Source organism: Hyperolius riggenbachi, chromosome 4 (genome assembly GCF_040937935.1).
Source record: "Hyperolius riggenbachi isolate aHypRig1 chromosome 4, aHypRig1.pri, whole genome shotgun sequence".
Lineage (NCBI taxonomy): Eukaryota > Metazoa > Chordata > Amphibia > Anura > Hyperoliidae > Hyperolius > Hyperolius riggenbachi.
The window spans coordinates 166,592,707-166,736,885 of record NC_090649.1 but is presented as its reverse complement, the minus strand read 5'-3'; the positions used below and the strand labels follow the sequence as shown (position 1 = coordinate 166,736,885).

Genomic DNA, 144,179 nt, shown 5'->3' with positions numbered 1-144,179 from the left:
GCGTTCTCTCATCGTACCCCCACCCCCCCGAGGAGTGGACTCCGGACATCTCCTGCCCGGCTTCCCAGGATGCAAGTTATGGAACTCCCTTTTCAACTCCTCTGCGTGCATGCGACATTCTGGTACCCAAGTTCTTTCCTCAATGCCATACCACTTCCAGTATACCAAATACTGCACGGAGTTCTGCACAAGCCGGGAGTCTAGAATCTTCTCAACTTCATACTCTGGTTGGTCATCAATCAACACAGGGGGGGGGGGGGGGGGAGCGGCATCCACGTGTACTGCCGGCTTGAGCAAGGACACATGGAACGATCTCACACCTCGCATGCTGGTGGGGAGATCAATGGCATAAGTGACATCATTGATTTTCCTGGTCACTGGAAACGGACCCACGAATCTGGGACCTAATTTGGGAGACAGTTGCTTCAGAGCCAAATGTCGTGTGGACACCCATACCAAGTCACCTGGAAGGAATTCCCACTCTATGGAACGCTTTTTATCAGCCTGTTTCTTCTGACTCTGAAAGGCCCTCCTCAAATTTCTTTCTACCATTCCCCAAGTCTGCTTCAAGGACCTCTGCCAATACTCCAGGGCTGGAAATGGAGTGGCAGCCACTGGTAATGGGGTGAACTTAGGTGACCTTCCTGACACCACCTGGAATGGGGAAAAACCTGAGGAGGAGCTCTTCAAGTTGTTGTGTGCAAATTCTGCAAATGGCAGGAATTTGACCCAGTCGGTCTGAACATCTGCCACATAACACCTCAGAAACTGTTCCAGAGACTGATTTGTTCTCTCGGTCTGGCCATTGGTCTGTGGGTGGTAGCCTGATGAAAAAGATAGTTCCATGTCCAACTGATGGCAGAATGCCCTCCAAAACTTAGAAATAAATTGGACTCCCTGATCTGACACTATATTTTCCGGAATACCATGCAGCCGGAAAATATGTTGGATGAAGAGATCGGCTAACTCCTGGGCTGAGGGGAGTCCTTTCAGGGGGACAAAATGGGCCATCTTGCTGAAACGATCGACTACCACCCAAATGACCGTCATGCCCTCAGACCTGGGGAGTTCGCCCACAAAATCCATGGACAGATGGGTCCATGGCTCACTCGGGACAGGCAATGATTGCAATGTCCCAACAGGTGCCTGGAGGGAGGGTTTGCTTCTAGCACACACTGCACATTCTCTTACATAATCTTTGCAGTCAGTTGCCAATGACGGCCACCAGGCACACCTCGCCACGAGGTCCTGAGTTCTGGTGGCCCCAGGATGCCCAGCATTCTTGTGGGAATGGAACAACTGCAGAATTTGAAGACGAAAAGGCAATGGTATGAACATGACCCCTTCAGGCTTCCCCTCAGGTACATCCTGTTGGAACAGACTCAATGTTTTTGTCCAGTCCCTCCAGGTCTCAGTGGCGGCCAGAACCACTTTCTGAGGAAGAATGGTTTCTGGGTCTGAGGGCTGTGCTGTCTCGGGCTCAAAACATCTGGACAAAGCATCAGCTTTGATGTTCTCACTACCAGGGGTATACGTGATTACAAATCTGAATCTCGAGAAGAATAATGACCACCGAGCTTGTCGGGGGTTAAGTCTCTTAGCGCCCTCAATGTACTCCAAATTCTTGTGGTCAGTATAGACAGTAATGGTATGTTCTGCACCCTCTAGCCAATGTCGCCATTCCTCAAAGGCCAACTTAATGGCTAGAAGTTCCCTATTGCCTATATCGTAGTTCTTCTCTGCGGGGGAAAACCTACGTGAAAAATAGGCACAGGGGTGTAACTTTCCCTACAACCCAGAACGCTGAGACAGCACAGCCCCTACCTCTACCTCTGAGGCATCTACCTCCATGATAAAGGGGAAGGTGGTGTCGACATGTCTCAAAATGGGTGCAGTACAAAACAATTTCTTTAGAGTGGAGAAAGCAGCATGGGCCTCAGGGGACCAGTGGTAAGTATCTGCCCCTTTCTTTGTGAGACTGGTGAGAGGTGAGATCACCATAGAGTACCCCTTTATGAACCTCCTATAGTAGTTGGCGAACCCCAGAAACATCTGGAGAGCCTTCAGTCCCACAGGTTGGGGCCACTCCAAAACAGCTGAAACTTTTCCAGGGTCCATAGAGAGGCCAGAGGTTGAAATTATGTACCCTAGAAAGGCAACAGAGGTCACTTCGAAAATGCATCTCTCCAGCTTAGCATACAGCATGTTTTGTCTCAACTTCCGTAACACAAACTTAACATGATCTCTGTGCTCTGAGAGGTTGGACGAGAAAATTAGTATGTTGTCTAAGTATACTAAGACAAATTTGCCCAACACCTCTCTAAAGACTTCATTAATCAGCTCTTGAAAGACGGCCGGGGCATTACACAACCCGAAGGGCATCACCAGGTACTCGTAGTGCCCATCGGGTGTGTTAAAGGCCGTCTTCCATTCATCACCGTCCCTGATCCGCACAAGGTTGTAAGCACCCCTCAAAACCAGTTTTGAGAAAATCTTAGCATTGGTGACTTGAGTAAATGAATCGTCTATTAGAGGCAAAGGATAGCGATTTTTTACTGTAATTTAATTTAAGCCTTGATAATCAATGCAGGGCCGGAGGCCTCCATCTTTCTTTTTCACAAAAAAGAGCCCTGCCCCTGCCGGGGATTGAGAAGGGCGAATAAAACCTTTAGCTAAGTTCTCTCGGATGTATTCCTTCATGGCCAACTTCTCTGGCCCAGATACAATATAGAGATGACCTCTAGGGGGCATACAACCAGACCTGAGATCAATGGGGCAATCAAAGGGACGGTGTGGAGGAAGTTTATCTGATGACTTGGGACAGAACACGTCTGCAAATTCTGAATACTGATCTGGCAATCCCTCCATGTGAATCTTGGTTTTACCAAAGGTTACTTTCGCTAGACAATGATGATAGCAATGGGCAGACCAGCTAGTTAGTTGCCCTTAGCCCAATTAATCTGAGGCGAGTGAATTTGTAACCATGGCATGCCAAGAATGATCGTGGAGGTTGCCATTCGTAACACGAAAAATGATAAACTTTATTTATGCAACACCCCTATAGTGACCCCCAAGTCTGGGGTCTGGGAAAGAGGGTGATTACTCTGCAGAGGGGAATCATCCACTGCAGTGACCCGAATCTGTTGTTTTAGTGGGGAGATCGGAATACCCAATTTCTTAGCAAACTCATAATCCATAAAATTAGCTGCTGAGCCAGAGTTTATGAAGGCCTCAGTAGTCTCTGACTTATCCTGCCAGGATATAGTGCAAGGGAGAAAAAAATGTTTGTCATCGAGAGGTAAAGACTGCGCGCCTAGGGTATTACCTCCGACTACACATAGGCGGCAGCATTTCCCGACTTCTTGGGACAATTCTGCACTTTATGACCCCCCTCTGCACAGTATAGACAGAGCTGCTCTGTTTCTCTGCGTCTCTGCTCCACCTGAGACAATCTTGACCGACCAATCTGCATTGGTTCCGGTGGAGGTGAAGCAGATGGAGATGGAACAGAGGAAGACGCTGCGTAGGACAAGTATCTCACATTGTTCCTACCCCGGGTCTGTCTTTAGTATCGTACACGACGATCAATTCTGATGGCCAATAAAATGGCCTCATCGATGGATTTGGGCTCAGGATGACTCAACATTAACTCTGAGACCGCGTCTAACAGCCCTTATAAAAACAGTCTAATAATGCAAATGAGCCCCATCTGGCTGAAACTGCCCATTTTCTGAACTCAGATGCGTAATTTTCAACCGGATCTCTGCCCTGCCGCAACGTCTTGAGCTTCCGCTCTGCGGTAGAGGCAATATCCGGGTCATCATAAATTATGGCCATAGCTTCAAAAAATGCGTCAACCGAGGCTAACACGCTATCACCTGGCTGGAGACTATATGCCCAAGTCTGTGAATCTCCTGACAATAGTGTCTTCATAAACGTAATTCTTTGTGCTACAGTTCCTGAAGAACTAGGTCTTAACTCAAAGTATGACAACACTCGATTTTTAAAGTTTCGGAAGTCAGATCTGTGGCCAGAAAACCTTTCAGGTACAGACATGCGTATGTCTTTGCTAAGAGGAGATCGCACTGTATCCACAGCCGTCTGTAGGGCTTGCGCAGACCCAGACAAGGCATTAATCTGGGTCTGATGATCGTCCAGCACTGAGATGAAATTTTCCACCGAGGTGGTAAGTGCATCGAGACGGCTGCGGAGTGTGTCCATTTGGGTTTGGTCTGCCGTTCTGTAACGATTGGTGTCAGCACGCAGAGAGAATCTGATTATTGGTGATCTGCAGTATCACCAAGAATGCAGATATATACCTGATTATTGATGATCTGCAGAATCACCGATAATACAGATATATTACTAACCTCTGGACACCTATGGGTATGTAAGTGTTTTGTGTAACAGTAGTACTTTGAGTAATGCACCTGCTGGGCAGGTGATATTAGGCAGTAAAGGAACACTGCTCTGAGAGCACAAGAACCTTCCAGCAGCCTGAGACTCTCCAAGGGGTGGAGACAGGCTGGAGACAGGAAGGGCCAGAGAGTGAGTGACACCTGAAGGTGGATGTCACTATCTGATCTGGAGACTATCTCTTAAGGGGAGAGATAGCTCTCGAGGTCGGACACGCCTGGTCGGTAACACACGGACAGATAAGGTACAAGACAGAAGGCTGATTCGGTAGCCAAGGCAAGCAGGGTCTGGCAACGGAATATCAGATATGTGAGGTACCGAATCAGAGGACAGAGGAGTAGTCAAGAAAGCAAATAAGTCATAACAGATATCAAACAATGCCTAGTCTGGGTGTGAGGTCCGTGGTCTCTCCACCCTGGAACTAGTCTGATGTATAACAAAATGATCGCACAAGTTCCCTAGTCTTGGGTGCGAGGTCTGTGGTCTCAGCACCCTGGAACTAGTCTGGAGTATAATACAAATGATAATACAGTTCCCTAGTCTGAGTGCGAGGTCCGTGGTCTCAGCACCCTGGAACTAGTCTGGAGTATAACACAAATGATAATACAGTTCCCTAGTCTGAGTGCGAGGTCCGTGGTCTCAGCACCCTGGAACTAGTCTGGAGTATAAACAGAATAACAGTTCAAGTAATCTGGCTCAGTGTGAATTCCCAGGTCCACCTGGTTCAAACACACTGTTGGATCTGACTAAGGTCTGAGTGCTACCATGTAGTGATCGCAACGGCAGACAACTTGCAACTGGCCAGCAGTAACTATATATGGAGTAGTGCTCTCCAGCACCACCCCTAATTGATCAACCAATAGTATCCTGCTCTGGAGTCAGCTGATCGGCGTGATCAGCTGACTATCTCTGCCCAGTATAAGAATCCTGCCTCTCAGCGCGCGCGCGCGTATTCCTAAGCCTGTGTGCACTAACAGGCTCAGCCACACCAGACACACGCTGCCGCGTGCAAACCGCCGCGCTGGACGCGAAACCAGCCGCCTTACTGTTGTTGCATGCGGCGGATTTTCCGCGTTCTGCCCTGCTACCAGACACACGCTTCCGCGTGCAAACCACCGCATTGGACATGGAATCAGCCGCCTCCTCAGTAGCACACGCGGCGGCTTTTACGCGTTCTCTCACAAATTGTAAACAAGATGACTGAAATGATCAAAATGTCAAACTGGCCAGAACACTCAATTTCAGTGGGGGTTGAATAATTTTAAACACAACTGTAATTGCGGTATAACATTGTCGGTAACCCTAAGACCCCCCTAGAGGTGCCTAACCCTAATACCCCCCTAGTGGTGCCTAACCTAAACACCCTCTGATCCCTGTTAACAATATTACGATAAATTTCAATTCAATTGCAGCCGCCCGCTAAATAGCGTAACGACTTTCTATAAATAACAATTGCGCCCACATATATCGATAAATAACAATTGAGCCTATTTTTGGCCGTGACTTTTTCAAATGCTCCTACAATGATGACTAAACTGAGAGGGGAGAAGGAACTTATTAACCAATGGTAATAGGCTAGAGCCAGGGCTCTTAGTCCAAATTCAATAAACTTTCCTTCTGAATTCTCTCAAATGAGATATTTTATCATGTTATCTACAAAATAGATTGTCAGCACCAGGGAAATGAAAAAGTAATAACAGACTTAGGTACATTTAGAACAGCATTTTCGAGTATAGTTTTGCTTGCTGGCAGTGACGAGGGTATTTTATTAAGAAGGTGTGAAAACATCTCTTGTAAGAAGAATCTGTAAAACTTCATTAAATCTGAACCCTCGTGTAATTGGATCAACAAAAAGTAGTTTATCCTTTAGAGTTTTGTGTTCTGCTGATGGAAGCTGACGCAAACAATGGATAATGTCATATATAAGTCCTTTTGTGGGGAGCCATAATCTCTACATGTAAAGGTCACACTTTGTTTGAATACTCTAAAAAATATACATCCTAAAGCTTTGAAACAAGTTAATCCATTGAACAAATATCATAGTAATAACAAAAGCATAAGCAGAAATTGTTGTTTATTTGTTGGAAGGAGATATAATGGACATGAAATGGATGTTCTTGGAAAATCATTCATATAAAAATCTGTATATAGACAACTATGTTGCTTCAATTACAAGGTCCATGAGCATGTCCTCTGGGACTCAGAGGTCTACAGAGAGGCAGGTGAGAGCCAACTATTCTATTTCTGCTTTATCGACCCTCAGTTCCCTCTGCTTGGTGCTGAGCTTTACCACACTGTATTAAACATTCATATAAAAATAATAACCGCATTTATACAGACTGGTGAAATGAGCAAAAGGTTTCAAGGCCACACATGAAGTGTAGCCTGGAAAACAAAACTAATATCTTAGGTTACAACAGATAAAATAAATAACACATTTGTAGCAATGTAATAGCGTCATACAGCCATGGGAGACCAAGAAATAGATGCAGAAATAAATAGGTTGTACGTATTACCACAACACATAACCCGTTATTAGTGATGTCCGAACATCAAATTCTCGGTTTGCGAACTTCGAACTCGAATTTCTGCAAAATTTAACAAACAGTCGAATTTGGCGTACTGCCATAGACTTCAATGGGCAGGCAAATTTTAAGACCTACAGGGACTGTTTCTGGCCACAGAAGTGATGGAAAAGTTGTTTCAAGGGGCCTTACACTTGGACCGTGGCATGCCGGAGGGGGGTCCATGGCAAACGTCCCACCAAAAATTATGTAGTTGATGCAGAGTCATGTTTAAATCTCTAAAGGGCAGAAGTCACAGTACATTTCTCAATTTGTGGAATTAAGTGCTTTAAAACGTCCGGCGTGCATACACGGCAATAAGGTAGTGTAAGGGTTAGTAAGGCATAGTTCACATTGATGAAACAAAACGAAAACGAAATGAAACGCTGCATTAAACACACTGCAAACAACCCCAAAGAGCTTTAGTGATAACCTCAGGTGGACAGATAATTGCTTTTGCTAGTTGACACCTCCAGGACATAAATGTTAGTCCTCTCGGCGGCAGTCTTTGTGTAGTGGTGTGTAGTGGCCACCGTGCTTGTGCGCACGTTCGTGGGAGTGTAGGCAATTGCGATTTTCCAGCCCATATGGTCAGGCTGAGGTAGTTCATTGACAGTTAAGTGATCAAAAAAAACACTGATTCTGCACTGAGGCCTTATACAGGGGGCAGTAGTGGATACTAGATGCAAGTAGTGGGGGTGAAGGATTATTGGGTTTTGGTAAGTGCGCTGAAGAGCTGAGAATGGACATTTTTTTGTCTATGCACAGATCATTGCAAAACTGCCAGTGAATGGCTCAAATTTATATATATGAGCTATTCACAGTTGTCATCCTGCAACGGATCCATTGGATCTGTTGCGGTAAGTGGACCGCATTTCTGTGCAGTTTGCGAAAATTCCGAAAGAGATGATACATTCCCTATATAGCCTATGGGGTAACGCTTCTGCCCTGGGCTCCAGTTGAACCACAGCGGCCCATCAAAGCGGACACTACACTCTCTGCTCTTGCTCTGATATGGCACAAGTGGGAACCTAGCCTAATGGTGCCCATACATAGTACAATTTCTTCATTTTGATTGATTATTCCGTTTGGTTGAATCGTTTTTAAGATTATTTTCTATGTACCATACACAAACATTCGATTTGCTGAAAATCCGAGAAAAACAATTGAATATAAAAAAAAAGTTGGTTTATCTAATAGCATTTTCTTATACAACTTACCATACACTTTAGAATTTCACAAACCGATTTTTCCAACATGTCCGATCAGATTTTTATAGAAAAAAAAACAGTATATTAGTTTGTTTTTTCTTGTTTGAGTAAAAAATTGTTTTCGATTTTCACTCTGTTCGATCGTTTTGGTCAAATAAGCGGGAAAAGCGAACATTGTAATTGCACTGTGTATGGGTACCGTAAGACTGAACAACATCTTGCAATTAGAGATGGCCCGAACAGTTCGACCGCGAACTTATGCGCGCGAACTTCGGTGGTTCGTGTTTGCAGTGAACCGCAAACTATATGCGAGTTCAACCCGCCCCCTATACTACATCATTAGGGTCAACTTTGACCCTCTACATCACAGTCAGCAGACACAGGGTAGCCACTCAGGCTTCACTCCCTCCTGGAGTCCCCCCCCTCCTTATAAAACACAGGCAGCTTCAGCTTTTTCACTCACTCGTGTGGCTGCAGTAATTAGAGAAGGGAGAGAACCTGCTGACATAGGGAAAGCTTAGTTAGGCTTTTGTGTTAGGCTTGTTAGCTTGCTCCTTGCTGATACTTATTGCTAAAAAGCACTCCTCATCCTCAACAGCTCTTTTGAGAGCTAATGTTGTTCTTGTGATTTTTTTTGTGTGTGTGTGTCCCACAGACACTTGTGTTGCATATACAGCCCTGTCAGTAAGCACATTCAGTGACTACCTGTGTGTGAGTGAGGGTCACACTGTAGTCACTTCCTGTCTGAGTCAGGACTGAGTCAGCCACTTACATACCTGATATTTAACTCTTTCAGGCAGAGAAAGAAAAAAAGGAACACAGCATAATTATTTGTGTGCTAGGCACTGTACATACGCATGTCTATCTCATCATGTCGGCGCTATATAAATACTAAATAATAATAATAATAATAATAATAATAATAATGTCACATGTCACGTCGGGTATCCTTTAAGGCTGCTGCTAGCAGCGGCCGCTATAATAATTTTTCTGGTGCGTGTAAATGCCTGCCTAATTTTTCTGGCTGCACTGCGGCTGCAACAACAAAACAAAAGGCATGTACATGTATCAATTCCCCTTTGTGATCGTTACCTTGCCGCGGTGAAGGGGCTTGCATATCACAATGAAGCAATGACCGCCGGCTATATGAGTGTCTCGGGGGAGGGGGCACACCCACGATAATAAGGTTGTTGCTTCATTGTGGACAGACCACATTCGATCAGCTGGACAGTCACTGTTCAGTCATTGAGCTACCTCAGCCCGGCAACCATATGGGCTGGAAAGCCGCCATCACTTGCACTCTTGTCATGGTGCACACCAGTCCAGCATGGCCGGCACTACACAAACAGCTGTTTGCAGTCACTGCATACCTTTCACTGCATATGTGACTGCACATTGTATTATACCTGGCAGTCACTGCATGCCTTTCACTTGAATGGATGGCAGACTTGCCCTCCATAACAGATTCTTGTTAAAAGATTTAAAGTTGATTCGTCTCATATACAGCAGGGCCTCGAAAGTCCTCCTGTATTGTTATTTTTCGTTACTACCTCCCTGAGTCGGGACTTGCATGCCATGCCTGATGCCTTCCTTGGATGTGTGGTGATAGCCGTTCCTGCTCCTTTGCCCACAGCATGCCTGCTGCCTTCCTTGGATGTGTGGTGGTAGCCGTTTCTCAGGCTCCTACTCCGGACTGGAATCAAACCCTGATTCCCCGGCCATTACCGTGGTCACCGTGGTACTGAGAAAGTAATATGGAAACTTGTTTATCAGTCACACAGTTGAATGAATGGCAGACTTGCCCTCTATAACAGATTTTCTTAAATGCAAGTGTTGTCATCTCTGGCACACAGCGTTGGGTCAAGGGTCCATCTGACCACAGATGCCTAGTCTGCAAAGCACGGTCAGGGTACGTACATTACTAGAGATGGCTAACGGTTCCCGGGCGAACTTCGGTGGTTCGCGCAAACTTTTCCGGAAGTTCGATTTGCCCCCATAGTGCATCATTAGGGTCAACTTTAACCCTCTACATCAGTCAGCATGCACATTGTAGCCAATCAGGCTACACTCCCTCTTGGAGCCCCACCCCCCCCCTTATAAAAGGCGGGCAGCGTCAGGCTTTTCACTCACTCGTGTGCCTGCAGTAATTAGAGAAGGGAGAGCTGCTGTGCAGAGACCTATAGGGAACGCTTAGTTAGGCTCTTGTAGGCTTCTTAGCTTGCTCCTTGCTGATTCTTATTGCTAAAAAAGCACCCCTCATCAGCTCTTTTGAGAGCTAATCTTGTTCTTGTGATCTATTTTTTTGTGTGGGTGTGTGTCCCACAGACATTTGTGTTGCATAGACAGCCTTGGTAATTCCTACTGTGTGTGCCACTGCCAGGCCCAGCACATTCAGTGACTGCCTGTGTGTGTGACAGGTGCACATTGTAATACCCATCACTGCATACACATACCTGTTGTTCACTTCCGTGCACCAACCTAACTACGTGAGCGCACGCAGTATCACTGTGCCTGTCCTGTACCTGTCTGTGTGTGACAGGTGCACATTATAATACCCATCACTGCATATACCTACCTGTTGATCACAGTGCACCCACCTACCTACGTGAGCGCACGCAGTGTGATATTTAATACCACCAGTCACTGTACCTGTTCAGGGTACGTGTGTGTGACAGGTGCAAATTTGTAATACTCATCACTGCATATACCTACCTGTTGTGTTCAGTGCACCCACCTACCTACGTGAGTGCACGCAGTGTGATAAACCACTCCGTGCATACATGTTAACTGCACCTGTGTGACTGCACATTGTATTAGTCAAGTCAGTGCATACCTTTCACTTCATCCTCCCCAATATGGACAAAACAAAAGGCAGAGGCAGGCCACCTGGCAGGTCTGTTCGAGGTCGCACTGCCGTGATTTCGTGCGGCCCTCGACCAAAGTACTGTGTTCAGAAGGCGCGTGCCATCAACCCCCAAGAATGTCAGGACGTAGTTGACTATTTAAAAATAAAGCTCATCTTACTACATGCGCCTCAGACCCTATTCCCTCTCATCTTATCCCCCAGGTCTCCTCCCCCCTCATTCCTGCTTTAACAACACTGTTTAACCTTTCCATTTCAACTGGCACTTTCCCTTCTTCATTTAAACAAGCTATCATAACACCACTAATCAAAAAACCCTCTTTAGACTCTACGGCCCTTTCTAATTACCGCCCAGTCTCTCTCCTTCCCTTTGCCTCCAAACTGCTGGAACGCCACATTTACTCAGAGTTGTCTAACTTTCTCTCTGCTAATTCCCTGTTGGACCCCTTCCAGTCTGGCTTCCGCCCTCAACACTCTACGAAAACCGTTCTCACTAAGGTTGCCAATGACCTCCTAGCTGCTAAAGCCAAAGGCAGATTTTCGGTACTAATACTCCTAGATCTGTCCTCTGCCTTCGACACTGTTGATCATACCCTACTTCTCCAGACCCTCTCAACACTGGGAATCAAGGGCCTAGCACACTCCTGGCTCAACTCCTACCTGTCTGGATGTTCTTTCATGGTCTCCTATGCCAATACCAACTCCTCTCCACGCCCACTGTCTGTGGGAGTACCACAAGGGTCCGTCCTTGGACCCCTCCTCTTTTCCATTTACACCCATGGCCTGGGACAGATAATTTATTGTTTAATATAATTTATTGTTCTGCCCCGGACCTCTCCACACTACTATCAAAAGTTCCCGAATGTCTATCCGCTGTATCTACATTTATGTCATCCCGCTTCCTTAAACTCAATATGAGCAAAACGGAGATTGTGATATTTCCACCTTCGCTCTCTGTTCCACCTCCCATTGTCACAATCAATGTAGATAACACCCCAATAGCATCAACCCCCAAAGCTCGTTGCCTAGGGGTAACTCTGGACTCTGAGCTCTCCTTTAAACCACATATTAACACTTTAACTACCTCCTGCTACTTCCATCTCAAAAACATTTCCAGAATCCATCCCTTCCTTTCACAAGAAGCAACTAAAATGCTTGTACATGCCCTAATCATCTCCCGCCTTGACTACTGCAACACCCTACTCTGTGGTCTACCAAAAAGCAGACTGGCACCTCTCCAATCCCTACTAAACTCTGCGGCCCGTCTCATCCACCTCTCTTCTAGATCCTCTGAGGCAGCCCCTCTCTGCCAATCCCTCCATTGGCTACCAGTTGCCCAAAGGATCCAGTTTAAACTTCTCACACTTGCATACAAAGCTCTATACAAGCTATCGCCTCTATACATTTCCTCTTTAATCTCCAGATACCTCCCCGCCCGGACCCTCCGTTCCTCACAGGAGACCCTTTTGTCCTCCAGCCTAGTCACCTCGTCTCACTCTCGCATCCAAGACTTCTCACGGGCTGTCCCTTTCCTTTGTAACTCTCTCCCTCAGCCGGTTCGTCATGCCTCAAGTCTGGAAACCTTCAAACGTACTCTGAAAACACACCTGTTCAGACAAGCCTATAATTTGCTATAGGCAGCACTGAAGGCACACTGGCTCACCCACTAATCCTTGTGTTTCCTTCCCTTTTGTTTCCTCCCCACTACCCTCTAGATTGTAAGCCCGCAAGGGCAGGGACCTCCTCCTAGTGTTTCTCATACTGCTGTTATTTTAACATATGTACATGTACCAACCACATATCAACTATGTATGTATCTGTATTTACTCTATTCAATGTCACGACGGTACAGGGTCTTGTATTTCTTATGTATATTTGTTCCCCATTATTTGTTTGTACTATGTACAGCGCTACGGAAGATGTTGGCGCTATATAAATAAAAAATAATAATAATAATAATTTAACACAGAACACCTCATCTTCCTCAGCTTCCACACAGAAGCGTGACATATCTTCCTCTTCCTGCTCTGATTCTGGCACCCCACTTAACACTCAGTCGGCTGCCACCACCAAAGTGCCATCACCCCAGGGCTCAGCAGTGTGGACATTTTTTGTGTGTCTGCCTCAGATGAGAGCAATGCCATCTGTACTCTCTGCCACCAAAAATTGAAAATGGAAAGACCAAGACCTGCGTAGGGACAACTACCTTACGAAGGCACATGATGACAAAGCACAAACTGCAATGGGATGACCACCTGAGGAAAAGCAGCACACAAAAGCAAAGCCACACACCGCAGTGGAAAATACCAGGCCGCAATTGTTTCTCAAAAAAGGCGATACCTAAACTGTACCGTGATGTTGAAAGGCAAGTGGTGACATCTCTGGCACACAGCGTTGGGTCAAGAGTCCATCTCACCATGGATGCCTGGTCTGCAAAGCACGCTCAGGCCTGCCCGAAGACTAAGTCAGTCCCCACACACAGCATCTCTGCCTGCACGCCGTGTGACTGCCTGCCCCAAGACTAAATCGTTTCCCACACAGCATCTCTGCCCGCAGGCCTCTTGACTGCCTTCTCCGCCACCACCAACAGAGTCCAGGACTCCAGGTGGATTCCTGAATTTTTAAGGCCGCTGTATGCGTGTACATACCTGCCTAATTTTTCTGGCTGCACTGCAGCTGCAACAACAAATCAAAAGGCATGTACATGTGCCAATTCCCCTTCGTGATCATTACCTTGCCGCAGTGAAGGTGCTTGCATATCACAATGAAGCAATGACCGAAAGCTATATGAGTGTCTTGGGCGGGAGGGGGGGGGGGAACACCCAAGATAATAAGGCCGTTGCTTCATTGTGGACAGACCAAATTTGATCAGCTGGACAGTCGCTGTTGTTCTATCATTGAGCTACCACAGCCCGGCGACCATATGGGCTTGAATCACCTGCACTCTCGTCATGGTGCGCACCAGTCCAGCACGGCCGTCACTACACAAACAGCTGTTTGCAGCCACTGCATACCTTTTACTGCAATTTTGACTGCACATTGTATTATACCTGCCAGTCAGTGCATACCTTTTACTTGAATGGATGGCAGACTTGCCCTCCATAACAGATTCTCATTAAAGGATTTAAAGTTGATTTATCTCATATACAGCAGGGCCTCGAAGGTCCTCCTGTATTGTTATTTTTGGTCACTACCTCGGGACGTTCATGCCATGCCTACTGCCTTCCTTGGATGTGTGGTAGCCATTCCTGCTCCTTTGCCCACAGCGTGCCATGCTGCCTTCCTTGGATGTGTGGTGGTAGCTGTTCCTGCTCCTTTGCCTACAGCATGCCTGCTGCCTTCTTGGTTGTGTGGTGGTTGTAGCTGTTTCTTAGGCTCCCACTCCGGACCGGAATCGAACCAGAATTCCCCGGCAATTACCCGTGGTCACCATGCTACTGAGAAAGTACCATCAAAAGTTTCACACAGTTGAATGAATGGCCGACTTGCCCTTCATAACAGATTCTCATTAAAGGCAAGTGGTGTCATCTCTGGCACACAGCGTTTGGTCAATGGTCCATCTGACCACAGATGCCTGGTCTGCAAAGCAAGGTCAGGGCAGGTACATTACTTATACAGAAAATGGGTCCTTACTTGGATGTGTGGTGGTGGTAGCCGATTCTCAGGCTCCCACTCCGGACCGGAATCGAACCCTGATTCCCTGGCCATTACTTGTGGTCACTCACAATAGCAGACTTGCCCTCCATTACAGATTCTTATTATAGGCAGACCCGGATTAAGACCACTCAGGGCCCCAAGCAGAGCAATAAATTTAGGGCCCCCCTCCTCAGCCACCCTGTTGAAAGGATGTCCCCACAGTATAGGTGGCGGATGCAGGGCCGGATTTGTACTCTTTTACGCCCAAGGCCACTGTCAGCAGCCGCCCCCCTTCAGTATTGATAGCCAGATGACCCCCCTCCAGTGTAGGTACCCCATTGGCCCATCCATCCAGTCAGGGGTGCAGCTAAGGTTTTTGTGGCCCCAAGCGGACTGTAGGAAGCGGCCCTATCCTGGGTGTGGCTATCCCGCATCCCCCATGACACGTGGGTGGAGCTGGAGGGTGGATTGGGGCGGGCTGTTTGCGGGGAAAATGGATGTGGGGGTGATTGAGGCGCGCGCAGCGCCCCGCGCCGAAAGATGGATTTGGCCATGACATTGTATGGGCGGAGCTTAACCGTAGCACAGCAAATATAGCCAACTATGACCATTAAATAATAAATGCAGCAACAGTTACCCCAGACACCAGAAAATAAAAACGCAATTTGTGCAACATTTCAGCAGAAAACAAACGCAATTTGTGCAACATTTCAACAGAAAACAAACAGAATTTGGGCCACATTTCAGCAGAAATCAAACGCAATTTGGGCCACATTTCAGCAGAAATAAAACGCAATTTGGGCCACATTTCAGCAGAAATCAAACGCAATTTGGGCACATTTTCAGCAGAAATCAAACGCAATTATGGCACATTTTCAGCAGAAATCAAACGCAATTAGGGCCAAATTTCAGCAGAAATCAAACGCAATATGGGCACATTTTCAGCAGAAATCAAATGCAATTTGGGCCACATTTCAGCAGAAATCAAACGCAATTTGGGCACATTTTCAGCAGAAATCAAATACAATTAGGGCACATTTTCAGCAGAAATCAAATGCAATTAGGGCACAGTTCAGCAGAAATCAAACGCAAGTAGGGCCACATTTCAGCAGAAATCAAACGCAATTTGGGCACATTTTCAGCAGAAATCAAATACAATTAGGGCACATTTTCAGCAGAAATCAAATGCAATTAGGGCACAGTTCAGCAGAAATCAAACGCAATTAGGGCACAGTTCAGCAGAAATCAAACGCAATTAGGGCACATTTTCAGCAGATATCAAACGCAATTAGGGCACATTTTCAGCAGAAATCAAACACAATTAGGGAACAGTTCAGCAGAAATCAAACGCAATTAGGGCACAGTTCAGCAGAAATCAAACACAATTAGGGCACAGTTCAGCAGAAATCAAACACAATTAGGGCACAATTAGTGGCGAAAAATGGGTGTGGCTATCCCGCATCGCCCATGACACATGGGTGGAGCTGGAGGGCGGATTGGGGCGGGCTGTTTGCGGGGAAAATGGATGTGGGGGTGATTGAGGCGTGCGCAGCGCGCCGCGCCGAAAGATGGATTTGGCCATGACATTGTATGGGCGGAGCTTAACCGTAGCACAGCAAATATAGCCAACTATGACCATTAAATAATAAATGCAGCAACAGTTACCCCAGACACCAGAAAATAAAAACGCAATTTGTGCAACATTTCAGCAGAAAACAAACGCAATTTGTGCAACATTTCAACAGAAAACAAACAGAATTTGGGCCACATTTCAGCAGAAATCAAACGCAATTTGGGCCACATTTCAGCAGAAATAAAACGCAATTTGGGCCACATTTCAGCAGAAATCAAACGCAATTTGGGCACATTTTCAGCAGAAATCAAACGCAATTATGGCACATTTTCAGCAGAAATCAAACGCAATTAGGGCCACATTTCAGCAGAAATCAAACGCAATTTGGGCACATTTTCAGCAGAAATCAAATGCAATTTGGGCCACATTTCAGCAGAAATCAAACGCAATTTGGGCACATTTTCAGCAGAAATCAAACGCAATTATGGCACATTTTCAGCAGAAATCAAACGCAATTAGGGCCACATTTCAGCAGAAATCAAACGCAATTTGTGCACATTTTCAGCAGAAATCAAGCGCAATTAGGGCACATTTTCAGCAGAAATCAAATGCAATTAGGGCACAGTTCAGCAGAAATCAAACGCAATTAGGGCACAGTTCAGCAGAAATCAAACGCAATTAGGGCACATTTTCAGCAGATATCAAACGCAATTAGGGCACATTTTCAGCAGAAATCAAACACAATTAGGGAACAGTTCAGCAGAAATCAAACGCAATTAGGGCACAGTTCAGCAGAAATCAAACACAATTAGGGCACAGTTCAGCAGAAATCAAACACAATTAGGGCACAGTTCAGCAGAAATCAAACACAATTAGGGCACAGTTCAGCAGAAATCAAACACAATTAGGGCACAATTAGTGGCGAAAAATGGGTGTGGCTATCCCGCATCCCCCATGACACATGGGTGGAGCTGGAGGGCGGATTGGGGCGGGCTGTTTGCGGGGAAAATGGATGTGGGGGTGATTGAGGCGTGCGCAGCGCGCCGCGCCGAAAGATGGATTTGGCCATGACATTGTATGGGCGGAGCTTAACCGTAGCACAGCAAATATAGCCAACTATGACCATTAAATAATAAATGCAGCAACAGTTACCCCAGACACCAGAAAATAAAAACGCAATTTGTGCAACATTTCAGCAGAAAACAAACGCAATTTGTGCAACATTTCAACAGAAAACAAACAGAATTTGGGCCACATTTCAGCAGAAATCAAACGCAATTTGGGCCACATTTCAGCAGAAATAAAACGCAATTTGGGCCACATTTCAGCAGAAATCAAACGCAATTTGGGCACATTTTCAGCAGAAATCAAACGCAATTATGGCACATTTTCAGCAGAAATCAAACGCAATTAGGGCCACATTTCAGCAGAAATCAAACGCAATTTGGGCACATTTTCAGCAGAAATCAAATGCAATTTGGGCCACATTTCAGCAGAAATCAAACGCAATTTGGGCACATTTTCAGCAGAAATCAAACGCAATTATGGCACATTTTCAGCAGAAATCAAACGCAATTAGGGCCACATTTCAGCAGAAATCAAACGCAATTTGGGCACATTTTCAGCAGAAATCAAGCGCAATTAGGGCACATTTTCAGCAGAAATCAAATGCAATTAGGGCACAGTTCAGCAGAAATCAAACGCAATTAGGGCACAGTTCAGCAGAAATCAAACGCAATTAGGGCACATTTTCAGCAGATATCAAACGCAATTAGGGCACATTTTCAGCAGAAATCAAACACAATTAGGGAACAGTTCAGCAGAAATCAAACGCAATTAGGGCACAGTTCAGCAGAAATCAAACACAATTAGGGCACAGTTCAGCAGAAATCAAACACAATTAGGGAACAGTTCAGCAGATATCAAACGCAATTAGGGCACATTTTCAGAGCTGCAAAAAGAAAAGAATTTACTCACCTGGCACTGGCAGAAGTCTTCTCTCCCCGTCTCCTCTCCTGGCTGTCTCCTCTCCTGGCCGTCTCCTCAGGCTCGCAGTTCCCACGGAGCTTCCTCCCTCCTCCAATCTCCCGCGCTGATTGAATCAGGGCTACGGGAAGATGGCCACCCGAAGCCCTGTACTGGAGGCATAGTCTCCAGAGCAGGGCTTCGGCGGCGGCCATCTTCCCGTAGCCCTGCCCTACTCTGCTCTGCCAGCCCCGCGGGGCTGCGGGAAAACAGTGACGTCACGCCGACGTCACTGAGCCGCCGAGGCCCCTACAATCTTGAGGCCCCAAACGACCGCTTGGTTCGCTTTATGCCTCGCGGCGCCCCTGCCTCCAGTATAAATAGCCAGGTGACCCTTCCCCCCTCCAGTTTAAGTATCCTGATGACCCCTTCCCTCTAGTATAAGAAGCCAGATGACTCTACTCAACCCCTTCCTTTTCCATATAGGCGAAGTGACCCTTCCCTCTAGTATAGCCTCCTGCCCGTCTGCCCCTGATCCTGTGGTGCCCTGGGCCATGGCCTATGTGGCCTTGGCTTAAATCCGGCCCTGGCCAGATGTCCCACAGTATAGGTAGTTTGATGTGCCCCTACTATAGGTAGTAGCCATATGTCCCCCCAGAATAGATAGCAAGACGACCCCCCAGTAAAGATAGCCAGATGTTCCCCTAGAATAGGTAGCCAAGTGACTCCCCCCACACTATAGGTAGCCAGATGACCCCCCCCCCCTAGTATACATAGCAAGCTTTCACCCCCCAGTATAGGTCACCAAATGTCCCCCCCACCCACCCAGGCAGACCACTATTTCCCCAGTATAGGTAGCTAGATATCCCCTCAGTATGGATAGCCAGTGTCTCACAGGTGGGTCACATGATAAGAGACCCTAGCTGTCACCATGGAGAACAGACACTAAGAAGCACTGAGGAGAACCTGCAACTAAGATGGGGCATGGGAACCTGGAGAGGTAATAGACACTTTGCCCCCTCTGCTCACACTCTGCAAATTGCATCTTTTTTGCTGCTGGGTAATGCCACAGTGTGTCAAAATAACAAAGATTCACTTCTGAGCATGGCTGCGGCCAGGCTCAGGTATTATTATTATTTATTATTATTTATTGAATTTATAAAGTGCCAACATATTACACAGCGCTGGACAATAAATATATACAATGATACAAGGATGACAGACATAACAAGGTTATACAACATAGAACAAAGTTATACCTGCAAATTGTACAAAATACATGATCATGCAATATGGGCTGGTTAGGTAGACCCAGTAATACAAGTACAAGTATAGGACAGGAGTACATGATCCTGTAGATTACACCAGGGAAAGGAGGACCCTGCCAGAGGCTTACAATCTAAAGGGTGGGGTGGAAACACTATTATTATTATTATTATCTATTGTATTTATAAAGTGCCAACATATTACGCAGCGCTGGACATTAATTTAGGTTACAGACAATATTTAGGGGTGACAAACAGCAATATGACAATACAGGAATACAAGAAAACCAGATCACACAGCACAGTATGAGTACAAGGTAATGCTTAGTCAGTCACTGGAGGGGAGCATGGAGATTAGGCAAGTTAGGTTCACTCAAATGCATAGCATGGGTGCACAGTAATGGAGGTGCATGATCAGGTAGGACACAAACGGAGGATGACCCTGCTCAAAGGCTTACAATCTAGAGGGAGAGGTAGGGACACGAGAGGTAGGGGACCAGAGTTCAGCTGTGGGTTTAGAGCAATTGTGAGGGGTGGTAGGCCAGAGTGAAAAGGTGAGTTTTGAGGGCCTTCTTGAAGGTGTTGAAGGAGGGGGCTACCCTAATGGGTGGAGGTAGGGAGTTCCATAGTGTTGGAGCGGCTCTTGAGAAGTCTTGGAGGCGTGCATGGGACTGGGTGATGCGGGGGATGGTCAGGCGAAGTTCATTGGAGGAGCGGAGTGAGCGGCTTGGTGTGTATCTCTGAGTAAGATCAGAAATGTAGGTTGGACAGGTTTTGTGGACGGATTTGTAGGTCAGACACAATATCTTGAATCTGATTCTGGACTGGATAGGAAGCCAGTGGAGGGATTCACGGAGGGGAGCCGCCCTGGTGGAGCGATGGGAAGAGTGGATAATTCTGGCTGCCGCATTCATGATGGACTGCAGTGGGGCTATTCGGGTCATAGGGAGACCAGACAGAAGGGCATTGCAGTAGTCGAGGCGGGAAATTATGAGGGCATGGATGAGGAGTTTGGTGGTGGCAGAGGTCAGGAAAGGGCGAATCTTACAAATGTTACGAAGGTGGAAGCTGCCGGACTTTGTGAGATTTTGGATGTGGGGAGTGAAGGAGAGTGCGGAGTCCAGGGTGACACCAGGACTTATTGAAGGAGGTCATGAAGGAGCGGTTGGAGAGGTAGGATGAACCCCAGGTCAGGGCGAGATTGTGAATGCCCATGGATTGGAGGGACTGGAGGAGTAGGCGATGATCTACTGTATCAAAAGCTGCTGAAAGGTCAAGGAGGATGAGAATGGAGTATTTACCTTCAGCTTTAGCTAAAGCAAGGTCATTGACCACTTTGGTGAGAGCCGTTTCGGTTGAGTGGGCAGGCCGAAATCCAGATTGCAGTGGGTCTAGTAGTGAGTTGGCATTGAGGTACTGGGTCAGGCGTTTGTGAAACAGACGCTCAAGGAGTTTTGAGGCGAAGGGGAGGAGGGAGATCGGGCGGTAGTTGGAGGGTAGCGAGGGGTTGAGGGAGGGTTTCTTTTTTTTGAATATAATTTTTATTCAGAAAACTTTTACAAAAAACACACATAATAGAACATTAGAAATAGGAAGAAGAAAATATACAGGGTGCATGACAGTTCACCATGATATGTAATTATCACATCTGTGCTAGCGGGTACATTTGGCAAAAAAGGATCATCTATCACTAAAAGCTATGTGATGCTAACTCTTGACCATGTGGTCCCTCACTTAGCGAAGTCAAGGTAGTAAATTGGGAAAGAGTGTGGTGAGCAATGGTCACCGTAAGGATGGCTTACGTTATGTATAGTAAGGGGAGACATGGTCCGAGACAGTTGAACACATATATATGCATAGTAGTGATCAAAATGAATCGATGTTGTCAGAATCAAATATCAGATTTGTGTACCAGTGAGTATTCAAGAACCAGTCATGGCTATATTAGCTGATAATTGGAAAAAATAGGGAGAAAGGAAAAGAAAAGGGGTAAAAAAGGAAAAGAAAAACAGAAAAGAAAGAGGCAAGAGAAAACTATGACTAAAACCTCAGTCATATTTTTCTCTGCTTGTTCGTGACCCACCAATCGCTCCAAAAGAGTAATAATCTAACAGGGATGATCTGTCATCATAGATTGGCCTTCCTCAGAAAGCACAAACACTTCCCATCTTCTCCAGAGTACATTAAATTTCTCCTCTCTGTCCGATGCCCAGAAAATGACTTGTTCTGATTGTTTTAAGGCATCCAGTTGTATCTTCCAATCTTGAATAGTTGGAGATTGGGTAGAATTCCAAAATTTTGGGATTGTGAGGCGTGCAGCAGTGAGGATATGGCGAATTAGTGATTTTTTGTAGGCTTTTATGGGAGGGAGGGTTTCTTGAGCAGGGGCAGTACTGTGGCCTGCTTGAAGTCTGAGGGGAAGGTGCCTGTGGATAGGGAGAGGTTAAACAGGGTAGTGAGGACTGGGGCCAGATCCGTGAAGTGAGGCTGAAGTAGATCAGAAGGGATAGGGTCAAGGGGGGAGGTAGTGGTATGGGAAGTCTGCAGTAGGTGGTTGACTTCCTCAGTGGTAGTAGGAGTAAAGGAGGTGAGGGGAAGATAGGGTGGAGGAGGAGTTGGTTGTGAGTGGGTGGGAGGTGAAAATAGAAGATTGGATATTTCCTGACGGATGGAGACTATTTTGTCGGTGAAGTGTGTGGCTAATCTCGGGTGATAAAACCAGCAATGACAGGAACCAATTATACACATAACAAACAGAACTCTAGACTGGGAGCACACTTGTCTTTTTGTGTTTCCTGCTCAGGAAAACTGAGAACGAATGTAAATCAATGGAGGGCCAGTACACACTCCAAGGTGTTTTTCCTACCCAGAAAAAAAAACCTGACAGCAGTGAAGCAAAGTGTGGATTTTCTATATCAATTAAAGTAGCGTCTGTGAAAAAATGCCTGTGTTTTCCCACGTACAGACATACATGGTAAAAAATGCATGCATAAAAAGCACACACAGAAAACTGATAGACAAGTGTGCTACCAGCCAAAGGCTTTTTAGCAGAGCATTTGTCTAAAGGATGATGCTATCATGGAAGAAAAGTTAACTACAGAAGCACCTGTGTCCTTCCTGGCTAGCAAGCAGCTTTTGAATGCTGGACAGAGATCACACAGATAACATTAGTCATTCCAGCCCCCAGCCTGTGTCTGACAACTTTACAAGCTAAGAAGAGGGGGGAGGCTGCAGGAGGGAGAGAAACACTGTTTCTATGTGTCTTACGTGTGTTACAGAGAGCATTCCTGCAGACTTTCTTTTTAACGGACCATAAAGAGTTATATGAACAGGGGCAATAAATCTTTATTGGGGCAACCGGGGGCCCCTGACCTTTCAACTAGATCAAAGCAACTGCCTCTGTTGCCTGGTGGTTAATCCGGCTCTGGTTACAGGTACTGAACAGCCAGCAGAAAATGTAATAAAAAAAAAAATAGATGTAAGCTTTAACAATGGTATAGAAAGAACCATTGAAAGTTGATAAGGCATTCAGACATTACCTGATATCACTGAGGAAGAGCAATCTCGCCATGGTGCGCTCCAGTCCAGCACAGCCATCACTACACAAACAACTGTTTGCGGTGCGTTACACTGTGAGTTTGGTCTGTCAGTGTGAAGCAGTACACTAATTACACTCCCTGATTGATGTATACACATGCAAGATGTTTTAAAGCACTTCAGGCCTCCAATTTAGCACGCAATGTGATTTCTCCCCTTAAAACACTGCTGTGCGTCAAATCCTGATTTCTCCCTGGGACTTTTGGTGTCTATCCCACTCCGCCATGCACAAACTCAGATGTTAGACCCTTTGAAACATCTTTTCCATCACTTTTGTGGCCAGCAAAAATGTTTATAGTTTTCAAAGTTCGCCTCCCCATTAAAGTCTATTGCGGTTCGAAAAGTTTGCGCAAACCGAACTTTTTGCGGAAGTTCCCGTTCGAGGTCCGCAAACCGGAAATTGGAGTTTCGAGCCATATCTACTTGCAATAAAGAATGTAAGTTTCACATACATAGGCATGGCAAACAAGTAAGGTTCTTGTAACTGGCAATAATCTGTAGCAGCACTTTACTCCTATCTGTGGGCCTCTATTGGCTCCCAAATTAGAAAGCAGATGAATGAAACATACACACTTAATGCACCTGTTTGAAAATCTGTGTTGAAAAAGTCAACTGAATACTGTGGGAAAATGTAGTCAGGTGCTCGCTGCCTGGAATTGATAGACACAGGACATAAATAAAACAATACCATGCCAGCTAAAGCCAGGCAGTTTATTTGCTTTAAAAATATGCAGTTTTGTTACTTATCCGCTTTACCTCTCACAACAATAGTAGGGAGCAGATGTGACTTTCCTAAAAAGATCCATGAATATTAGATACTCACAACAGAATGAAAGGTTTAGTACTGCGGTAGCTGCGCTCTGTTTCCTTTCAGCACTTTGGATATGGTTGCTGTAATGTTAGCCGGGTTATGATATTAAATTCCCTTAAGAGTTAACCAGTTAGTCATTTTTTCCTTTAGAGGTGTCACACTGTCGGGAAAGAAGGTTAAAGTTGCTTTGCTAATATACAAAAGACACCATGGCCAGTGAGGAATGAATGTGACAATTGTTCAAGTACACCTGATAAAAGATGCTGTGTTGAAATCTCTTGGGGAGAAGTAAAACGTGATGCCGGAGGATACACCTGAAATGATTCATTGTCTAATCTACCACCGTTATTTATATGGCAATGATTCATGGCTCCAATATTTCTCATTGGCAAGGGTCACCTCTGAGGCCGCATCCAAAGACGAACCTATGAGGACCCACAGATAATATAAAGCAACAGTCATTAATAATTATTGTGTTGCATTGCTAAGATATGACAATATCTAGAGAACACAAGTTCATTGGTGGCGATGGAAGAATAAATAACAAAAGGCCCACACTTAATAAACCTAACATACAGGAAATGTAGTGTTTTTTTAGGCATTGTTTTTTCTTCTATGTAGAAAAGAATAATTTCAGAATGTGATAAATAGCTGGGACAGCCTGATGTGCAAGGAAGTCATTGCAGGCTCACCATGACAATGTACAAAAGCTATGTACAGAATCCTTTAGAATTTAGGTGGGTTTGAACAGCATGTGACCGGCAGCAGGGCCAGAATTTAAGTGGACCCAAATGAAAAATACAAAATTTCAGAAATAAAATCTATTTTCTAAATTATAATAATACATATATATATAATAATAAATAGCAGCCTTTTTTCAGCTGCATGATGACAAATATAAAATATTTTACATTTATTTGAGGAACCCCTACCTTTCATATTGCCGGGACAGAATCCGGCAAACTGGTGGAGTAGGAGGTGTCCGGCAAATGAGGAATTGCTAATGGCTGCCACCTGTATAAACCTAATTATGAAAAGAGAAAGGTGAAAAGCATGCACTAAAATGCTCAAAGGCTTGAAGGAGTGTTTATTTATCTTTGTATGTGTCAGAGCGTTGCAACTAAATATTTTGAATTAAAAAAATGTTTGGTTTGGGTCCGCTTTAAACAGTAATATTTCTGGACAGGCTGGGGATTTACTAACAGGGTAGTAAATCTGTTTAGTAGTAGGTTTATATTTTGGTAAGATTCTACAAGATAAGTATGGATAAGGAACTGAAAGATTTGGTGCACCTAAATTTTGCAGTGGCTGGATAGCGTACTGGTTGAAAGCACCACCTTTGACATGGGAGACAAGGGTTTGAATCCTGGCTAGGGTCAGTACCTATTCAGTTAGGAGTTCAAAGCAAGACTCACTAACACTGCAGGATGGCCTCTTGAACGCATCCCAGTGGCTGCAGCTTTTTAGCACTTTGAGTCTGACAGGAGAAAGTGCTATACAAATGTTCGAATTATTATTATAAGATTGGCCAAAAGATTGACGATGGTCTGGTATTTTGAGTTTGCAATGGTTTTCTTTGCGTAAGCCTCATTGATTGGTTTATTCCATGCCTAATATTCACCTTGCTCCTTAACCATAACCTCTTCCGGATGACTACCGTCCTCTCTTAACCTCCTTAGCAGTAATCCCGAGTCAGGCTCAGGATGGAAATCCACAGCTTAGAGCGGTAATCCCGAGCCTGAGTGAGTTATATGCAGGAGCTGCTGCATATCTGCTCTCTGTGGTGTTTAGGGTCTAAAGGCTTGTGAAAAAAAACTCAAGGCTTTTAGACCCTTAATCTGAAAATAAATAATCATAATGCCAGGGAGGTTAAAGGAAAACTGAGCTGGGGGAAGTTGACTTTACTTACCTGGCGCTTATTCCAGGCCCCCATAGTCTCTGAGGATCCCCTGTGTCATCTGGGTCCCATCCATTGTTACAATGTCACCCCAAATAAAGTCCACAACCGAGCAGGGTCACAAAGTATGGCAAATGTGCTTTCTTGACCGCAGGCCACATTGATAAACTACCATGGCTAGGAATAATCTGCACATGTGCAGTTATAAGTCTTTACCACTGCACAAGTACAGAATGCTTCTAGCCACAGGAGCATGATCGAGAAGGTACGCTGCTGGGACAGTGCATATGCTGTAGTGTGTGACTCAGCCAGGTTGAGAACATAATTGGGGTGGCAGTAGAACAATCAAAGGACAACGAGGGACCTCAAAGACTACGGGCATCCGTAATAAGCCCCAGGTAAGTACAAGTCACTTTTTCTTCCCTCAGCTCAGGATTTCTTTATATTTTCTCTCTTCCCAAAGCATAACCAAAATTTCCTGCTTAATACTAACCCATTCTTGACTCTTAACTTTATTCTTCTACAGTGGCAACTAAAACTAACCTCTTTCTATTCTACACCCTTGCGTTAACATTGCCTGGCTGCAGCCAGCCAGTAACCCCTAACCAACATTTTTATTCAATCATCCGTTTCAGCTTCAGCATCCAGCATCCAGTCCTTCCAATACACAATTTACTAGCATTACACAATGTATCCCCTCTAACTTTTCTAAAATAACGCATGCAGCTCTCTGTGCCAAACAAAATGTTACTCTACTCAACTGCAAATAGTAACCCATAAAGTGTTATAAGAAAAAAATACAAAAGTAATCAGCTGTTCTTCAAAAATTTTTTATTAAGGTATTCTTTAATTTGACATGCAACTGAGAAATCATTTAAACTGTATTCACGTGAAACATTTCTTGTATTAGCTGTTTAAATAATTGATTGGAAATAGCACAGTGCACACAGTTACATACTGTATCAAAAATCTGCATGTTTACAATGATCTTATTAGACTTCACTTCAAATATTAAAAATATGTGCCGTTTTCTGTTACAGTTTAACTAAAGTTCTGCAACACATAAAACTAATCCTTTTTTTGTACTAGTTTATCTGGTTCTCAATAGCGTCATCTGGGTACAAAAGGAAACCTGAAAATATGCTGTCATCATCATTGCTGACATATAGACCGTTCCAGTCCCTGGAAACCTCCAACCACACTTGATCACCAGCGTTCAACCGCAAAACCAACATGGCTGATGCCTGGTCAATCTCTTGCCCATAAAGGGTTTCACGACTCTTAAACATTTTCTTATTTTGGGCCACGATACTAATTCGAGCTGGCCGGCCTCTTACTGTCACATGAAATGCAAACACATATGTTCCTGGAATAGTGCAGTTGAACTTCCCTGTTATAGGATTATACTCCTCTTGTTCATTGTAGATTATTCTATCAAACTTGACAGGTGCGTTGGGAGCGGGGAAAGGCTTTGATAGGCCCACTGTAAAGGCAGATTTGGCAGGTTTGGGGTTATCGCCTTTTGATCCTTTTATGCCTCTAGAACCTTTTTTTCCAGGAGCACCCCGAACTCCTTTCATGCCAAAATTGCCTTTCGGACCAATAGGACCCATTACACCCGGAGGGCCAATCTCCCCCTTGTCCCCTTTGGGTCCAGGTTCTCCCCTCTCTCCCCGCTCACCTTCCAAACCATTTATTCCATTTAACCCAGCATCTCCTTTAATACCTTTATCCCCTTTCACCCCTTTCCCTCCAGTTTCTCCTCTGTCTCCCTTTTCTCCAACATCTCCAATATTTCCTTTGTCCCCTAAATCTCCTTTCTCCCCTTTGTCTCCTTTCTCGCCATCTATTCCTATTAAACCTTGATCCCCTTTTTCTCCTCTATCCCCCTTTGTGCCATTTTCACATATGTCTCCCTTATTTCCTTTTTGGCCTTTCATACCAGCAAGTCCAGTATTTCCTTTTTCTCCTTTTAGTCCCGTTTCACCTGTAAAATAAACACAAAAATTAATGTATATTTTCTGTTTTTTTAAAAAAAAAAAAACATAGAACAAATTGTCAGAAAAGTCAGAATTAGACTTTTTTGTACAATATGACAATCATTATTTTGCATTAATATATATATATGTGCATATACAGTATATATATATATATATATATATATATATATATAAGAAATTTGTAGTAAAGGAGATAAGCAAGCTGCATTTTTATATTAATTTTATTATCAAGCTACATTTGCTTGGCTGCCAGCCTGACCTGTTTTTCTCCAACAACAGCTGAGGCGTACAAGTGAAAGAAGCATGGGGTTAGCTGAGATAGAGTCTACTCAAAACACCTGATCTGCATACTCATTCAGTGACTTACAAAGCATTAAAAGCAGAGGATCAGCAAGTATCATTTTCATGAAAGCCCGACATACTCCTCTCAATTGGCCCCCATCGGCACTTTCTGGGCCCCATACTGGGAAAAGCTGCTGGTATGCAACCTTTGGCAGACAGTGGAAAATCACAGAACAATCACAATGACATTAATATAAGCATTCAGAAGACGTTCGCTACCTGAGAGGTTGGAAGACACCAGTTATGCTGCCTAGGTCAATTATGCCCACTGGTACTACAAAGTAATATGGTAATATGGTACTAGTTTCCAGTAGTTATGCAATGTTTTTTTAATGGTAAAAAAGTACGCTTTCAGACCTCTGTGATAAAGGGCACTAAGTGCAAATAATTCTGATGCAAATAATTCTGAGTTGATGCATGATCATTCAAGTCTCACTAAGGTGGAGTTTTCAACCTGCTTGAATTTGCATACAAAATGTGCATAATTATGCATCAGCTGGGAATGATTTGCATCTCATAGACCATTCTTAAAAATGAACACTGTCAAGTCACATTTTCAACATTTTTTTATGAATAGGTAAACAAAATTGTAGGCAAGGCAAACAGTCTGTCACAAATGTGAATTTTCTACATTATAAGTGAAATAGTGCTTTATAAAGTAAGTCTGTAGGCAAGGTTGGCTTTATACTTTTTCCCCCTCTAAGCCAACTTTCTTTTTGCTCCCATTCCATGTGCAGCAGCCCCCTCCCTTTCCATGTGTAGCACCCTCTTCTGTGCGTAACATCCTTGTACAGCAGTCCCTCTCTTTCATATACAGCTCTCTCCTTTTTCCTTATGGTGCTCTCCATTTGCAGCCTTCCTTTTCTATCTTAAGCAACCCCTTTTTGCATGTCCTGCTGCCCTCTTAATGGCTGCCACCCAAGGCCCGGAGTTTTGTGGCCTTTCAAGAAATCCAGCCCTGTCTGTAGGGTTGATGTGGCCATTGGGCAAGCTCACTTTAATGAGTGAGATGAATTTAGAAATACAAATGAAAAAATAAGCTTACATAAATGCAGATATCCGTGCTCACTCCAGTGCTTCCCCCTACATTCTTGAAATTAAAGGTTAACCAAGGTGTTTAATTAGGTGTGTAAAGCGGGTCATGCTGATGCACATTTTACTGAGTAACTTTAAATGTCTTAGCACCTTTAATACATAAATCAGTGCTTAGCCACCAGCCAGGTCTTTTTGTAAAGCTGTAAAGGAAGCCAAGGTGTCCCCTTTAAGAAAATATTGTAATTAGTCAGGAGCGATGGTTAGAATGACATCTAATTTACTTTGAAATTTCACTTTAATAGTCAACATACTTTCAAATCGATCACAATTGCATAAATTAATGCTTCATGCATGTTAATAAGTCACTTATGCATATGCATCTCTATATGTGCTTTCTGTTAAGCCACAAACTCAAAGCATATTGTATACATATTTTGTGCTGCACATTGATGTGTCCTTACATTCGGTGAACCTTTACATATTTTTCTAATGCAAATTAACTTGAGGCAAAAAAGGTCATGAAAATATATTGTATATGCTTGCAATCTTTTATAACAGGCGCTGTTTTCCATCTCTTTCCATTGCAAGGATATTAATCCAGCCACAATTACAGTTATAAGGCAAATAGAAACCTGGAAAGGGCTGTAACTCATGACAACAAGTCTGGAAAATGTCTTTATTTGTCCTAAATATTCTATGGGTGTAATGTGTTAAATCAGACATCCAATTTTGGGTAAGCTGGGTTTTGGAAATAAAGAACTTCCTATAGAATTGGATATCTGAAGTAAATGCAGCTATACCTCACTGCAGTAGTGTAAGATAAAAGGGTTGCAAATGGACCACTGATAGGGCTGGCTGTTGTGACGGTACCAAAGTGTAAATTATGAATGACTGTGACTGTACTCTTTTTGTGAAAAAAATCTGTTCAATTTCCTGATCTCAGAATTATTTGACACCTTCTTCAGATGGTTCTGGGGGCTCTATGAAGAATTTGTAACAAAGGCTGAATTTCAAAAAATGTAATCTGGTATATGGGCCTCTTGGACCTCTTTGAACCTCTTATTGCTTCTCTTTGGTCCATATACTATTCACTTTTCTCCTCAGTGTTCTTCAAAGAGATATTTTCAAACTTTAGCAATAAAATACCTTTAAAGATCCCATCAAGCAAGAAATTACTCGAAATAATTTGAATATCCCTTTTTTACTGACTTTTTTATACTTTTTCCATTGCTAAATGCTGAAAAGTTATTTTTTAACTAGCCTTTGGGCAGGGTCCTCCTCCTTTTGTGTCTTACCTGATCATGCACCTCCATTACTGTGCACCCATGCTATGCATCTGAGTGAACCTAACTTGCCTAATCTCCATGCTCCCATCCAGTGACTGACTAAGCATTACCTTGTACTCATACTGTGCTGTGTGATCTGGTTTTTCTTGTATTCCTGTATTGTCATATTGCTGTATGTCACCCCTAAATATTGTCTGTAACCTAAATTAATGTCCAGCGCTGCGTAATATGTTGGCGCTTTATAAATACAATAAATAATAATAATAACTAATATGAAAATCGTTCTCCTTTGAAATAACTCAGTAAAAAAGTTAATTGAATAAGACCATGTGTGCATGCCTCTTTACTTGACAGCAAATCCAGAATAAATGTTTACCCTAAATCAATTTGTGGGGTTGTGTGGGCTTTTCCCAACATGTTTTCCAGCAATGTTTTTGTAATATCTCCCATCATTGAGCTCCTGGTTCCAGATCTCCAGAATGACATCTGCCTTTTGAACACTTAACAAAACCACACCCCTAATATTAGCTCCTACTTAATGTATAACTGTAACTTTCTTCCAATGGTAATTAGTTCCTGATGTCTGACCCTATCCTCCTTCAACATAAACCGCTTCTTGATGTCTAACTTCCAAACCTTCCCATTATCCATTTCCCAGGTTTACAAAAACCTTCCTAATGCCTAATACTAAATTCCTAACCCTAACTGATTAAACTAACCCTTCCATCTGCTATTTCATAGCCAAACACCAGGCCGAAAAATAAAACCCTGGACACCAAGGCTGACTACCAAATTAATCACATGGAGCTGAAATACTGTCCCTGGTCATATGTGCTTATTTCACAAATGCACAAAGTTGAATAATGCCTAGTACAGTAATTATTATAGCAAACCATTAGAAATTATATTTCAGGTCTACCATTCTAAGCACTGAAGCTGAATATTGACAGGCTGCCAAGAGTTGCTTTTACCACGCTGATCTAAATATTGTTGTTAAATATACCATTAGCATAAAGCTAGCCCCATGTATGCAGATTTGTTATGGATTTGATGTGTTACACAATGCACCAGTGGTTAATTCTGACTGGCCAAAAACTGGGCAGATTGTGTCAGCAATATACACTCACTGGCACACTTTATTAGGTACACCTCCCTAGTACCAGGTTGCCTCCCACCCCCACACCTTTTGAACTGCCTTAATCCTTCATGGCATAGATTCACCAAAGTGCTGGAAACATTTCTGAGAGCTTTTGGTCCATGATGGCATCACACAATTGCTGCATTTTTATCTGTTGCACATCCATGATGTGAATCTTCTGTTTCACCATAATCCAAAGGTGCTCTTTTGGATTGAGATGACTGTGGAGGCCATTAGAGTATGGTGAACTGCTTGTCAAGAGACTGGTTTGAGATGATGTGAGAAGACAGGTACACTGTGTTCAGAGGGAATGGACATTGTCAACAACAATACTCAGATAGGCTGTTACATTTAAATGATGCTCAGTTGGTACCAAGGGTTCCAAAGTGTGCCAGGACAATTACATCACCACCAGCAGCCTGAACACAAAACAAGAAGGATCCATGCTTTCATGTTGATTGTGGATGTTACACATGGAAGAAAGCTCTACATATGGAGTGGGAGGGGAGATGCTGGACAAGACGGTTGGCCTAGGGGCAGAAAATGTATTAATACAGCCTTGATCCTAGTTAGTATCACCGTGGCCACATTACTTTATGCTTTAATGTGTCAATCTGCATAAAAAAGTGGCATATTGTGATGATCCGCTCAGCTGGCTGCACAGGCAGACAGCTGTTTGTCCATTCCTCTAGTCTGTGGGCTGCAGGTCTCTGGAACAGAGACCTGTCTTTCCATTGCAAGTTTCTGTTCTGTTCTCTTGCTGGGGAATTTGCATACATTCGTTATGCAAATCCCCTACCTGCCTTCTTTGATGACTGGCACTATAAGAGCTTTATGTTTCCCAGAATGCTTCGCTGGTCATTTCCCTTCCATGCTCAGTTCCTGATGGACACTGCTGGAGTGTCAGCCATTGCTATCTAGTATAGTTAATTCCTGGGGGTTGCTTTAGGCTCCCCTTCTAGCCCAGTTAGGTTGTATTATCTGTATTGCCTGTTCTGTCTTGTCTTGCCTGTTTGCCATTGTCCTGCCCCTATGGTGGTTGACAGGAAATGGTTCTGATCTCTGTTCTTGGAGTATGGCTGGTGCAGCGGTTGCTACCAGCTATCTCTTCTGTTCTGTCTCCTGGGATCGCGCTAACTACTTTGTGCTAGCGCTGGGGATCCTTCTGTTCTGTCTCCTGGGATCGCGCTAGCTACTTTGTGCGAGCGCTGGGGATCCTTCTGTTCTGTCTTGTCGGTCGCGATTGCGCTGTCACCAGCGGCGGTTGATAGCGAATCGTTCTGTCTTGCTGAGATCGCACTAGCCGCTAGCGTTAGCGGCTGTGGATCTTTCTGATCTGTGTTCCTGCTTGGATCACACTTGCTCTGGCGGAAGAGCGGTGGATCCTTCCTGCCTGGTTCTTGTTTTTCGTGTGTCTGTCTTGTCCGCTGCGCTTGCTACAGGCTCGGTGAGGTAACCGTTAAGCAAGCGCTCGCGTCCCCTGTTTCATGTTTGTCTGTTTATGGTTAGTTAGGCGTGCTTGTCTCTATTGTGCTTATCACGTGGAGATCACGCATAACCGCGTGCACTGTTGCGAATGAGTGCGGTGTTCGCGGTTAGCTAGCGGTTGTTATTTTCCGTATCTCCTTATTGTATTTGCTGTGCCTTTGCTACCCTCGTATTCTCTTCTGTTCTGCCTTGTGTCACGTCTCGCGAGAGGTGCGATCGCGTTCCTATTTCGTTTCTGCTGTTGTGTGTGCGCGGTCGCGGAGTGGCGACTGGATTGGCGCACACACATACAACCTATCCCTTTTGCTCAATCTCATTCGCAATCGCCTCTCTTGCGATTGCGTTCTGCGCTTCGTACAATTCCTGTCTGGCACTTGTGGAGGTACAGAGGATTGGTTCCTCTGCACTCCCCAGCGCCATCTGCCGACAGGAATTTCCCTCTACAGGTGCGTAGCACCTTTTGCTGGGTTCCTGCAAATTATACGCTTGTGGAGGATCTCCGCCGTGTCAGCGCACGCGTTGTGCGCTGATCACGGGGAAAGTTCCACAATCGTGACAGAATGACCAGCCCAACCCAAAACCCCAGTGTAGACGGAATTTCCGATTTGTACGATTTTGTCGAGTATGATTCTTGGGTCTTTAAGAGTTTCAAAATATTAAATTCAGAGACGAAAGAGGATTTTCTCTCTGAATGCATAAAATTTTGTCTGAATCCTACTTTTCAGATAACTGATCCGTCCACGTCTGCTCTCCAATTAGCTTATGTGCTTTTGAAAGACGATCTGTTTGTATGGGCTCATGAAATTTTGCAAGACAATTCTTGGAATGATAATCTATATCAGTTTCTTACATTTACATTTTCCAACTGGTTTGAGTTGCCTTGCTTGCCACCTGCCCTGTATGAGTGTGTAGTTGCTAATGAGTCAGCTGCTCTACCTACTCCATGCAAAACCTTTCAGTATGACAATCAGTTCAATGTGTCTGTTGCCACTTCAGGTTTTAAACAGCAGACATGCAAAGTGGCGAAAAAGAGAAAAACTAAAAAACGCAAGCATCGGAATAAAACACTCCCTATTGATGTTTGTAATGATGTTGTTCCGTCTCCGGCTTTTTTGCCCCAATCCAAAGCTTATGTGGATCCTGCTATAGGTAGGATCGCACACTACATTAAAGCAGTTAAAAAATCTGTTCTTGTTCCTGAACTCCAACCCTATGGAGATTATGTGGATACTGGCCTGTTTGAACCCCCATTTGCTTCCTGGGATATTGGGGCCTTGCTGGAAGAATTCGATTTTGATTGGAAAGCCTTTTGCGATTTTTACATCGCAAAAAGCGAAGATGTCTTGAATGCTTGTCTTGACTCTATGTACCTTCTGATTGATTCCGATGAATGTGACGAGGATGATGTGGATCTGGTGATCTATGCATGGCAAACGATTTTGGATGAGTTGCACACACACCAACCAATTGATTCCAATAAAGAGACATCGTTGTCGGATGATTGTTCCTGCCTTTCTGGGGTAAAGCATGTGAGTCTTGACTTTGTGCAATCTGAAATGAATGAGTGTGCCGCTGTGGTTGATTCCTGTGCGAATCCTGAAGGATTCGCTCCTGACAGTGTGCAGTTTGAATCTGTGCGATCTGATGCCTGTTTCTCGGATGTTCCTGCAGATTGTGATCGGCATGAGTCTGCCGGTTTCCTCAAGGATGTGTGGGATCCCTTGTCATTTAGAAACAGATCTTTGAGATCTTCCGTCTGTGACCCTGCTATGGGGAAAATTTCTCGACTATGCAGCGTCAAAAGTAAAATTATTATGCCTAATAAAGTTTATCCTGTTGATGTCGCCATTTCTTCTGCAAATGAGTTTCTGTCTCACCCTGTTCACACCTGTGCAGGCCTGTTGCCTGATGACAGTTGCTCCAGTGTTTCTGTCCTAGATGCCTTGCAGTCTGCTCCACAGATCGCGGAAGTTTGCGATATGGAAGCGTCAGTTTCGCAACCTAAAGCGATCTTGGATCCGCAAATTTTGCGTTCTGACTCCTCGGATTCGACATTGTTAGCCGAATCTAAGAATGAGACAGCGCTTCGGTTTTGCGAATCTGATGCTGAAGCTTCTTTGCCTTGTCCAGAGAAGCTTTCTCTGAACCTGCCCTGTACCATGAATGAAGGCATGATGTCCACTTGCATTGACATTTGCAAATCTGATTATGAAGAAAGTATTGACTCTCCACCCAGTACTCTGGATGAGTCAATATTGCCTTGTACAATATCTCCTGCCCTGCCCCTAGAGGCTCGTCTAGGTATTGCTGCTATTTTTACCTGTCTTTCTGCAGTTTTGGAATTGCAAGCTAGTTTGACTACTACGCAGAGTTCTGGGTGCAGCGAGATTAAAGTTAGGGAGTCAGTGTGTGGTCCAGTGAATATTCCTGTACGTTCCACTCATGATGATGAAATTCAGTCTCAGTTTATGGTGGAACCTTCCCTGGGACATCTGCCCTGTTCTCAAAATAAAGTTCCAGTTTTGCCCTGTAACATGGATAGTACAGAATCCTTCTTAGACAACTTGAAAAATGATGTTCCTGAGGTCTTGTTTGATGATCTAAAGGTCTCCGAGTTCCTCCCAAGGGGTGCAGAACTTGTGGGAGATGTCTCCTGCCCCCCAGGTCCTTCTGAGGTGTTGCCCACTTCAATAGGCATTGCTGCCTTGCTGACTACTTTTGCAGCTCTTGTGGAGCTTCATTCATGTGTAGTCAATGATGATATTACAGTTACAGAAAATTCTGAATTTGAGTCCTAGTCTTCTTTTGAAAGACCAGTACCTGTGATCTTTACTCGTGATGATTTTCTGCCCGGTACTGGTTTTGGTCTTGTCGTGTCGGACTCTGAGGTTGGCAGTTCCCCGACATGTCCTGAGGTTTCTCCTGTACTAGTGTACCCCGATGTGCTCTGTGACCCAGAAAGCCCAAGTGTGCCTCGGTTACCAGCGTACTCAGATGCTTCCTCTGTGGAGACATGTTCTGATATAGCCTGCCTGCTTGCATGCCCAGAAGTGGTCCCTGAAAGTCCTGATCTTGATGGGTGTCCTGCTAATTTTGAGTCTGGAATGATCATAGGTTCCATAGGGGTTCTTGGTGGTTCTCCATGTGAGCCTGGTGAGCGTTCTGGCTTCTTGGGATCTCTGCGGAGCTTCAAGGCGTTCTGGGAGATTCCGGGAAAAGTTTTGCTTGGTGCCCTGAATGCGATCAGCAATGGCTTTGGTGTTGTAAGGGACACTTCGAACAGGTATTGCGGCAGGTTTGGTATTCTTGGACGCTCCTTGGAAGGTGTTGGCTATTGTCTGGAGGGTGTCGATGGCTTCTTCTCTGGTGTCCACAGTCCTGATGGGTGTTACGCTGAGACTTGCAGTGCTGATGGGCATGTTTCGGTGGCTTCTGCTTCTGATGAGGTCGGTTTCGGATGGACTGACTCTGGAATTGGGCCTTGTCGGGCTGTCCTGACCTTCATGAGTCTTCAGTTAGAGTTTTGTGATGTTACCAGTCTTGAGGGATGTCTGGAATCCATCCCTAGAAGGGGGGGTACTGTGATGATCCGCTCAGCTGGCTGCACAGGCAGACAGCTGTTTGTCCATTCCTCTAGTCTGTGGGCTGCAGGTCTCTGGAACAGAGACCTGTCTTTCCATTGCAAGTTTCTGTTCTGTTCTCTTGCTGGGGAATTTGCATACATTCGTTATGCAAATCCCCTACCTGCCTTCTTTGATGACTGGCACTATAAGAGCTTTATGTTTCCCAGAATGCTTCGCTGGTCATTTCCCTTCCATGCTCAGTTCCTGATGGACACTGCTGGAGTGTCAGCCATTGCTATCTAGTATAGTTAATTCCTGGGGGTTGCTTTAGGCTCCCCTTCTAGCCCAGTTAGGTTGTATTATCTGTATTGCCTGTTCTGTCTTGTCTTGCCTGTTTGCCATTGTCCTGTCCCTATGGTGGTTGACAGGAAATGGTTCTGATCTCTGTTCTTGGAGTATGGCTGGTGCAGCGGTTGCTACCAGCTATCTCTTCTGTTCTGTCTTCTGGGATCGCGCTAACTACTTTGTGCTAGCGCTGGGGATCCTTCTGTTCTGTCTCCTGGGATCGCGCTAGCTACTTTGTGCGAGCGCTGGGGATCCTTCTGTTCTGTCTTGTCGGTCGCGATTGCGCTGTCACCAGCGGCGGTTGATAGCGAATCGTTCTGTCTTGCTGAGATCGCACTAGCCGCTAGCGTTAGCGGCTGTGGATCTTTCTGATCTGTGTTCCTGCTTGGATCACACTTGCTCTGGCGGAAGAGCGGTGGATCCTTCCTGCCTGGTTCTTGTTTTTCGTGTGTCTGTCTTGTCCGCTGCGCTTGCTACAGGCTCGGTGAGGTAACCGTTAAGCAAGCGCTCGCGTCCCCTGTTTCATGTTTGTCTGTTTATGGTTAGTTAGGCGTGCTTGTCTCTATTGTGCTTATCACGTGGAGATCGCGCATAACCGCGTGCACTGTTGCGAATGAGTGCGGTGTTCGCGGTTAGCTAGCGGTTGTTATTTTCCGTATCTCCTTATTGTATTTGCTGTGCCTTTGCTACCCTCGTATTCTCTTCTGTTCTGCCTTGTGTCACGTCTCGCGATCGCACCTCTCGCGATCGCGTTCCTATTTCGTTTCTGCTGTTGTGTGTGCGCGGTCGCGGAGTGGCGACTGGATTGGCGCACACACATACAACCTATCCCTTTTGCTCAATCTCATTCGCAATCGCCTCTCTTGCGATTGCGTTCTGCGCTTCGTACAATTCCTGTCTGGCACTTGTGGAGGTACAGAGGATTGGTTCCTCTGCACTCCCCAGCGCCATCTGCCGACAGGAATTTCCCTCTACAGGTGCGTAGCACCTTTTGCTGGGTTCCTGCAAATTATACGCTTGTGGAGGATCTCCGCCGTGTCAGCGCACGCGTTGTGCGCTGATCACGGGGAAAGTTCCACAATCGTGACACATATTTGGTGTTTATTTTTAATTGCACCTGTTATCCATAGTTTTCCTTTGCTGCTTGTGTCATTTACTACAGTGAAAGCGGTGAAAGCAATATGGCATTCTATAAAGTGTCAATCAGACTAATCACCACTTTTAGGACAGTCATCACTAAAACGACCTTAAGTAAAGGCAAAGTGTTACATTTTATATTCAAGGTGATCCTGTATAAAAGTAGAGGTCACGTAAGTTTCGGAAATAATGACTCTTTTCTGGTGAAATGCCTTCTTTATAAACAGGCCACATATTTCCACAACTTAATTGCTGTTTGGATCAAGCTCCACTAGGGGTCATCAGCTGTTCTTCTAAAAATGATCATGATAAGACAAATATATTTGCAGGCGGTCTTTCTGAGTGGAGGTTCTGAAATATTTGTCTGTCTGATACACAGATGCCTGAAGATTTTCCTAGATGTTTATATTTATATCTAAGCATATTCTGTAGATGAGGAGAGCAGTGACAATTGTGTAAGGAGAAAAGAAAGGTCCAGTTACCAGCTACCTGGGTCTCCTACCTATTTTCTCTCTTTTTACAGAATATAAGCACTGCAGTCGATGGGGAGTTAAATGAGAGTGTGGCACTGGCAATAAGGGATGGTAAAGCATTTATTTCCATTGTAAGTACCCTTATTATGGACGTACATTTAAAATGGGTGCCACAGAAATTTGGGAGACAGAGATATCTGCAAGTAGAATATTGGTAAATTACCAATATTGTACGATTGTAATAGTAAAATATTGGTAATCTTTACCAATGTTTTACTGTGGCCCAGAGCTGGGACAAGGTCCTCTAGCACCCAAGGCTGAGACACCAAAGTGCGCCCCTCCATCCCTCCCACCCCATCCATCACACACTGATTGCTATTAGACTAAGAGGCGCCCCAGGGCCCCCAACCCAGCTAACCCCTACATCTCTAGTTATCTGGCTTGCATTCACTGCCATGAATCCTCTTTTCTTATTTCTCTCTGCTTCAAATATAATAGAGGAATGATAGCTGAGTGAGTTGTGCGTCCCCTTCTACACTGAACCCTGAGGCAGGGGCCTCTCTTACCTCAGCCCAGCCCTGCTGTGGCCTAACCTAGCCATATTCTCACAGGAGCCCTCTTACTCAATGCTTATCCCTTAATGTATCACCTTGCAGATGCCTAAACCTAAGGAACCCCCCGCCATTGCCTAACCCTAAAGACCCCCGCCAATGCCCAACCACGAGGGCACCCTTGCCAGGCCTAACCCAAAGGACCCCTCCTCTACTGGTAACTAACACTATCTGCAGAAAATGTGGGCTATTTTTTTATAGCTGTAATTAATATAGGCAATATTAACATAGCCGCCAAATGATGCTATAGTGCATCCATTCCAGACTTCCCCATTATAGTGGTTCCTGCTTTAGTGCATCCATTCTACAGTTCCCCATTATAGTGGTTCCTGTTATAGTGCATCCATTCTAGAGTTCCCCATTATAGTTTTGCTCACAGTTCACCAATTTTAGAGTTTCCCATTATAATGGGCTTCATCACAGTTCCCCACAGTATAGTGTTCCTGGTTATAAAACCCAACATTACAGTGTTTTTTGTCTTTTGTGAAAAATCCCATTTGAAACCAAATCTTAGCTGTGTAAGGCGGATGTAAAACATGTTACATTTCTTTCCATGGACTTGAGGTTTATTCATGTTTAGAAATTCTTCTCGTCGACAACATTCAGGAAACAATATCATTAATTCACCATAGCGTCCCCAAATTAGACCGCTCCACTTACCAGCGAAGCGTATACGTTATTAAGGATGTCCTGTTCCTCCGGTGATGAGCGCACATATTCTGTAAGGCTGCCGTAATTAAAATGTATTTAAATACCACAAAATTTAGCGCCAGGCTCTAGCAGCATCTGTGCTCCCATAATTGCTATACAGTTATTGAAAACACATCCAGCATTCCTTGCCCTTAGGGAGCGAGTGTAACAATCTGTTAAAAGCCCTCTCATGGCATTAAATGGGTTAAATCAATTATTTAAACAGAATTTCTTAATCATAAGCACATGTTTGCGCTCTAATCACACGGACAGCTTCCAGTGTACGCCTGTCTGCTACCTGCAGCACGCATGTGTCCAAGCGATCTCTGGGGGGATTGTTTCTTCTTCTACAGAATCAATTTGAACAGAAGTCACCAGAGCAGAGTTTCATTACTAGGGAGACAGGGTGAGCAGCAGACAAACATAATTGCGCATCATTCATTATCATTACCTGCATCTCCTGGCTTTCCTGGGAATCCGGGAATCCCATTTGCTCCTTGGTCACCGTTCTCACCTTTCTCACCTACACAGAAACATCTGTATTAGCACTGTGTGCGATAAAGATCTCAAATCCCTCAAGGCCAGCAAATAGGTGAAAATGTAATTATAGCAAACTTGAAAATCCAGTTACATTAAAGAAATCATTACGAAGACAGGAAAACAAAGAAAGACAGGTGACACAATGATCTGCTGGAATGCCTGTATAGGAATGTATGGGCTAGTGAGTACAGACTGCTGCTTTCACAGGAAAAGGAAGAGGTGCATCATGTTTACTGAACACTATAGGACAAGGATTGGAGATATGTTTTATCGAACCTTTCAGCCCAATACAGGTGAAACATGAAAAATGTAAATATCATGCAAAAGTTTATTTTAGTAATTCAGGTGAAACTAATTTACAGCAAAGTCCCTGTTATACGGAACTCGGGCAACCGGAAGTCTCAACTAACCGGCATGCCTGAGGGGGATAACAGGGACAGTGCTTTGGGGGGTTTGCAGTGTAGAAAATACTTACTGAGCCTCTGGGCGCCATTCTCTACTCTTCCTGCATCTCTCTTTTGCTTTCTGGCATCCATGCATGGCTCCCGGCATGTCACGTGACTCGATGCGGATCAGGTGACACACCGGGAACCGTGCACAGAGGTGGTTGGAAGGAAAGGAAGGGTAGAGACAGCGCTGAAGGCTAAGTATTTTCAGCTGCATGGTGGGAAGGTTCATGCTTTTTCTTCTGGTTGCTCAAGCAACCGGCAAGCACATGTATCCGGCATCGAGCAATTCCCTGCCTATGCCGGATACAGGAGACTTTGCTGTATATAGGAACCCTTGTCAGGTGTTTTGGATTAATTAGCTGATTAGAGTCTGACACTTTGAGCCTAGAATATTGAACATTTTCACTAAATTATAATGGTCTGAGATTTTCATTTTGGGGTTCTCATAAGCTGTAGGCTTGAAATATTTCGCTTTGCATGAGGGACATCTTAACCACTCTGCAACTGCCTAATGCAGGATGGCGGCCGCAGGGTGGCTTCCTTATTATCCCCTGGACCCACCGGCGCTTGATCTCGCGATACACGAGATTTGACAGAAGCTCTAGCACAAGCTTCTGTAAATAAACAGAGCGGGGCTCCGTGATCAGCCTCCAATTCTTTAACTGATGTTCATGTCTTTTATAGACAAGAAACAAAAAATGCTGGATGCACAATGTAGTATAGAGACAGATAACTTAGTGTTGCACAAAACATGTCACTCCTGCAACAGAGAAATGTAGCCTAGCCAGATAGTAAGCATTGATTATGATGTGGTCAAAGGTTTTAATGGGTAAGAGATGTTTCTTTTACATTTTATGTTCCCTTCTTACATCGTGTGTGTACACCCCTTTATGCCAAAGCTACCGAACAAAGAAAAGCGCCCCCTACTTCTCACCACCCATACAGTGTAACCAGCGGAAGTCAACCAGGCCTAAGCTCGTCATTCAGCCAAGTGTGTAATCCACAACTAGGGTGCTAAGCAGTTAGCATGCCCAAAGCTTTTATTGATCGCGCGCAAAGTTTAGCGCTGTGTGGTGAGCGTGAGACATTGCACCAGGTGCGCCCGAAACGTCGCATGGTGCAAAGTTTCGGGCTCACCCGCTGCAATGGTTTGATCGCACCTGGTGTGCTGTTTGCGCGCGCTAGCTTATTGCGCTAAACTTTGTGCGTCCTAAAGGGCTTTATGCGTGCTAAGGGGCTTTTAGGCGTACTAACTAAGTTAGCACCCTTTTGTGAATCAAGCCCAAGGAGAGAGACAGACAAACAGACAGAGAACACATATAGAAAATGCAGAGCGGGGTAGGATACAAAGACAAAGAGACAGGGGAGGAGGAAAAGAGAAGGCTGGTACACAGTAATGTTGCAAGCAAACACAGGAAGGCTTATTTTATTTTTTATCATTTAAAAAATGTCAACAATGTTTGTTCCATATGTTAGCTGGCATTCCCTCAAGATATTTGGAGGCCATGAGGTGGGGCTCCACCCACTCAGCACTATCTGTCCAATCACTTGCCAACAATGTCAGAGTGGTCCAGTGCATCTCAGTAACCTGTCAGCAGTTCCAGTGTGGTTCCAATCAACCGCTTAATAGAGTAAAGGCCCGTTTCCACTTGTGTGGTGCGGAATCGCCGCGGATTGCCCGCTGACGAAATCGCATGCGGGAGCTAAATCGCATGCGATTTTTACCGCAATTTCACATGCGATTTCGCATAGGTTAGTGTATATGCGATTTTAACCATGTCAGAATTAGAATCACGTTTATTTCGCCAAGTACAACGGGGTTGTACCTGGAATTATTTTTGGCTCAAACAGGGTCGGAGATGGTACAAACACATGCATGCAGTCCAACATACACAGTCAGGTACAGTAGTACAAAGCAGCATATACCTATATATACAGCACATAACTATAATGAAGGACACGTGGGGAAGTCTGGAGAGCTGTGTGAGGGGAGCAGCCAGGGGCCATCTGCCGGTGGCGCTCGCTCAGCTCCGCAGCAGCTCCAGACGCCCCGCAGTGTATCCTGGAAAGAGTGGACAGCGAAAGAGAGAGAGAAAGAAAAGGGATAGCCAAAGAGAGACTGAGGAAAGAAAGAAAAAGAACAAGAACCAGGGCAAGAGGGGAGAGACAGAGGCAGAGTCCCCCCCAGGGCTGCAAGTTAAAAGCACCCCTGGGTCCGACAATCAGTCCGGACAGTGTCCATTCCTGTGGAAAGTCGGCAGGTGGGCCACTGATCTTCAGGGCTGCTGGGTGGTGGTGCAGGCTGACCGCTGATCCTCCAGGCTGGGTGGTGCAGACCGACATGGACCTCGGCAGTGGCAGAAGTGGACACTGGGCAGTCGAGCAGGCTGGAGGCTGTGGCTGGTGAAGACCCTCGCCGGAGTTCAGCCTGAGGATCTCTTCCATGTGGGTGGCCCGGCAGGAAGCAGCGGTGGTAAGGCCTCCTGTGCGCATAGAGTGACCTACATGCTCAGGGCTGGCATCCTGGAGTCCTAGGCACCGACGCAGCGGCCCACGTGGTAGAGGGGGAGGGATCTTGCAGCCTCGTTGATCCCGGGCTGCGGAGGATGAGTGCTCCTGCAGAGCTGGTGCATACTACCCGCACCACGTGGATGCCCGAGCCTAGGGTCAGCAGCTTCCCGTGAGCCCAGGTGTTGGAGCTGTCGTGGCGGTGGTTGAGGGGCTGGCTCGGGGCAGCAGCCGGGCAGCAACAAAAGTGCCAGTGCACAGAAGACCGAACAGCTGGTCAGCTGTTCGGCTGCAGGTGGTGTGTGAAGCCGGGCGCACCCGACCCGCCGGTGGCCTGCATCCTGGCCAGTCCTCCATGTCTGGAATGTGCGGAGGACGTGAGCGTCTCCGCTGGGAGCCATCCTGGCCACAATGCCGCCGTGAGGTCGGCGCGGATGGTGTCGCTGATGGTCCGGCGGCAGTGGCGGCAGATCCCCGTGCTGCCTCTCCTGCGCGCTGCACGTGGGCTGATCCTCTTCACCGGCAGATCTCTGTGCTGCCTCTCCTGTGCGCTGCACGTGGGCTGATCCTCTTCACCGGCCATCCCACACCGCGGTCCGTGACCAGCCAGACCGACACTGCCGATGACCTCCACCTCCTACCCCAGCAATAGGCAAGCCCAGAGGTGAGTGGAGGGAGAGACCTCCATCAAAAAAGCAGAAAAGGCCAGAGCCCTGTAGCCGAGGCGTCCGAGTCCGGCGCCATCTTAAGTAAGTTATGTCAGTAGCTGTGTGATTTTTACATTGTTTTCATGCGAAATCGCATGCGAAATCACGGTAAAAATCGCATGCTAAAACCACATGTGTTTTTCCTATTAAATACATTGTAAGCGATTCGCATAGCGGTGTGCGGTATGCGAATTCTGAGGGCTCTGCCGTGCAGATTTTTTTGCACAGAAAAACGCTCAGAAATTCTGACAAGTGGAAACCGTCTCATCCACTTATATTGGCTATGCGAATCTGCATGCAGGAAACGCATGCAGATTCGCTCTAGTGGAAACGGGCCCTTACTGTTGTGATTACTGCTATCTGCTTGATATAATATAACATCTGTTTTTGAGATAACATTTTACAGTTTGGAGCATTAAAAGGGTACTTATCTGTCTATGCTGGGCATTGTGGAGTGCATTGAGGAGTGCATGAAAATAGCAGCATTGCACCTGTGATATTCTGCTTTTGTAGTGTCTATATGATGGGTATTGTTGGCTGCATTTATGGATGGCCAGCTGCTGTCAGGCATATTGTCTTCTTTTTATTGGACCGTACATTTTCCTTGTTGAGTTATTTGCTTGAGGAGTACACAGGTTATTTGGGTTCAGAGCTGTAGTTGCTGAAATCTGTGCTGCATTGAGTGGTGCACAGCTGGGTCTTGTAAAGGAATTTTGGGCTTTAAAGGCAAACTAAAATTCTAAGTGATCAAAATGTTTGAAAATAGTCAGTCGTTACAGGTCCCTTTGAACTTGGATGTTTGAAATTATTTAATTAACTTATGTTATCTGTGTGTATTTATTAATTGACACTAAAACTACAGACATTTTCATTGTGTGAGCAAACTTGGGCAACTATTTTCTTGCCCCCTGCTAGGGTGTGCCCCCCCCCAATGTCCCTATTCCCTCCGAGTGACCATGGGTCTTCACCAGGGCACCCCGCAAGGAATGATGGGTTGTCACCCCTAGTGGGGGACGAACTACTTTGCTACCTAGTTGTCAACAGGTCTCAACCCCTGAGATTGCTCCTCCATAGAGGAGAAGTGTTCGAAGGAAGGACTGGCGGGGAGTATTGACAGGAAAATTGGTAGTTGGAACTGGCACAAAGGATGGGCTTTGCAGACTGGCAGGAAGGGCAGGCAGGGTGGACCGGCAAGATGGACTGGACTAGAAGGGCGGCCTGGAAAAAAGGACTAGCAGATCCTTTAGATGACTGATCTGACAAGTCTGACTGAAGACAGGACCGACTGATGACTGAACTGAGTGATGAGAAAACTGATAGGACTGAGTGATGACTGAACTGACAGAACTGACTGATGATTGAACTTAGAATTAGAAGTATGGACAGTCACTGTGGGGGAACCACGGTAGCCTGTGTGTGACAAAGATGAGACAAGGAGCCAAATGGTGCAGTATCGTAAGATAAAATTAGCTCAATATTACAAGAGTAGTTATACTCTCAAAGGTGGGTTGCAGAACCTGCAACCACTGTATATTGCCTACAGGGAAATCATTGTCCCCGCTTGGTCCAATTTTAATTGAATTTTAATTGTGCTTGAATAAATCTTATCTGATCTAAAACCTTGTTTTTCTGGGTTGGTTCATCTAGAGAGGTAAGATACCTCATGTATTTATTTATTTATGACTGTATAACGTATATTCTGAGAGATATTCATTTTTGGGCGCCTCCACCCTTCATTATGACTGAACTGACACTACTAACTTGTTGCAAAACTGACTGGCCACAGGACTGAATGATGACTGAACTGACCGGGTTGCGTGTTCGCACAGGGGTACTTGGTGCGTTTGCATGCAGACGTGAGTGCGACATTGCCCAGAGCCTGTTATCTAACAGTGTAAAATGACTAGTTTGTAAATGATCAAAAAGTAGATGCCAGTAGCCCTTGGCATTGGCCCCTATTGTAAATAATTTTGAAAATCACCTTTCTAAAGCATCACTTTAGTCCAAAGAAGAGATGCCTCAAGGGTTATAATCCAAAGATAAAAATAAATGTAATTACAAATAATCAATACAAATATATTGTTTCTTCTTTCATCTGTGCTCTTCCATTTTTATCTCTAGACTTCTTTCTTCTGTTCTGCAACCTTCTTTCATCTTATGGTAACTATTCTTTCTTCATTGTCATCTGTAAATGCCTTCTAAAGCTTCTTCTTCTTTTTTTATGTTCTGTTCTTTTTCTTTTAAGTTCTTCTACTTTTCTGTCCCACTTCTGACACGCTGCACATGCTCACAGGCACACATGTGCACAGTGCAGGGGTGTAACTAGGGGGAGCAGCCCCTGTGACTGCAGGGGGGCCCAGAGGTGTGGGAGGGCCCCAGCTACTAACGTCCCCTTTTTCTGATACTCCAGATCAGGTGTTTTTGTGACTACATGGGTTATGGGAGTGAACAGTGGAATAGCAATAGGGAGTGCAGAGGTTGTTGGGCCAGACGGGCCCCGAGAGGCCCACTCTCAACCACATTATGAGCTCTTTATTGTTCCTGTACTGATAATAATAACTTCTGTACATGCTTTGAATAGCAGTGATCATTAACTAACTGTTCCCTGTCCCCATTTTGCATTGTGGTTGTCCTTGATTGCTTTTAGTGCGTTGTATTAATTGCTATGTATAGAGTGCTTGGGGGGCCCCAATGTAAAACCTGCACTGGAGCCCACAACTTCCTAGCTACGCCACTGGGTGTGAAGATTCCAATACTCACACTTGTTTCATGAGCCTTGTAAAACGAACTGCTGTGAAGAACACCAAGAAGAGGCAAAGGAATGGTTATAAACATTAAGCGCCCTGCAACCGCCTAATGCAGATTGGAGGCCACAGAGTGGCTCTCTTGTTCCTCCAGGACGCTATATGGCATCATCTTGTGAGAGGTGAGATTTGCAGGGAACGAGCGATTGCTCGAGCGTGCGCTCCCTGCAGTCAACACAGCAGCACACAGAGATCAGCCTGCCAGACCGCAATCAGAGCTGGCAGGCTGTTATTACATTAAAAAAAGTAAATAAAATTGTGTATAACGCTGCGATCTAGCGCAGCGCTGTACAAAGATCTGCCTTGTCCCTTTGCTGTCCTTCAGAGGGGCTCACAATCTAATCCTTATCATAGACATATGCCTCTGTATGTAGAGCAACCTTTCTCAACCTTTTTACCCTGGAGGAACCCTGCAAATACTTTTTAGATCCAAAGGAAACCCTGCAAGTAATTTTTGGATCTCAAGGAACCCCTGAATTATTCTGCCGGTGGCATGGTCTTTAAAAGTGTGGCTGTTTATGCCACTACCCCCTATTACAGTGCCCTTCATTATAATGTCTCCTTATTCTAGTGCTTTTTATCAATGTGCTCATTATTATTCTGACAACCAATTTAGTGCTCCTTTTTACAGTACCCCCTATTATAGAGTGCTATCTATGATACTTACCACAACCCCCATGATGGGGAAAAATGCCAAGGATCCCCTGCAGAGTACTCAAGGAACCCTGGTTGAAAAAGCCTGGTGTAGAGTGTAGTGTTTGTAACGTAGTCTAGGGCTAATTTAGTATGTGTATGTGCGTGCGTGTGCGTGTGTGTGTGAGGGGGGTAAAAGAAATATGTTTTTAAAAAAATGATCATTTTTATTAAAAAACTAAAGATCGCAGCAGCAATCAGAGACCACTAAAAGGAAGCTCTATTAGTGAGAAGAAAAGGGGGTACATTTAATTTGCGTGCTAAGTTGTATAACTGAGCAATAAACCGTTAAAGTTGTGAAGTGCAGAATTGTAAAAAATGGCCTGGTCATTAGGGGGGTATAAATCTCTGGTCCTCAAGTGGTTAAGGAAACCCATCAAAATTTTGCTGGGGGGGGGGGGGGGGGCATGTGTAGTTATGCCCCTGGCACAGTGGTAGCAAAAGAGGCATCACCAGCCATCGCACTGCCTTTATTTGAATTATTCATTTTATTTATTTGATATATGTTCAGGCAAGTGATGTATAGGGAATTGTGCACATTGTTATTATTATTGAGCCTAATGGAGCCATTTACTACTGCAGTCCCAGTCAGCCACGCCTTCTACAAGGCCACTAGCCTCGTGCAGTCCCTTACCTATCTAAATCAGGGTTCTTAGATCGTTTGATTCAGCCTCCCATGATCCTTTGACAGGCACATAGAGTAACACACTAGGAACAACACTACAGAGTGTCAATCTCCCTGTCACAATAACATTTCTGCACAAGTTCAAAGCATTACAAGGTATTGTGATAGTATTCAGCAAAATATCTTTTGTTTGATTTTCTGTTTCTCTTAAACATTGGAGCTGAAATCAATACTTAATCATTCGTACAGACCCTTGTCTCCTTTATAGCCTTTTGGACCTGGTGGACCGATAGCTCCGTGTGGCCCTGGCAGTCCTATGTCTCCTGTATCTCCCTTAGGACCTGCAAAATGAAGTGTGTTAAATATCAGGTAGACTTTTTTCATCAAATAAAATGTAATTTATTTTCTTGACACCATCAATGCAACGAAGTACTATCCTGACTCAAAATTAACATAGCAGTTTTCATTGATAGAAAATCTTCAGGCAGCCCATTAATGTTATGTGATCCTGAGGACCGAAATCAATACAAAGTCAAAATCAGCTTTCATGAAACAAATGGTGGTCACCTTGAAGAACGGAGCTCTCTGAACACTGCAGCTGCACTGTAATTTGACTTTTTATTTGTGAAAGTAGCTAGGAGAAAAAAATTACAGAAGTCGAAAATGAGATCCCATTAATTCCAGAGCAAAATGACATCCCATATCCCTTGAGACTCGCAAGATTCAGGTATCTACTTTCATACTGTTATTACCAACAGAAAAAAAAGATTAGAGTTAATCAAATGTATGTAAGTTGCTGAATTAGAGTATAAAAGACTCAAGAATCTAAATATTAAAGGTTGACCCCGACCAAAACTGTTTTTTATCTAGTTTCAAACTGACACAAGTGACTTGAATTAATCATGGGATTTTTATTTTCTAGCCTCAGAGCAAAGCAGTAACTCAGATCAGTATGATCTGCACAGCATTATTTTGATCCTGATCTCATTCCTCTTTTTTCTGTAACAGGAAGTGTATTGCTTAAATCAAGGTTGGATTTGCATCTCGGGAATCTATAGGGACAGAAGCTCTGGTTCCATAAACTCTCTCCTCCTTCCTCAACAGCGTAATAGGGCATCCTGTGGTCACCATCCTGGTGCTATGCTGATGTCACCATCCCTGGAGCATACAAATAAGGATGGACAGTTTGAAATGGATTGCCCATTTAGGCCAACCATCCAGCTCTCTATACTCAAGAGACAGTTACTTTAGTGTGGGTCGAGGATGGTGAGCGCGGGTTTACAACCCAACAACAGCCGCTTCCCAGAACACTGGCACCACTAGCCATATGCCTAGTGTTAAACCTGGCCCTGGTTTACATGAAATCTTCTAACTGTCCAAAGTACAGTTTATAGACATTGGCAGCCAGATAGATGTTTCTTCCTAAACTGTTTAAATATGTCCAAGATTTTAATAAAAAACAAAAAAAAAATAAAAAACAAGTGTCAGCGCCGAGGCAGAAGGCGACCGCAGCCGAGAAGGACAATGTCCAAAAGTCCACACAAGCAATGAATATATAAAGTCAGCGCAGGTCTATAGTAATACAGCTTTCATCATTTTTTGGTATACAGGATCTTCGAACAAAAGGGTAAAGAAGCAAGGCTTACCAGATTCCAACAACCCACATTATAAGGTTGTAAACGAGTTTGATAGGTGGTCCGCAGAACTTTCAAATGGTGTCGTTTCACCAGCGATGTTGCACACTACAGATTCCTCCAGAATATAGTAGATATCCTGAGATCGCAGAGACTCACCAAAGGGGAGTCCAGTAGGATAGTGACATGAAAAAGATATACGGCACATCTAAGTGTAAACCGTCTTTATTACATAACAAGTAAAACAATTAAAAACAAGGATAAAGGAAAACTCACATACGGGGCCCGTGCACTGGGAACCCCGAAAAAGTAGCGCGCATAAAATGGTCAATAGAAGACCTCAAATAAAATGGTGCCGCCTGTCGCCTTCCCGACCGGTTTCGCAATCTTGCGTCATCAGGGGAGAAAGGCGACCAGGCGGCCAGCACCAACTTTATAACATTTTTGAATTAAAAAGTGGGAGTGGTTAGGCTCCACCTTATTCAGACTACACTAGTCAAAGGCAGAAAGCATCAAACATGAAATAAAACATTGTGACAAATTGCATTGTGTCAGAGAGACAGTAGCAAAAGATCTCTCAGATAGTGTGAATAAAAAGAGGTGAATGCAATATTACCTGCATATTCAATTCGTAGTAGGCTAGTTAAGGCTAAATTAAAAGCTAGATTGATTACTCTGCCCTAGGGCATATCTTTCCTATGTAGAAGCTTCTTTCTAGATAAAAAGCAGGCACTTCCTGTACCAGAAGTAGTCACTGGAACTCAGGAAGTAGCCTTGCACTCCACTAGGGTCAAGTGGAGCACAAGTTCTTCCTGTGAAGGGAAAAAAAAAAAAAATCCAATGCGTATGCAATGACGCATACGATCATAAAAACGTGAACAATGAAGCACATAGCAGTGCAGTGCGGCTATAAATATGCATGAAGTGTACTCAGGTGTGCAATGAAAAGCGCGTCTAATGTACTATACTAAGAAGGTGCATAAATCTGTATGCATAGTAAAAACAATGAAATGATAAAACAGCCTCCATGGGAGCTCCAGGGACCTTAAGTGGTGAAAGTGAAGAACATCCATAGTGATCATGCAAGACAGATCCCATAGGTATCCGATAGATGGAAATCATGCAAAGTTATGCAAATGTATATACACAGCAGTGTAATGCGGCTATGACTACGCATAAAGACTACTTAAGCGTGCCATAAAGAGCACATCTAAAGTGAAAGCGGTCTCTACTACAATGTAGAACACGCATGCGGCGAAGCATAAAGCAACAAAAAGCGCACATAGGGACAAAAATCCACTGCGAGCATCTAAACCGACATATACAAAAATATAATTGATCTTATGCTGCAATGAAGTCGCATTTAGTTAAAATAATAATAAAAAAAAAAAAAAATGCGTATGCAGTGACGCATACGATCATAAAAGCGTAAACAATGAAGCACATAGCAGTGCAGTGCGACTATACATATGCATGAAGTGTGCTTAGGTGTGACATGAAAGGCACGTCTAATATACTGTACTAAGAAAGTGCATAAATCTGTATGTATAGTGGAGACAATGAAATGATAGAACAGCCTCCGTGGGAGCTCTGGGGACCTCAAGTGGTGAAAGTGAGGAGCATCCATAGTGATCATGCAAGACAGATCCCATAGGTATCCGATAAATGGAGATTATGCAAAATTATGCAAATTCATATACTCAGCCGTGTGGTGCGGCTATGATTATGCATAGAAAACTCCATGCACCGATAACAGAGGACAACAGACAGCAACAGGGAGCAACAAAAGGAAAAAGAGGGACCACGACCTCCCAATATATCCTATCAAAATTAAGAGGGTATATAAATTTGTATGCTTGGTGAAAAAACAGTGACAGAATAGAACAGCCTCAAACGGAGCTCCGAGGGCATCTAGTGGTGAAATGAGAAACAGTCACAATAATCGTGCAAGACAGGCCCCAAAGGAAACAGTGAAATTTATGCAAAAAATTAAAAATTATTAAAAAATATTAAAAATGCAGTCAAATTGACCAGTATATGCGGGCCTTACAAAAAAGCATGCAAATGTATGGAAAATAAAAAATATGATAAAGCATTAAGAATTATTGATAAAACAGTTTACATCCAGTTCAATATTCAAACCAGCTGGACTGAGGGTATTCAGTCTAAAGATCCATTCAGTTTCTAATCTCGATATATCTCTTTCTAAATTTTGTCCCCTCCAGCATCTTTTAGTACCATCGATAACACAAAACTTCAAGCCTGAGGGGTTCCTGTCGTGATGGAGGGCAAAATGTTTTGAGACCGAATGATCCTTAAACCCTTTACGTATAAGGTAGACGTGTTCTCCCAATCTTTCTTTAAAGGTTCTAGTGGTTCTACCTACATATCTCAGTCCACAAGGACATTCTAAAAGATAAACTATATGTGTGCTTTCGCATGTGAAAAGACGTCTAATCTGCAGTGTGGGACTTCGGTGATCATTCCCAGCAAAGGAAGTAATTTTTCTGGGCATATTAATGCAAGCCTTACAACCTTTGCATTTCTTGCATCGAAAAAAACCTTTTAGGGGTAATAAATGGGCAGAGGCAGTTTTAGGTGGATCTATATGGCTATGTACAAGGCGATCTCTAAGATTAGGCGCTCTCCTGAAGATAACTCCCGGATTGTCTGCAAGCATAGGACCAATCACTGGATCACTCCTCAGGAGATGCCAATTCTTGTACAAAACTTTTTTTATGTCTTTGTGTTGGATATTATATTGAGTGAGAAAGTTAATGCCATTCTGTTTAGTAGTATCCACTGTTCTATTCCTCTTGGTGAAAGACCGGACCTCCTGACCAATCTCATCCCTCACAGATACAAGGTCTGAGGCCGGGTAGCCTTTATCTTTAAATCTAGAGATAAGAAGGTCACTTTGGATAAAATAATCAGTTTGGGATGAGCAATTCCTACGCACACGGTGGAATTGACTCCTAGGTACCCCCTTAAGCCATGGACGATAGTGACAACTAGTAGTAGGAATAAAGATATTTCTGTCAGTCTCTTTGAAAAAGGTTTTTGTAGTAAATTGATTGTTGTCAAGAGAAATCACTAAATCCAAAAAATTTATCTCTGAGGAGCTACAGACACAGTTAAAGACCAAATTATCCGTGTTATTATTAATATGTTGAATAAAGGGTTGTAAAGAATTTAAATCCCCCCTCCAGATGACCACCACATCATCTATGTACCTCTTGTATAACAGTAATTGAGGAAAAAGATCAGTTTTAATGAAGATCTCCTCCCAGCAGGAAAGAAAGAGATTTGCGAGGCTGGGCGCGTACTTCGCGCCCATCGCAACGCCGACTTTCTGTAGAACAGTGGATACTACTAAACAGAATGGCATTAACTTTCTCACTCAATATAATATCCAACACAAAGACATAAAAAAAGTTTTGTACAAGAATTGGCATCTCCTGAGGAGTGATCCAGTGATTGGTCCTATGCTTGCGGACAATCCGGGAGTTATCTTCAGGAGAGCGCCTAATCTTAGAGATCGCCTTGTACATAGCCATATAGATCCACCTAAAACTGCCTCTGCCCATTTATTACCCCTAAAAGGTTTTTTTCGATGCAAGAAATGCAAAGGTTGTAAGGCTTGCATTAATATGCCCAGAAAAATTACTTCCTTTGCTGGGAATGATCACCGAAGTCCCACACTGCAGATTAGACGTCTTTTCACATGCGAAAGCACACATATAGTTTATCTTTTAGAATGTCCTTGTGGACTGAGATATGTAGGTAGAACCACTAGAACCTTTAAAGAAAGATTGGGAGAACACGTCTACCTTATACGTAAAGGGTTTAAGGATCATTCGGTCTCAAAACATTTTGCCCTCCATCACGACAGGAACCCCTCAGGCTTGAAGTTTTGTGTTATCGATGGTACTAAAAGATGCTGGAGGGGACAAAATTTAGAAAGAGATATATCGAGATTAGAAACTGAATGGATCTTTAGACTGAATACCCTCAGTCCAGCTGGTTTGAATATTGAACTGGATGTAAACTGTTTTATCAATAATTCTTAATGCTTTATCATATTTTTTATTTTCCATACATTTGCATGCTTTTTTGTAAGGCCCGCATATACTGGTCAATTTGACTGCATTTTTAATATTTTTTAATAATTTTTAATTTTTTGCATAAATTTCACTGTTTCCTTTGGGGCCTGTCTTGCACGATTATTGTGACTGTTTCTCATTTCACCACTAGATGCCCTCGGAGCTCCGTTTGAGGCTGTTCTATTCTGTCACTGTTTTTTCACCAAGCATACAAATTTATATACCCTCTTAATTTTGATAGGATATATTGGGAGGTCGTGGTCCCTCTTTTTCCTTTTGTTGCTCCCTACCCCACAGAGTGCTGTCTGTTGTCCTCTGTTATCGGTGCATGGAGTTTTCTATGCATAATCATAGCCGCACCACACGGCTGAGTATATGAATTTGCATAATTTTGCATAATCTCCATTTATCGGATACCTATGGGATCTGTCTTGCATGATCACTATGGATGCTCCTCACTTTCACCACTTGAGGTCCCCAGAGCTCCCACGGAGGCTGTTCTATCATTTCATTGTCTCCACTATACATACAGATTTATGCACTTTCTTAGTACAGTATATTAGACGTGCCTTTCATGTCACACCTAAGCACACTTCATGCATATGTATAGTCGCACTGCACTGCTATGTGCTTCATTGTTTACGCTTTTATGATCGTATGCGTCACTGCATACGCATTTTTTTTTTTTTTTTTTTTTTTTTATTTTAACTAAATGCGACTTCATTGCAGCATAAGATCAATTATATTTTTGTATATGTCGGTTTAGATGCTCGCAGTGGATTTTTGTCCCTATGTGCGCTTTTTGTTGCTTTATGCTTCGCCGCATGCGTGTTCTACATTGTAGTAGAGACCGCTTTCACTTTAGATGTGCTCTTTATGGCACGCTTAAGTAGTCTTTATGCGTAGTCATAGCCGCATTACACTGCTGTGTATATACATTTGCATAACTTTGCATGATTTCCATCTATCGGATACCTATGGGATCTGTCTTGCATGATCACTATGGATGTTCTTCACTTTCACCACTTAAGGTCCCTGGAGCTCCCATGGAGGCTGTTTTATCATTTCATTGTTTTTACTATGCATACAGATTTATGCACCTTCTTAGTATAGTACATTAGACGCGCTTTTCATTGCACACCTGAGTACACTTCATGCATATTTATAGCCGCACTGCACTGCTATGTGCTTCATTGTTCACGTTTTTATGATCGTATGCGTCATTGCATACGCATTGGATTTTTTTTTTTTTTTTTTTCCCTTCACAGGAAGAACTTGTGCTCCACTTGACCCTGGTGGAGTGCAAGGCTACTTCCTGAGTTCCAGTGACTACTTCTGGTACAGGAAGTGCCTGCTTTTCATCTAGAAAGAAGCTTCTACATAGGAAAGATATGCCCTAGGGCAGAGTAATCAATCTAGCTTTTAATTTAGCCTTAACTAGCCTACTACGAATTGAATATGCAGGTAATATTGCATTCACCTCTTTTTATTCACACTATCTGAGAGATCTTTTGCTACTGTCTCTCTGACACAATGCAATTTGTCACAATGTTTTATTTCATGTTTGATGCTTTCTGCCTTTGACTAGTGTAGTCTGAATAAGGTGGAGCCTAACCACTCCCACTTTTTAATTCAAAAATGTTATAAAGTTGGTGCTGGCCGCCTGGTCGCCTTTCTCCCCTGATGACGCAAGATTGCGAAACCGGTCGGGAAGGCGACAGGCGGCACCATTTTATTTGAGGTCTTCTATTGACCATTTTATGCGCGCTACTTTTTCGGGGTTCCCAGTGCACGGGCCCCGTATGTGAGTTTTCCTTTATCCTTGTTTTTAATTGTTTTACTTGTTATGTAATAAAGACGGTTTACACTTAGATGTGCCGTATATCTTTTTCATGTCACTATCCTACTGGACTCCCCTTTGGTGAGTCTCTGCGATCTCAGGATATCTACTATATTCTGGAGGAATCTGTAGTGTGCAACATCGCTGGTGAAACGACACCATTTGAAAGTTCTGCGGACCACCTATCAAACTCGTTTACAACCTTATAATGTGGGTTGTTGGAATCTGGTAAGCCTTGCTTCTTTACCCTTTTGTTCGAAGATCCTGTATACCAAAAAATGATGAAAGCTGTATTACTATAGACCTGCGCTGACTTTATATATTCATGTCCAAGATTTTGCCTGGACCACTCAGTCCTGTTTTATACTCTGACACAAAGATCTATCACCAGTACCAGTACCAGTAGTGTACGGTAGCCAGGTGGTTCACAGCAAAGACTGTCTCTAAATGAAAAACTGAAGTATAGAAAAACAAAAGTCTACCACTGAGTCTACATTGTCTCTATGTGTGGAGCTTTTTGCAGAACAGGCCACTAGTGCTAGCAAGCAACATTCAGACAATGTTAACACTGCTTGGAATAGGGAACCTGAAGTGAGAGGTACATGGAGGCTCACATATTTATTTAATGTTAAACAATAACAGTTGCCTGGCTGTCAAGCTGATCCTCTACTTACAATACTTCTATCCATAGACCCTGAACAAGCATGCGGGTCAGGTGTTTCTGACAAAAATCTGACAAGATAAGCTGTATGCCATAATGATAAGCAGGGCGCCAGGCAGTTGGTATGGCTTACAAGGAAATAAATATGGATAAACACACAAGGGAAGGGAGCACCCATGAACAAAAGTCGTGTGGTGTGCCAATGCCTCAAGCCACAGTACCATGTGACTTATAAGCAACAAAGTCCACAAAGGCTGGCACCACCATGTAAAATATAGCTCTTTATTCAAAAAAATATTAAAAAGTCATCCAGCTGTGGCCATTTTTACTGGATGACTGTTGAATATTTTTTGAATAAAGAGCTATATTTTACACAGTGGTGCAAGCCTTTGTGGAATATGGCGACCTCCATATACCTACTGCTTCAGGTTCCCTTGAAGAACAGGTTGACCTCAAATGTGCTTATCTTAAAGTATGCCTGTAATCTTCAAAAATTTGAAAATTTAAGAAAAATTGAGAATTGTGTTAGAAACCAATTCTATGGCATGTGCCATGGGCACCTCGTACTGGGGTGCTGCTCTATAGCATCCCTGAGGTTCTGCATCTAGATTCTAGTTTTCATCTGTGGGGAATTTGTCTCCCTGGTTGCATTATTTGGGGGACAACTGCCCAACTTTTATTTAGGTAATATACAGGCTGACCTATTGCTTTACTTCATTTTTACAGGCCATGCTTCATGTCAGCTTGGACACAACCAATTAAACTGTGACTACACCTTAAATATTTGGATGGTGAACCCTCCCCTTCCTTCTCTACCCCAGGGCAGATTTCAATCTTACTATATACAAAAAAGACTGGCACACCAAGCCGTTGTGTTGCATAAACATATGAATTGAAAAAATATGTCACAAAGAATATAAGCAGGCTGTGAAATACATAGTATGAACACTCTAATACAACTGATCATTACCAAATGAAATAGCATAGACAAACAGTAACTGGATGCTTTAAGCAAGAGCGTTCTGGCAGGCAAATGCAGTGACATATGACAAACAATGGTATGAAATTACCCTGACAGCGCTGTCTCGCAATCTTTATCAAAGGGTAAGGAAAGTACCCTGGTGATGCATCACCAGGGGACTTTCCTTACCCTTTAATAAAGATTTCATTTGGCAGTGATCAGTTGTATTAGAGTGTTCATACTATGTATTTCACAGCCTGCCTACCGTATGTTAAATGCCTTTTTAGCATTTGCACCCTTTTTGTTGGGCTCTTTTTTTGCTGTTTGTAGCCCACTGCCTATATTCTTTGTGTCATATTTTTTCAATACATATGTTTATGCAACACAACGGCTTGGTGTGCCAGTCTTTTTTGTATATAGTGAATTTGGTAAGACCCATATTGGGTCCGGTTTACCGGCTGAGCACTCTTACAGGTTGAAGCATTTATGTCTTTCATTTAGGTGTGCATACCTACATATACTTAATGGTTCAGATTTCAATCTTAACCGTAGGCTCTATTTTCCCTAGACACGCTTCTGCCTGGAGGGAGTTCACTGCAAGGTCAACTAAACCATTGTTTCAGTTTGTCAACCTTATTTTTAACAGGCTTCCTAACAAGTGCACAACTACGGTATTCCTGCCAGTCATTTTCTGTGCACATAAAGTGTGCCATAATCCTATCCCCTTGCAAATCTTAAGCAAAGATCAGCAAAAAAATGCCTTACAGTATTGGTACTCTAGAGTAGGCCATACCTGGGTTTCCTACGGGCACTGGTTTCCTCCCACAGCCCAAAAACATATAGATAAATTCCAATTTTTAACTAGTATTTATGTAAAGCACTATAGCTAATGCTAAACGGCCGCATCCCCGTGGCAAAACGAGGGGTTTATACCGCCCAAATCCCCTCCGCTAGGTCCAGGGAGCGCTTCCTCATAGAGGCAGAGCTTATGGCTGTAGCTCTGCCATCTACGCTGATCGCTGCCTCTCCCCGCCCCTCTCAATCTTCCTTTTGGCACCTATTTGGCACCTGGTATTACCTCTTATATACCAGATATGGATAAGTCAGTAATTTGCATCAGGAAACTGAAACATAAGTGGTCTAATCTGTATGATTGGCATGGTGGCAAATATAAAGCACTCTGACCATGCAGCACTGAATCCCAGGTTCAATTGTTAGTCAAGACACTATCTGTATGGAGTTTGCATGCTCTCCTCGTGTTTGCAGGAGATTTCTCCAGTACTCCAGTTTCCTCCCACATCTTAAAAACACTGGTCTATGACTATGGTGAGGAATAGATTATGAGCTCCTCTGAGCGTTAGTGGCATGACTGTATACTATGTAAAGCACTATACATAAAGATACTGATAATAATAGTTTGTTATAAATGAATGTATTTGATTTGGAATGCAAGAATACATTATAGTGCACTCTATTTGATAACCTGTATTAAAAAAAGAAAGTTCACAGTGCGTGACTCCCAGCCAACCATGTTGTTCTGTGCTTGTGGTTGTGGGATTTTGTAATTAGTAATGGGCAGGTTCAGTGAACAGAGGCGTAGCTAGGATTTTCAGCGCCCGGGGACAAAGACTATTAATGCGCCCCCCCAAAGTTAAGGTTGCGGCGCGCGCAGCGCGCCGCGCGCCGCGCCAAAAAGGGGCGTGGTCACATAATAAATGTGGGCGTGGTTATGGGTGGAGCCAAATGTATATGGAGGTTAGCAGGCTCACGCTCACCCACCCTCCCTCAGTATGTACCTTCCAGCATGTTCCAAGACAAATTCAGCAATCATGAGCCCCCCCCCATCAAGACAAATTCAGCAATCATGAGGCCCCCAACATAACCAACTCAGCAATCATGAGGCCCCCAACAAGACAAATTTAGCAATCATGAGGCCCCCAACAAGACAAATTCAGCGATCTTGAGGCCCCCAACAAATCATGAGGCCCCCAACAAGACAAATTCAGTAACCATGAGGCCCCCAAAAAGACAAATTCAGCAGTCATGAGTCACATAAATAGACAGCATTTCACATAAATAGGTAGAATGCCCCCTTAATATGGTAGACACCTCTCACCTGGCAGCAGTTCTCCAAAATACACTCAATCTGACGTGGTTCCCCAAAAATAGGTAGCCCCAGGTCTATAGTTGTCCCCAGAATAGGTGGCCAGCAGTATAGATGTCCCCAGAATAGGTGGCCAGCGGTATAGATGTCCCCAGAACAGGTAGCCAGGGGTAGAGATGTCCACAGAACAGTTAGCCAGGGGTATATGTGCCCAGTATATGTAGCCAGAGGGATATGTGCCCAGTATATGTAGCCAGTGGTATATATGCCCAGTATATGTAGCCAGGAGAATAATATGTGCCCAGTATATATAGTCAGGCGTATATGTGCCCAGTATATGTAGCCAGGGGTATATATGCCCAGTATATGTAGCCAGGGGTATATATGCCCAGTATATGTAGCCAGGGGGTATATATGCCCAGTCCACGTAGCCAGGGGGTATATATGCCCAGTATATGTAGCCAGGGGTATATATGCCCAATATATGTAGGCAGGGGGTATATATGCCCAGTATATATAGGCAGGGGTATATATGCCCAGTATATGTAGCCAGGGGTATATATGCCAAGTATATGTAGCCAGGGGGTATATATGCCCAGTATATGTAGCCAGGGGGTATATATGCCCAGTATATATAGGCAGGGGTATATATGCCCAGTATATGTAGCCAGGGGTATATATGCCAAGTATATGTAGCCAGGGGGTATATATGCCCAGTCCACGTAGCCAGGGGGTATATATGCCCAGTATATGTAGCCAGGGGTATATATGCCCAGTATATGTAGCCAGGGGGTATATATGCTCAGTCCACGTAGCCAGGGGGTATATATGCCCAGTATATGTAGCCAGGGGTATATATGCCCAGTATATGTAGGCAGGGGTATATGTGCCCAGAGTAGGTAGCCAGGGGTATATGTGCCCAGAGTAGGTAGCCAGGGGTATATGTGCCCAGAGTAGGTAGCCAGGGGTATAGGTGCCCAGAGTAGGTAGCCAGGGGTATAGGTGCCCAGGGTAGGTAGCCAGGGGTATATGCCCAGTATATGTAGTTAGGGGTATATGTGCCCAATATATGTAGGCAGGGGTATATGTGCCCAGAGTAGGTAGCCAGGGGTATATGTGCCCAGAGTAGGTAGCCAGGAGTATATGCCCAGTATATGTAGTTAGGGGTATATGTGCCCATTATATGTAGGCAGGGTATATGTGCCCAGAGTAGGTAGCCAGGGTTATATGTGGCCAGAGTAGGTAGCCAGGGGTATATGCCCAGTATATGTAGTTAGGGGTATATGTGCCCAATATATGTAGGCAGGGGTATATGTGCCCAGAGTAGGTAGCCAGGGGTATATGTGCCCAGAGTAGGTCGCCAGGGGTATATGTGCCCAGAGTAGGTAGCCAGTAGCCAGGGGTATATGTGCCCAGAGTAGGTAGCCAGAGGTATAGGTGCCCAGAGTAGGTAGCCAGGTGTCCCCCTCCCCAGCAGGAGGGGAGCAGCGCAGAGAAGAGCTGCTCTCTCTCTCCCTCGCTGTCCCCTCCAATGTCTGTCCGGTGTCTGGCAGCGGCGGGCGGAACTTACCTCCGTCTCGTCGCAGCGCCAGATGGATCTGCCGCTACTCTGGTCTGGTCCAGACCAGAGCAGCGGCTGCGCACCCGAACTTCCGGCCGGTGTTCCGACGCGGCGCTGGAGCGTGACGGAGGTGAGTTCCGCCCGCCGCTGCCAGCCACCGGACAGACATTGGAGGGGACAGCGAGGGAGAGAGAGAGCACCTAAGGTGAGGGAAGGAGGGGGGAGATGGCCCCCCTTCCCCACCGTCCGCACAGCTCTCTCTCTTCTCTGCGCTGCTCCCCTCAGCCTCAGCCCCGCAACAACAAAAAAACCCGAAGCTCAGCTGGGCGCCCTTGGGACCCGGCGCCCCAGGGCACTTGTCCTACCCCGACCCCCCCTAGCTCCGCGCCTGTCAGTGAATACTGGCGTAGCACCAGCTATGCAATGTTGCAATGTAGTTATGCAAAAGCCAGTGCCTATGTCCACAAAAAATGGCCCTTCTTGCCACTAAGCGGGCGCCTTCAGGTGCCCAAATTTACCTTCATAGTCGCATATTGCAGGTTTGCAGACGGGCGGGGGTTAGCTTAAAGAGGGGATTTAGGGTTAGGCGCCACCGGGAGGGGGGGTCTTAGGGTTAGGCCCCACCAGGGGAGTCTTAGGGTTAGGCACCACCAGGGGGGTCTTAGGGTTAGGCATCAGTAGAGGGAGGGTTCTATGTGAGAGTGGGGTTAGGTTTAGCCATAGTAAAATATCAGTAAATATTACCAATATTCTACTATGGAAATTCAGTTGTAGAAAATCGCTAATTTTAGTGAGATTGTACTAGCGGCAAACCCTGGGCCCTTTTTTCCTGATGCCTGTTTTTCATGAATGCTTGTCTGCCAGCCTAAAGATTGGAAGTACGAGTGCTAGAACAGTCTGAGGCCTGAGATACATTCCTGTTAACTAGGAAAATGACCACAGATAGTGGATTTAGAAAAGTCATACAACAATTTTTCCACTAACTTGAATCAGTAAATAAACTTACTACTAGACTGTGTGCTCTGACTAGCTAGGTAATAGCAAATCATGCATACAATTTTCACCCAACCATGGAACCAGTGACTTTCCTTGCAGACAGCAGAAAGTTCCCTCTATGTTTTGTTTCTATAGTTTAATGTATGTACTAAGAGGATGTGCATCAGTGAAAATGGATGATATGCTGTTTTGGTGATAATGTTTAAGTACACCTGAACCATGGGAAAACCTATGAAATAAAGCCCATCCCTGGTCCTTACAACTTCCGCACCTTCTGGAAGTTCATCTGAACATTGCGCGGCTATTCTGAACTGCAGTAGCGAAAGTTTTGAAGTGTGCCTGCGCAGTTCTTCTGCTGTGCTTACACAGTTTTGAGTCATGCGGCGCCACTAGGGAGTACTTTCTGGTTTTAGCATTAGACTGGAGTATCCCGTCAAATATGAAGAGGATCAAGGAAATAGATGGACCCCAGAGACAACGAGCAGTGTCAGAACACTTCTGAAAAGGTAATCTAGCCCGCTATGGGCTTCATTCATTTTTTTGACCCCTGGTTAGGGGTATGTTAATTGGCATTTCTGAAATGCATGTATTTTTAAAGAGGGATTGACAGCCAGAAAACAAAATTCCAAATGCACACTGCTCTGTGTTTATTAAGTAGTCTAAATGCAATCTGAATTGCAAGCATCCCAATGTAATCATACATGTGTCTGCTGTGATGAATCTTATCTCAGTCCCCCTGGCTCTATTCGCGTATTTTGCCGGAGAGAGGAAAGCTAAAAAAAAGACTTGTTATCCCGCCTTCTACCCCTCCCACATTCCTGCTCCTGGCGGATTGGCTGAGGGCAGTTCAGGGAGATTGTGTGACAGGAGGCTGAGTAGACAAAATAGAAGCTAAATCACCTCACCCCTCTGCAGAAGTTGGTGAAATCTGATGTATGCTCTGCTCACATGCATTTACAAAGCAAACTACATATCAACAACAACAACAAACATATGACAGTGCAGTTCCTACCACAGAGCTCAGTGGGGAGGAGGGTGGGCAATGCAGACACCATTTCAAACAGAGGAGAAGAAAAGAGTAAGGGAGAAAATGACATCAGGATTGGCTTCAGTCAGAGGCAGTAAAGATGGAAAATGTCTTGTATAGTTTACTCTTTATTTACTATATAAAATTCACTGAAATAAAAAACTGGACAGTACATGTAAGTAGAACAAGTATCTATCTACTTATTAATGTGTGTGTGTGTAGGGGGGGGGGGGGGTGGTCCTGGGACAGTATGACTGACCCTTATGCTTTAACACAAAATAAGTCCATGCAAGGAGCAATAAGTGACTACTGGCTTTGTAAATTTGTTTCAATATCTCTCTTTCTGCGTTTTGGCTAATTATGGTATATCTGAATCAGAATATTGATGGTTTGCAAGCTTCTGCTCAGCTATAATTACAGGGAATTCTCCAAGTCCACACAGCAATACACAGCTTTCTGAAGGCCAATAAAAGTGTGAAAAAGTACATTGGCAATGCTTACAACAGAGGCGGTCAGGAGGTGTGAGTCGCTCCATAAGTTTGTATATAGCGCAAGAACACCTTTTAAGCTTGGTATATTAGATCACAAACAAGTCTTCACAGCCAAAGACGTAATGAGCTATAAAACTGTTGACAAAACACATTAGTGGTTGGTAATTCTCTATGAACTAAAACAAGAGTCATTTCTTTTATTAGATCATAATGCAGTTTACTGTATCTTGCAAGCCCTGAGAACAGTGTGTCTAAAAAGTTCACTCTCTGCTGGTGATTTGTAGAACAAATAAACATTCAGACTCAGAGTTGTTGTTTTTTTTTGTTTGTTTGTTTGCTTTTGTTTTTTTAAAGCATAGACGGAAATGCTGCAGTTATGGAGAAAAAAAAATGTAAGCTGAATTATCGGCCAATTGGCAAAACAATATGTGATTACCGTATATATCACTTACAATGAGAGAAGTGTTTACCACCAAGATGCATCTGCAGTAAAATACCATTAACGTTTAATGCTAACTTTCCTTGCTTTGTGGGGAAAAACCCATTATAGAGCTCTCTTTTCCTGCAACTGTAGAAAAAAAATGCATTCTTTAATGCTTTTCTACTGAGTGATGAAAAATGTAAATTACTTTTTCATCAAAATTTCTAAATACAGCAGGATTTGTGTTATCTGTTTTGTCTGATAGTTTCTTAAAAAGAAGCACTACAGGGTCTATTCACAAAAATGCTATATTTCCTCATCCCAGCATCCGGTAGACTCCATCTCCGCCGCTCTCCGCCGGTCCATTCGCCTGCAATTCTCCAGTTTCACTTTCGTGACTCCTGGGGTCTGGAAGAAGCTGCTCTCACACAGTAGTGTGCAGGGAGGCAGGGGAGCGACAGGGGGCGTGGCTGTGAAGAGACAGAGCTGCCCAATGGCAGCTTTGGAAAGCCTGCAGGAACGCTAGTGGGCCTTTTGAGCAGGGAATCCCTCTCCTCTTCCCTTACCTTTCAGAATGACGACAATTTTAATTTTGGGGGCTATAGTGCGGCGGTGGGGGGCCAGAGAGCGGTGTGGACACAGGGGCAACAGCAATGTCCTTTTATTTTTTTCATTACAGGTAGATTTTAAAGAGGACATTTACTGACTATAGCATCAAGAATATTGCTTATTTTTGACAATATTACTTTATAAATTATTTAGACAATATTTACCCATTGTAAAATCTTTCCACTCCCTGATTCATATCCTTAAATTTATCACAGGTGGCAACATCTTTACTGCTGGAAAGTGCATCATCGTGGAATGTTTGTATGTTTGTTTATTCCCTCCTGGTGCCTAACCCTAACCCACACCCCCCTCAAACCTTAACCCTCCCCCTCTCTACCGCCAAGCTGCGATAATGCAACAAGGAAGGTACATTTTAGCACCAGGAGGCACCTGATTAGCAGCAGATAAAGTAGATTTCGGCGGACAATAGCATCATGGGTGCTGAGGCCTGCGGAACTGCAAACTGCGGCATTGCATAGTGGACAGGTGAACGATTTTTGGCAAAGAATGTACTTTTTTGTGTTGGGAGGCACCCGATAGCGTGCGGCTAAATTTCCATAATTTGCCGCAAATCGCGGCTTTTATGATAGGCGCCTATGGGGCACTGTTTTTTCCTTAAGGCATCCTGCACCCTTTTTCCCCATTTCGTTTTGGGTTAGTATCATAGAAACACCTTGAACTGCTCTGGAGTGAATATCACCATAACATGGCAACAGCTGAAAGGCAGTCAAAAAGAGGCAATGAGAGCACTCAATGCCAGCTGCCCATATGAACAAATTATTGCTAATCTGAATTGTTCTACATATTCTATAAAAACACTATGGAAAGTGATAGATAAAGGCATAATAATAATAACGTTCCTAAATAAATAGTTCCCATTGGCTCTGCAGACCCACAGCGTTACTTCTGGTAATGGTCTCATTGCACATTGGCTCTGGCAGTTCTGGAGCCTATATGCACAGAAAATCTCTTTCTATATCCTTATCAGTATGCTGCAGATTGCTGTGGTTTGCACTCATATTGAAGGTCCAGTAGAGTAGCATTGCTTGCAGTGAAAGCCGCATGTGGCTGGGCTCATGTTAGCGTAACTCTTGGAAATAGGCAACAATAGTCGAGGGTTTAAGCAAGAATGTCCAGCAGGGGCAACTGTATATATGAGAATACTATGTAAAATCTATCACTGGGATCTGGGTTAGGCTGGGTTTCCATGTTTCCCGAGCTTCCATGTCTGAGATGAATGCCAGCACTTGTGCTCTGTGATTACACATCTGGATCCCTCTAGCTCTGCCATGCAGGACTATGGGAATTGTCAGAAATTCTGAAGCAGTGCTTCTGTTTTTTTCCATGCATGCAAATTTAGAACTCCTAGGAGTGTGTGAGGGGCTAAAAGGGTCCAAAAACCCTCTTACTAAAAATGCTATGTAAAGTAGAAGTTTGCCTTCATAAAACAAAAAGTATTTGCGTTTATTCAGGTTAGAGTGAGCATACGAGGTGTCCCACAATGCATCACTGCAGAATATGCAAATCGTCCCTTTGTTGTCCCTGAAAGCTAAGCTCCTAGGAGTTCTAGTTCACCATGAGCTTGCTAAGCAACCTGTAACTCTGGGTGTTTCAAGTTCTACTACATACACCCATATTAATCCATGCCATGCACTGATGAGAATCAGCCAGTCTGTATGTATGGATTAGAATGGCTCTGTATGACTCACATCATTGCATTCTAGTGGTTCTGGAGGTGTGTTTAGCTTTCAGGGACAACAAAGGGATGGCTTGCTTCTTCTTTTTTGTTTTCAATATCCATACTGTATATAAATTATTTAGTCACTCAGTGCTTTCCCATTGTAAACCCTTTCCTTACTATGATTTGCTTTCTGAAATGTATCACTAGTGGCATCTTTTGTCCTGTCAGGTGCAGCTCTGCCTCGGCAGAATGTTTATTTCTGAGAATTCCAAAACCGTTAAAAAAATAATGCCTGGTCTCCCAGGAGGAAGCCCCAGATATATATAAAACTTTTATTTTATCAAGTCTCAGGTTTCCTTTAGCATTGTACAGAATTATTGCTATCATGGTTGCATGTGTGACTTTGGCAGAATCAATGTAATTTATTAAACACACTTATTTATTTCCACTTTTTAGAACCATTTAGATGACCGGTTCTTGCAAGAGAAATCCCAGACCTAGACATGAAAAAGCAGCTTGGAAGCCCCAGTCATTCTGATGCTGCTGTGGAGGGAAGATAGATAAGCTCTGATCTTTTATCAGGCTTAACTGCCTTTTAGAAGAGTGATGCTAAACTTCTGATTAAAGTGCTTTGGAGCCCCAGCTCCCACAATGCCACACATTCCTGTTTATTTATGTCATTGCCAAAAGGTGGATGCTTAATAGTAATAAAAGTATAATAGAGCATTATAGCCATTCACAATGATTTACAGTCCGAGTAAATAATATTCCTGCATTTATAAGCTATAGTCTGAAAATCATCAATTTGGCAGCCCTGAGGGTGGCCAGTACTTATCCAGCTCAGGCTTTGTTACCCATACTGCAATTGTGACGCATTTTAGAGATAGACTTCTGTTGCTTAAAATAATCATTTGAGATCATTTTGTGTGAGCGTCTGACGTAATTGCGGGCATTCCCCATCATTGCACTCGGTATAGCTTGGGCAAACAGCAATTGGCTGCACTGGAATTTTTATCTTATTGCTATTGTATTTCCCTGCAGCGGGAAAGGGGGTTCCCTGCTCTCCTTCCTAGCACAGTACATGCTGCTGAGTGGGGATGAGAATTGGCAAATTCTTCTTTGGAAAAACGTATAAGGTTCTCTTCTCAGAAGACTTTCATACCATGTGCAAGGTAGAGAAGTTCATACACATACAATCCAATCTGGACTCGACCCTTCTGGACCAATTTTCAACTTTTTATTTGCATTCAAAAGCCGCTTTTGAATGGAAATAAAAAGTTGAAAATTGGTCCAGAAGGGTCAAGTCCAGATTGGATTATATGTGTATGGACTTTATTGCATTGGAGGCTTGATGGACCTTCTATCTTAGTCTATGACTCCCCGTGATACATTGGATACAGTCTGAGGCCCGTGCACTTTACATTGTTTGTAAGCAAGGTAGAAAGGTTAACATTATGCAAAAATCTGTTTGGTATGATACGTTATGCAGAGTCCAGTGAATTTACAGGTACTACTCACATCATACATATATATATAAGAATAAATAGATGTTTAAGGCTCAATTTACCTGGAAGTCCCATTGGTCCAGGATCACCCTTGGGCCCGGCCATGGGCGTGCAGCAGTCACAACAATTGAAGAAAAAATCGGCTGTTTCAAGAGTGAAATTGTCAAAAGGGTAAAGAGTGGTGGCGGTCCTGTAATCAGGATTTAAAGTGGCCAGGTCAGTGGTGGTGTCACTGGTTTCCAGCATGTCAGTGTAAGGAGTTTCCTCTGTTGGCGGCGCAAGTGACGTCTCAAAACCATTCACAATCTCCATGTTGTATACTTTTTTAGTATACTTTGCCGGCGGGGTTGTCTTTGCTTCCAGATACACCGTAGCCACCACAGTTATGAAAGTCGCTGTGGGCCAAGATAAAGTTCCCATTTTTGTATCTGTCAAAAAGAAAAATTGATGCATTATTCATGTCAGGCTTCTGTATTTCAGTGGCCTTCCTTTTAACAATATGGTATTATGGAAACTAGATTTAAAGCATGTCTACACTATGCAAGGTCTTTGTGGCAATCCCATCTGTGATCTCCTGCCTGACACTTCCAGCTAGGCTGCTTATTGTACTTCTGGATTTACAGTGCAGAGAAGCTAGGCCGATGTAGACAAATGTGTCGATTTAGAATTACAGTAATACTGAAAATGTACCCAATCCTGCCATTAAACCGCTGAATGAAAGACTGCTTCTAAATCTACTGTCAAGAAATAAAACTGCATAGCAGGAAAGAAAAAGCTTGGCAGTTTATGAACACATTCAGCAAGTAATAATATTTTAAAAGTTTGTGCTGACTTGGTGCACTATTTACACACTCCAATACTGGAATGTCTCCTTGAATTGAATTATTATTATTTCTAAAAAAAATAAATATATATATTTTTTTTACTTACTTTATTGATAAAATGTTGTGCTGCATGCTATAGAAGTGAGCTGCACAGGGCCTTGTTTGCATGATCCTACGTGCCAAACGGATCTGTTTACAGTGTGCTTGTGAATTATGCTCCGTGTCCTCTTTTACTCAAGGTCTACTATAGAATGATGTACTGAGCCCAATGCGTGAATAAACACCAGAAAAAGTTTAGGACCGGTTTCACGCTGCTGACCAGCGTTGCTGGTGCAATGCAATCAGATGGAAAATAGATAAAAAAGGCCTTCTGGGGTTTCTGCGTTAATACACGGTAATCCCCTTTCTGGCCATAAGCCAAGCAGGAAGTTCCTGTGGGCGAAGAAACGAATTGCACCTAAGTGTATTGAAAAAATATGCTTCCGCACATGCACGGCACAACGCTACCATGCAAATTTTTAAATATATTTGTGTCGCCATAGGCTTATATGACTTTTGGTCTTCCGCACATAGTCGTGCAAGTCGGCCCCCAACGCACTGTTTCTCGTCGGCAGTACAGTGAAAAACCTCACTTCTTGCGCATCGCGTCCCACCATACAGGTATGAAAGGTCCCGTAGACTTTCATTGCCTTAGCATTAAAACGCAATGAAAACGCTCCAGTGTGAAAGGGGTCGAAGATGAAATGGGGCCCTAGGCAGGATAGCAGTTTTTGCCCACCACTGAGGATCACCTATTTTTTTTAGTTAGATTTGCTGGGGGAAGCATCCACCAGGCCCCTAGATTCTCTCTAGGCCATAGGCAGCTGCCTAGGTTTGCCTTGTGGATGGTCCGACTTTGATAATCACCTACACATTAATCTTGTTTTCTGTTAACCTAAATGCTTTATTCAGCATTTGGACCACTGTGGATAAAGCCCACCAAAATACACAATTTCACTGCATTCACCAGTGAGCGTTACCTTTACCTCAAGGACAAGTTCAGCAGGACACCTTGCAGAATGGTACAGGCTGCATGAAATTCTTCATCCAGTGAACATGTAGCTTCCAAACAGCTGTTCATTTTATGAAAAAAGGTATGTTAACATTCTCTACTCAAGGAACCTTTATGGTAACATGCAGCTTTGTGACACACACCTTCATCTCAAGATCTTGTAGTACAGATGTTCTTAAACTGGGTGCCGCAGCATAAGCAGTTCCCAGGGGTGCTGCTTCCGAGTCACATGTACCTACTCTATTTCTCCTGCCGATCGCGTCTCTCACCTGATACGAGAGCCCACAAAGATCATCAGCTTCTCCTCTCTCCCATTTTTCCCCTAGAGCTGGGTTTGCCTGATCGCGTCTTCATTAGACGTGACCGGCACTAGGGGGAATAGTGACGGTGAGGAGAGGTCTCTGATCGCCGCCAGCTCCCAGGATCAAGTGAGACACTCTATCGGCTTCTGCTGCTTTTAACTCTGCATGGTGAGGAGCAGAGGAGGCCACAGGGGAAATACAGGGACAGAGGGGACACAAAGAAGGATATGAGGGACAAAGGGGGACATGAAAGAGGACACAGGGAACAAAGAGGGACACAAAGGAGGACACAGGGGGCAAAGAATGACACATAGGGGGATGAAGGAGGACACAAAGAGGGACAAAGGAGGACACAAGGGACAAAGGTGGATGCAAAGGGGATGAAAAGACTACTAACATGCATCTAAACTCAATTTATAAAGCTGATATGAAAAAAGACCACCTACTGCAGACCACCTACTGCAGACTTCCCATACCACTACTTCCCCCCTTGATCCCATCCCTTCTGATTTACTCCAGCCTCACTTCACGGAATTGGCCCCAGTCCTCACTACCCTGTTCAACCTCTCCCTATCCACAGGCACCTTCCCCTCAGACTTCAAGCAGGCCACTGTACTACCCCTGCTCAAGAAACCCTCACTCGACCCCTCGCTACCCTCCAACTACCGTCCTATCTCCCTCCTCCCCTTTGCCTCAAAAGTCCTTGAGCGTCTGGTTCACAAACGCCTGACCCAGTACCTCAATGCCAACTCACTGCTAGACCCACTCCAATCTGGATTTCGGCCTGCCCACTCAACCGAAACTGCTCTCACCAAAGTGGTCAACGACCTTGCCTTAGCTAAAGCTGAAGGTAAATGCTCCATTCTCCTCCTCCTTGACCTGTCAGCAGCTTTTGACACAGTAGATCATCCCCTACTCCTCCAGTCCCTCCAGTCCTTGGGCATTCACGATCTCGCCCTGTCCTGGCTTTCATCCTACCTCTCCAACCGCTCCTTCATGACCGCCTTCAATGAGTCCTCGTCCACCCCCAACCACCTCTCGGTGGGAGTCCCCCAAGGTTTGGTCCTTGGCCCCCTACTGTTCACCCTATACACATCCTCCATTGGCAAGGTTATCTCCTTCATGGGTTTTAACTATCATCTGTATGCAGATGACACCCAGATCTACCTCCACACCCCTGACATATCCACCACGACCATGGACAAGGTCTCCTCCTGTCTATCAGCCATCTCCTCCTGGATGTCCGCTAGGTTCCTGAAACTAAATCTAGACAAAACGGAATTTATGATCTTCCCACCCCGGCCATCCACGAACCTCCCAGATGTGCATGTCACTGTTAACCACACTACCATTCGCCCTACCTCTCAAGCCCGCTGTCTGGGTGTCACCCTGGACTCCGCACTCTCCTTCACTTCCCACATCCAAAACCTCACTAAGTCCTGCAATTTCCACCTTCGTAACATCTGTAAGATTCGCCCTTTCCTGACCTCTGCCACCACCAAACTCCTCATCCATGCCCTCATAATTTCCCGCCTTGACTACTGCAATGCCCTGCTGTCTGGTCTCCCTATGACCCGAACAGCCCCACTGCAGTCCATCATGAATGCGGCAGCCAGAATTATCCACTGCTCCCATTGCTCCACCATGGCAGATCCCCTCCTAGAATCCCTCCACTGGCTTCCTATCCAGTCCAGAATCAGATTCAAGATACTGTGTCTGACCTACAAATCTGTCCACAAAACCTGTCCAACCTACATTTCCGATCTTACTCAGAGGTACACACCTAGCCGCTCACTCCGCTCTTCCAATGAACTTCGCCTAACCGCCCCCCGCATCACCCAGTCCCATGCACGCCTCCAGGACTTCTCAAGAGCTGCTCCAACACTATGGAACTCCCTACCTCCACCCATTAGGGCAGCCCCCTCCTTCAACATCTTCAAGAAAGCCCTCAAAACTCACCTTTTCACTCTGGCCTACTACCCCTCACAAGTGCTCTAAACCTACAGCTGAACTCTGGTCCCCTACCATTCGTGTCCTTACCTCTCCCTCTAGATTGTAAGCCTTTGGGCAGGGTCCTCCTCCTTTTGTGTCCTACCTGATCTTGCACCTCCATTACTGTGAACCCATGCTATGCATCTGAGTGAACCTAACTTGTCTAATCTCCATGCTCCATCCAGTGACTGACTAAGCATTACCTGGTACTCATACTATGGTGTGTGATCTGGTTTTCTTGTATTCCTGTATTGTCATATTGCTGTATGTGACCCCTAAATATTGTCTGTAGCCTAAATTAATGTTCAGCGCTGCGTAATATGTTGGCGCTTTATAAATACAATAAATAAATAATAAATAAATAATAATTATAAAGTAAGAGTGGTGAGCTATAAGTGTTTATCATTTAGTTTGTCCAAAAAACACTTTTGCCTACACTGCGCAACACAGTGGCGTTCATTGTTAAGAGGTAGGTCACCACGCCCCCTTTATTTTTTCAAGATTTGGATCTTATAGACTTTTTTGATAACTACATCAAAGTTCCTAACTATCCCACCTTGGTCACGGGTCGGGTTTTACCCACTGGCGTAGCTAAGCAGCTGTGTTCCCCGATGCAAAATGAGGCCCCCCAAGCACTCTATACATAACAGTTGACACAGAGCACCAAAACCTGCCAATGGCAACTACAGTGTCAGAGGTGCAAGAAGGGGATAGGGAACAGTTTGTTAATGATTACCACCATTCAAAGTATTTATAGAAGTGATTATTATGAGCACAGGACCAATAGAGAGCTAATACTGTAGTTGAGGTAGGGCCCTTTGGTGCCCCTCTGGCACAAGGGCCCTGATGCAGTCACAACCTCTGCAACCCCTATTGCTACGCCCCTGGTTTTACCCTGGAATCCCTTCCATCTTTTTCATTTGGAGAGTGACTATCCATACCAGTAGGTGGATTGGTTTATGTTCCACTACTGCTTCCTGATTGGTTGTCTCAGACAGCCCACCATTGTGAGAAACTGTTTATCATATTATCCCTGTGGCTTAACATACTACACTATCCGATTCCTAGTCTCCTTTTCTTTGATTTTTTTTTCTTTTAGATGTACAGAATTCACACAAAAAGGACACCAGATCCTTAAAGTGGACCTGAACTCTTGCACAGGACACAATGAAAACAGCGATACATGCACCCTGTGTGTTTTTAGAAAGAAGAGCCTGTCTAATTCCCCCTCATTTTCAAGTAATCACAAGTGTAATTTGATCTCTCAGCTGTGTTAGTGCAGAAATTCGGCATTCCTAAGCAGACAAAGCTAATCTGTAAACACAGGATGTTAACCCTTTGTCTGTTCCCATGAAAGCAGGAAGTAGACACACTGCATATTTATTGCAGGAGTTCTGTAAGCTGTAACAAATAAATGTTTTAAAGGTTTTTATGCTATAGCGTATCTTTTAGAGCAGAGAGGAAGTTCTGAGTTCAGTTCGCGTTAAATCAAAATATAATTGTTGCCTGATCTGAATGCAAATGGACAGATTAGGCAATAATTATCTCATCTCTGTACATAGCAGTATACATAAAAAATGTTTGTGAGCCTACCATCATACATTTTGTATATAACTAGGTACTGGAATAATGCAATTTAATCTAACAATTGCTACATCTGGATGCAAACGTGCTCTGGCTACAGATGCTTGTGCATTTGCTGGAAACTGATTTTTAACCAGCAGTAGCACTTCAACAGCTGTCAATGGAAAAAAAGTCTATACATAATCTTTATTGATACTTGTTTACTGATTTTGCTTAGCTGACTTGCAGTAAGTCTCCTCTGTGCACAATGCTAGCTTTATAATCCAGCAAAAGCATTGCCCCACAAAATTCCAAAGACACATCTGCGGATGGAAAATGTAACAACTACTTAAAGTGCACCTCAGTCACATGAGTGGCTAGCAGGGCTATATCACTACTACTCTCTTGTCTCACTGCTTAGGAATGAGCTATTGCTGGTCGAATCTTGAGGATATGTACATTATATAGATAGGTTATTGTCGCTGTTGCGCCTGTGGATAGTTTTTATCATATGCCAGCAGACTTCCTGCTTTCCGGTCCAGAAATGTAATTGTTAAACATATTTAAGTTAAGCAATTGTTTTACCTGTGATGTGATGCGATAGCGATTTTCACTATGACATAACTACAAATCATGGAGCTCCCTAACCAAACGTTAAAGAGGAACTCCAGTGAAAATAATGTAATAAAAAAGTGCTTCATTTTGCAATAATTATGTATAAATGATTTAGTCAGTGTTTGCCCGTGGTAAAATCTTTCCTCTCCCTGATTTATATTCTGACATTTATCACATGGTGATATTTTTACAGATGGCCGGTGATGTCAGTGGAAAAAGATGCTGCTTGCTTTATAGCAGTTGGACCAGCTGTAAACAGCTGTTATTTCCCACAATGCAACAAGATTCACAGACAGGTAACTCACTGTGGGAAGGGTTTCACTACAATATTAGCCATACAGAGCCTTCTGGTGATCCGTTTGTGAAAAGGAATAGATTTCTCATGTAAAAGGGTTATGAGCTACTGACTGGGATGAAGTTCAATTCTTGGTTACGGTTTCTCTTTAATGGAGCCCTCCACTTCCGATTAGTGATGAACGAACATTGTGAACAAATGTTCGTCAAAATATTTGTTCACGGTCCTCAATCACGCCATGCTTCCCATCTGCATCTTCTCATTGAGAATTAAGTGCAGGGACCACTATACACCTGAACAGAGGTTCCCTTGTCATTGTTGCCAAGGGACCAATTGAGCCTAGAGCAGGCCCTGTCATGCATAGATTTGGCACTGGAAAGTACTGGCATCAGATTTAGATTTACCTACTGTGTTGTATGTACAGTCCCCCTACTCTCCACTGATGTGACTAAGTGGATGTTACGAGAGGGAGAGTAAGGCAGAGAGGAGGAAATCACAGCTGTGTGCAATGACAGGTAAACATAAAACTGCTCCCAGTGCTTCCATTCACACTTCTATTCCACTGAGGGAAAGCTAAAGGGACACTGTAGGGGGGGTCAGGGGAAAATGAGTTGAAGTTACCCGGGGCTTCTAATGGTCCCCCGCAGACATCCTGTGCCCGCGCAGCCACTCACCGATGCTCCGGCCCCGCCTCCAGTTCACTTCTGGAACTTCAGACGTTAAAGTCTGAAAACCAATGCGCCTGCGTTGCCGTGTCCTTGCTTCCCCTGATGTCACCAGGAACGCACGGCGTAGGCACAAGCCATACTGGGCCTGCGCAGTACGCTCCTGGTGACATCAGCGGTAGCGAGAACATGGCAATGTAGGCGCAGTGGTTTTCAGACTTTAAAGTCTGAAATTCCAGAAGTGAACCAGAGGCGGGGCCGGAGCATTGGGGAGTGGCTGCACGGGCACAGGATGTCTGTAGGGGGACCATTAGAAGCCCCGGGTAACTTCAACTCAGTTTCCCTTGAACCCCCCTACAGTGTCCCTTTAAAGAAGAAGGCTTGCAGGCCCCCTCTGGCCCTGGTTTCTACCAGCGCCTATAGAGCCTACCCCCAGTAGTTATGATTCTTGTCTGGAATAAAGAGGGAAAGGGGGGGGAAAGGAAATCAATACATTGCAAAGTGAGAAGTTAAAAAATAGACAAGAGATCAAGAAATTATTGATATTCACCATGTGATTTGTTCATTTTGTTTGATCCACAATGAGCCTGCGCATAATCATCTTTACTACTAGCATACAAGAAAAAAACTAGACAGCACGATCTGCCATTATTTATAACCACATACACTAACATTGCAATAGGCTAAAAGGTTGTTTTCTATAAATATACATATGCACAGAGGGAGATAATGGTTGTTTGGCAATTAGAAATAGCTGTTATTTCCCGCAATGCAACAAGGTTTAAAGACCGGAAACTGTCATGACCTAGGTCCTGACGTCACTCTATGGGAGGGGTTTCACCACAATACAAGGCATACAGACCCCACCTGCAAAAAAAGGGTCAAGATTTCTCATGGGAAAGGCGGTATCTGCTACAGATTGGAATTAAGTTTTATCCTTGGTTACAGTTTCTCTTTGAATCATGAGTAGTCCATGAATTTTTACATGCAGAGAAGCAGTGTCAAGAGGGTTCCTGGTATGCAGAAAATCTTACCTCTTCTGCTTATTCCCACATATATTACAAAAGTGGTGTTTCCAGTGCATCTTTGTTGTTTGAAAACATTGTTTACCCTGGAAATTTCGGTACCTGTAATAATGCTACAACATGCTTTGTGTGCAATCCATTGTATACAAAACAGTTTCTGAAATGATACTGCAGTATTTGAGAAAATAATAATCAGTGTTTGTAACATATGCATAAAACACAGAAAAGAACCATATTCCCTATAGAATGTTTGTAGTGCCGCTATCCTTTCATTGCTCGTCTTTTCATTTTCATAATAATCCAATCCAGTCCTATTCCTCTGCGCTCATGTGAAATTAGTACTTGCATCAGCTGCCTTCCTCCTTTGCAGGTTCTTATGCGAAATGACTTATGCAATGGAATTTTTATTTGGCGCACTCGGGTCATGCATCATACATGATTCATTTTGTTTTATTTAGAATGCTTAATATAGAGCAAATAGCATAAGACGCATAAACCGAACGTGGCAAATAGAAAGCAGATGGGAGGATGCTCGACGGAGGGAAATGCAGGGGCGAATGCGGTGACCCTTCTGAGAGTAGTTTGGAGATGCAGGAGTCGTTCCATAGGGAGAAAAAATTATCATTCTATTTCACATATCAAAATTGAAATACATTAGCTTCATATGAGAAGCATTGGTGAGATGCTGCATGTTTCAGTATCAGTGCATTATGTTTCAGTAATTCCTGCCTTCGGCAAATGCCTCCTCTCATTTTATGGAGCAGTGTCAATCATTTTTTCTCATTCTTCTAATAGATTGCTTTCTCTTTGATTTCCTGTTGTATCGCTTATTGAAAAAAAATTATCAGAATACTCTAGCATTAAGTTTATTCTTATCTATTCTTAATGACTACTGGAATACATTGTAAAAGAACCAGTACTGAAGAGAAAGCAACAGCCAATCAGAGTCTATGGCCCATATGCAATTCACTTTTTCACCTGAGTTTTCTCCTAGGAGATAATTTTTCAACTTCTTTTTAAAATAACTTTTCAGCATTTTGGAATCCAAAAAGTACCAAAATGTAAAGTAAAAGCACTATCAACATTATTTTGAGTATTTTCTTGCTTGCTTGTGACTTAAAAAGGATTTTATGATAAGGTGTGAAAATATCACCTAGGAGAAAACTTAGGAGAAAAAGTGAATTGCATATGGCCCTATGGCCCATATGTAATTCACTTTTTCTCCTAGGAGATAATTTTTCATTTTCGATTTAAAATAACTTTCAAGCACTTTTCAACTAAAAAGTAGCAAAAACGTTGGTGGAATAGTACTACCAAAATTATTTTAAGAAATGTGTTGCTTTTTTGGTGGCTTAAAAAGCAATTTATTGACAAGTTTAAAAATATAACCTAGGAGAAAACTCAGGTGAAAAATAGAATTGCGTATGGGCCTATGTGTCACTTTTTTCTGCTACAGTATGAAGTAAGAAACTTAAAGTGACACTGACGTAAGTTTGGTTGATCAATATAGGTGGAACTTGTGATGATGTAAACAATAAGGGATTATGGCCCTTATTCAATTCACATTTTCTTCTAGTATATAATTTTCTAGCTTCTGCTTAACCATTTCAGCCCTCGGGGATTTTTCACCTCATGCAACCTCCCATTCAATCGCCAATAACTTTATCAAGAATTATTACAAAGAATTGATCTATATCTTGTTTTTTCCGCCACCATTTAAGCTTTCTTTGGGTGGTACATTTTGCTAAGAATTATTTTTTCTAAATGCGTTTTAACAGGAATATTAAGAAAAAAATGGAAAAAAATCATTCTTTCTCAGTTTTCGGCCATTATAGCTTTAAAATAATACATGCTACCATAATTAAAACCTATGTATTTTATTTGCTCATTTGTCTCAGTTATTACGCCATTTAAATTTTGACCCTATCACAATGTATGGGGCCAAAATTTTATTTGGAAATAAAGGTACATTTTTTCAGCTTTGCGTGCATCACTATTTACAAGCTTATAATTTAAAAATGTTCGTAATATACCCTCTTCACATGCATATTTAAAAAGTTCAGACCCTTAGGTAACTATTTATGGTTTTTTTTGTTTAATTGTCATTTTTTTTTCAATAAAAATTTTATTTGGGTAATTCTTGGTGTGGGAAATACACAGTTAATTTTAAACGTAATAATGTGGGTTTATTATATTAAAAAATGTATGTAAATGTGTAGTTTTGCTATTTAGCCACAAGATGCCCACAGTGAGATTTTTTTTTTCTTAGCTCCGGAAGCGTACTGATCACTTCCAGGAAGCATATAGAGGACGGGAAACTTTTTTTATGTCAGAAAGACTGCAGCCTCTGATTAGAAGCTGTCGGTTTTTCTGCTGGGGACTTAGATCAATGAAGGGGAACCATGTTCTCATTAATTGATCTTCGGGATACCGGGGGCGGCACATGAGCTCGCGGGGGCGATTGCATACGGGAGCGCACTGAAGCACGCATCAGCACAGCAGCAGCTGCCTGGACATGAGGATCACATCCAGGCAGCATAAATGGTTAAATAACAATTCATATGGCTCAACAAAACCTGCCAAGGACATCCACAGTAAGAGATGTGAATGCAGAGGAGGGGAACAATTAGTTAATGATTACCACTATACAAAAGCATACATAGAAGTGATCATTACCAGCTTAGCACCATTAAAGAGTTAAAACTCTAGTTGAGGGAGAGCCCCTAGTGGGCCTCTTTGCTCTGGCCCAAGGGCAGCGGTGTGCTCTCAAACTCTACTATTGCTATCTATATCTACGCCACTGATTTTAGTGATAAGATGTAAAAATATCACCTAGAAGAAAACTTAGAAGAAAAAGTGAATTGCATATGGCCCTATGAGTGAAAACTTCATGTTTAGAGTTTTTAAAGTTACCGAGACTGGAGAGGATGTAATAAGGCAAAGTAAAAGTGAGTAAAGTGAGCTGAGCTTCCGTTGATCAGACACAGAACATTTATATTGCGCTTTTCTCCTGGCAGACTCAAAGCGCCAGAGCTGCAGCCACTAGCTCTATAGGCAGTAGCAGTGTTAGGAAGATTTACCCAAGGTCTCCTGCTGAATAGGTGCTGGCCTACTGAACAGGCCCTTAACCATTACACTATCCAGCCAGCTGGAACACACTCTATTCCGGCTAATAACAACACTTCTCGGTAGCAAATGTTCAGGAATCTAGGATTTGTTCTGTGTGGCTGAATAGTAGTTACTTTTAAAAGTCTTTTATTTATAAATGTAATATAAATAATTAATATATACAGAAAATCATTAAAAATAACAATTATAGAGACAAGAGTAGCTCAATCTAAAAATAAAAGGAAGGGAAGAAATAAATGAATACTTAAGGTTCCGATGAATTATTTCCATTTGGGAAAGCAAGTTAAGTTCCTTTGTTTCAGATCAAGGTATATCCAAGATGGCCACTGGCTAAGTCCTCATGCCAGTAGCATGCTTGCTTTAAGTTGTTAAAATGGAGAACTGGGGAGGAGTCCCTGTCGAGTTCTTTTGAATGAAGTCATTCATCAAAACGGGCCAATAAGCAAACTTGCTGGCCTATTATTGGGACAGTCTTGTGACTTGGGGTATCTCTTCTTGAAAATCTTAGCAACAGTAGTAATTTGCAAGTAGTTATTTTGTGTATCTCTAGACTTAAAAAAAATGCTATGCAGCTTTCACTGAAGGTGATCCCTATTTTTTCTGTAGGTTTTCTTTAGGGTCCTTTTAAAGAGAGCTCCCGTAGTCATATTTGTGCTTTTGTAACAGCCTGTTGTTTTCTATGAAGAAAGGATGGGGGGGAGAACAAATGGGGGATACCATAGTGTGGGAACTATGGAGGATCCCACAAAAACAAAAGATATCGCTTATTAGGGATCCAACACATTAGATAACTAATTAACTCATCAATACTGTCAGGTGAGACACCAGCACATTCTCTATATTTTCACCTGAGAAAGGTGTTTATGCACATTTAATATAGATTGTTACATATGTGAAATGTCAGAAAATGAAATAGTATGTGTACATCCACAGGGAAATCCCTGACCAGAAAGGATGCGAAAATATATTACTTTAATAGTAATGTACTATTAGAAAGCCTAATCTGAGGTTTTAAAGGATTCCTGAACCGACACGTGACATGATGAAATTAATATAGGTACATAGGGGTTGATTCATCAAAAACCAGTAATATAGTATATGACAATATTATCTTCACGTCCGCCTGCAGGTACGGTACATAGAGTTATGCGATAAGCGTAACTCACGATACTTGAGTAATGCAACCATTGCTATGGTAACGCGTGCTACTAGACCTAGAGGTGGTTCCACGGCAGTGATTACAGCAAAATTTTAATTTAGTCTGTCTAATCTTCATCATGAATCAGTGAGAGGGGCCTTGTAATTATCACTGATCCATGACTCATTCATTTCTATGAACATTAGTATGCCCACATTGTCTGTGGACAGATGGGCCTGTTGGTCGGTGACCACCCCCACCTGCAGCACTACTCACATACTCACTCAGAAAGAACACTGGCGGCGGGTCATGCAAGAACCTCCAGTGCATACTGAGCAAGTTCAGGCCAGGTATCCAGTTGTTTTGTCCAATACTTCATAGGGTCATCATTACTCTCCATATTGTCTGGAGCACTGGCCGACCCAAAGTAATCATTCACCATACGGGCCAGCCACTGGCGGTGGCCACTTTGTCAGCTGGTTGTGCTGCTGATACAAGGAGTATCTGACATTGGCTGATAAAGTTCCTTCAACATACTCAGCAGGTTCACAGATTGGCTAATGGTGCTGCTACTGGGAGTGGGACCACCAGACCTTTGCTGAGTATGATGAGGCTTCGTAGCTTGGGCCCGGGATACAGGTTCAGGAAACACATCTTCTACCCAACGAAAAAGGGCATCCCGGATGTGGCTCATCCTGGCATCTGCTTAGGAGGTGGGTATGAACTGCCGCATTTTCCCCTTGCACCGGGGATCTAAGATGGTGGCCACCCACATGTTGAGCCTTGATTTTAAAGTTTTAATCCGGGGGTCCTTACGGAGGCACTGGAGCATATGCACAGCCATAGGGAAGAGATGTCTGTTATTAATCACCTCTTCCTGACTGTCAGAACTGTTGTCATGCTCCAGCTCCACTTCAGAATCTTCTTCCCACCCCCGGACAATGGGCTCTTCCACTTCCACAAGCTCTGCCTCCTCATCCAGGACTTGAGCATGCTCACTCACTCCCCCACTTGACTGACCACTGTAGTCCAGTGGCCCTGTGCTGGAGGAAGATGTCTGAGACAGGTATAGCCTGACCGCCATTCGCTGCTTCCACAACCTCTCCAGCATGTGGAGGGTGGAGTTCCACCGCGTCGGACAATCAGAAATAAGCCTGTGCTGCGTCAGGATATGGCGGCGCAGTTTCAAGGCCGCAGTGGCGGTTGCGGAGTGACGGATGTGGGCTGATACTTTTCGTGCTGAGGCCACAGCGTCTTTCAACCCATCAAAAGTTCATCGAAATTTCTGGACTACAAGGTTGAAGAGGTGGGCCAAGCAAGGTAAGTGAGTGTAGCCACCTTCAGAAATGGTGGTCAGCATGTTGGCACCATTATCAGACACCACTACACCTGTTTTCGGGGGGAAATCCACTGCCGAATCTGATCCTGTAATGTTGCAAAGATTACAGATTCAGTTTGCCTGTTCTCGTCCATGGATTTGAGTTTCAGCACTGCTTGGCATCGATGGTGCTGCAGACCAGTGTAGGAGCGGGACCACTTGCTGGTAGCAGAGGGAAGTAGAACAGGCAGCACCACCAGCTGAGATGCCCCAGATCTTGCACCCTCCTCAGCAGCACCATGGAGGGTGACCCAATGGGCGGTAAAAGTTAGATACTTTCCCTGCCCATGCCTGCTGCTCCAGCCATCCATAGTGAAGTGTATCTTGCCACCGACAGCGTGATCCATAGACCGACCGACACACTCCACAATGTGCTGGTGAAGGGCAGGGATATAATTCTTGGCAAAATAATGGTGGCCTGGGTTCCGCCATTGTGGAGCAACACTGTTCATCAGTCTGCAGAAGGGGGCACAGTCTACAAACTGGTAGGGCAGCAGCTGTTGGCCCAACAGCCTTGCCAGGAGCGCATTATTTTTCGCAACAAACGGATCACTTGCAGGAAGCATCCGCTTCCTCTGCAACATTTCTGGCACAGAGGACTGATGCTGGAACACTGGTGATTCGGAGGAAACCAACAAGGGTGATGATGAGGTGCTTGCCAAAGTATGGAGTTCTCTTCCAGCCTGGCATGCAGAGAGATTTGAAGTAGAATGGGACGCAGGTTGGATAGGGACATGATGACTAGAAAAAGAAGAGGAGGGGCCTGTTGCTGCTGCTTTTCCTCCACCCATCTTATTTTAATTCTTTACACATTCAAACTCCCGTCTGTCGTGGTTGCACAGATGGCTTATCAGCCCTGAAGTGCCGAACTCGGTGCCTGATTTGCCTCTGCTCACCGATTTACGGCACACAGAACAGACTGCCCTGGATTCATCCTCTTCCAGAACCGTAAAATAATTCCATGCAGGGGACGTGCGTGCACGTGGAGCAGTGGTGCGACCTGTTCTAGCACGTCAATGCTCAGCATTGGACTGGTGGGTACTGACAGATGGGAAAGCACTTGCAGGCTGCTGTTCAACCGTCTGCTCTGTTTCTCCATGCTGCTCACGCCTGCTAGTGCCTAACCCACTAGATGGCAACCACGGTGGATCAGCCACCTCATCATCCAAAACATCATCCAGAAACACCTCTGTAGTTGACTGGTGGTGATGTAGATTGGTGGTGACACAAGCTCCCAGTTGTGATGAATTACTGGATGAAGAAAACACAGGGGCCATTTCTGTCACCACAGAACCCACCACTTCTTGGGACCTTGGTCCCATGGTCTCCTCCAATGCCTCATCCCAATCCTTCTGCACATCTCTCTCATCGACATAGGTGTGCTTTAATTCTGGAGGAGAGTACTGGGAGGAAGCAACCCCGTCAAGAGAAGCAGCTGCAGTCGGGTTCTGGTCATGACGAACCTGGCCACTACTGGTGCTGCTGCCACTAGCTTCAAGTTCCACACACTGGGTAGAGTGTTCCTTATCAAAATAATCAACTACCCTGTTCACCTGCTGCTCTGTCAAAATGTTCCTGCGTGCGAACACAGGAAAGACATCTCTGATCAGGGTGGAACGCTTCCTGCTGCTGCTGCTGCCACCCTCAACCTGATCATGTACTTGACGTGATCCACCAACACCACCATCACACCATTTTGTTTTAGGAGTGGCAGGATATTGCTGCTGCTCTCGCTCCATTCTTTTGGGTCCAAAAACTTTATTGGGGAAGGGGTATGAGCGACAGAACCCAAAGTAAAATAAATCCACCTAACTTGAAATAAAAAACAGATAAGAAAATAAGGGGGTGAAATAAAGAAAATAAATCAAAAACAATCACCTCTCTCACTCTGTCAAACACTGAGCCTGCGGCCTGGCTGGCTCTGTCTAACCCTCTCCACACAGCAACTACTAGTACACTACACTACAATCTATCACTCAAACTAACAATCTACTGTCACTCTCTCACAAATACACCTAGCTACTACTAACAATAGCTCACACTCAATCTAATTCTCTCTCACAGTCTTTAAAAAGACTTTTGTTTTATATACAGTCTTTAAAAAGACTATTTTTTTTATGTTGAAACAACTAATATGGGTCTGTCTCTCTTCTCTCCAACACCAGACTGAAACCCACAAGCTTCGTGACTGTCACACCTCTCTAATATACAAAATGGGTGGGATAGCTGATGATAGGTAGCTAGAAGCTGGTTGTTAACATAGGATTGGTTGGTTTTTGTTAAGACTCTAATTGGTGCAGAAATTCCGTTTTTAATGCAGAAATCAGCATGTTTTAAGCTTCTGTGATGGGTCTATCCCTTCCGATCCTTCTGATTGGCTAATGCAGCTTTTACATGCTTCTGTTTAAATTCCAACGGAATTCCGCATAGAAATTGCGATATTTCTGATTAGCGCTATAGCTTTTCCGTTCCAGCTCACCAGAACGGAATGGCCAATTTCCGACCGGAATCGCGAAAATCTCCATTCCGCGGAATCCGACGAGCAATCCCTACTATAATTCGGTTTGTGCGGCTGAATAGCAGGGGTAGCTGTACAAATAAATGACTTTTTACAATTCTTTATTATAAATGCAATATAAATAATTAATATATAAAGAAAATCATTAAAATAAACAATTATAGAGACAATAATAGCGCAGTATGAAAATAAAAATAAGGGAAGAAATAAACAGATACTTAAGCCAGGTGAAAATATGTCCTTTCTGGGAAAACTGAGCACATGGAAAATGTCCTTTGTTTCTGTTCAAGCAAATGGCTACCAGCTACATGGTCCTCTGGCTGGCTTGATCAGGTGATGGTACACAGGGGAGGACTGCCCCTCCTTGTATACATCCTGGTTTTATGGAAGTTAGTTTTGGGGTGGGACCAAGCCCGCCCCTCTGGTTGACAAACCAATCACAGTTCAAGTCCTTGGAGAGAGATTTTGGTTTAAAGTTATGAAACACTGTAATTCTACACTGACAAATGCCACATTTGCGCTGATAACAAATTAATACACTATAGCCCAATACAAATAATACACTATAGCCCAAGTGGTTGCACCAAAATGAATAACTCTGCTTAGGAATGGGCTACAAACTCCCACGATCTCTTAAAACGTGTGCAATTTCAACGGCGCCTAAATGTGTTATTTTAGTAGAGATAGTCAGTGGCATTCTGCTACAATCTTACCAAAAAATGACTGGCTATATTTTCACTTTGGGCTGTCCATACGACGAAGTCATGCTGTGTTGCTGCCATTCTGTCTATGTGACTGCAGTTTCTAAATAGGTCCCCTACTGTGGGTTTTCCTGACTATACCTGTGTATGCTGTCTTTCACAGGTGTGTACTGTGAGGAGGTTAATTACCTGGTCAGAGTTGTTTCAGGTACGTGTGAACTGTCTTCTGGCCTCCCTGCATTCTAAAGTAGGTTAGGCCAAATTGTGCTGAAGCACACTTAGCTGTAAGTTTCTTTTGAACCAGCTAATTAAACCAACATTAACTCCACTGGTCAACAAACATACTTCAGGAAAAGAAAAAATGTAATTCTGATCACTGCAATGACTGTACAAATCTAATCGGGAAGCGATCAGAAAATCTACTGCGCGAATCTTCCCGATTCGCCTGCATTTCTCACGCCTGTCCCGTGACAGGCGGGGCACACAATCTTTAAACTCTCACCCTGAGAGCTACGTAGCCAAGAAACTGCCCTGCTGTTATCTTTGCTGTATACTCCAGAAACCTTCACGATCCCAATGCCTCCTTCTTATTGTGATCCTGCTGCTTGTTTGTAATCTTATGCTGGGAATGCAAGGGTCGATTCTGGCGCTCGATTCTGCGCCCAATTGTTTTGCCCACTCGATTTGATCGAACGATGATCGGACATGTTAGAAATTATCTATCGAGCCAGCTCAAAATCGAGCCATGTAATCCCACCATTAGGTTGCTTCTATTTGCAGGCACACATGGTAGATTATAACTGATAGGTTTTAATTAAGGTTATATCCTCCATGGGTTTTAACTATTATCTGTATGCAGATGACACCCAGATCTACCTCCACACCCCTGAAATATCCACCACTACCATGGACAAGGTCTCCTCCTGCCTATCAGCCATCTCCTCCTGGATGTCTGCTAGGTTCCTGAAACTAAATCTAGACAAAACGGAATTTATGATCTTCCCACCCGGCCATCCATGAACCTCCCAGATGTGCATGTCACTGTTACCCACACTACCATTCGCCCTACCTCTCAAGCCTGCTGTCTGGGTGTCACCCTGGACCCGCACTCTCCTTTACTCCCCACATCCAAAACCTCACAAGTCCTGCAACTTCCACCTTCGTAACATCTGTAAGATTCGCCCTTTCCTGACCTCTGCCACCACCAAACTCCTCATCCATGCCCTCATAATTTCCCGCCTTGACTACTGCAATGCTCTGCTGTCTGGTCTCCCTATGACCCGAACAGCCCCACTGCAGTCTATCATGAATGCGGCAGCCAGAATTATCCACTGCTCCCATCGCTCCACCACGGCGGATCCCCTCCTTGAATCCCTCCACTGGCTTCCTATCCAGTCCAGAATCAGATTCAAGATACTGTGTCTGACCTACAAATCTGTCCACAAAACCTGTCCAACCTACATTTCCGATCTTACTCAGAGGTACACACCTAGCCGCTCGCTCCGCTCTTCCAATGAACTTCGCCTAACCGCCCCCAGCATCACCCAGTCCCATGCTCGCCTCCAGGACTTCTCAAGAGCTGCTCCAACACTATGGAACTCCCTACCTCCACCCATTAGGGCAGCCCCCTCCTTCAACATCTTCAAGAAAGCCCTCAAAACTCACCTACCTGACCATGCATCTCCATTACTGTGAACCCATGCTATGCTTCTGACTGAACCTAACTTGCCTAATCTCCATGCTCCCCTCCAGTGACTGACTAAGCATTACCTTGTACTCATGCTGTGCTGCATGATCTGGTTTTTCTTGTATTCATGTATTGTCATTTTGCTGTATGTCACCCCTAAATATTGTCTGTAACCTAAACTAATGTCCAGCGCTGCGTAATATGTTGGCGCTTTATAAATACAATAAATAAATAAATAAAGCTCAGCATAGTGACCTGTGACCATGATACACACAGGCAGGGAGAAACAAGTTTTACAAAACTAAACAGTAGTGCGACACCTAGTGGCTAGTCTGCAATACAGCATATTGCTACATTGCCAATAGATAACTTAGGCACAAAGTATCGCAATCATTTTGAAGATAGTTGCATGTGTTGTAAAGTGAACTTCCGGACTAAAAATCTACTCAGCAGCACTGAAAAGGCTTGGTGTTTCTTTAACAGTTTCACAGCATCAGAACTTTGTTTTTCTTACTAAAGCATCATTTTTAGCTGCATTTTTATCTAAGCTCCACCCATCAAAGAAAAACAGCCCGGGCTTTTTTTCCCTGATGCTGTGCAGAGCATGATGGGATTTCCTATGTTGTTAATCACATTGCCTAGCAACTGGGAGGGGTGATCAGGACACAGGACAGTTGAAACTGTGTCTCATGCTCCCTGTCACCTCCTTTCAACCAAAAAGATGCTGCCATCATGAAATCAAACATTTGCCTGTTCTTTTAAAACAGGGTGGGTAAGAGATTATATTACATATCTATTTTAATTAACATAACTAATGTAACTTAATGACAGTATGTTTGGTTAGGCTGGAGTTCCTCTTTAAGGTGCCCTTTCCCATCAACACGTACTGCTACTGCAGCAGGAACAAAGCATTGTGTTGTCATAAGGAGAGCTTGCACAGCCCATCCTTTAAAAGAAGCCATCCCACAAGACCCACTGGACAGTCACATGCATAGCAGGGAATGCTGATCACAGGGAATGCTACCACAATTTAAAGGACAACTATGCCGGCGCTATGTAAGTTATAATAATAAAGTGCAATTTACTTTGGTGGAAATGTACTGCCTACATAAACAAATACAACTTCATCAGAGTGGATTCTTGATGGCATTCTATCTATAGATCCCCATGCATTTCTAACCAGGGCCGGGCCGAAGCATAGGCTGGAGAGGCTCCAGCCTCAGGGCGCAGTGTAGGATGGGGCGCAGAATTCATTCAGCTGTCATTCCTAATTGTGTTTGAAGCAGAAATAAATAAGAGAAGGGGATACATGGCAGTGACTGCAAGCCAGATAATTAGATATTAAGGTGTTGGGGAGGTTGTGGGCTCTGTGGCGCCTCTTAGTCTAATAGCAATCAGTGTGTGATGGGTGGTGTGGGAGGGATGGAGGGGTGCACTTTGGTGCCTCAGCCTTGGGTGCTGGAGGACCTTGTCCCGGCTCTGTTTCTAACATATATCTGGCATTACTTGAAGTGATAGGTTCCTGTGCTTATTAACTGTTAGTTTCCAGTTTGGGGGGTCTAGTTTCAGCTTTGACTGCACACCATACAAAAGACAAATATTGTATTTGCTTATATTTTGAATAAAAATGTAATTTATGTGAAAGTTATCCCCACATTTCCAACTGGTACAGACAGACCCTTGAATAGCCATGTTCCATCCACTATGCACATCCATTGGGAAGTGAATTGTGAGAGTGAGGTGAAAAAGTACTGTCAAAATTATTGTGAGTATTTCCTTGCTTGCGTATAGCTTAAATGGCATTTTATTGATGAGGTGTGAAAATATCACCTAGGAGAAAACTTAAAGGGAACCTTAACTGCCGTGGGAAAATAAATTTACTTACCTGGGGGCTTTCCCAAGCCTCCTGCAGCCGTCCTGTGCCCGCGCCGGTCCTTCGGTGCCCTCCGGTCTCCCTCCGCCGCTAAGTTTCGATTTCGGACGACTGCCAGTCGTCCTGGGGCCTCTTCCGCATTCCTTGTCGTAAACTGCAGTAAAGCGCGTCCGCATGACGCCAAACGCGTCATCGCATGACGCCAAACGCGTCATGCGGACGCGCTTTACTGCAGTTTACGACAAGGAATGCGGAAGAGGCCCCAGGACGACTGGCAGTCGTCCGAAATCGAAACTTAGCGGCGGAGGGAGACCGGAGGGCACCGAAGGACCGGCGCGGGCACAGGACGGCTGCAGGAGGCTTGGGAAAGCCCCCAGGTAAGTGAATTTATTTTCCCACGGCAGTTAAGGTTCCCTTTAAGAGAAAAAAGACAATTGAAAATGGGCCAGGGTGTCGAGAATGCAAAATAAAAGTTGAAACAAATGCAGCGATCCAATGCTGCAGGTGAGATTATACCAAACACAACAGAAAATGACAAGCAAGAAGCATATGACATAGACTCATTGGGTACAGATGTGAACGCATTGCACTTAAACCGCTTCAACTGACTTTAGACTTGTCAGCATACATGTGCATGTGAGACATCCCGATCATCAGCCTCCATTAGATATAACCACTACTATGATAGGTATCCTAGGGCCCAAAGGGATCAACCAATTAGGGTTCCCAATAATAGCTCCCGTGACAAAGGCTTGAATGAAAAGCATCTTACAGCATCCATGGAAGCACATGGAAAATACTTTACACAACACAGAGGAGAAGAATAGGAAGGAAAGAAGAAATGGAAAGAGGGAGAGCGGCAAAGTCCAATGGAGGGTGGAAGAAGGGCCTAGAAAGTCTAAATGCTTAATATATCTATATATATGTACATATATATATATATACATATATATATGAGCAATCCTGGGGCCAGGGGTACCCGAGATAATCCAAACTAACTACCACACTCTTGTACCAATAACTCAGGTAGGTGATATGTGTCGAGAGAATAACAATGACTCGTGTTCTGTGTGGCCAATTACTTATGAAAAATATGAACATTTCTGGGCAGGCTGTACTCCAAATAGATAACTATTTCCATGGTGGCAAAGAACTGCAATTTAAAGTTTGCTGTCAGTTTTGAACATTCATAGTTGGCAGCTGTTGAAATAAAAATATACTTTTCAATTTTATGAAATGAAGATACAAAAGGATTTGTGCGGGACGTAGAATTTCACTCTAAAGTGTTAAAGGGAACCTTAACTCAAAAAAAAAATGAGTTTCACTTACCTGGGGCATCTACCAGCCCCCTGCAGCCATCCTGTGCCCTCGCAGTCAGTCACATCTCCTCCGGTCCCCCGCCGTCAGCTAGTTTTGTTTTTGCCGACTCAGAGTCGGCAGGCCAGCACCCGTACCTTTACACCATCTTTATAAAGATACGTGTTGCTGTCCGCGATAGCGTCCTGCACCAGCGGGAATGCGTGCAAAGGCATACGTGGCGGTCTGCCGACTCCAAGTCTGCAAAAACAAAACTAGCTGGGGGCAGGGGACAGGAGGAGACTGCGAGGGCACAGGATGGCTGCAGGGGGCTGGTAGATGCCCCAGGTAAGTGAAATTCATTTTTTTGGTTTGAGTTAACCACTTGCCGACCGCACACTCATAACGTGCGTCGGCAAAGTGGCAGCTGCAGGACCAGCGACGCAGTACTGCGTCGCCAGCTGCAGCCTAATTAATCAGGAAGCAGCCGCTCGTACGAGTGGCTGCTTCCTGTCAAATCACGGCGGGGGGCTCCGTGAATAGCCTGCGGGCCGCCGATGGCGGCTCGCAGGCTAGATGTAAACACAAGCGGAAATAATCCGCTTTGTTTACATTTGTACGGCGCTGCTGCGCAGCAGCGCCGTAAGGCAGATCGGCGATCCCCGGCCAATCAGCGGCCGGGGATCGCCGCCATGTGACAGGGGACGTCCCGTCACTGGCTGCACAGGACGGATAGCCGTCCTGTGCAGCCCCGATCACCGGGGGAGGCAGCAGGTAGGAGAGGGAGGGGGGAATTTCGCCGCGGAGGGGGGCTTTGAGGTGCCCCCCCCCGCCACCCACAGCAGGCAGGAGAGATCAGACCCCCCCAGCACATCATCCCCATAGGGGGGAAAAAAGGGGGGCAATCTGATCTCCCTGCCTGCACCCTGATCTGTGCTGGGGGCTGCAGAGCCCACCCAGCACAGATCAATCAAACCAGCGCTGGTCCTTAAGGGGGGGTAAAGGGTGGGTCCTCAAGTGGTTAAAGAGACTCCGTAACAAAAATTGCATCCTGTTTTTTATCATACTACAAGTTCCAAAAGCTATTCTAATGTGTTCTGGCTTGCTGCAGCACGTTCTACTATCACCATCTCTGTAATAAATCAACTTATCTCTCTCTTGTCAGACTTGTCAGCCTGTGTCTGGAAGGCTGCCAAGTTCTTCAGTGTTGTGGTTCTGTGATGTATCTCCCCCCTCCAGGCCCCTCTCTGCACACTGCTGTATGTTATTTAGATTAGTGCAGCTTCTCTCTGCTCTATTCTCTTTTACAAGCTGGATAAATCATTCTCTGAGCTGGCTGGGCTTTCACATACTGAGGAATTACATACAGGCAGAGCTGTCTGCACTCTGCAGGAAGAAACAGCCGGACACTTCAGTGGAAGATCGCTGCAGGGGGAAAGAAACACACAAATGATCTCTTGAGATTAAAAAGGAAGGCTGTATACAGCCTGCTTGTGTATGAATGTATTTTCTATGTGTGGACATACTGTACATCAACCTACTTCCTGTTTTGGTGGCCATTTTGTTTGTTTATAAACAAACTTTTTAAAACTGTTTTTAACCACTTTTAATGCGGCGGGGAGCAGCGAAATTGTGACAGAGGGTAATAGGAGATGTCCCCTAACGCAATGGTATGTTTACTTTTGTGCGATTTTAACAATACAGATTCTCTTTAAGGTTTCCTTTAACACTTTAGAGTGAAATTCCACGTCCTGCATGTTAAATTCCACGTCCTGAGTTAAGGTTCACTTTAAGGTATTTTTTTTATTTAAGTGTGTTGCAATGGCCTAAAATGAACCCTGGTTAATTAAGTAATATATTTGCATTATTATTTTTGACCCATTTTATATTCCTGGCATGTTATTTCCAGTATATACAGTATAGGCTGGTACTCTAAGCCTATATTGATGCTAAACTAGCTGTTGAGTGTATTAATTACAGGTTGGACAGGATAGTGTAATGGTTAAAGAGAACCCGAGGAGTGTTTAAAGAATGTTATCTGCATACTGAGGCTGGATCTGCCTATACAGCCCAGCCTCTGTTGCTATCCCAAACCCCACTAAGGTCCCCCTGCACTCTGCAATCCCTCATAAATCACAGCCATGCTGTGAGGCTGTGTTTACATCTGTAGTGTCAGTCTCAGCTGCTCCCCCGCCTCCTGCATAGCTCTGGTCCCTGCCCCGTCCCTTCCCTCCAATTAGCAAGGAGGGAAGGGATGCAGGCGGGGACTGGAGTTCTGCAGGAGCGGGGAGAGCAGCAGACTGACACTATTGAGATAAACACAGCCAGCTCTGACAAGCTGTTTGTCAGCAGCGTGGCTGTGATTTATGAGGGATTGCAGAGTGCAGGGGGACCTTAGGGGGGTTTGGGATAGCAACAGAGGCTGGGCTGTATAGGCAGATCCAGCCTCTGTATGCAGATAATATTCTTCAAACCCACCTCGGGTTCTCTTTAAGGGCTCTGCCCCTGACACATGATACCTGCTCTTCTTGTTCAGTAAGCCAGCACCTATTAAGTAAGGAGTCATTGGGTAACATTCCCTAACACTGCTACTGCCTATAGAGCACATCCTAGTGGCTGCAGCTCTGGCGCTTTGAGTCCGCCAGGAGGAAAGCGCAATATATGTGTTATTTGTCTTGCCGATTTGTCTTCCTTCAAGGGTCCTGTTAGTGGCATGTACCAGACAATACAATCGCATCACAACACAGTAGTAGTGCGGTACGGCAGAGTCCATTGGAATGAAGCGCAGCATGCTGTGCATTTACCATACAACATGCCCAATTACAGTTACGGTAAAGCATACTTCTATGTACAGTATACTTCGCTGTATGCATTGTACTCGTAATGCACAATGCAACTTTTCAGAACCGCTGCATTGCGATCCTATATTTTTCAGGATTTATGTGGGCAAGTAGCCTAGATATAAGTATACTAGTAAGATAAGATGAAAGTGCTTCTGACTTGATTCACTGGGAAAAATTGTATTTGATCCTGCACCTTTTGATATCATGTGTATCATATGTGCATAAAACAGGTCAGCTTCTGCTTTATATGACATACACATAGTTTTCTAATCAACATGACCAAATGAAGATTGTGTATGCAATCAATACATCAGTAGTGAACTCGCTGTCATAAGCCTGTGCCAATATACTTCTGCAGAGATCAGAGAGCCAGCCTGTATTGGAGAACGGTTCAGGAGAGTTTCATTCCCTGGGAATTAGTGAACCAGGTGAAGCAGGAAATGAAACCAGTTTCCTGACTATTCCTTTTCCAAAGCAACTGGTGTTTTCTTCCAAAGCTCTGAGTGCCTTCAAACAATCCCTGTCATCGTAAATGATATGCTATTCAGGCAATTGCTAGGGTTATGGACTCTGCAATTTAATAGCACTGAGTTTCAGGTAGAAAGCTAGCAGAAAACTGGGCATAGTGTGTCAATTACCAAAAAAAGCCGTTCACTCTAAGAGAAAACTAAGTATGGGTTCTTTACTGAAAACTTAGATGTGGCTAAAAGTTACATAAAAACATTCAAGCTGTTGGTCAGAGGAGCTGTGTAACTAAGTACTTTTTCAAAAATAGCTGCAAACTAATAATAATAGTATTTTTTTCCAAGGGACTTGAGCGCTGTATAAAAAAAATTAAAGCACTGTATACAAAATAATTAATTCCCATAGGCCTAGGGAAATAATCAAGGTTTTAAACATTTTAAGCTGTCCAGTAGTGATGGCAGAACTATTCGCCAGGCAAACAGTCGTCATTTGCCAGCTTGTGTTAGGCGCAACAGAACAGGCCATTCGCTCCTGCCCAATACTTTCCCATAGGGACACTTTTTGACCCTTCACCCTTAAGTCAGGTGGGACCAGATGGCCAATCTCGAACCATTACCCTCCCCTCCCCATAAAAGGCACAATCCCGGCAGCCATTTTCACTCTGCATTTAGTCAGTGTAGGAAAAGGAGCTGCTGCTGCAGATACAGGAGCAGTGAGAGATAGGCTGTACTGTGATATTGTGTTGTGTAGATTCTTCCTAGGTGCTCTGCTACTTATAATGCACCAGCTAGGGACTCCCAATAGTACTTTTGAGGACTCATCCTGACTAGATAGGCTGTATTTATATTGTGCTGTGTAGCTGCTTCTTAGATGTGCTGCTACTTGCAGTGCACCAGCTAGGGAACCCCCAATTGTCCTTTTGAGGACTCATACTGACCACAAAAATAATGTTGTGTACTGACATTGACCTTGCTGTGTTCTGTACTGATATTTTGTTGTTGCATTGTGGTGTGGTGTTTGTTGTAGCAACCTAAGAGTCACAGACATTTCTGACAATATTCCTTGGCTGGTCGCTCACTCAAACAAACATGACAGGCAGAGGAAGGACAAAACTCAGAGGTTCTAGGGGGCGTGGTGGTTCATCATCCTGGCCGTGGCAAATGTGATCTTCTGCAGAAGAAATACATTACTTTCCAGAATGCAAAAGAGGTGGTTGATTGGCTCACTCAGCATTCCACCTCTGCATGCCAATATTAGTAGTAATAGAAAAAAGGTTTAAAATGTCATTAATTAAGTAAAATGTAAAAACTTGGCCTGTTACACTAGGTCTCATACCCGCCTTGGCCAGTGGAACAGCACTTAGTATGTCATTTGTACCTGCTAAGTTTGGAGTGTGCCACATTGTAAGCCTGGCATCTGCCAGAAATATTAAAAAATAAATGTATTAATTGAATAAAATTTAATAAATTTAAAAAGTACAGTGTCACAAATGATGCCTGCTGCCTTCTCCTGGCCCATGCTACAGTGCCTGCAACTAACGTGTCATTAACCACTAGTTGCATTTTGTGGCAGTATATCTACGCCCTGTGGGAAGGCTGTTTCCTTTCCAGGGACATAGATGCTCATCTCCCGCTTTCAATGCACGGCGCGCATGAATGTGCCCGCAACCCCCTCCGTGGCAGTGTACTAGTACACCAATCAGTGAATGGGAGGGCAGTTCCCATTCACCAATCTAAATGCCCATGATCAATGGCCACCGGCATCAATAAGATGCCATGGTCATTGATAAAATGAAAGTAACGCATCCACGCATTGCTGCCTGTTAGTGTTAGCATACTAATAGCACGCACAGGAAGATAACGTGGAGGGACACCTTGTGGTCAAATATTAAAGTTACACCTACATACACATTTAAAAAAAATTATATATATATATATACATATATATATATATATATATATATATATATATATATATATATATATATATATATATATATATATATATATATATATATATATATACCATTAAAATTAACCCCCTTACCTCCCCACTCTCCCATAGTTATCAAAATATTATATAATATTATAAAAATTCTAATGTTATATAAAAATGTTATTAATAAATAGCATATATAAAAATTGACATTTAAAAAAGGGACTAAACTTATGTTAGGGACTAAACCTTTTTAATATGTATGTCATGTGAGTATATTACTGTTGTTTTGCAAATAGGGGCTTGTAATTAGTGGCAAATGGAAAAAAATACCTTTATTTCCAAATAAAATATTGTTGCCATACATTGTACTAAGGATATATTTTAAATGCTGTAACAACCTGGAAAAATGGGCAAATAAAATAGTTGGGTTTTAATTACAATATGTATTATTTTTAAACTATAATGGGCAAAAACTGAGAAATAAGCTACACGCTCGCTACTGCACGTTTTCAATACCTCCCATTAGTACAGAGATCAGTGAATGGGAACATAGTTCAATCAATGAGATGGCGGTGTCATTGACAAAAGAGAAAGTAACACACACACACACATTACTTCCACTGTGTACTGTTCAGTACACAATAGGAAGAAACTGGAGGGGGACATTTAGTGGCCAAATGGTAAAATTACACCTCCATACATTTATTTATTAAAAAAATAAAAAAATGCATATATTAAAAAATACATATTTTAAATGTAGTAATAACTGGGACAAATGGCCAAATAAAATGTGTGGATTTTATTCACAGGAGCACATTTTATTTCAAAATTATAATGGCCAAAAACTGAGAAATAATATTTTTTTTCAATTCTCTTTCTTATTATGCCTATTCAAATGCATTTAGCATAAAATAATTCTTAGCAAAACATACCCCCAAAGAAAACCTAATTAGTGGTGAATAAGCAGCTAGGCAGGGAAATAAATGGAAGAGGAGGAATATATTATAGATAAAAAGTACCCCCAGCATGCAAGTGTTTGACACTGACTACTAAAGGGCCAGTGCTCCTTAAGTATGTGATGACTCCAAATCATAACAGCAGAAAAAGTTTTGAAAGTTTTGAATGCAAGATTAGCATCTTTATCAATTAATGCACTCAGATCAGTTGCTGTTGAAATTTGATTTTTATAGTGACAATCCTGCTTTAAAGGGAAAAAACCCTCAGTAGTGAAGTAGTTAATGTCAATGGGTTTGCCATGAATGATTGGTGGTTTACTAACTTGTGTGGGAACATTCGCGGACGCATTCATAAACTCAAAATTGTAATGCTCAGCCTTCTCTACTGGCCATGCATGGAGCCTCTTCGGCTGACCACAGGTCCTCCTGAATCCCATAGTGTTGGAGCTCCATGTGAGAAGACACATGCACCACAGGTTTTAAAGCAGATCCCAGGAGAATTATCATATAGATTTATTTATGTAGGGATTTATAGTCCCAGTAGTTCCCCAAGTATCTAAAAAACAGGTCAAAAGGCTTTGAAAAGCAGCAAACACATCTTTAAATTGATTAATCACCTTTCTGGCCAGTGGAGCGTTTGCAGAACTGGGGAGATGTGTGATCAGTGGGCAGATTTTCTGGAAATCTAACTGCAGCTTTCTGCACTACCTGTAGCAGGTAGTTATACGAATACAGGTGGGGGGATACAGAAGCATGAACTAGCTCAGGTAGGTTATCATTTGTAATTAGGTGTTTGAATATATCTTAGTAGGAAAAATGAGTGTTGGACAACTGCTGTTACTTGTTGTTCGAGTGTTAACTTTATGTCAGGCATTGACACTAGTTCAGTTCAGTTACAGAGTCTTTGTAATGAAAGGTATCTCCCTAAAAGCTAAATTGAAGGTTGTTTAGTTTTTGTTGTTTTTTTTCGGGGGGTTTTTACTTGTTTTGGGGGTTTTTTTGTACCGTGTTAGCTAAAATAGTCTCTGTGAATGTTTTTACTGTCCAAATGTATATAAGTTGTGCCTAGAAAATTAAGTTTAGTATAAACCCTGAATAAGCTTTTTTTCATCTATTGCATTAACCAATAAATGATATCATCCATACTCAAAGGTAATGGTTAAATAACAGCTAATACCAAAAGTGTATATTAAATGTCAAAAATGTACAATAAATTATTGAATACTTTTGTGGTAGTCAATTAAAATAATAATAGATTACAAATAAGCTAAGCTAGAGGTTGCTGAAGCATAAAAGCATAAAAAAGCAGGATACAAAATGTTAAGGTTTTCATAGTTTGTTCTTATGATTCAATTTAAAACAATTGGTAGATGGTACATGACACCATCCCGTGTTGGTAAGTTTGCAAACCGCAAGGTGATGTGCTGGAGGTGTGGACAGGGGGACGGAGGTACCTTACATATGTGGTGGCAGTGCCCGATAGTTAGAAAATTTTGGGATGATATCATCCTCTTGGCTGAGAGATTGCTAAAAGAAAAATTTGAACTTACTCCGAAGGAAGCAATTCTTAGTTATACAGCTAAAAAAGAAAGCCTTGGATGCTCTCTGATTAAAGAATATGGCACGATTGTTGCCAAAAGTATTATCGCTAACAACTGGAAAAATCCGTCTAGGCTAGATATAGGAGAATGGTTTGCTAGGATGGATGATCTGTGTAAGAACATGGAGCTGGGAACTACGAATAAGGTAGAAGAAATATGGAGAAGTCTTACAGCTAATCTCGGTTAGGTTTACCCTGGGGAGTGAATGAGCTGAGAATTGGGAGTCGCTGGGGAATGTTGTTGGGGCCGGAGGGGGGCGGTACTGGATGGTATTGGGGTGGGACGGGGGGCCCCGGGGAGGGAATGGATGACGGGGTGACTGTGAGTGGTACGTTTGGGATGCGTATGTCTGTTGCAAGGTACAGATACCCTTCAAAAGAGAGGTTGGAGAGATGAGAGGAGTATATACAGGATGTTGACGGGGCTCATGTATATGATTGTGGTATGAGAAGGATAAATAGATAATTGTCCCAGCAACAGTCATGTAATTCTGAGAAATAAGAGCTTAATGATGAAGAAAATTACAGAGATGCTTATTTAGCTCTTACCAATCTACGATGTATAAACTATGATGATTACACATTTCAGTTTAGGGGTTTGGCAAGAATAGAAATTGCTAATGCCCCATGTAACTGATTACTCACGAATCTGGGTGTGTGTACTGAGTTTGAAATAAAGAAAAAAAAAAAAAAAAAAAAAAAAAAAAAGCAGGATACAAAATGTTAAGGTTTTCATAGTTTGTTCTTATGAGCAAAATACCTACTTTAGTTATTAAGCAGAATAGAAATTATTCATACTTTTCAATATTCGTAACATATTTTTGTTTGTGGGGTTTGCAAGTTTTCTACTAAAAGTATTTTTATTTTTTGAAAACTTCTGATGTAATGGAATTTTAAACACATTTTGCAACCATTAATAATATCAATTAAGGTTCATTTGACTATAATAAAGTGCTGTTATTCTGTTATTCTGTACATATAAAATCTGCTTGGACTCTTAATGTGATCATTACTTTAGTGCCATTAAAGAATAACTACTAACAACAATGTATCAGATCGGATGATTCTCCACCAATAAGGGTTGTAAATATAATAAATGTTAGAGTGCTTGTAAACAAAAGATAGAGGTTGGGCATGCAGGCAGCACATGACTCCCCATCAAGGCTTTCATCTTTGAGGTGCTCCATATGAAGCAATAATAAGTTTTTCCAAGTGTCCATAAGTCTGGTATGGGGAGGGCTAGCTTGATATATAAACAATAACAGTATACACAATAACAATAAACAATAACAGTACTGATCAGTCAAAGGCTATAACAGTGATTAGATACAATCTTCCGGGCTACACAATCACTTTATTGTCAGGAGCCCTTTGTCAGAAGTGTTAGCAGAGCACCCACAGAACACATAAAATGGACAAAGTTTTCTGAAAACAGCTCAGGCAAATATTGTTTTGTGGCTCTAGTTTTTACAGCTTTCTGAAACTGAGCGTTCTCTTATCAACAGGAACTTGTTTCCAATTTTTGGTTCACTAACTTCTTGCCTTAAAAGTATTATCATACATATTTAATAAAGACCAGGTGGCAAGATTTGAATTGACTTCTATTTATCAAAAGGTGAAAAGCAACAGGACAACATATCACTTATGGACATCTGGCCCATATGAAAATAACTTTTTCTCCTGCGTTTTCTCCCAGTTGATATTTTGAAACATGTTAATAAAATGCCTTTTAAACCCCCAGCAATCAAGAAAATGCTCAACATAATTTTGATAGTACTTTTTTTTACCTTCCTTTTGGTACTTTTTCAGTTGCAGAGTGTTGAAAAGTTATTTAAAATAGAAGATTAAAAAAAATTATCTCTTAGGAGAAAACTCAGGAGAAAAGTTAATTGTATAAGGGCCTTTGCATGTTATTTGCTAGAGAGGGAAGTTAAAAGCAGTTAACAGTGCCTTTTTCACATTTGCTGTCCCTAATTCACCTTAATAGAGGCTTGAGTAGTTACATATTCCACTGTTTTGTATGTGTCATTTGATAAATCTTTCCCAATGAGTATAAATTATCCCCACATTCACGTCCACAAACTGAATCCCATCTAATATAGAATTTCAATATACTCGGTTTAGAATTCTAGAATTATTAAAGTAACCACAGACCTAAGTGACTATATATGGCCTTAATGTACAGACATGCACAGATGATTAACCAGAGGCTTCCCTCATCTGAGGTAAGTATCGAACGTTGGCCATTTTTTCCATACAGGTACAGTTTATTAACTTATTCAATCAATGTTTCCCCAAATATCAGATGACTAGGAAAGTCCACTGCAGCCTGCAGACAAGAGATGCTCAATGTCTGACTCACCGGCAGCTTAATATTTCATTTAGTGTTAGAAAGATTAGATGAATGGTACCCATACATGGTACAATAAAAATCTTTGATTTTCCCGTTTATTATTATTATTATTCATTGGATTTATATAGCGCCAACATATTACGCAGCGCTGTTTATGCGACTAAAACGATTTAATCTAATGAAAGTCAAAATAATTCTTTACCAAGTTTTTTCAATAAAATCTGATCGGACATATTGGAAAAATCTTTATATGCGATCTAAAGGAATAATCAAACAAAATTATCTAATCGAAAAAAAAATTAAAAAATTGTGCCATGTATGGACAACATTATGCTGGGTACACAGTATGAGATTTTCTGGCCGATTTACTGTCAGATCGATTACTTCCAACATGTTTGATTTGCTTTCTGATTTCTGTGCACTTTGATAGGAAATCGATCGGAAAATGCTCGGAAATCGATCGGAAAGCAAATCGAACATGTTAGAAATAATCGATCTGACAGTAAATCGGCCAGAAAATCTCATAGTGTGTACCCAGCATTACTATTGTCAAATAAATGTGCTTATTATTATTACTAGCTAATATTTATACAAGCCACTGTGGAGGTGCCTCTGCCATATAGGGTGCACCCTGTGTACACACATGGGAAATCTGCACATGCATTAAGCAAGTCCAGTCTTCCCACCAGATGTCATACTTGTTTGTAAGTTAACCTCTTGACAACTATGCTATGCTATGCTATACAATGATAGGCTATCGGCAAAATTCATTCAACATATGCTCTAGTGAGGGACCCATCATATTTCTGCAGAGCAGCAGAGGCACCCAACACATGTGGGAGGATAACATATTTACTCATGCATTTGTTATTATTATTATTAATTTAGAAATAGACTTAAGGTGGCACTGGCCACACACTATACAATTAAAGGATCCAATTTTACACCAATTTGATAAATACAATCGGTTGTACCGAAAAATCTAAAGGTGTCTTTTTCATTCATTCAAGAGATAGGAATGAATTTCCTATTTTTATTTAATAAAAGGAGATCGGGAGCTTTGGATTTTTCTGATCAATGTATATGAAAATTGAATGGTATAGGGAAGATTGACAATTTCTTGATGTACAGACCCAAGCAATTTTTTCAATCTTTTTTATCATAGTTGAGAAACTGAACACGTGTGGTGCATTGGTCAGATTTTTTAATTGTTACAATCAGTCGGATAAAGTGAGTGCGATTCTTGAATTGAAAAGATATTGAAAAAATTGTATGGTGTGTGGCCACCTTTAATCGGTGTTAATGTTATTTTAGCAGAATTTAGCAGGAGTTCTATGCCATGACAGCAAAAAAATGCACTATCAAAGAATAAGTAAGTCTAAAAGAATAAGTCATAAATGAAGGAAAGGAAAGACATTTTTTCTTTACTGTGATTATAAAAAAAAGGTCATTAAAACAGAAACCAGTGACTGCGATTCAAAGTGTGTATGGTACTTATATACTATTCTACAGTACAAGCAAATGGGATTGGTTTTAACAATCCATAATATTCTAAACACTGTGACTTATAGTTTTATTTTGTAATGAATGTCAATGTCACCAGGGGGACTGTCGGCCCCAGCACTCGCAGGGCTTGTGATGTATTCATATCCTCCCAGTCCTGCGGTCAAGGTCTGAATGTTCTTATTGAACAGAGTGCTCAGACTTGCCAGTCACGGAGAGTGTTTGGTGAAATAAAGATATTTCAACTGCTGGAGCAGTATTGCCAATTATACTTTGCAATTGTGATATCTCAGCTGTTCACAAAATGCTAATCAGCCCAGCACATACATGCAAAGTTTCTTTCTACTGACATTATAAAACAAATCCAAAAACAAGATAGGCAGGGAGCAAGTGTCACTATTATTTCTTACCTGATCCCTTTGCTTTTTATCATGGATATAGTTCTTGAAAGGCACATTGGAACATCCATGATGAACTTTACTAAGAAGATATCTATTTAATTGCTTTCGTCATACTTGTTGAGCCAATGGAATGGGGAGGGTGCTGTAGCCTAGCTCCGGGGATTGGGCATGGCTTTTCAAAGTGATACTGATGATGAAGATGTAATCTGAGCAAATGCAAATGCATTGACTCCTGTTCTGTTATGCACTAGGCTGCTTTCTACAAGTGCCAGAACAGTGTACTGCCAGAAAACAATTAGCAGACAAAAGGTACAAAAATAGTAGGGAATGGACAGGAATTTCACAATAGCAGCATTTAAAGCGACTTGAACTGGAAAAACACTTTAGAGATAATTGCATGCATAGTACAAATGATAAATAGACCTTTTCTGGAATCCCATAGTCTTATTTTTTTTTTTATTTAAGTGCTGAATTTCTAAGACTGAACTCTAAACAGCAGTCTTGTCAGTGTGACATTAAATCTGCTTCATTCAGCTGAAAAACTAAAGAAATAATAACCAGTCAGCAGCAGTGTTCTGTTTACTTTTCTGGGGAGCCATGGCTGCATACGACTGCTGTTCGACTTGCCCTATAAACCCTTGCAGTTTTTAAATCTAAATAATAGTAGAACACATACAAGTTCTCAGTAGGACTAGTACTATATGTGTCTATGTTTATCTAATCCTTTAACTGGTCTCTTCAAGTATTCTTTGAAGGACAACTATCAAAAACATGGCTTTTTTTAAAAGTGGGATGGTATTAGCTTGTCTAGGTGTTCCTAAGTACTTCTGTAAATCTACCCTGCTTATCTTTTTTCCTTTCATGTTATAAAAGCGAATGCAAAAGCTCCCTTTTATTTACTGATGGCATGCATCTGAGCAATGGACCAGCTCATTAGTATAGGAGTTCCTGTAATATCCTTCTCCTTACACCTGTTAATCCCAAGTGTCTACTTTAGCTAGTCAGACCTGCAAAAGCCATAAACGTCAGCTTACTGCAGCTGCTGGTTGCCTGTTACTTCCCTCAGAGATGTGTACTTATCATTTCACTAAGTAAACTGCAGTGCCAAGTTAACATCCCAGGATTCAAGGGACAGCTGCATCTGATGTCACTCAGAGGAGGAAACACTGAGACCATGTGCTGAGCAGAAAGAAAGTTATGTCTCCTCAAAAATAAAACAGTATCTTATATTAATTTTTGCTCTAAAAGATGTGCTGGGGCTGATTTTCAGGGGATGTCTTATATTTCTATCCGGAAATGTCTCTCACCAGAACATTTCCTGTTCCTTTGTACCGTGATGTTCCTGAATTTAAGGGTATGTTACTGTACTGATCAGGCACCTGCCCTGTCAATCCTGCACACACCTAATAACCTTGCTGTGTGCTGGGATGACAGGATTGGTGCCCAATCCTCACTGCATCGCTGTGTTTTCGCTTGCTGACTGCCTCTTCCTCCTCTTTAACTTCCGCTAGGGCTTATTTTCAGGGTAGGGTTTATATTTCAAGCATGCTCAAAATTTCAGCTAGGGCTTATTTTCAGGGTAGGTCTTATTTTCAGGGAAAGAGCGTATTTACTAAATTAGTATACATTGCTTGCTATTAATTGTGTGGTAAACCTGATACTGAAGACAGGGCTGGATTTGTACTTTTTGGTGCCCAAGGTCAACTGCAACCAACTGCCCCCTGACCAACAGTATCTTAAAGGGGTTCTGTGGGGGGGGTTGAAAATAAAAACAGACACTTACCTGGGGCTTCTATCAACCCCCTGTAGCACCAATGTCCCACGCCGTCCACTTGAGATCCGTCGTTCTTCGCTGCTGGCCCCAGTTTAGCGTGGCATGCCATCCAACAGCGGCTGCGCGGCCGCCGCCGCGCCTGCTTGCTCCTGTGCGTGTCATCGGAAGCTTACTGTGCAGTACAAGAAAACTTTGTACTGCGCCTTCGCAGTAAGCTTCCAATGACACGAGCGGGAGCGCGCATTATTCGTCTTGTTAGACAAATAATTGCCCAGTAAATAACTCAACAAAGAATTTCCCCATAACAACCGCACCATAAGAGGTAGATATAATGAAAATAAGCTTTATTGTATCAAATAGGTAACACAAATGTTAAAAACAATTGCAACACCAAGCAGTTGTCCAGCAGAAGCCGCAGTTGGCGGCGAATCGCGAAGGCTCCTTTCCAGGGCACACCGCGCTTCCTCACCACTCCATTACTTGGTAAGCTCTTCATGCACGGCAACTTTGTCTCACTCCACGTTACATGGTTTAGCTGGCGCCGTCCAGCCTCTTGATTTCACTACTATCACGCTGTTTCTATGGGAATCCTTCCCTCTCCCTCTTTTGGCACTTTATTTCCTTTCATGCATGCCTCAATATGTACATGTACATGACATGTATATAGGCGGGCATCCTCCTTATTTGATAGCACGAGCACCTTTTGCTTACCCCTATCAATGGCACTTTATTATCAGTATTGATTAGAGTGTGGCTTTTTTTGGAAGTTAGTAGGTTATTTAAATTATCACAGTACTAATTGATATGGTGTAATACCCTGGAATACACGTTTTAATAGTTTTTATCATTTGTGTTACCTATTTGATACAATAAAGCTAATTTTCATTATACCTACTTCTTGTGGTGCGGTTGTTATGGGGAAATTCTTTGTTGAGTTGTTTCAGTGCATGTTATAATTCCCCTTCTGCACACGTCTTATATAATGTGGTACTGATAAGCTTATTATTATAGACTGTTGTTCAACTCATCAGTTTAGTAGCAAATAATTGCCTGGTGCCAGCGGTGGGGAACGGTGGATCAGAGCAGGACGGCGTGGGACATTATGATAGAAGCCCCAGGTAAGCAAATACCTGCCCCCCCTCGCAGTATAGGTAGCCAGATCAGTGGCGTCCCTACCATTGGGTGCAGGGGGGCGTGACGCCTGGGTGACTGACACTCAAAGGGGTGTCGCCACGACCCCCGATGGTAGGGGAAGAGCAGCACTAGAAGGAGGGGTAGGGGACAGCGGCAGGGAGGGGGGAAAGATCCCCTCCCTCCCTCACCTGGGTCCCCTCCTTCTGGCTCTATTCCCCGCTGCCCGCCCCGTACCCCCAGGTGTTGAACTCCCCGCACAGCAGGGCTACGGGAGGATGGCTGCCAAAGCCCTGCACTGGACACTATTTGTGTCTCCAGTACAGGGCTTCGGGCGCCATCTTCCCATAGCCCTGCTCTTTGCCTGTCAGCTGCAGGAGGATCGTCGGGGAGCTGCGCGTCAGAGACCGGCCAGGTGAGTGAATTTTTTTTTTACAGGTTTATTTTCTGGTGAATGCTGCCCACATAAAGATTATATTCTGGTGAATGTTCCCCACATAGCGATTATTTTCTAGTGAATGCTGCCTACATAGCGAATATTTTCTGGTGAATGCTGCCCACATAACGATTATTTTCTGGTGAATGGTCCCCACATAGCGATTATTTTCTGGTGAATGCTGCCCACATAACGATTATTTTCTGGTGAATGCTGCGCACATAACGATTATTTTCTGGTGAATGCTGCCCACGTAACGATTATTTTCTGGTGAATGCTGCCCACATATGCGATTATTTTCTGGTGAATGCTCCCCACATAATGATTATTTTCTGGTGAATGCTGCCCACATAATGATTATTTTCTGGTGTATGCTCCCCACATAGCGATTATTTTCTGGTGAATGCTGCCCACATAACGATTATTTTCTGGTGAATGCTGCCCACATTATGATTATTTTTTGGTGAATGCTGCCCACATCACGATTATTTTCTGGTAATTGCTCCCCACATTGTGATTATTTTCTGGTGATTGTTGCCCAGATAACGATTATTTTCTGTGGTGGTGTCTTATAATAACCAGCACCGGGTGTCAAATGCCCTATGTATGTGCGCCACTGAGCCAGATGCTTCGCCCATCCCCTCCCCCATCAGTAGGCAGATGCTTCTCCCACTCCCTATAGGTAGCCAGATGTCTCTCTCCGCTCCCTCCCTACCTATAGGTAGCCAGATGCCACTCCCTCCAGGCAGGTAGCTAGATGCCTTTCCTCCCTTCCTCCCTCTAGCTAGATGCCTCTCTCCCCTCCCTCATAGTTGCCAGGTACCTCCCCCTCTCTCCTCCAACCATGTAGCCAGATGCCTCTCTCCCCCCTCCCTCCAGACAGGTAGCCAGATGCATCTCCCCCTCCCTCCAGCCAGGTAGCCAGATGCTTCTGCCCCCTCCCTAAAGCCAGGCAGACACGGATCTAGAAGGGTGCAGGCATGGCACATGCCCCAGGTGACCTCCCTCTTTAAACATCACGGGGGTGCAGTGCTGCTGACAGCATTCCTGAGTCTAAGGGAGTAACAATCATCCAGCAGCCTGGCCGTCTCAGTCTTCGTCATATATCTACATTAGAGGCTATTGAGAGGTGAGCTCCAAACTTTTCCCACTCTCCCTAACACAGATCATGTCTCAGTCCCCTGAGATAGTGGCAGATGCTCCTGGTCTGGAGGTTACAAGGTCTCCTTTTAATTCTCCTCTCTGGCATTCACACATTTCTCAGTCTTATCTCAGTGTGATGTTTACTTACTTTTATTTATGACACTCTCTGCACTTTAACCATTATCCTGCTGGCATCTCTGTGGCCAGTTTTAACAAGGTCTATCTTGTACAGTGTACCTCAATAGTTAAAATTCATTATATTTCTAGTTCAGTATCTATCTACTGATATTTAAAAGGTTGTCAGGCTTTTATTATGTTATCATCACTGCAAATGTTTCATTGCTTTCATTCAAATGAGAGTGGTGGCTTCCATATTTATTTCCTTTTAAACAATATCAGTTGCATGGAAATCATGCTGATCTTTCTGGTCCTGAAACAAACATGCAGCTAATCTTAGCAGATGTGTTATAGACCTTTGATCTGCATGTTTGTTCAGGGTCTATGGCTAAGGCAGGGAACACACTTGCCTTTCAGTTTTCAGCTCGTGTTTTTCTGCATACCAAGTGTGTTTCTATGCAGACAAACATGTGCGTTTTTTTTCCACAACAGCTAATGTAATTGATACAGAAAACTGACAAAATGAGCAGAATTATCATGCAGAATGTCAGTTTTTTTTCTGTGCAATAAAAACACATTAAGTGGGAACTAGCCCTTTGATTAACATGAGTTCTTCTGTGCAGAAAACGCATATGAAAACAGTCAAGTATGTTCCCTGCCTTAAAGGGAACCTGAAGTGAGTACAAATATTTAAAATAAACACATGACGTAGCTGCAAATGAAGATTACATACTAACCTCACCATCAGTTTCTCTCATAGGCTCACCATTTTCTTCTTACATTGATCCCTTCAAGTTCTGACAATATTTTGTCAGAACTGAAATATACCAGTTGCTGTCAGTTATATATCAGCAGCTGTCAGTTACAACTGAATGTGCAAGGTAATGTCCATGTTTCCCTATGGCTCAAGTGGCAATATTACAGTTTAACAGTGTGTTGACCAGCAAGCTGTTAGGGGGTAATGGCCATTTTTAAAATGGAGGACTGAGAAATCCATTGATCACAATGGACAAATGGAATGCAGGAGAGGAGAAAGAGATTAAGTAGTAGACTACACAGGAGGTAAGTATGACCCGTGTATGGTTATTTTGACTTTTTATTTTCAGTTCACGTTCTCTTTAAAGTACTCGAGGCAGAGGATCAAGGATAGGCTAATTTATTTCATAGTGACTGTTACATTCTGGTATTTGTGTGTGCGCATGTGTTCTTTGTGCATGATGGGGTTAGCCTGTCCAAAAAGGTTAGACATGATGCTGTTGATTGTAGGTGTAGGTGTGTGAGTGTGTCTGTGTATGTGCGTGGGGGGTGGTGCAATTTTAGTATTTGCCACGGGCGCTGTCTTACCGAGATACTCGTCACTGAAGCCAGGTAGCCAGATGTCTCTCTCCCTCCCTTTCTCCAGCCAGATGCCATTTTCCCCTCCCTCCAGCCAGATGCCTCTCTTCCCTCCAGCTAGGTAGCCAGATGGCTCTCTACCCCCTCCCTCTAGCTAGTTAGCCAAATGATTCTCTCCCCCCTCCCCACTGCAGCACCAGTCACTTGTTACTCACTTCTCCGCTCGCTTCTGGTGCCAAAGCTTCCTCTTCCACTCCATCAGAAGCTGCTGTACATCTGTCACTCCTGCCAGCGTCTCTCTCACATGTGACTCGCTGGCACGTTACCAGCAAGTCACATGATAGGAAACACTGGCTGGAGAGACAAATGCCCAGTGGCAGCTGATGGAGAAAGAGCAGAAGAGGATGTTTCATCACTCGGGGTTGAGCATTCCTCTAATGCCCAAGTCTGTCCAGTCACTGAGGTTTGCAACTAAGTGAAAACTGTAATGCAGGGCAGCCATGGACGGACCGGGTTTGCTTTGTTTGCACAGCACTACTTGTTTACTGCCCCTCAGCCGCCCTTAGTTGGGTTTTTTATCTACGCCCTAGGCTACAGCCTTGGTGGCCTTACCAGAAATCCAGCCCTGACCAAAGATAAACGTCTTCTACTGTCAAAGAACTTTTCTGAAGGTGCAATGGACCAGCACAGTCTGTAATGTCACATTTCACATAAAACACAGCTTTACCTCTGCTGATGAATTATTTCAATGCTAAAAAAAACTGACTCAAAGTAAAGCGGAGATTTTTGCTCTGATTTTTAATATGAAAAGTGGGGACACATTTACACAGGTACTAAATAATACATAAACATTATTTGTACATCTTAGTTTTAGAACACTTAGTTCTAAAAAAAAATCATAAAAGTTTTATTGCGTTTATAGTTTGAGAGGATTGTTGATCATACTTCTTTCATTGTAGTCATCAGGAGATTTGTAGTTTACACTGAGTCAGGTAAATTTCCAGGTTTTAGGTGTTTCTCTGCGCCTACCGCACCGTCAAAAACAGGCCTCCAGGGAACACAGCGTTAGTACGTGGTGTTCCCCATCTGGCCACCACCATGCAGGAAGTGATGCACACTTGCGGTCACTTCCTGCTTCGGGGTATGCGGAAGTGCACGGAAGCGTATTGTCAAAATATGGTTCCGCACGTGTGCCGCAATGTCACGTCGTCAACTGTTTAAAAAAAAAACATATTGCCATAGACTAACATGACTTCCAGGCTGATGCAGATTGACACAGGTCACTGCAGAAGACACTTTAGATCGGGCACTTCCGGCGCAATGTACCGCAACGTGGGGAGTGTGAACTCCTCCATAGGGATACATAAGGTTGTGGTAGCAGTGCGGCAATTTTTCTGCACCGCACCGCACCAGTGTGAAAGGGCCCTCAGAAATTAACACAATTAAGGCCCCTTGCGTGCGATTCCGTTTTTTTTATTTTGATCTGATTTTTTTATCCCGATTAAAAAACGTAGCAGCATGCAGTACTTTTTTTATTGGATTTAAGAAGCACAGTGCAGAAAGTGGCAGTTGGGTGTGCTGCCCCACCTCCCACTGTGAAGGCAAAAACAGGAAGCTAATGGAAAGATAGATTCAGCTAATTACACCAGATGTATTGATCCTTTTAAATTACCACATTACTGTATTAAATGGAATTCTTTTAATATTTCCCCGGAGTTAATAATGTGCGCTTTAAGTACCACTGAAAAAGATAATGGTCTTTAAAGCTTTTGTTTAGAAAAAAAAAATGTTCCCAGTTCTACAAATGAAATTAGGCTTGTGTGATTATAGTGCTGCTGTGTCCTCTAACACCCTCACGTGTTGCCGAAGAGGCTTTGTTATCCTGCACAGCACTCATTGGAGATAATAGTAGTGGCCTCGTTTATTCAAGAACAACATTCTGTATTTAGTGTAAGGCCAGTACAAAATATTAACAATGCTTACTAAAGGGTTCCTCATTTCCCGTTAATATGTATATAAAACAGCGTGATAAATGCTTTTTCATCCCATTCCGGGCCAACAAAGAACCAATTAACTGTACTCTTCCATGTAGGCTAAGCATGGCTGGCATCACTACTGTGTTTGAAGTGCTTGAGCTGACGCGATGAGTGACGCACTCTCTGGTGACAGGAAGCTCTTCCCATTACTAGCAGAAATGATAAACTAAACAGTGTACTTACTGATGCCACAATAAGCAACATCACAGCACAGCCAAACAGATGCATGTGATGATGTGATTCTTACTTGTTTGATCAGATGATCTTTAGAGATAGGCTTATCTTGCTTTTCTACTCCAGAAGGAATTATCACGTAAAAGCATGCAGGCATGTCACAGTACCGTTTCGTGTGCAGCTCTGCAGTTGTACTTTATGAATATCTGACATTTGAGAACATGACATATGAAAAGACTACTCTAGCTTTGAATTAGAAAGCTCTGTGCATGTATTCACTATTTACCTATTGTGCAATTATAAGCACAGTTTAGTGCATCGGCAAAGGCATTTCAAAAACAGCAGGTCTCATAGCTAATAGGGAAATGCTGATTGTCATAAAGAAAAAAAAAAAGCCATAATTTCAGAGCTGCCTATTTTATGATGATGACTCATACCCTGTAGGAGAACATGAATGTTCATCATAGCTTGAGCTAAATAAACGGCCAATATGTTAGTGCCAAATCAATTCCAGAAGCAGCAAGTTTTATCTAACAAAACATGGACCATATGGTGGTCATGTGACGGTTTCTACTATTTATATCACGTTATTTTCATCATGGTCATTAGAGAAAAAGTAATTTTGTGTAAATTCATTTTTAGTGTAAGAATGTTCTGTTACGCTAGTTTTCAGAGGTTTTTTTTTCTTAATTATGTTAACATTTCATGAGAAAAGAAGCCACTGTTTGTTTGTTTTTCCAGCTGGGCACTGCTGTGATCAGAATAGTCACACCAGCCCTTTCCCTTGCAATCACCTGTGTACTCTGGCCATGGCAACTACTGGCCAATCAGAAGCTTTGTTTATGCTTGATTAGAGGATTCTACTTTTATGAGGACATCGACAACAATTTGCTCAATCAATACTGCTTGTGGAGGGTCTTGAAGCAAGGTCCCAGTACAATTGTGCTGACCTCACCAGCCCAAATAGCGGTCTGGGGTGGCAATGCATAGGAGAACTCATGGAGAAGCATGTGATCAGTTTGACTGGCTGATAGATTTGTGAGGCTCTGATTTGCTGGTTAGTATCATGTTTTAAACCAGGAAGTCATCACAGCAAATCAGAACCTTACAAATCTAAATCTAGCTGATTAAACTGATCACATGCTTCTCCATGAGTTCTCTTAACCACTGCTATCCCTACGAGCAGCATTACAATGAGTAAGGGGTTGTCCAATGCTTTGCAATGCACGATTCTGTGCTTGGCTTTAGAGGTTCTGTGAGATGCCAGTCATCCATCACAGGACAGCCCTAACTTTTTATCATGCCCCATTGTCCCTGGTTTAACCCAGTTTTTAATCCTTTTCTGCCTCATACTCATAGTTGGTCTCAGGGTTTCTTAAAGGCAAGAAAACCTAACTCCTAATTATTACTTTTAGAACTGAACTTTTTGCGTAAAAAACAACAACATTGGGCCTGAATTTTGAATTGGGCAAAATATTGCAATGATCAGAGATTCACTGTAAAAAAAAATAAAAAAATGGGCACATGCCTGCTTACATGCACATGCACATCTCACAGTGGCAGACTGAAACTTCATTGTGTAACTCCCGGTAATCACTGCTCCTCTAGCTATAGGGCTGCAGTGTTCACTAGACAAATAGCTGGCAATGCTGCTGCTGGGGCATGTTAAAACACTCCGGGATACTTTATGCAGGTTAATAAATTATCAATTTGTAAGACATATTGGCCCATACGCAATTCACTTTTTCTCCTGAGTTATCTCCTAGGAGATCATTTTCATCTTCTCTTTAAAATAACTTTTTTATAATGTTACAATTGAAAAAGTACCTAAAAATTGTTGAAAAGGTACTATCAAAATTATTTTTAATAATTTTCTTGCTTGCTGGTGGTTTAACCAGCATTTTTGACCAGGTGTGAAAATATCAGCTAGGAGAAAACTCCTTAAAAAAGTGAATTGCATATGGGCCATTATACTGAAAAAGTAGCACAGTGGCGTAGTGGTTAGCACTCTCGCCTTGCAGCGCTGGGTCCCTGGTTTAAATCCCAGCCAGGTGAATATCTGCAAGGAGTTTGTATGTTCACCCCATGTCTGTGCGGGTTTCCCCCGGGTACTCTGGTTTCCTCCCACATCCCAAAAACATACAGATAAGTTAATTGGCTTCCCCTTAAATTGGCCCTAGACTACAATACATACACTCCACAATACATATGTACATAGACATAGGACTATGGTAGGGACTAGATTGTGAGCTCCTCCCAGGGACAGTTAGTGACAAGACAATATACTCTGTGAGCGCTGCGTAATATCTCAGCGCTATATAAATATTAATATAATTTTATAATGTTAAAATACATTTAAAGGGACTCCGAGCTCTGGATAAAAACAAAATTGGCACTCACCTGGGGCTTTCTGCAGCCCACCGTAGGTCGGGAGGTCCCACGGCGTCCATCTGACCCTTCTCCCTGGGCCTGTCCAGAAATGGCTGCCCGGCGGCTCCCGGCAACACTGGGCCCGAGTGTCGGGCTCCTTCTTCCTTAAACGTCACGGCTGTCGTTATCACGCCGGCCGCCTCACGTCATCACGGTGGCCGGTGTGACAGTACTGCGCATGCGCGTTTTAATCGCCCATGTGCAGTACTGTCATGCCGGCCGACGTGATGACGCGAGGCGGCCGGCATGGTGACGACAGCCGTGACATTTAAGGAAGAGGAGCCCGACACTCGGGCCCAGTGTCGCCGGGAGCCGCCGGGCAGCCATTTCTGGACAGACCCAAGGAGAAGAGCCAGATGGACGCCGTGGGACCTCCCGACCTACGGTGAGCTGCAGAAAGCCCCAGGTGAGTGCCAATTTCGTTCTTATTTAGAGCTCGGTGTCCCTTTAAATAAAACAATGTGCACCCCTTATTAACCCCTTAGCCATCATGCAGACTGGAATTGCCCCCAGAGATGGAGCCAGGGAGTGTAGGGCTTTGTCCCTAACCAGCACCAGCTACCATGCAAGTTGTCCACACACACACACACACACACAGACACACACACACACACACACACACACACACACACACACACACACTGATACAAGTTATAATATTATACAAACTCGCCCAATACTTTCCCCCAACATGAACTGATAAACCAAGCCTCATCCATGCACATTTGGTACTACAGTTTTTTATGAGATCTGATCTGACATTTGCTGGATCAAGTTGGCAAGGTAATGAATAGTCTTGTTGTTCAAAATTGGCACCACGTGGTTCAGAACCCGAACACATGCATTCATCATTTCAGCACTGGACAGTAGGCCAGGGTGCATTTCATTCAACTCCGATACTTCCTCCTTTCAGCCACCACGTGGTGCTGAATTAAACACCAAGATTAGTAATGAACAATCAAAGCTAGGTGTTACCAATCCAGTATAAGTAATTAGTGATTTTGAAAATCATGGACAATGAATACATTGCTTTTTGAAGAATTTTTCTATTTGCACAAAAATGAAAAACAGCAATTACTCTTCTAATTAGCCCTCATGTATTGTGTTTTACTGGTCCTTTTTTAGTTTGTATGGTCAAAACTAGTGAGGAGCAAATTTCCTACAATCTGCTCAGTCCGCTGTTCATCATAGCAGTGGCAGCATGAAAACTAACCAACGAGAATCTTATAATCAAAGATGTGAATCATTCGGATGTATATTAATCGGTTTAATGGTACAAAGGCTGCTAAAGTTTGCAGTGATGTGTCATTTCATTTGTCACAGACCTTCAGTGATCATAGGATATCTGGCGTGCTCAAACTATTGGAGGGGCATAGCAATAGGGGGTGCAGAGGTTGCAACCGCACCGAGGCCCTTGGGCCAGAGGGGCACTGAGGGGCCCTTCCTCAACCTCAGTATTAGCTCTTTATTGGTCCTGTGCTGATACTAATCACTTCTACTGATGTTTTAAATAGTAGTAATCATTAACAAACTGCCTCCCATCCCCTTCTTGCATCTCTGACACTGTGGCAGCCCTTGGCAGGTTTTGGTGCGCCATAACAATTGTTATGTGTAGTGTTTGGGGGGGCCAATGTAAAACTTGCCCCGGGGCCCATAGATCCATAGTTACGCCACTGAGCTATAGCCAGTAACTTTGCAACTCTGGCAGTAGCTGGAAGACTGTGACAATGCCCGTTTTGTAAGATGAGCTCAAACATTCTGAAGTCAAAGGTTAGAAAACTGGAATGGAAAATAGTGTGACCTCTCATTGATTTTGACCACGGCACAATTAGTAATGGAAGCAATTACATTCAATACTATTGCTGTATGTACTGCATACTTTTTGTATGGATATTTGCTTGTTGGTTGCTCCACACTCTTTAAATAGAGATCAGTGTGGCCACCTTTTTCTAACTTGCCATCACTTATTTCCTTTTTGTAACCCACTTAGCACCAGACTTATTGTTTTTGCATAATTGATGCCAGAGGTAGTTCTGTAAGTGTTGATGTCCCATGATTCTCATGCACAGCAATCTCCAGAGGTTCCTCAGAATGATGTAAACATGTATAACATCCGTTAAACAGTTGGTCTGCATATGAAAATACCTCAATGATGTGAGAAGTCCCGGTAAAATTGCCACATTGGTTTCAGTTAGACAAAAAGGCTTCAGTAACTCAGACAAATACTTTTTACAACTGTGATGATAAGAAAGGCATATTCAGATAGGCAACATTTCAACCTACATTGAGTTCCGCTATGTTGAATTAAGGACAGAAATTGGAGGTTGCAGCGCACACAGGCTTACCAAAACGGCACCGCGGAAGACTAGAAAAACTTACACTGGTCTGATTTCTGCTGAGACATACAGAGGAGAGAGTCAGAATTTAATGTCAACAGTATGAATCCATGAATGTATCCAGTCTTGTGGCAACAGCTTGTACTAGTCAGGATTTATGGCGTATGCATATGTATGCCGCTGGCGGGTTGGGCACAGGGTGAGACGAATGACAGCTCACCCTGCTGCTGCTAAAATTCCCAGCAGCATTAAATACTATTCCCCATCTGAGTCATAGCAACTTGGAGGGAGAAGAAATTGGGGGTCCAGCAATCACCAGAACACCGAATTACCCTTGTGTGGAGTGTGCACTATAGCATCGGTGCTATAGCAATGCCCAGCTCAGACGCTAAGCACTGAACACCTAAACAACCTGCTTCGGATTTATGATAAGGTAAAATTAGTGTTTAGCATAAATATGCAGCTGCATGCAATTGTGTTAGCATAGACAGTATCTCAACAGAATGTTTCCAGCACCTTGTGGAAGCCTTATCATAGAGTACTGATGCAGTTTTGAAGACAAAAGGAGGATATTCTAGGTTTAAAGGAGTCATCAATCATATAGTGCTACTGCCCGTACTACTTACCTGGGGCTTCCTCCAGCCCCTGGCGTCCGCTATATCTGTTGCAGCATCTCTGCTCTCTGCTGCTGGCTCCTGGTACCCGACGGTAAGCTGTCAGTGACCTCCACATGATCCAGAGCATACTGCGCAGGCGCAGAACCACTGTAGTACACTCCGCGCAGTACACCCCGGACTATGTGGAGGTGATTGACCACAGTGCAGGTGCAGTAGAGCACCACTGGAGACCGGGAGCCAGCAGCTGAGAGCGGGGATACAACAAGGGACATAGCTGCTGCCAGGGGCTGAAGGAAGCCCGGGTAAGTAGTCAGGGGATGACTCTTTTAAGTACAATGTTTCTGTTACAGTTCTCTGTGAGTGCATTGTCCATGCTATTGGGAAGCCCAAGGAACCTCTTCATCATCATAGCGTTCATTGTGGCAAATTAAATTCAACCAGTATTGGAGCCACAACTATCACTACCAATTAAGAGTTAAAAATATGTAAATCTGCATTCAACCAGGAAGTGGAAGTAAATAAAAGCCCCATGCTGCTCATAAGTTAGCTGACAGATGATTAACATAGTAAGGGATCTCTAAGTAATGCTGTGGACGTGGATTTTATAGATATATAGTAAAACCCCCATTATCCGGCACCAATGGGAATTGGCTGATGCCAGATAAGTGCAGTTTCTGGTTGCTAGAGAGTCATTGGTAAAACTAGGCCAAGCTAGAAAACTGTACTATACCCACACTATATTGTTACCCTAAACTCTGTATTTGTATCTGTAAATACAGGAATTCAAAACAAATTAAGATAAAGGACAGACTAAGGCTTCTTGCACACCAAGACGTTGCATTAGGTGGCACGTTAAGGTCGCATAACGTGCACCTAACACAACGTATGGTGCTGCAAGAGCCGACGGTAGAGTGAGCCGCGTTAGGCGGCTCGAGTCCTATAATGTCTCCCAGAGTGGCGCTGATTGGCCAGCGGGACCACGTGATGCGGAGCGAGACACTCCGCATCACGTGGTCCCGCCGGCCAATCAGCGCCCGCCAGTGCAGTGAATATTAAGTAGCCATGTGCGCGGCTACTGTAGCTGGCTCTCCCCGCCTCCTCTCCACCCCCCACTGCGCATGTGCAAACAGTCTAACGCGGCTATAGCCGCTCCAACGCCGTAGCATGCTGCACTTTGCACAGAACGTGCAGCGTTACATGTAACGCAACGTGGGCTGTGTGAACAGCCCACTTGTGTTACATTGCTGTGCGTTGGGGGAGCGTTACAGGCGCACTAACGTGCGCCTGTAACGTCTTGGTGTGTAAGCAGCCTTAATGTAACAGAGGTTTACTGAGTTCTGGATAATGGGGTGTCACTGTAGATAGATAGATAGATAGATAGATAGATAGATAGATAGATAGATAGATAGATAGATAGATACAGTAATTAGTGTTTATCTTGAACACCCCAAAAAGTCTCATGAAATAATTTTATAAAAATAATAGCTTTAATGTATTTATAAAAATGCTGAACCAAGCAGCAATGCCATTTAGAAAGAAAAATTCATTATACACTCAATGTAACATAATTACTATCAATAATAATTACAAGTCATCCGATATATGCTATGCATAATTTACATTCCTTCATTACATCATCATGTGTATATCTATTTACAGATACACTGGTAAAAGCATTATCCAAAAATGACAACATTATTTCCCTTAAAGTTGTCTGAAAGCCAGCATTTCTACTTCATTCTAGAAGATTCCTCACAGCTTGAAAGCTACGTACTATCCCAGAATTTTTTTTTTATCAGAACATCACTGAAATGGTTAAACAAAGCACTTTATCCTGCTATTCAGCTCCAAATCCGCATCCAAACTGGAGATAACAATATCTTTGTTTACATTCCAATGTTGTTACAATGTGTGTAAACACAGTGTAACAAGTTAAAAGGAACTCAGACACACACACAGTTCAGAATAGCTCATTAAAAGATGTTAATATATAATAAAAAGCACGATAAACTACACTTTGGAAACTTGTAATTTGTAAACAGACAATATTACTTATGCACAAAAGCAAATATGATAACTGTATGAGTAATATAAAGTAGGAAAACACATTTTTATTGAATGTTATGTCGGAGTTTCAGACCACTTTAATAGCATAACTGAGATTTGAAAAGTGCAGATACATGTGTTTGTCGGGTGAAGGAAAGCACTAATCTTCAAGTGAGTACAGGATGAAACCAGTGAAGGTAGAGTCAGTTTCGTCAGAAATGAATTCATTCTGGACACCACTGATGACCTGCAGCCAAACCTCATCATCTTCATGAAGGTGAAGCAGAAGAGATCCAGAATTACAGCCAGGCTGGCTGCTACGTGTCTGTGCTGACACTTTACCATTGTGAACTAAGCCGATAACTAGAGATGAATATGGTGGGCTTAAGTGGTATGAAAAAAAGTAGACTCCTTCAATAGTGGCCAGAAATACACCTGTGTGTACATCATAGGCTTTATTTTCATTCACAAAAACTCTATCAAATCTCATTGGCTGCCCAGGAAATAACATATTCCTGCTTCCTTTGACAGCGACTGAAAATGCAATGTTATCGTGTTCGGCTTTTGATCCTTTTTGTCCTTTTTCTCCCTTCCTTCCTGGAATGCCAGCTGGTCCACGTAATCCTTGTGGTCCCATAGCTCCAGTCGGCCCTTGATCCCCTTTGGTTCCAACAGGGCCTCTTTGCCCCATAGGTCCTATAATTCCAGCTTCTCCAGGGGTTCCTGGTATACCATCTGTTCCTTTGGAGCCTTTTTCCCCAGGGTCTCCCTTGAGTCCTATTTCTCCTTTCATACCTTTCTCCCCTGCTTCACCTTTATCACCTTGTATTCCTCTGGTTCCATCATTACCAGGAATTCCTTTATCCCCTTTGTCACCCTTTTCAAAATAGGCATTTAATCCTGGTTCACCCTTCATTCCAGCTGGGCCTATGTCCCCTTTGTCCCCTTTGTTTCCTGCTACTCCTTTGGATCCATGTTCACCCTTTGCACCTACTAAACCCTGAGGTCCAGGTTCTCCTAGAAAAAGAATACACAGTAAATAGTACACAGACACTCGAGAAAACAACTATTTGGTTACAAGAGAAAACAAAAGTAATTGCATAAGTGCAGTGCTTCCCAAACTTTAGTCAGTACTGTCCAACTAAAAAGTCCTGGTAGTATCAGAATGGAATATGAACATCAACATTTAATATTTCACCTAGAAATGTCTGCAAAAGCAATTCAGGCAGGGAACACACTTGACAGTTTTCGTATGCGTTTTCTGCACAGAAAAAACTGAGAACTCATGTTAATCAATGTGCTAGTGCACACTTAGGCCCGGTTCAAATTAGAGTTCGCTATCCGGATTTTCCGGATCTGATCCGGACCGCATACTGTACAAACGGAACGTACGTTCCGCATAGCAATGTAAAGGCTATGCGGACGTTCACACGTGTCCGTTCCGTACAGTACGGAGCCGGATCGGATCCGGACTCCGGACTCTTTTCCAACATGCGCTATTTTTGGGGTCCGGCTCTCCGGCCCACGCACCCGGACCGGTGCCGGACCTGAGCCTGACAGCACCATCAGGAACACAGAAACCAATGGGGAACGGAAGGCACAGAACACACTGCCTACAAAAACCTGACGTTCTACCCCACTTCCTATGCATATCCAAGCGGCCATTTCGGATGGGGACACATGGGCCAAGCATGTCTGGAGTGGAGCAGCAGTGACAGACGTGCTGGAGCTGTTTGGCAGTATGTCGGGAGGTGGAGGTGAGGCCTACAGCGGAGGAACCTGATTCTACAGGTGCACCAGGTGCACCTTCTGCTGACCCCAACATTTTTTTTTTTAAATTTCGCTATTTTTTGCCCACGGATCCGGATGGCAGCCAGCCTGATGCATGCCTGATACAAACGGACCGGATCCAGATCAGAACCGTACGGTTCTGATCAGGATCAGGTCAGGATCCGATCAGGATCCGGTCCGTTTACTTGCCAAAACGCAAGTGTGAACGGGGCCTTACTGTGTTGTTCGCACGCAGAAAAAAAAACTGACATTCTGCATGATGACTCTGCACATTTTGGCAGTTTTCTCTATCAATTACATCAGCTGCTGTGAAAAAACGCGCGCGTTTTCCTGCATGGAAACACACTTGGTGTGCAGAAAAAGTATGCAGAAAAACGCGCGCGGAAAACTGAAAGTCAAGTGTGTTCCCTGCCTCAAGCACTATTTTTAGGAGTTGTGTATTTTACCATAGTTCTGAAGGTGTGGAAAATACTGTAATTAGAAGGGTTTATTGATGTTGTCAATAGATAGATATTCCCTCATTTCTTGTCACTGGGAGCCCCATTGAGCTTTGTTGCTTTAGTATAGAAGCACTACCAGAGAAAGCTTCCAGACCAGTGGGCGCTCAATCACTATTGCCTTTCTGCCTCCTTTGTGCCTTAGCTGCCTCATGCCTACCTCCAGATATTCAACACCTGAGAGGACTCTTTCTTCCCAGAGAGAGACCATCACCTACACTGCAGTCATCACTTATATTACTCTCCTCTGTGAGTCTGTTTAACTTACCAGCTTCTACCTGCCAGTGAGGACATCTAGGGAAGGCATAAGAGGCATGGTAATGGCATGTAAGCAGTATCAGCAAGTGAATCTTGTATGTTGAAAGGTTGTGGCTGGTTAACCTTACCATGTTTCACCTGCATTGTAGGTGCTTACCACATCCCATACCTGCAGCAACCAACATCAAGACAACTCACGGTCAAGGCTAAGAACAAACAAAAAGAACACTCTGAAACTGGCAGAAAGTCAGCCTGTCTCAGTGCCACTTGCGGCTGGCAGCTATAAGGAGGAGATCATAATCTCTTGACCGGAAGAAACTAAGGCTGTCTCCTCCGGGGAACGCATCGTCTATTGGCTTAAAAAAGCGACTCTTAGTCACTTTCTGTTCCCCCATAGTCCTTTGATTTAGTCACGGTAAACATTGCCTAGCAACTGCGTGATTTCTTAGCACTCCTTACAGCCGCCAGCGGCACTGAAACAGGCTGATGCTTTTCCCTTCGCTGTCAATTCCCTCCAAGGAGACCAATGGTTGCGTTCAGCTACAACGCGCCTCCCTTTCTGCATCGTGGACTCCTCGCTGAGGTCTCATGCCCGCTGCTGACTGGATAGGCCAGTCCCCGGCTGCCATCTAAGAGGGACACACGCTGATGAACTAATGAACTATGAGATACTGTAGGACATTACTACCCACTAATTCTGTCACTGATATCATATGACTAGTAGAGATGGCCCGAACGGTTTGGTGGTTCGCTTTCATGGTGAACCGCGAACTATATGCGAGTTTGACCCGCCCACTATACTACATCATTAGGGTCAACTTTGACCCTCTACATCACAGTCAGCAGACACATAGTAGCCAATCAGGCTACACTCCCTCCTGGAGCCCCCCCCCCCTTATAAAAGGTAGGCAGTGTCAGCCATTTCACTCACCTTTGTGGCTGCAGTAATTAGAGAAGTGAGAGCTTGCTGCAGAGACATAGGGAAAGCTTAGTTAGGCTCTTGTTAGGCTTGTTAGCTTGCTCCTTGCTGATACTTATTGCTAAAAAGCACCCCTCAACAGCTCTTTTGAGAGCTAATGTTGTTCTTGTGATCTATTGTGTATGTGTGTGTGTGTGTGTGTGTGTGTGTGTGTGTGTGTGTGTGTGTCCCACAGACACTTGTTGCATATACAGCCCTGTCAGTCAGTCACAGCTGGCCATTGGCCCCTTGGTAATTCTTACGGTGCCACTGCCAGGCCCAGCACATTCAGTGACTACCTGTTCATGGTACCTGTGTGTGTGACAGCTGCACATTTGTAATACCAATCCCTGCATACCTGTTCAGTGCACCTATCTACGTGACCGCACACAGTGTTATATACCAGTCACTGCACCTGTTCACGGTACCTGTGTGTGTGACAGCTGCACATTTGTAATACCAATCCCTGCATACCTGTTCAGTGCACCTACCTACGGGACCACACGCATTGTTATATACCAGTCACTGCACCTGTTCACGGTACCTGTTTGTGTGAAAGTTGCACATTGGTAATACCAATCCCTGCATACCTGTTCAGTGCACCTACCTATGTGGCTGCACGCAGTGTTATATACCAGTCACTGCACCTGTTCACTGTACCTGTGTGTGTGACAGCTGCACATTTGTAATACTAGTCACTGCATACCTGCTCACTGCACCTGTGTGACTGCACATTGTATTAGTCAAGTCAGTGCATACCTTTCACTGCATCCCCACCCCAATATGGGCAAAACAGGCAGAGGCAGGCCACCCGGCAGGTCTGTTCGAGGTCGCGCTGTCGTGATTTCGTGTGGCCCTCGACCAAAGTACAGTGTTCAGAAGAAGGCACGTGCCATCAACCCCAATATTGTCAGGACGTAGTTGACTACTTAACACAGAACACCTCATCGTTCTCAGCTTCCGCACCTAAGCGTGACATATCTTCCTCCTCCTGCTCTGGTTCTGGCACCCCACTTAACACTCAGTCGGCCACCACCACCAAAGTGCCACCATCCCAGGGCTCAGCGTTGTGGAAATTTTTATGTGTGTCTGCCTCAGATGAGAGCAATGCCATCTGTACTCTCTGCCACCAAAAATTGAGCTGTGGAAAGACCAAGACCCACATAGGGACAACTTCCTTACGAAGGTTCATGATGACAAAGCACAAACTGCAATGGGATGGCCACCTGAGGAAAAGTAACACACAAAAGCGAAGCCACACACCGCAGTGGAAGATAACAGGCCGCAATTATTTCTCAAAAAAGGTGATATCCAAACTGTACCGTGATGTTGCAAGGCAAGTGGTGTCATCTCTGGCACACAGCGTTGGGTCAAGGGTCCATCTGACCACGTGGTCTGCAAAGCACGGTCAGGCCTGCCTGAAGACTAAGTCAATCAGTCCCCACACACAGCATATCTGCCTGCATGCCGTGTGACTGCCTGCCCCAAGTCTAAGTCGGTCCCCACACAGCATCTCTGCCTGCAGGCCGCTAGACTGCTTTCTCCACCACCACCAACAGGGTCCAGGAGTCCAGGCGGATTCCTGAATTTTTAAGGTGCTGCTAGCAGTGGCCGCTAACAAAACCGATAACAATTTTTTTCTGGTGTGTGTACATTCCTGCCTAATTTTTCTGGCTGCACTGCAGCTGCAACAAAACAAAAGGCATGTACATGTGTCAATTCCCCTTCGTGATCGTTACCTTTCCGCGGTGAAGGGGCTTGCTTATCACAATGAAGCAATGACCGCCGGCTATATGAGTGTGTCGGGGGGGGGGGGGCACACCCAAGATAATAGGGTCATTGCTTCATTGTGGACAGTCCAAATTCGATCAGCTGGACACTCAGTCACTGTTGTTCTGTCATTCAGCTACCTCAGCCCGACCATATGGGCTTGACTGCACTCTCGCCATGGTGTGCACCAGTCCAGCACGGCTGTCACTACACAGACAGCTGTTTGCGGTGCGTTATACAGTGAGTTTGGTCTGTCAGTGTGAATCAGTACTCTAATTACACTTCCTGATTGATGTATACACATGTAAGATGTTTTAAAGCACTTTAGGCCCCCAATTTGGCATGCAATGTGATTTCTGCCCTTAAAACGCTGCTGTGCGTCAAATGATATCCTGATTTTTCCCCGGGACTTTTGGCGTCTATCCCACTCCTCCATGCCCCCCTCCAGGTGTTAGACCCCTTGAAACATCTTTTCCATCACTTTTGTGGCCAGCATAAACGTTTCTAGTTTTCAAAGTTCGCCTCCCCATTGAAGTCTATTGCGGTTCACGAAAGTTTGCGCGAACCGAACTTTTGCGAAGTTTGCTTTCGAGGTTCGCGAACCGAAAATCGGAGGTTCGAGCCATCTCTAATGACTAGGCATGGTGACAGTTGACTAAGGGATACCTGAACTGAGAGGAATATGGAGGCCACCATTTTTTTTCCTTGTAAAACAATACCAGTTGCCTGGCATTCCTGCTGATCTCTTTGGCCACAGTCTGATCTGCATCATGAACAAGCATGCAGCTAATCCAATCAGACATCAGTCAGAAACATTTGATATGCATTGTTTGGGGTCGGTGGCTAGAAGCATTGGAGGATCAGCAGGGCAGCAAGGCAACTGGTATTGTTTAAATACTGTAAGTATGGCAGTCTTCATATCCCGTTCAGTTCAGGTGTAATTAATGGTAGCAGTTTACTGAAAAAGAAAAAGGTGGGTTCAAATTTTTTTACTCAAGATATAGTCTACAAAAAAATAAAAAAGGGTAATTTTAGAGCAAATAAAAATACACTGAACAGGGTGTTATAATACCAAAAAAAAAACATTATGTTTAAAGAAGTTTGTTTAATTGGATACAGGTTGACTTTAAACTGGACCTGAACTCTTGCACATGACAGAAGGAAAGCATAGAGAAATGCATCCTGTATGTATTTAGAGAGTTTAGCCTCACGTATTCCCCCTAATCTGTGACTTACACAAGATGTAATTTATTCTCAGCTGTGTCAGCTGGCTGCCACAGCAGAGCAGCTCATTAGTAAACACAGGATGTTAACAATATGTCTGCTTCCATGAAAGCACAAAGTAGACACTGCAGAGTTATTGCAGGATTTGTATCAGCTGTAACAAAGAAATGTGTTTCTCTTTAAAGGTTAGTATCTTGCTGCATATCTTAACCACTTGAGGACCACAGTGGTAAACCCCCCTAAAGACCAGGCACATTTTAACTGAAATGGCCATTGCAGCTTTAAGGCCAAGCTACAGCTCAGCACACGAGTGATTTTACCCCCCCCCCCTTCCCCCACCAACAGAGCTCTCTGTTGGTGGGGTCTGATCGCCCCGAAGTTGTTGTTTTTTTAAATAAATATTTATCTGTGCGTTTTTAAACAAAATATGCTTTTTTTTATTTTGTTATTCCCCTCCCTCCCTCCCTGCATCCAGCCAATCATGCGATCGGCTGTCATAGGCTTCTGCCTATGAGAGCCGATCGCTCTCTTGTCCCGCAGGTGGACTGCCGTGTCACACGGCTATCCCCAGTACAGCACTGCTGCTGATCGCAGCGCTGTACTATGTAAATAGATGGCGATCACGCCATCTAACAGTCTCCCGAGCGGCAATAGCTGCTCTGAGACTGCAGAGGGGGCGGAGCTCCACCCCCCGAGCAGGAGATGAGCACGCAACCTGCGCGCGATCTCCTGCAAACCAGAGCCTCAGAACTTGACGTCAATCGGCGTTAGGCGGTCCTGGGGCTGCCACCGCGGCAGAGAGCAGAGAGGAAGTTCTGAGTTCAGGTCTGCTTTAATATATCTAATGCTAGGTACACACCATACAATTTTCTGGCAGATTTACCCACCAGATTGATTATTTACATCATGTCCAATCTGAATTTCGATTGATTTTTCATATTTTCCGATCGTTTTTTTAAATAATTTTTTTATCTTCTTTTTTTTTTTTTTGATCGATTTTCATAGAGCTTAAAGAAACACAATAAAAAAATAAAAAAAAAACATTTAAAAAAATCCGAAAATTCAGATCGGACGTGATGGAAATAATCGATCTGGCAGGTAAATCTGCCAGAAAATTGTATAGTGTTTACCTAGCATAAGGGGATTTAGAGGTAAACAAAGCACTGATTAGCCACCCCCTTACGACAATAAAATAATGATTGACCAAGACTTTCTATCTAATAAACATTTTTCAACGTAATTAAAATCACCTACATCACATATTGCACGTTTCGAAAACATTAAAAAAAGTACAAATATATAGTTTGTAAACATGTTTATGTCTAAATCAGATGATGCATTTTTTTCTATTTTAAGAGTATTGCTTCACCAATGTATCTGAGGACATTTGAAGACATTCCCTAAATGCAACTCTTGGGTGATGCTTTTAAGCAAATATCGGATACTTTTCACATGCATGTACCTAAAAAAAGAAAATCACTGTACACTTACAAGATAGTTATGAAATGAATAATAATTTTAAGCATTAGGTAGGCTTTACAGATACCAGCTACAGTATCTATACCTTTATCCATATTAAAGCTACAATCTTTTAGCATGGTGGTATTTTTATATCACAAGCCAGCCTGGAGCCTATTCACATGAGACTCAATGCTGCCAATGTTCCTTGACCTTGACACCGGTGAGTCTCATGTGTCCACACCTCATTCTGCCAAGGGTCACATAGTGACATCATTAGCATGAACTGGACAACACAATGAAGAGGCTCACTATTTTAACATTCCTGGAATTCTCACAAAACCTATTACAGTAACAGTAGGGCTCCTGGAAACTGAGCTCTGTTCTCTGTATGGATGGATGCTTATTTTAATTGAGAAGAACATTTATAGCAAGTTAACTACAGAAAACTTTTTATACTTGACCTTTAGGCAGGGATTTCACGTGTCCTCTTTGCATTCAGTTTCCTGTTGTCTCTGCACCACTGTATAGCCTGCAATCTACCTGTTTCATTCCGTATACCCAACAGGAATCAGCAAGGGCTCCAGTAGCTGCTCGTGCCAGATCCTTGAACATATAACTGAGCACAAGGTGAGCCACCCACATGTACAACACTAACTTACCTGCCGTAACACCAAACATTAAAGTGGATCCGAGATGAACTTTTACTCATTGCATAATTGTGTTCCTTTCCTATTGTTTATAGGGCATTCCTCAAGCCAAATACTTTTTGTTTTTGTTTAAATACTCTAATTCCCTATAAACTAAACAAGTCTTGCCCACAGTTTTCAGAGAGCCTTGGAAGTAGCAAGGGCTCATGGGAGCTCAGTCTGGGCAGGAGGAGGGTGAGGTGTTACTAGCCAATGATTTCAGAGGCAGAGGGGAGGAGGGAAAAGGGGGGATTAGGTTTTTTTCACAGTCTGAGTGCTGATGGTGCAGATAAGCTTGGCTGTGTGTAATGTTTACAAACAACATGGCTGCTGTCATTGTATCACAGGAAGAAATAATAATATTCTATTAAAGCTGTATGCAGACAGATTTGCTGTTTAAACCACCTAAACTGTACATAAGATATATAGACAAGTTACTTGTTATAGTTAGTTTTTCATCTCGGATCCGCTTTCACTTTCCTACACCTAACCCTAAACTTTCTGCCGCCATGTCTAACAATAACTTTCATATCGCTATGCATCGCCGTGCCCAACATAATCATCCCTGGGCACCACTTGTCAAACAGCCACCGGCTACCAATCAGTGACCCAGGCTTGTTGAAGACTCCACTGAACAGTTGCGCCACTTGTCAATCGTGCCAGCGTCCCATAGCCAGTTCACGCGAACCCCTATTGCAGGCTATGGAATTGTACGACAGTAGCCGTCATGCCAAAAATAAGTGGTGTGCATTCCTGTGCATTCTGCATCACATGGAAAGAAGGAAAGTGTGAGCCCTGCCTTAGGGGTGGGGCCCCCAAGCTGTGGTTTAGCAGTGCTTTCTAATCAGAAAAGCACTGCAATAGTGGAATCCTATGGGGTTGGTTCAAGAGCAGCATTGCGACAGCACATGCAGCATTTTTGCAAATGATCCTGCAGGGATTGCATTCAAGGCAATTAGGGACAAATCGCGATCACTCCAGGAATCGTGCTTAAAATCACGGTACTTTCCAATCCAGAAATTCAAATGCTAAAGAGCCCCAGCCCTTAAGGTGGCCACATTCCATTCATAAATCATTTCCTGGTTCTCTGTAGGCAGAACTTGGCTTTATTAGCTACTTACTTAGCTGATACCAAAGGAACCACTTTCAGAGTACATAGTCAGGAGGCCATTTATAGTCGTTTCCTGCTACTATGCTTCTCCATCTGTATGTTGCATTCTTTATCTAATCAAGCAGGCTGGACTGCACGGGTGAGGAGGGGGGGCACTGGTGGGACTTTATTTTTTACATTATATGTTCTTTACTTTTCTGCCACTAAAGCCCGATATATCCCCTATCAGACAGTATATCATGTGAAAGGTACTCTTTAGAGATTCCAGCCCTTGTGTCTCTTTTCTCAGTGATGAAGATCAGGAGCAAAGAGCTCCTGCACTTAAAGAAACTGCACACAACACCCCGAGATGATCACTATCTTGTTACAGGGCTGTACATTATGACGATGAGCAAGCATGACAGTACATCCTCACTCATCTCATCACCACCTGATCTTTCCATCCAAGCCAGTGGGGGAGGGGGGGGGAGTAAGGAGGGAGTTGGGCAGCAGTAGCTGTGCAATTACATGTTCTGGTAGGGGGGACTCTATAGTAGTTAAGGGGATAGTCAGGCAGCTGGAGAGCATACAAAGTGAAATATGCACTCTATTCTAGTTAAGCTTGTGGCAGCTAATGCCACCATAAGCTTGTTTAATCCTTCAGAAATGGAATCTTGCCAATGACTATCAGTGTAGAGTACATTATTGCTGAGAACTATCATGGCAGTCAAAGGGTTAAACCTTTTTTAGTTTTGTATTTAGTCATTGTTTACCAAATCACTATTTCAAAGCTTTACACATCCAACTTGGAACTGACTAGATGGTAGACCTGAATTTATAAACGGCTATCACATAATCACTCCATTGTTTTTATCGTGACTTCTGTGTGGTCATACACTACACCAATTTTTTTTCAAGCAGTTTCCGTCCATGGGTAACTCCCGTGCACATGTTTTAAACATCGTCTAGATAAGATTTCCATATCGTCTCCAACTGAAATTCTCATGTGATTGGGTGTCTTGTGACATGCTGTTTGTCTTATCTCTCACAAACTAATGAGGCATGAGACATGATGCCATTAACAGGTACAATTACCTGGATCCCCTTTGTCACCATTGTCTCCCTTTTCTCCTGCGGGTCCGGGAATATTACAGAAGCACTGTTTTTCTTCTGTATGGTTTTCCATTGGCGTTTCCAAGAAAGATCCTGGTTGTTCATCAAATGGATAGGCTTTGTTAGTATCTGGTAATGGGATTAAGGTGATATTGTTTCCAGTGTCTTTGGGAGCACTATCTACTGCAGGGAGAGGGCTTTCAGTGATCTTCACATTGAATGCACCCAAACTAATTGGTTGCCAGGGATCAGTACTTGCAGTAGATAGTTCTTGTAGTTTAATATTATTTTTCACTCCACCTGTCACATTGTCTAAAGCAGGGGTTACTGTTGATGTTATAGCAGTCTGGGAACTGAACTCAGTCCCACCATCTGTGACTGGATCAGTTTCAGATGTCTCAAGGTCTAGATCAAAAGGAACAGTAAATGCTTGTTTTGGATCTTCAGTCTCGGTAACATTGAGTGACTCCACTGTGACCGGTGGGCTAGCTGTCAGGCTAAATATTGCCGTGGTTTTAGTACTCCATAAACTCCATAGTAGTAACTCTATAAATAATACCAAGAGCATACCTGTAGAAACAAAGAAAAAAGTAAAAGCATTTTTATTACACTAAACCAATAGACTTTATCCCTGAACACATAATTTATTATTACATAAATTCAAAACACTGCAGAGAATATGTTAATAACATTAAAGAGAATCTGTAGCCAAAATAACATAATTTCATAAAATTGCTTATTTTTTTTACAATATTCATTTATAAATGATTTAGTCAGTGTTTGCCCATTGTAAAATCCTTCCTCTCCCTGATTTACATTCTGAAATGTAACACAGGTGGCAACATCTTTAGTATTGGCAGGTGATCTGGGTGGAATGTTCATTTACTGAGAGTTGTAAAGCTAGTACAAAAACATAGCTGGTCTCCCGGAATACTCTGGGGGGAAAGGATCACACATGATTAACAATCTAGGATAAGCCTTAGTGGGAGGGGAGGGCTACCAGTATACAGCAATGTATAGCTATAGGAGGTGTTTATGATGCTGAAAGCTAGACAGTTGCGTAAAAATGGGTATCCTGTATAATTTACTGCATTGCATTTTTTGGATTAGTCCATCTCTTTATAGGGGATTCTCAGGGATATATTTATTTTCAAAAGCACTTAGTGAATGGCAGTTGCTCTGTCCAACTGCCAAAAAAACTGTGTAGGGAGCAGGGAATCTGGCCAGCATTATTGTTTACATCCTTTTTAGGGAATATCTTTATAAAGAATAAAAGCCTTGCTGAGAATCCCCTATGAAGAGATGGACTAGTCCAAAACCTGTCACTTCTGTCAGATTTCTACTGCCTACTGTAAGTGACAGAATTATAGGAGAAAATATAGGAGAATATGTTTGCACATATTTAAAATTTTACAGTTTTTCACTGTAGTGCCCCTTTAAAGAGACTCTGGAGTCTCTTTTTTTACCTTATTTTGTCATAAAATCCTCTTCAGCATTAATGTCCAAGTGGAATCGCTGCATCCCTGTGGCAGATGAGTGATTTATTTGTGAGAAATAGACCTGCAAAGTTCCCCGACTTTGCAGGTTGCAGATTGTGCTGGGGAGGCAGAGCTTTGCACTGTAGCTCTGCCTCCTCCGCAATCAATCTCGGCGGGGAGAGGCGGCGGTTGGCAGAGATTGACTGCGGAGGAGGCAGAGCTACTGAGCAAAGCTCTGCCTCTTCAACGAAGTAAAGCCCTGCGATCCCGGGAGCTTTGCAAGGCTATTTCTCACTAATAAATCACTCATCTGCCCCAGGGATGCAGCGATTCCACTTGGACGTTAACGCCTAAGAATTTTATGACAAAATAAGGTAAAAAAGAGACTTCAGAGTCTCTTTAATAACTATTGACTAACTGTACATGGTTTATTGCATGCTTTCAAAACGTTACTTTTCTTATTAAGGCATTATACAGAACTGTATCCGAACCGTACAATAAGAAGTTTTAAATCACATACAGAGACAATGTATACATACTTGTACTTTGGCAAATGTTTTAATGTCTGCAGAAAATGAGTAGTGTAAATGGCTATATTCACCCATCATTTTTGTGCAGAAATCTCTGTGCTATCACCTCTGGGGCTGAATTTGCTCCAGGGATTAATGATATGTCAAACTGGAACTGCCCAGCCAATCACCATTGTATTTTGCCACAGCATGAGGACTCCAACCAATGTCTCCCATTTAGTGTTGGTACTCGGATTCGGGACCATCCACATTTAGAACAGCCACATCAAGCACCATTTCAGCACCAGACAGCAGAATGGGCTGCATGTCATCTAGCTCTGATACTTCCTAATTCCAAGCAGTCCCGCTGTCCAGTGCTGAAATGGTGCTGAATGCGGCTGTTCCTTATGAATGTTTATATGTTCCCTTCCTACTAGTCACCTAAGCCCGTTTAAAAATGGGCTAGGTCTGTCATTACTTCGCCACGCACATGCGTGTGCATGCCACCGCACACACCCCTGCCCCTTCTGGTCCCGTCCTCCGGCTCTCGGCACCGTCGGCAGTGTCTCTGCGTCTTGTACATGCGCAGTGCTAAAAAGCACTGACACAGGGACAAAAATGGACGCAGAGACACTTGCCATTTGCCAATTATATATAGAGATAGTATGATGGTTGTAGGAAGTTCTTCTTACAACCAACTGATGTGTGTCCCCGGGTTTATGCTGTTTATAGAACTGCAGAATGCAAACTGTGTCAAAGAATTCTGATAGCTGTATATGAGTTATATGTACTTTCAGTACACCTACTGTAACTTGAAGGAATTTTTAAATGAAAAAAAAAATATTTTAACTTACAGCAGGAGATAGACAGATATGACTGGCACCCAATGCAGACTGACAGACTCACTCCGCATTCACCAGGTCCACCATGCTCACAGCAGTATAGCAACAACAAAAGGAGAAAAAGGAATGGCCTGACAGCCGTTTCACAGGGAACCCCCGCTTTGTCAGAGGACCTTTTGGCTTCTGACGAAGCAGGGTTTCCCCGTGAAATGGCTGTCAAGCTGTCCTTTTCCCCCTTTTGTTGCATTTGTTTGATGCACCTCACCAAATAAAATGTAATCCGCATTAACCGATCATGACCAGTTCTGTTCTACTTCGATTCAATTTGATTTTTTATCTATCCAGGGCTTATTGCAACCCCCTGGAGTCCTCCTGTGCCTACGATGTCTTCCTGGTTCACTCAGGTAAACAGGGGCAACCCCTGCAAAGCCAGTCCGCCGCTGTCAGTCGCCGGCTACTGGGCATGCCCAGGACCCAGATCGTGCTCCCACTGCTGTAAGTATTCTGGGCATGCACAGTATGCAAAAATCACTACTGCACATGCGCAGAGTGCTCCCAGCGGAGGGCGCACAAACAGGTTGCTCGCGGCTCGGGTCCACGCATGAGCAGTACTAGCCACTGACTTGGGCTGATGGGCTTTGCGGGGGTTGCCGCCGCTTACCAGATGGAACCAGGAAGATGTTGTGGGCACAGGAGGACTCCAGGGGCTGCAAGAAACCCCAGGTAAGTTTAAAAAAAATTAACTTAAATATTCCTTTGACACCTAGTAATTGATCCAGGTATATATGAACCCAGTACTGTATCCTGAAAAAGAAGTACTAAAAGTACTTTTGCTATTTCTTAACCTGTACAGTCTAGCTAGCTGAAAACTGTGTTGAATTTTGACCATAGCATGCCAGGACTGTAGCTCTTTAACAGGAAAAAGGGCGCAGTAACCCTTACGGAAGAAAGGGTGCCCCATAGGCGTCGATGTTAAAAGGCACGATTAGTGGCAGAAAAGGCAATTTTGGGTCGCATGGTGGCTGTCCCTATCAGGCACCTGCTGGCGTCAAAATTGACTCTTTTTGCCACAAATTGCGGCTTTTACTTTGCAACAAGGAAGGCACCCAATTAACAGCAATCAGCAGTATTGCAGCTTTACCTAGGAGGGGGGGTTAAGGGTTAGGGATCACGGGGGGGGGGGGGGGTAGTTAGGGTTAGACAGCACTAGGGTGGTTCTGTGACTGTACACAGGAGAGCAGACAGTACGACTCATTAGAAGGGATGGGGCTAAGGAAGGAGTTAGCAAAGAGGCCGGGCAGAGCTGTAGGTCTTACCATGCATTGGTCAAAATTCAAAACAGTTTTCAGTTAGAGCTGGTCCACACTAGACACAGTTGCAGGACGGACACTGCAGTCCGGATCAGGGGAAGTACCCACCGTACTGCAAACTGATGAAAGTGCATCAGTTTTGCATCAGTTTCCGTTCAGGTTTTTCCCTGACAGAAAACGTCTCCATCATTAGGAAGGAGTGGGAGGATTTTTTGGGGCCAATCATAAAGCTCAGGCTATCCGTTTTAACATCCGTTTTTTGCCTGTGGAGCTGGAGATGCGTTTTCTCATTGCTTTCACTACCCCTGCGTGTATCCGTGGTCCTGATCCGTTGCGTGAAAATGCAGCAGATCCGGACCTTCCGTTCAGGTTTTGAAAACGGATCCCCGCAAACGCAGACGGATCCGTTTTTTACTTGGGTGAGGCTGGCTGCTATTATCAACATTAGTATCCGGGACTCCGTTTTTCATCCGGTTTGAAAAACGCAGCCACGGATACGTTTCGGGACCTAGTGTGGACTAGCTCTTAGCTAGATTAAGAAGGGGACATTTTTACAAGATCCTAAAAACAGGAAAAGCATGGGCCTAGGGCCTAGCATGATTTCTGAAGAATTGCTGAAGCATTGCAAGATCATTTTTTTTGTAGCGGAAGTAAGCCCTTAGTAGACACCTCTTTTAGGATATAGTAATAGGTTTCTACACTTAGATCCACTACAGGGTCTCTTTAAGCCAAACCTGCCTAGCTGATGCAATTACAGCCACATGACACATTATCAGTCAGATTTATATGTAAACACCTTAAAATGCTGGGCCTCAGAGTAGCTGCAAGGATTGCTGTGAAATTGTTTTCCTTTGCAGATGTTTCACTTATTACCCAAGGGTAATCTGTCAGTGTATTTTCAGAAATGTTGATAAAAATACAGTAAGAAATAAAATAAAAACACAAACAATCTGGAAAGAAAATTCAACAGCTACAGTTAGAAACAATTCAGTACGTTTTCTGCAGCTTAAAGTCGGTCTAAAACATGAATTTTGATACTCAATAAGACATGAAAAGAAATTCTTGTATGGGTGATTTTAAATGCTTTGATCCCCATAAACGGAATAAAGCTCTTCTAGTTTCAGGTTTTTATAAAATCAAAGGCTTGCTTGTGACAAAAAGAACCTGTATATTAAGTATAGCATGCTTCACATTAAACTTTAACTGTGGTCTGAGCAGGTATATAAGTAATTACAGTATACCAGTAACAAACTGAAGTTGTTTAAAGCACACCTAAACTGAGAGGTACATGGAGGCTGCCATATTTATTTCCTTTTAAACATCAGTTGCCTGGCAGTCCTGCTGAGCTCTTTGTCTGCAGTGATGTTTCAATCACACACCTGAAGCAACTATGCAGCTGATTTTGTCAGATTTGTGTCAGAAACATCTGATCTGCATGCTTCTTCAATGTCTATGGCTAAAGGTATTAGAGGCAGAGGATCAGTAGGACTGCCAGGCAACTAGCATTGTTTAAAACTGAATAAATATGTTAGCCTCCACATCCCTCAGTAAATTCATAATATAGACTTGCAAGCTACCAAGTGACTATAATCAGTTATTATTGACCCGAACGCTCGCACAGGACAGAAGGAAAACATCGAGAAATGTTCCTTGTATGTATTTAGAGAGTTTAACCTGTCTAATTCCTCCCTAATTCCCCCTCATCGGTGTCTAATCACAAATTGTAATTTGATCCAGCTGTGTCAGCTGACTGCCATGGCAGATAGGCTAATTTTAAATCACAGGATGTTAATGCCTGCTTCCATGAAAGCAGGAAGTAGATACAAATCCTGCAATAAATTTTGCAGCGTATTTGCTATAACAAAGAAATGTTTTTCTTTGAAGGTTATTATGCTGTTACATATCTTTTAAAGCAGAGAGGAAGTTCTAAGTTCAGGTCTGCTTTAAGCATAATATATATATATATATATATATATAGATAGATAGATAGATAGATAGATAGATAGATAGATAGATATAGATATAGATATATATAGATATATATATATATATATATATATATATATATATATATATATATATATTATATTTAAAGAGGAACTGTAGCGAAAATCTTAAAATTTAAAACATCTACAAGTAAGAAGTACATTTGTTCCTGAGTAAAATGTGCCATACATTACTTTTCTCCTATGTTGTCATTTACAGTAGGTAGTAGAAATCTGACATTACCGCCAGGTTTTGGGCTAGTCCATCACTTCATGGGGGATTCTCAGCATGGCCTTTATGCTTTATGAGGACATTCCCTAAAAAACATTTATGCAAAGATGCTGGCCAGACTCCCTGCTCACTGCACGCTTTTTGGGCAGTTGGTCGGAGTAACTGCCATTCACTAAGTGCTTTTAAAAATAAAGAAAACCCTAAGAACTCCCCATGAGAAGATGGGCTAGTCCAAAATCTGTCAGTAATGTCAGATTTCTACTACTTACTGTAAATGACAGCAACATAGGAGAAAAGTAATTTATGGCTCATTTTACTCTGGAAGAAAGGTACTTCTTATTTGTAAATGTTTACGTGTATTTTAAATTTGAAGATTTTCGCGACAGAGGTCCTTTAAATTGAAAGTCTCAATTTGTTTTTCTACAGACATGAAACTTGCAGTGAAGGAAAGTAATAGATTATTAAACACTTATGTCCTTTGTACTTTAGACATTTTGGTTCCTGCTGGTTTAAGCAACACCAAAGAGTGGAAAGAGAGAAGCAGTCCATAGCAGTGGAAATGACAGTTTGATGCACTGAGCACTGCAGTGTGAAGACCCTTCTAATATATACAGCTGGCCATTAGTGAGGTATATGATGTACATATACAATGACAGCAATTAAAGCAAACCCTTGTAGAATCAGACAGCTGAACAGCTGAAATATATATTATGGTTGGTAAATCAATTTATTCAAACAATGAGTCAGCTCTAGATATACAAATCTGTCATGTAGCTCAATTGGCTCCCCACATGCAGGTAGAGATTTGTCGCAAGAGATGAAGGAGCACTTATTTTAAATAATCGCCCTGTCATGACATTTTAAATATTTAGCATCTTGTATTGCATTGATAGATTTTTTTTCCACACAGCTTTTCATTTATTTTCCAGAGATGCTTCTCAGCCTTCAAATAATATTCAACCCACACAAACATCATTTACCTGCGAGGAGATAAGAAAATAGGTGACCTTCCGATGAGACTTTCGCCTTTGCAGAAACGCACATTGGAGTGAACGGTATTAAATACCAGAAGATGAACAAAGGCCATTTGTGCTCAGATGCGAAATTGGTGTCCCTTTATCGGCTTCGTATAAATAAGTATAATCACAATATATAGCTGGGGCTCTGATGTAAGCGTCTGTGGCCCCTAATGTGACCCATTCAGTGTTTCCTGATCTGTAATTACAATTGATATTACAGAACTATTAATATTCTTCCATTAGTACAGGGGGAAAAAAAGCTCCTTGTTGTATAGAAGGTAAAGCATATAATTTTCCAGGAAACGGTACAAGTGATTTGCAAGCTATCAATTATGAGACCACATTAGAAAGGACTATATACTTTTACTGGCATTTCATATGCTGGAGATTATATCTGTGGCGCGCTAGTTAAAATTAATTTCAGGAGAATAGCTAGTGACAAAACAATTGACTGTTCATGAATATGTACATTGTCCGCTCCGAGTAAAAGGATGGAAATGATCCCATTTGATTGCAGCAACATAAGGAAATGCTACTTTGAACTATTCTGCAGGTTATCTGGAGTTTTTCTTACTTGTAAAAAAAAATAAAATGAACATACAAGGTTTTAATGGCTAGGCGAACGATAAAATATAAAAAGGAATGTACACAGTGTAAAAAAAAACAATATGTAAAAGTAAGAGATAAAACAAGGACAGATTATGTGCTTTCTTGAAGGGAGTTGTTGCTACAGCTCCACTCTGTGGTAAAATGTTTGTGAGACACGATAGACTGAGGGGGTTTCAAAAAAAATAATAATTTTATAAACAATGGCCCATATGCAATTAACTTTTTCTCCTGAGTTTTCTCCTAGGATATCATTTTCATCTTCTCCTCAAAATAACTTTTCAGCATTTTACAATTCATAAAGTACCAGAAAGTTGGTGTAAAAAGTACCATCAAAATCATTTGGAGTATTTTCTTGCTTGCCGGTAGTTTAAAGGGCATTTCCGACATGGTGTGAAAATATCACCTAGGAGAAAACTCGGGAGAAAAATGTAATTGCATGTGGGCAAATATTTTGGGGGTAATTTGTGAAATTCTTTACAAACTTGCAATATTTATTATTACTATTGATTTAAAAAATGCCAACATATCATTGTGCTGTTTTTACCCATCAAATATGTTATTCAAATAGGCACGTCAATTAACATTGCCATGAAATATACTGTGCATTTCAACCTGCTTTAAAAAGAAAAAAAAAAAGTCCCACCACTTATGCAAGACAATAAGATGGAAAGATCTTTAGATATTAATGGGTGGGGATGTGTTACTTAGAGCACTAACTATAAACAGTGCTTTTACACCATTGTTTTGGATCTGTTGAACTATAATTCCACATTAAATGAATTTCCCATCAGACATTATGCATGTAACATGCAGCATCTCCTTATTATTAATACATTTCACCTGTGAGAAGCATGAGCTCATGTCATTGGTTCCCGGACCGTCCAATGCCAGGCATCCATCCTGTGCCTTCCAGCGTTCTATGTGAGGGAGTGAATGCATACATATTGAATACGGAACTCATTGCAGGCAGCTTTCTACATGAATGGCTCATTGCCAATAATGCCCATTTGTGCACAAAGCCAGTCTCAGCGAGTTCCTTATTCAGTATGTCCAAAAGTTTCACCCAGGATGGCAGAAGCCACAGTATCGGTAAGTGTTGGCCAGACCAGGCATCAAAATACCAGGTTATACTTCACAGATGTACCTTTTATTATTTGTTATAGTACTAACATTTCAAAAACTTTTTACTTATGAATTTAACTTAAAGTTATTTAGCCTATTGAGACTCGACAACAGGTATAAAGTCTAAACTAAAAAAAAAACTGAAGGTATTGGCCTCATCCAATCCTTCTTCCTCTCCATCTCCTGTATAAGGAAGTATTTTGGAACTTCACTCTTAATACATGACAACATGGGGGTCTGACCCATAGTACCCTTAAATGTTTTACTGATGAAAGATAATACCTTTTTACAGGTTCATTTCTCTATGACCTCCGTGTATATGCAAACTGTTACCCAGTGAGGTCTACTAAGATATCTGCTTACCATGACATATTTTTTTATACTGTAGTGAACTGTTGACTGGCTATATGTGTACATTCATTGTACATTCTTGTTCATATGCGGTTTACGTAGCCTTGTCCTGTTTGTCTTCCATAGACCTCTGCCTATTTGTTGCTATGCCTATTATTTTTGCTTAGAATTTTGCTTGTTATGCAGCTGAATAATTGTAATATATTCACATTTTTGTACACCAGCAAGAATCCCTACATCTGGCTGTGTCATCTATGGCCACACAGTGATCGCCATTTACACAGCTGTAGCTGTTATCTCTCTGTGTTTCCTAGCAGCAATTCTATTGCAATTATGCCTGTATTTACTGATTATGTTCTCTTATGCGCAACACCATTATGTATGTAACATATGCATGTGTTTTGATAGGCCCCAAAGTTGTGAGACTGTCCCTCGGCCCCTAGATTTGAGTGATTATTCATGACAATTCCAGCCCCTGACCGTCACTCACTTTCGCAAACTGCAATAGACTTCAATGGCAAGGCGAACTTTAAAAACTATAAACACTTCTGTTGGCCACAAAAGTGATGGAAAAGATGTTTTAAGGGGTCTAACATCTGAGTTTTTGCATGGATGAGTGGGATACATGCCAAAAGTACCGGGAAAAAATCTGGATTTGACGCAAAGCAGCGTTTCAAGGGCAGAAATCACATTGAATGCTAAATTGCAGGCCTAAAGTGCTTTAAAACATATTGCATGTGTATACATCAATCAGGGAGAATAATTAGAGTACTGCTTCACACTGACACACCAATCTCACTGTGTAACGCACCGCAAACAGCTGTTTGTGTAGTGACGGCCGTGCTGGACTGGTGCGCACCATGGCGAGAGTGCAGGCCATGGCGGTTTTCAAGCCCATATGGTCGCTGGGCTGTGGTAGCTCAATGATAGAACAACAGTGACTGTCCAGCTGATCAAATTTGGTCTGTCCACAATGAAGCAACGACCTTATTATCTTGGGTGTGCCACCCCCCTGAGACACTCATATACCCGGCGGTCATTGCTTCATTGTGATATGCAAGCCCTTTCACCACGGCAAGGTAATGATCACGAAGGGGGATTTGCACATGTACATGCCTTTTGTTGTGTTGTTGCAGCTGCAGTTCAGCCAGAAAAATTAGGCAGGCATGTACTCGCACCAGAAAAATTAGTATAGTGGCCGCTGCTAGCAGCGGCCTTAAAAATTCATGAATCCACCTGGAGTCCTGGACCCTGTTGGTGGTGGCGGAGAAGGCAGTCAAGCGGCCTGCGGGCAGTGGTGCTGTGTGGGGAGCGACTTAGTCTTGGGGCAGGCAGTCACACGGCATGCAGGCAGAGATGCTGTGTGTGTGAGGACTGACAGTCTTTGGGCGGGCAGTAGCCCTCCGGGATCCATGCCTCATTCATTTTGATAAAGGTCAGGTACTGAACACTTTTGTGACTTAGGCGACCTCTCTTCTCAGTGACAATGCCTCCAGCTGCGATGAAGGTCCTTTCCTACAGGACGCTTGAGGCAGGGCAAGACAGAAGTTGCATGGCACATTGGGACAGCTCTGGCCACAGGTCAAGCCTGCGCACCCAGTAGTCCAAGGGTTCATTGCTGCTCACAGTGTCTACACCCACACTTAAGGCCAGGTAGCCGGCTACCTGCCGGTCCAGGCATTGGTGTAGGGTGGATCTGGAGGCGAGGTGTTGGACTAAAGAATGTCCGCATGTCCGACATCACCATGAGATCGCTGGAGCGTCCTGTCCTTGCCTGCGTGGACATGGGAGAAGGATTACTGGCAGTGGTACCTTCACTGCATTGTGCTGTGACATCACCCTTAAATGCATTGTAAAGCATAGTTTCCAGCTTGTTCTGCAAGTGCTGCATCCTTTCTGCCTTCAGGGGAGTTGGTAACATCTCTGCCACTTTGTGCCCATATCGAGGGTCTAGTAGCTTGGCCACCCAGTACAGCATGTTCCCCTAGAGTTTTTTTTATACGGGGGTCCCTCAACAGGCTGGACAGCATGAAAGACGCCATCTGCACAAAGTTGGATCCAGACATACTCTCCATCTCCTCTTGCTCTTCCTCATTGACGTTGTAACGGTCGGTGCCAGCACACGAAGAGAGAATCTGATTATTGGTGATCTGCAGAATCACCAATAATACAAGTATAACTAACCTCTGGACACCTGAAAACGTGTAAGTGTTTGGTGCAACAGTAATGAGTAGAATCACCTGAGGAGCAGGTGACTCTAACCCAGGAGAGTCAGACTCTACTGCAGTCAAAAGGACTCCTAGAGGATGAGTCCCTGACTGGTTTTCAGAGAGGCCCCTCTAAAAGACAGGGGGTCCCTGCAGATGGACTGAGCACCCAGGGGGCGGGTGACAGCCTGAAGGGTCGGCCAGATCGGGTCGGCAACACACGAGCAGATAAGGTACAGAGACAGAAGGCTGATTCGGTAACCAGGGACAGGCAGGGTTGGCAACAGGTAATCAGATATGCATAGGTACCAAATCAGAAAGCAGAAGGAGAGTCAGGAAAGCAATAGGTCATCACAGATATCAAACAAGACCTAGTCTTGGGTGTGAGGTCCGTGGTCTCAACACCCTGGAACTAGTCTGAAGTATAACACAATAGTAACACAGTATCCCTAGTCTTTGGTGTGAGGTCCGTGGTCTCAACACCCTGGAACTAGTCTGAAGTATAACACAATAGTAACACAGTAATCTGGCTAAGTGTGGATTCCCAGGTCCTCCTGGTTTAACCACACTGAATGATCTGACTAAGGTCTGAATGCTAACACATAAGCAATCGCAATGCCAGACTAGTGATGGGCGAACACCTGGATGTTCGGGTTCGGGAAAGTTCGCCGAACATGGCCGAGATGTTCGGCATGTTCGGGCCGAACCCCGAACTTCCCGAACATCCTGCTTTTGGGGGCCCTATGGGGTCGCAGACATAAGGGGGGAGCATGCCCCGATCGCGGGGGGGGGTCGGAAATTCCCCCCACCCCCTCCGCTAGCGCTCCCCCCTCTGCCCGCTTCCCCATACAAAAGTTTAAGCAAAGTACCTGTAATAGTGGATGGCCTGGCAGTGGCACTGTGGAGTGAGGAGGAGGAGTCCGGAGAGTGACGCGTTGAGGGAGGCCGGGCAGCGGGCGGTTCAGCGGTAGTACCCTTGTGGTACTTCCGCCCTTTCTCTGACCTCACGCTCGCTGCCCGGCCTCCCTCAACGCGTCACTCTCCGGACTCCTCCTCCTCACTCCACAGTGCCACTGCCAGGCCATCCACTATTACAGGTACTTTGCTTAAACTTTTGTATGGGGAAGCGGGCAGAGGGGGGAGCGCTAGCGGAGGGGGTGGGGGGAATTTCCTACCCCCCCCCCGCGATCGGGGCATGCTCCCCCCTTATGCCTGCGACCCCATAGGGGGGCCGTATTCGGCCAGGTTCGGCCAGGAATTGAGCCGTTCGGACGAACGCGAACAGTTCGGCCGAACACCACCAGGTGTTCGGCCGAACTCGAACATCACCCGAACAGGGTGATGTTCTGCAGAACCCCGAACAGTGGCGAACACTGTTCGCCCAACACTATGCCAGACCACCAGCAACTGACAGACAAGGAGTATATATAGCAAAGCGCTCCTCAGCGCCGCCCAGTTCCCTTCAGCCAATCCCCTGTCACTCTGGGATCAGCTGATTGTCCCGATCAGCTGACCCCTCTCCTATTGGCATAAAGAGCCTGTCTTGCAGCGCACGCTCACGTAGCTCTCCATCTGTTTACACTACTAGGTTCAGACAAACCAGACGCATGCTGCTGCAGAGAAACCGCCGGTCTGAACGCGGAAACAGCCGCCTCACTGTCAGACCGCGCTGCGGTGTCTCCGCAATCCATTACAGATGTCAGGTAAGTCCTCCTCCTCCCCCCAGCCACGAACAATACCACGGGAACGTTGAGCAGCACAAGCCCCCTACGACGCCGGCTGCGGTTGTTCTTCTACCGCCACCTTCTCCTCCTCCTCCAAAGAAACACCTTCCTCATCATCTGAGTCTGACTCCTCTTCCCCACACAACTCTTCCTCCTCCTTCCCCCTCTGTGCTGCCGCAGGTGTTGAGGAAACATCTGGTTCTGATGAGAATTGATCCTACAACGCTTCCTCCTGTAACTGTTCCTTTTCACGCTCCTCCACAGCTTGATCCACCACTCTACGCACGGCACGCTCCAGGAAGTAAGCGTATGGGATCAAGTCACTGATGGTGCCTTCACTGCGACTCACCAGGTTGTTCACCTCCTCAAACGGCCAAATGAGCCTGCATGCATTTCGCATGAGTGTCCAGTTGTTGGGCCAGAAGTGTGTCCTTCTACTGTAATTATAGAGGTACTGGGTGATGGCTTTCTCCTGTTCTTGCAGGCAAGAGAACATAAGGAGGGTCGAATTCCAGCGAGTCAGGCTATCACAAATGAGGCGTCTCACCTGCCACTTGTTTCTCCACTGAATCTCGGCAAAGTGTGCCATGGCCGTGTAATACCGCCTGAAATGCCCACACACCTTCCTGGCCTGCTTCAGGACATCCTCTAAGCCTGGGCACAAATCTTTGAATGACTAGATTCAGCACATGTGCCATGCAGGGTACATGTGTCAGCTTTCCCAAATTCAAAGCGGAAATGAGATTGCTGCCGTTGTCACACACCACGTTGCCGATCCCAGCTGGTGTGGGGTCAGCCACTGATCCACCTGTTTGTTAAGAGCAGCCAGGAGAGCTGCTCCAGTGTGACTCTCCGCTTTGAGGCAAGACATGTCTAAGATGGCATGACACTGTCGTACCTGGCATGCAGCATAGGCCCTGGGGAGCTGGGACTGTGTAGCTGGAGAGGAGATGGCAGCACCAGTAGAGTTGTACTGCCACTCAGCCAAGGAGGAGGATGACGATGACAGCGAAGAGGATGTAGCAGGAGGAGAGGAGGTGGCAGGAGGCTTGCCTGCATGCCGTGGAGGTGTCACAAGTTGGTCCGCTGCACAGCCACGTACTCACTGCTTTCCATCGGTCGCCAGGTTGACCCAATGGGCTGTGTAAGTAATGTACCTGCCCTGACCGTGCTTGGCAGACCAGGCATCCGTGGTCAGGTGGACCCTTGACCCAACGCTGTGTGCCAGAGATGACACCACTTGCCTCTCAACTTCACGGTACAGTTTGGGTGTCGCTTTTTTAGAGAAATAATTGCGGCCTGGCATCTTCCACTGTGATGTCCCAATGGCCACAAATTTACGGAAGGCCTCAGAGTCCACCAGCTGGTATGGTAACAGCTGGCGAGCTAACAGTTCCACCATGCCAGCTGTCAGACGCCGGGCAAGGGGGTGACTGGCAGACATTGGCTTCTTCCGCTCAAAGATTTTCTTCACAGACACCTGGCTGCTATGGGCAGAGGAGCAGGAACCGCTCAAGGTCAGAGGTGAAGGAGGAAGAGGAGAAGGAGGGTGGCTTTGCTTTTGTGTGCTGCTTTTGCTCAGGTGCTCTTCCCATTGCAGTTTGTGCCTTTTCTGCAGGTGCCTTCGTAAGACAGTTGTCCCTACGTGGGTGTTGGCATTTCCACAGCTCAATTTTTGGAGGCAGGGAGAACAGATGGCATTGCTCTGATCTGAGGCAGACACATTTAAAAATTTCCAAGCCGCTGAGCCCCCCTGGGGTGATGGCACTATGGTGGCATCAGCAGCTGACATTGAAGGGCATGTTGGCTGGCTGTACATAGGTGGCGATACATGGCACGGACACTGCCACCAGCTGTTTCTGATGATGAGCTCCCTCTGCTTCTTTCAGCAACTCGTCTCCTTCTATTCCTCTCTGACTCCCCCTCTGAACTGTCCCCTTGGTCATCGTTTCTCTTAGGATCCCACGTGGCATCCGTATCATCGTTGTCATCATAATCATCCTACCCAGCTTTGCTTGCCTCAGACACCTCATAAACAGCACCAACAGCAGGTACTTCATCATCCTCCTCCTCACACGTTACGTTCATAGTGTCGCCGCCTAACTCAGACATATGAGGTGGTGTAACTTGCTTGGCGCCTTCATCTTGTTGTAACAATAATGGCTGTGCATCAGTGATTTCCCCACCAAATCACTCCTGCGAACTGTCAAATGCAGTGGATGTGGTGCTTGTAGTAGCGTTGGTGGCTGCGGAAAATGAGGTGTTCTGTGTTAAATAGTCAACCACGTCCTGATAATCTTGGGAGTTATAATAATAATAATAATCCGAACATTTGTATAGCGCTTTTCTCCTGTCGGATTTAAAGCGCTCAAGAGCTGCAGCCACTGGGACGCGCTCAGGAGGCCACCCTGCAGTGTTAGGGAGTCTTGCC

The 144,179-nt window shown here is 43.7% G+C and overlaps 1 protein-coding gene and 1 long non-coding RNA gene across 2 annotated transcripts; one reads left to right on the top strand and one right to left on the bottom strand.

Annotated features, from left to right (window-relative positions):
* Nucleotides 1-26,883: 26,883 nt before the first annotated feature.
* OTOL1 (otolin 1) lies at nucleotides 26,884-128,516 on the bottom strand. Its single transcript, XM_068233311.1, has 8 exons — nucleotides 128,343-128,516; nucleotides 117,674-118,529; nucleotides 114,659-114,748; nucleotides 103,721-103,860; nucleotides 67,889-68,254; nucleotides 48,484-48,573; nucleotides 40,358-40,429; nucleotides 26,884-27,785 (listed from the first exon to the last, which is right to left on the bottom strand). The coding sequence occupies exons 1-8, from the start codon at nucleotides 128,431-128,433 to the stop codon at nucleotides 26,884-26,886; spliced, it is 2,607 nt and encodes an 868-aa protein (XP_068089412.1). The 5' UTR covers nucleotides 128,434-128,516.
* A 1,033-nt stretch (nucleotides 128,517-129,549) lies between these two features.
* LOC137570583 (uncharacterized) lies at nucleotides 129,550-135,867 on the top strand. The gene is made up of 3 exons (XR_011031090.1): nucleotides 129,550-129,711; nucleotides 135,206-135,345; nucleotides 135,646-135,867. It is a non-coding gene; the product is annotated as an uncharacterized lncRNA (long non-coding RNA).
* Nucleotides 135,868-144,179: the final 8,312 nt, after the last annotated feature.

Coding starts and splice junctions, on each gene's coding strand:
- OTOL1 (XM_068233311.1), bottom strand. CDS start 128,433: ATGGAAAACCATACAGAAGAAAAACAGTGCTTCTGTAATATTCCCGGA. Junction 114,749..117,673: donor CTGTACTCACTTGAAGATTA/GTGCTTTCCTTC, acceptor TTATCATCACAG/TTGTAAAAAGTATTTGTCTG. Junction 48,574..67,888: donor TGGACCAATGGGACTTCCAG/GTAAATTGAGCC, acceptor TTCATTTTGCAG/GTCCTAAGGGAGATACAGGA.